This window comes from Mauremys reevesii, linkage group 7 (genome assembly GCF_016161935.1).
Source record: "Mauremys reevesii isolate NIE-2019 linkage group 7, ASM1616193v1, whole genome shotgun sequence".
Lineage (NCBI taxonomy): Eukaryota > Metazoa > Chordata > Testudines > Geoemydidae > Mauremys > Mauremys reevesii.
Genome location: NC_052629.1, coordinates 57443141 through 57564355, shown reverse-complemented (window position 1 = coordinate 57564355; position 121215 = coordinate 57443141). Strand labels below are relative to the sequence as shown.

Sequence of the window (121215 nt, the reverse complement as noted above, 5' to 3'; positions counted from 1 at the left end):
CTCAGCTGGCTAGGTGAGTATAATGATATAAAACTGAAATAAAGAAGATGGTGCCATTCATCAATGGAAGAAGGAATTGAGTTTAGAGGGATGCAATCTGCCCTGTAGCTCAGATGCTTAATCTTGAAGGACATTTTTTTTAATACGATGTGATTGCCAGTATTAGTTCACAGCAGCAGTGGTTGGCGTGAAAACTCCTACAACAAATGCACAAACCATAAAAATCAGATCCAGATTCTAACCCCCCAAAGTTTCAGGGTGTTTAGAATATCACCTTCAAAACTTAATCTGAGTTTGGGCTTTCAACAACCCGAGAGTTGTGGTCAGACTCATCTCTAACTGTAGCTAAGCAACTTAATATTTACATTTTTTGGAGGAGGTGGGGATTTCCATATTCAAAGCTTTCTTAAAAATGGGACTATTGCATTGAAAACCTGAGCTAGAAACTAAGGCCATGCTTCCACTGGCCCTATTCAGACCCAACTCCCATTTAAATTGTGATGCATGTGATGCTTATGAATGGATTAATGTGTAGAAGGCTACTGCTTCCATAGGCAGAAGAATAATACTCCAGTGGGTTTGGGAGAAGTTCAAGAGGAGGGATGATCTGCCAATGAGAGTTTGTTTAGAAGTCGCAATGCTTTTAACATCGTAATATGTCAGAATTTTGGCAGAAAATGTTCTTGTGGCATTACATACCATTGGAATTTTCCCTCTTCTGTTGTCACTTGCAGTTTCTTTTAAGAATAGATGAATTAATCTCTCTTTTACTATAGTAAAGTTGTTTTTCTAATTCACCACCAAACTCTCCAATACCAGTACCTCAAACACAACAGACAAAAACAGAAGCTGCCCCATGGATTAATGAAAAATCCAAAACTGGGTCAATGAATCCTAATTTATGGGTAGAAAAGACTTGTTTTTGACCATCTATCCTCTCCTCTTGTACAAATGAAAAGTTGCTTCTAGCATATGGGCTAAAGGAGATGATTGTAATTTATTTGTTAGTAGAGCTGGTCAGGAATTTTTTGATTAAACTTTCTTTGGTCAGAAAATGCCAATTCATTAAAATCAAAATGTTTTCCTTGGGAAGCTTTCTCAAGGCCAGGATGCAATTGAGAAAAAGAGAGAGAAATTCTCTCCAGAAAAGCCAATATCTAGGTGGGTAGGGCACTTGCCTAGGAAGTGGGAGACTCTCGTTCAAGGCCCTGCTCTGAATCAGATATGGAATGAAAATAGATTTCAAAAGCTCAATTTTTCACAAAACAGAATTCTTGTTTTCTGGCTAACCCTACTTGTTAGCTTATTCACTGATGCAGTACCATGGCCAGCAGTTTTCACAGGACTGCCTTTATTTAAAAAAATTATATATGTATTCACACAATCGCAAAGCCCCTTGCCAACACTGGTGTGCAGACTCATCTAAGGTGAAACACAGCTGTTTCACCTTACATTAGGCAAATGCACGGCAGGCCAGGGCAAATGCACAACAGCTTCCAGTTATTGCTTACAAATACCAAAGCATAGCAGAGGCAGCAATTTACTTGAGGACTCATTTCCATTATCAATGAATCATCTCTTTTTTTATTAGATGAGAAATAGGCAGGCATGCCAAGTCCCAGTGCTGTAGCACATTAGAGAAAACTTCTAATAAAGATCTGTACTTTTCCACTGAAATACTCAGTGAATCTCTTTCCAAAGCAGGTTACTAAGTTATAGAAAATATCACAGGCAATGAATTCCCACTCATCCATGATATGTTAACTGATCAAAATGCCAAAATTATGTTTAAATCAGTTCTTGATTAATTTTTTTAATGAAATTAGAGTTCTGTTATATTACTATAAAATGTTTCACTCAGTCTTCCTTTGGATACTTTGGAGCAGCAATAATGGAAAATGTGATGAGAAGCAAGATTTTGTGCATTTATTCACACGGTTCACTGTTAAATATCAGGGTATTGTCCTGGAACCGCTGAGGGTAATATCTGAGTACCTCGCTGGCATAGAAAAGTCCTTAGTTGTTGTTGCCCTGAAATATGGAATCACGGTCTTAAACAGAGGAGGCATTTATTAAAGAAAAAACCTACTAATTACAGCCAAGCAAATAGGCTTCCCCATACAACTTGAGTTCCATATAGGTATCCGTTGTTTACCAGGGATCTCCCTGTCTGGAACTAGCTACAGAAACTAAATAAGCTAAATGATGAAGTTCATGTAAACATATGAGCTCTTTTATATAGTTCAGTACCAAATAGAGGTGCCTGCAAAATGAAGAGATAAATTTACAGCTGGTTATGTCCAGTGGCAACTAGGGATGAAGACATCACATTTAATAGCATAGTTTTGCTCACTTTCACAATAAAGATATCCATGCCACCTCAGAATGGGATCTCATCTGATCTCACAAGCTATACACAGGATTGAATATAGTTAATACTTGGATGGGAGACCTCCAGAGAACATGGTGATTTACTGGTGACAGTCATTCCTTTGAGTAAGCATTGCACCAATGCCCTTGCATAAGGAGAAAGTGAGCTTTGCTGCTGCAGATACTATCTTTGAGATGACACCTAAAACTTGAAGTCCTTACCACTCAGGGGGGAGTAGTGACTCTTGAATGAGCACATAGCCCCTTAAAAATGAGAGAGACTTCCACTCTTAGCAAAGAGCAACAAAGAATCCTGTGGCACCTTGTAGACTAACAGATGTATTGGAGCATGAGCTTTTGTGGGTGAATACCCACTTCATCAGATGCATGCTTATGCTCCAATACATCTGTTAATCTATAAGGTGCCACAGGACTTTTTGTTGCTTTTTACAGATCCAGACTAACATGGCTACCCCTCTGATACTCTTAGCAAACTAAGTAGAGTGATCCTAATGTTAGATGACAGCTGGGGATAATAGAAGGTCTGAGTTCAGTCCAGGAATGGTACAAGAAACAGGGAGAACACAACATCCACCAACTGGAGTACCGTGATTCAGTGATGTCTTGGAGCACTGTTCCTTCCATGGATAAAAGACCTGTTATGGTCATGACTGTTGGTATTTTTGTAAGTGTACTAGACTAAATGCAGAAGTTGGCATGACCTCATTTTATATGAGTAGGAAGATGGCCTGCATCAGGGGAAGTGACCTTGTACTCTGGTAAAGAGTTCTGCTTGTCTAAGTCTTTTCAATTTGTTCTCAGATTTAGACATTGGATAATTTCTCAGCTTCTTGGGTTGTAAAGTGTGAGGAAGGGTGTTTCAACTGGAGATATTTATGGAATTCTGACCTCAGCAATGAAATAGCAATGAAGTGCCCTGTGGCCTTTCCTGTCAGGACTTAGGATGTGAAGCCATGAATGGCATCTTGCAAGGTCAGGCTATGTTTGTGCTATGTGCCTTCCCACCTTTTCCACTGCTCTCTGGGACCATACAAAAGATAGAAAGGAGGGAGTGGTAAGCCATTCAAATGACTTGGATGTATATATTCATGCATCACTAATACATGCCTAAGTGTTCTATGAGGGGTGGAATCTACCTGGGAAAATCTACAGCACAGTAATGAAATATGATAATCTGATCATGAGTCCACCATTTGATGGAACAGGTGGGATTTTTAAGATTATCTAGTGTTGGCCAAACTTTGGTTCCATTAAAATAAATATTGAAAATTCCATTCAACAAGTTCTCCACAGTTTCTCAAGAGTTCTTTTCATGAAAGCTGAAATACTTTATTTTCCTCTTTACAACCATGACACTGGGCATCATGCTGATGAGACAACGTGTGGCCTATCCCCATATTATTTTTATTAATTTCTTTGCTGTACTCTTTGGGCATTACAGGTGTCCGGGTGTTCTTGGAAGCCAAGCACTGCCATGTGTTACTGCTATTTGATTTAATAACACACCGCTTCCCATCATTGCTGATGTACTATTATAAAATGTACCAGCTTTTACCTTGCCTGTGCTGACTGTTTTCCAAAGTTGCTTGGCTCAGATTATTTCTGGGAATGCTGAGTAAGTTGCTGACTAAAGCTCATATGAACCTCACACAGAGAAGTTGTAGCTTCCCTGTTACCAGATAAGTATACATTGCCTCACTAATACATTGTGCCATAATATGTAGGGTATCTACAGTCATCACAGTTTTTACACCAGTGAGTTCATTGCAACAAGTGTATCCAGTTCCAAATCTTGAAACTCTTGAAGTGGGAGCAAATTCTGCCCCTTTAATGGACATAGAGGGGCCGAAGAGTGATAGAATCAGTGAGATTCTGCTCCATAGGAGCAAGGAAATGAGAGCAGTGCTTGAGGGAGCACATGAGGCCCCTGCCCTGAATGTTGAAAAACATGGCATGCTCCTAGTGCCCCAAAGCAGAGAGGCATTTTGAGGGCAGGGCAGTGTATCTGTGTCTACATGGGTTCACCAGCTCTGCCCCTGCTGGCAGGGTAGAGGGTGTTAATGGTTTTGGAGGTACCTAGAAGAGGAGGAGTTATTCTTTCCTTGGACCCCACAGTAATTAGTGGCAGTGACTTCATTGAGACAGATTGTGTGAGTAACAGAGACTTCGTGCTCATAATGACAGTGCAAGAGCTCACAATCTGCTCATAACTGAAATCAGCAAGAATTTTAGATGAGGTAGAGTTTTAGATCTCTTCTATAAGGTGGGGGGAAGGAAAGAACAGGGTACTTATCTTAAATGTTATGTAGATATAGTTAAAAGAATTCTTTTAAGAACCCTTACGGTGCTAATAAAAATGACATCACAGAACAGTGATTTATAAAATATTTTGCTAGACAGAATTTTTCCTGTATTTTTTTTTTAAATCAATCCTAGGACTTTGTTTTAAAGTGAAAGCAATGGCACAATTAATGCAAAGACTTCCTTTAACCCTGATCTATCTCATCTCTGTACAAATTAGCATAGATGCCACCCTCCCTACAAGACTCTGTGTGATATATGGGTACTCTGTTCCTTGACCTTCCAACTGTGCTGTGCTATGTTGCATAATAAATAGAACAACCTCAACTGAAAATACAGGACTTCTTTATAACACTCTAAGAGCTCTGTTGTCAAGGCCTATATTTAAAGTAAATATAAATGTGCTGTATTTGCTATTACTGTTCCTTCTTTTGGAGGCCCTGGGAATCTTTTTCCCTTCCTTTCTTTCAGGCAGTATGATTTCAGTAGGTATGCCAACTAAGAAAGTAAAGGTGATCACTATAGTGCTTCATTGTATCAATTGATTATCTGGGCAGGTCACAAAGGACTCTGAACAACACCCTGCAATTGACCAGATCTCTTATGGAGGTTGGTGTGTTGAGGATGTTGCTGCCCTCAGCTTTCCCCTATTTGAGTGAACTGTGAAGTGTTCCCTTGAAAAGAAGTGTCCAAAAAAAGTAGCAACCTTCTGCTATACAAATTGTCCGCCAAAACAAATTTCTAACAACCCACATACTGACACTTCATTTCATCTAAAGAAGATTCTACTCTGTGGCTGTAACAATTCTGTAGCCTTACCAAAAAGCATTGAAAATTCCTCATCAGCCATTTCTTCTGTACAGGCAAGCAGCTCTCATCATTTCTTGAACTCACGCTGTGGTTTCTCTCATTAAAAAAAAAAATTACATAACATACTTTAAAATAAACTTTAGGCCACCTTGTCAATGGTATAGAACAATTTAGGATTTTAACCCAGGGTGTAGAGTTCAGCTCACCAGTGGCAACTCAAGTTTTATGCATTATCTTGACAACTGCAGATCTTATGGCCCTTGACCTTCATGGGGAAGTCTCATTGACCCTGCAATGGTTTCTATTATTGAATATAGGAGATGAAATTAGTGAAAAGTCACATTTCAGAAGAGCTGGATTCACCAGAAATAGATAGAACCTGAATAAATTGACTCACCTAGATCAATTCCTCCAGATTGCAAAGCTAAAATCATTTGAAATGACCAAACAGTTTAGAAAGGTCAGATTTCCATAAATATCTCCAGCTGAAACACCCTTCCTCACAGTTCACAACCCAAGAAGCTGAGAAATTAACCAATGTATAAATCTGCGAACAAATTGAAAAGACTTCAACAAGCAGAACTATTTACCAGAGCACAAGGTCACTTCTCCTGATGCAGGTCATCTTCCTACTCATATAAAATGAGGTCATGCCAACTTCTGCATTTAGTCTAGTACACTGGTTTGGCTGCTTGCTGTGTGTTAACCAAATGATTAATTGCACCAAACCCAGCTCCTCAAGTGAGTAACTCTGGGCAGTTAAGCCTGATTCTGATGTAACGTACATGAGTGTAACGCCATTGGTTTCCACAGAGCAACTCCAGATGCACCCTGGTGTGTGAGATAAGAATTTCCCTGTTCACATTATTTATCTGTATCATTTTATGCATACTCTGGGACCTTCCAATATGCAGCCCCTTGAAACACAAATTAAATGGTTGTAAAATGGAAGTATGTATTTTGAAACTGCAAAACTAGTCTATGAAACTGCATCCAGTCTATGACTGTTCAGGCCTATCCCAGGTGGCACTAACCCAATCTCCATGGAATTAAAACATTTCAGCTGAGAACCTCAGCGTGGTGAAAAAGTACCTATGTTACACTTTGGTAACAGCTTTGACATTGTGTAGGATCAAATCAGTGGCCTTAAAGACAGGATGAGCTCTCATACTTTATTGCCCTTTATTTAAAACAGCCATGTTAGTTAATATTATAATGGTAAGGACTTGGACAAGCTACCCTATGGTGTAGCAATGGATTTAAACATAATCAATTCCTCCCTTTTTCCACCTCACCTCCTCCCTCCCAGGAATAAAATCCCACCCCGAGTAATAAACTGGAATAATTACATGCTTCAGCTGTATACTTCTCCCCTCCCTCAGTGATCCCAGGTCATGGTGATTTATTTTAAATCAAAATAATTTTGAACTTCCTCTTATCCCCAGCTGTAGAGTCCTACCCTGATTGCCAGTTAACAATCTGATTGATCTGAAATAAATAAAATGACCTTCCTTCAACAGCTGCAGAGGCTTTGGTTCAAAATTCTATATATGTGTGATCTTGAGCTGTGATAGTCTGTTTTTCTGTGAGATTGGCAGAGTTCTTCTTCCTATCTTAGGTATTTATGTAGGCTCTACGTCTTCTGTTATGTTTATTACTGTCCCAGCAGCTCATAAAGAAATTTACAGAATAATTAGAAGTTTCTTAGAATCTAGTAATTGGGTTTGCTTTTAGGTTGGTTTGGGCTAGTGGTTAAAACATGGAACTCCTAGGCTGTATTCTTGACTCTGGCATTGACTCATTATGTGACATAGAGCAAGACGTTTAAGGTAGGGCACCAAACAAAGATTCTTCTGCCACTGGTTTGCTGGGTGAACTTGGGCAAATCACTTCCCTTTGCTGTGCCTTAGTTTCCCTGCTTATAAAATAGAGCTAATGATACTGACCTCCTGAAAAGTGCTAGAAAAGAGTTAGGTAATTTTATTATATGCCTCTGTTTCCCAATTTTTCAAATGGGAATAGTACCTACCTCACAGGGTCATTATAAGCTGAATATTTCTCAACATCTTTGAAGCCCTTGAGTGAAAGGTGTTGTAGATTTGTAAACTATTAGTATTGTCATTCTGACTGTAGCAGGGTGGATCCCTGCTCTGGGTTTTCAGGGGTTTAAAAGCGGCTTGGCAGGGCTTGAGAGCTGCTGCTCTCAAAGCTGGGCTGATTGGGGAAGTAGCCGCAGCTGGGCCACACCCCAATCAGGCCACAGCTGGCCCCTATAAAAGGCTATGAGCCAGGAGCCCACTCAGTCTCTCTCTGCCTTCAGAGAGAGAAGGGCCTGGCTGCAGGGAATTGAGACAAGGTACCTAGGGTGAAGCAGGGCTAAGGAAAGGCTGAGGACCTGGGGAAACTCCAGTCTAGAAAGCCCCAGGCTGTGGCCTAGTATAGGGCAAAAGGTACTGGGGGCTGCAGGGGGCAACCTAGGGGTAGGCCAAGGCAGCAGGTCCAAACCCCCTTTGCTGATGATGAGTGCTGGCTACTACAGTCTGCCCCAGTGAACGGGGGCTAGATAGAGACTGGGCAGTAGCCACTACTGAGGCGAAGTGGGGATAGTAGGGTGAGGGTTCCCTGAGGAGAGGAGACCCAGAGAAAAAGGGGTTACTGCCAAGGGGCAGCACCCCATGTAAAAGGGCACCGGGGTCCTGGGAGGGACACGGGGGCCAGTACTAAACAGGTGGATCACCGGCCTGCAGAGGGTGCTCCGAACGCTGGAAAGAGCTAATTCCCCAGAGTCACCAGCAGGAGGCGCCACAGGGGTGAGTCAACCCGTTTACAATGACATATATCATTCTTTATGGCTGGAACCTAGGGGGGTTAGGCACCCAGTCCCCATTAAAATTCAATAGCAATTGGATGCCTAGCTCCCATAGGCTCTTTTTGAAGGTCACTGCCTAGGAATTTTCTTATATCAAATTTTATCTAATGCAAGGCATCAAGACAGCAGAAATGGGAGAGAGAGGTCTTTCCTATATATATGCAAAGGTGCATTGGTTTAACTAAAGGTATGATGCCAAACTGATTTAGTTAAATTGGTGAAGTTTTAGATGTCAGTATTCATACATTGGTTTAAACCTACTTAATATGAGTTTAGCTTTCACCTGCTAAATCACATGCAGAGAGAGAGATGGAAATACTAAATAAGGATAAGAGAAAATCAGCCATGAATTTGTTCTCTCAATGGGCTCCAACTGTTCTCAGCTCTGTCTTTGGGGTTTTTGCGTCATAGAATATCAGGGTTGGAAGGGACCTCAGGAGGTCATCTAGTCCAACCTCCTGCTCAAAGCAGGACCAATCCCCAACTAAATCATCCCATCCCATCATCATCCTGACCTTAAAAATCTCTAAGGAAGGAGATTCCACCACTTCCCTAGGTAACCCATTCCAGTGCTTCACCACCCTCCTAGTGAAATAGTGTTTCCTAATATCCAACCTAGACCTCCCACACTGCAACTTGAGACTGTTACTCCTTGTTCTGTCATCTGCTACCACTGAGAACAATTTAGATCCATCCTCTTTGGATCCCACTTTCAGGTAGTTGAAAGCAGCTATCAAATCCCCCTCTCATTCTTCTCTTCTGCAGATTAAACAATCCCAGTTTCCTCAGCCTCTCCTCATAAGTCACATGCTCCAGCCCCCTAATCATTTTTGTTGCCCTCCGCTAGACTCTTTCCAATTTTTCCACATCCTTCTTGTAGTGTGGTGTCCAAAACTGGACACAGTACTCCAGATGAGGCCTCACCAATGCTGAATAGAGGGGAATGATCAGGTCCCTTGATCTGCTGGTAGTGCCCCTATTTATACAGCCCAAAATGCTGTTGGCCTCTTGCAACAAGGGCACATTGTTGACTCATATCCAGCTTCTCATCCACTGTAACCCCTAGGTCCTTTTCTGGAGAACTGCTGCCTAGCCACTCAGTGCATGGGATTCTTCTGTCCTAAGTGCAAGACTCTGCATCAGTGGTTTTGTTCCCCCTCCCCTCCTCCACACACACTTCATTCAGCAATTTGAGAATTCTAAAGCAAATTAGGAGAAGAGCTTACAATAATCATAATTAAACACGAGACAAGATGAGGAGCTCCTTAATTCCCTTGGAATTAGGGGGAAAAAAATGAAGAAAACAGACTAATTTCCTGAAGATTTTTTCCATCAATCCACCTAACCTCTGCTAATCTGCCTCCTATTCCCATATGCTGTCCTCCTGCAGCTAGCACATCTGCAGATGTACGCTATTACTGGCAAGTGTTAGAGCTCAGTGCACCTTCAGCTGCTGCATCTACTCTAGCTTTCCCAACTTAATGATCTCCACCTGCAGAAGGCTAATAAGCAGGTTGCCATAACTTTTCAAGGAAACTGCAGCAAATATCTTAATGCAACTGTCAGTCTACACACGTACTGTAGGAGCGTACTCACTCCCACTCTCTCATAGCCCGAAGCTTAAAAGCACTGTTCTTTGCCAAGGAAGAGGCAGCTATCTTCAATCTGGCATCTGAAAATGACAAAGAGATCTATCAAACAGAATTAGGAGTACAGATCCTTCCTGTTCTGTTTAGCTTTGTAATTCAATATGAGTCAAACCAGAGGCCTGGCCTGGGGAAAAGCACTTCTTCAAATCTAATGAAGTGCCCCAGCTCCATTTTACCATCATACAAACATTAACATATAAACTTCCTATATATAAAACAAGCTATAAGGGAATATTGTACACAAAAGGAGAAATTTATCAATGTATTTTGAACTTTTGAGGGTCTGCTTCTAATAGACTGTACTTACTAGGTACGATGATACAGTTTCACAACCAGCTTTCTTCTGTTGTTTTCTATCCACTCCGGAAATCTTAATAGAATTTCTGCACTGTGCTTAGGAATAGTCTTGAAATGTGATTTCTTAAGTTTCACAGAGTCTCTCAGGCTGTTCTGGGATGTCTATAATAAAAGGGGTTTCAAAAGTTTATTTAAAGTTTTATTCATTTTTTGGCCTCTTTATATTACTTCACTTATGTCACCCACCCAATCCATCCTATAGCAGCTGAATGTAGCATGTGAAAAGACTGCTCTGAGATTCTGCTTCTCTCTCTTCTTTGATGTGTGGTCTTCTTGTGTTAGAACAATGGCAACAGAACTATTCCGATTTTACATCAGCGGAGGGTCTAACCCAGTCTGTCCAGAGGAAGAATTAAAAGCCCCCACCTCACCACAGCACATTTTCCTACCACTTCTTGTTCATCACCTGTCTGGAAAATTTGCTGTAATCATTTGTGTTACAGCAGATTTCAATCCTGGCATGGTCAATATGATTCAGAACAAGCTTATACTAGACATTTGAAACAGTTTCAAGAATCTTTTGAGACTAAAGGACATGTTTTACTAGCAATCTTGCTGGCAAAGAGCATCCCAACAGGTGCTTATCAGATGCTTCCTTAACCAGGCCCCTGAGATAATCATGATAAAGACACTTTTTCATCTGACCTAGGTTATTTTACTTGTTACTGTTGTTGTCCTCCCATCCACCCTTGTTTGTCTGTTGTGTCCTGTCTGACACCTACCTTGTAAGTTCTCTGGCAGGAACTGTCCTTGTCACTGATCTATATAGCCCTGAGCACAATGGACCCTGATCTTCTATTTGGGTTCCTAGGTGCTGCTGCTAGTAGTAATAATTAATAAATAAATTCTTCCCAAGAATGCGTCTCAGCTTTTGCAAACTCTGGAATGAGATGGAGTTTATTGTCCAGGGAAGTCTGTTAACCGAGGACAGTTAAAAGAGCAGTCTCTGAAAGCAAGAACTTTTATTTGTTTACATTTCAGGATCCCAAACCCGCAGAAAGCACAAGGACAGAAATAGAGATGCCCAAGCATAGACTATTTCTTTCCCGGGACACATGCAGAGGGTAAAACTTTCTACCACGGCATGGGTGGCTTGTCTCTTTGTTTGCTACTGAAAGAGATGCAGCAATGGATTCCTTGAAAGAAATCTCCGTAAATGTTCTCTCAGATAATTTTGCAAATGATCATATAAACAAGCAATCATTTGGCCTAGTGATAGAACAGCTTTTTTGTGTGCTGTTGCACATTCCTCGTATACCCATCATTTTGTTGTATGCTGCTTCTCCAGAATCAAATAGACTCATCCCACAAGGAGATTTGAAAAAAAAAAATTTTTTTTTGGAAGGTTCAGATTCAGGTCCAAACTTTGCAACTAAGGCCCATCTCTACCCAAATGAAGCGCAAGATGCATTAAATGGGGCACATATTCCATTAGTTATTTTAACTTCTGATTGCCAATTTCTAAAATCCCTGGGCAATATTTAAATGGGAATTTCCATTTTGAAAGGAGCCAGACAGTGGACAACAGCAGAAGTAGTAAATAGCAGCATATTAACACGTCCATGCAGCGCAGACCTTTCATGTTGATGTTGCTCACCTGGTGGCTGCCTGCAGTAACTGGATTTTCTCTTGTAATGTAAGAACTAGTGAAAAGTCTTGATGCACAACTAAGGTTGTGAATTAGCCAATTTCTTTAACTGCTGTTAGAAAGCACAAATAGCAATGAAATAATCTGCATTGTCTGTGTCAGATGTGGAGCGAATTCTGAGACTCTGCCTGCGTGCCTATAAGCTTTTTATCTTAGTAATTTCCCAGTAATTCAAGAGCTGGCAGCAGTGTGGAGCTGCAGCAACATGGTACTCTTATCAGTTGAATGACTCCAGCATAGGCAGCAGGCCAGCGAAGGCCAACTGCATTGCGAAAGTGACCTGATTACTCTCCTGAAGGGGAAACACCAGCCTGCTTTTCCTATACAGATTACTAGCATGTGCTGCTGTGATATACAAAACACTCCACATTCTTTCGTATCACTGTCTTACATGCTACATATTCTTCTTGAGACACGTGCCAGGTAGGCACCCAGAAGCTTGGGTGCACTCTGTAATGCACTGAATTTCTGTTGGATTCATTTGCACAGTCCTCCTGACTAGGCCTCTCTCTTGTATCTGCCAACCTGTTTCCAGTTTGCAAACCATAATGGAAAGAGATCTGAACACTGTTTAAGCCTTTTTTTCCTTGTGTAAGCCTGTTTTACTACTGCGAAGGAAATGTTAGTGACAAAGTCATGTCGGAGAACTTGCTACTTATGGGTCAGAGTTGATGCTTACTGGCTATATAAATCCCAGAGTAGTTTTAACTGACCAGCACAGAGGGCAGAGCAGGCTACCTGTTGTTCTGCAACCTACCTATCAGGATACCTCACTGTACTGAGAGTCAGGAGATGTGGATTCTGTTCCCAGCGTTTTAAGTCCTTTTTTCTGTCTCTGTTTCCCCTTATGCTTTCTGTCTTATCTATAAAAGCAGCAAAGAATCCTGTTGCACCTTATAGATTAACAAACGTTTTGCAGCATGAGCTTTCGTGGGTGAATGCCCACTTTGTCGGATGCAAGAGTCTTATCTATCTATTTCAATATAAAGCTCTTTGGGGCTGGGGCTGTTTGTGCATGTATATACAGCACCTATCACCCTGAGCCTCAGCCCCAGTCGGGGCCAAGGAGCTTTGTGATACAAATAATAAATAGTCCTTATAATCTGGGTGGTACTTGGCAGGCCCATCATCCTACTACCTGCTTTTGATGTGCATCTGGGCTAGCTAGGGTGACCAGATATCCCGATTATACAGGGACAGTCCCGATTTGTGGGTCTTTTTCCTATATAGACTCCTATTACCTCCCACCCCCTGTCCCGATTTTTCATACTTGCTGTCTGGTCACCCCAGGGCTAGCTGGACAGCCCCACTCTTCTTCTCATTTCCTCTGTGGCATTTTCTGTGGCGTGAGATCAGAATGTTTCTCACCAGATCTTTGGTTACTTTCACTTCAGGTTACAGTGATACTGGGAAGGGCACAGGTGCAAAACTGGAAAAAAAATATTTGTAAAAGCTCATTGAACTTTTCTGACCTTCAGAAAGGTTCATTTGGATTTAGACAAAGATGTAGGTTAGTTCTTTTTATCCAAGCCAACTCACTTGTACCTCTGAGATATCCAGACCCCAGTTTGAAAGAAATATGTTGTTACTTCAGCAGATACCAGCTCTGCTGCTCTCCATCAGTTAACCTAATAAATGCCCTTACCAACGTCATGAGAGAGAATCATTTAAACATCTCCTTGCCTGTAGCAGGTGCCTGAAAGCAGGGCTGTACATGGTTTTAATGGAAATTCCAGCTGAAAAGTCATCTGATTTCTACTGGTTTCAATTGGCAATTAGATTTGGAATCCAGTGAAGGAGGTCTATTTGCCAGTTGTTTTCGGAGGCTGCAGATACTCCAGCAAAAATCAACAAAGCCTAATAGAAATCAGTAAAGACCATTAGGAGTAGTCTGATGGATTTTCTAGCGGTGAGAAATATGCAAACATGGCTGTATAGGTCCCCACTCTTTCTGAGTCCTGAATCACACACAAAATACCCTGATCTTCTAGAGTCCTATTCCTGATTTCTCTCTGTGGTTCTGAGTAGATAATAAATTTCCTTAACTGCCCTCTTCACCTAGAAAGTAGCCTGTTGGCTCCACTCCTGGTTTCCAGTGCCATGTTGATGTTCCATCAGAGGCCTCACATCCAGGGGAAGAGTGGTGCTGCCACACACCGAGTGAGAATTGCAATCATGGATACACAGAGAGAGGTATGAAATGGGGACAGAAGGGGTGGATGCAGTTGGTTATAGACTGAGAAGCTGGATGGGTCCCATGTGTGTTACTTTGCACAGGATCATGCAAAAGTTAGGGCTAGCCTTGGATACAGTACGTTGAAAATACTATTGAAAAAATGATCCATTAAAAAAATTATAAAACCCATTTCCTAATTGTAGCTCATTTAACTGCAGGTAATGACATATTCTAGACAAGCAGCATGGCCTAATGGGTAGGGCACAGGAGTGGGTACCAAGAGACCTGGATTGTATTTGTGGCTCTGCCAGTGACCTGCTGAGTAACCCGGGGCATGTCACTTCACCTCTCTGTTCTGTTTCCCCTCCCGTTCTTTGTCTGTCTTGTCTATTTAGACTGTAAACTCTTTGGAGCAGGGATTATCTCTTAAGTGTTTTTACAGTGTCTAGCACAATGGGGCCTCTAGGTGTTGTTGTAATATAAATGCTAAACGACACAAACATAAGGTCATTATGTTAAACAAGCATTACTAAGTTTGCAAAATCAAGCACCCAAAAGTTAAGAAATGTCAGATGTAAAGTTGCTTATGCAATCTTAATTTGGCCCTCTTACATATATGCATTATGATTAGAACTGGGCAAATAATAAATGAAAAGTAAATTCACCAAAAACTGCATCTTTTCAAGGCACCAAAGCTATTCACAAATTCAGGTCAAATTCAGCAAAAGTTTTGGTGGCAAAAACGGGGCGGGTGGGATTTGAAATGTCAAAGCATTTTGACATTTTTTAAACGCAATGTTTCAAAATGGCATTTCATTTCAGAAATGTCTATTTGAATAAACATTCAAAAAGTTTTGCGAAATGAAAAACAAAAAACAAAAGTCAGTTTTGGTTTGGAAAGAACCAGATTTTTTGTTTGACCACTAAATCAAAAACTCAGTTATTGGCTCAGTTCTAATTACGATACAGTCTTTAACTGTATAATCACATAGTATTTTTTCCATAGTAGCCTCGCCTCATTCAGTGCATTGTGGGGGCGGGGGTGGGGGGGGGGAGACAGTGCTTACTTAATGAGCAGCTATTCAATATTTTGTTTTCTCATAATTTTTCAGAATGTGACCCCAGGCCTTATTTACTGTGCGCTATTCAAACCTTGCTCTGAAGACAGAATTATTAATTTCCTCACAGGCTTTTTCCTATCGTGGTCATCACTATAATGGCTGAATGCTTCACAGATATTAATGAATTAATTTTCACAACACCCCTGTGAGGTCAGGGGTGGTGATATCCCCATTATACAGATGGGGCGTTGAGGTATAGAGATTAGGATAAGAAGTTTCCACTAATTTTGGGTGTCCAAACTGAGACAATTGATTTTTCATGGTACTTAGCATTATATAGCCCTTTTTTTATGTTAGAGCAAATCTCCCATTGACTTCAGTTTCAGCTGTCTGGGTGCCAGCATTGATAAGTCAGGAGTCACTGATAGCGCAGGAGAGAGAGTCTCCCGGTTCTCTGTTCCAGTGCCTGGGCCCACACTGGCCTGGAGGCAGCCAGGAGAAGACGTTACAGGGTAAGTCTAGCTTTGTCTGTGTAGTCTATGCTCAGTCACTCTGCAGGGATAGCATACGTGCAATTTGGTCATATGTAGGATCTGTAAGGGGATGGAACATGCTCAGTCACTCTGTGGGGATGGTGCATGTGCAGTCTGTTTAGCGTGAGGAGGTATGAAGGGCTCAAGCATGCTGATGGAGGACAGAATCTCGAAGGTTTTAGTTGACACAATTGAAGTCTCTACTGTGTGCACATTGTGATTTTTTTCAGAGTCTGATGACAGCTTGACCAAATTTGGGTGGATTTTCATGGGGATGGCAATAGGTACATCCCTGACAAATGTCAAGTCCCTGCTCCAAAGCATGGTTCTCAAATACAAGGTTGCCAGAATTTTTTTTAACATGGGGGGGGGGGGGGGAAATTGTATGTTCTCAGAAACAGCTGAACCATTTTGGCTGAAATTTTCCAAAACCATTAAGACTGAGGCAGTCAAACAGCATGGCAAATACCAGCCCAAATGGTTAAGTTATGGCAAAATTATAAACAACTTTGAAAGGGTCTATAGTGGGAAGTGTCAGGCAACCCCAGTAATAGGCAAGGCTACCAGCCCTGCCTGTAATAGTAACAGGTACCTGCATTCAACATCACCTAAACCAATAAAGAATAAGTAGTTCACCAGCTTTTCATTACTGATGTGTCTGTAGTTTTATTTTAAGACTAGCATTGGAGAAAAGGCTGGTTAGGCTATTAGATTTTTTTTTTGTAATCAATGGTGCTTTACAAATTGACCATTTTCTGCTGATCAAACAACTGAAAATCTTGTCTTAATACATTTGTAGTACAGTAATTGAAACATCTGGAAAAAGATCCCCAGAATAATCAAAATATTCTAGTGACTGTTCTGCACCCTTTTTGTAGGTATTAAGAGAGAGATAAGTAAGATTTGCTTCAAAATCATATGGGCCGGGGGGAGGGGAAGGCTTTAGGTTTTGCTAAGCAGAATGAGCTTCTTTCACTAGCTGGCAGAATGGGTTCTGTGTACATTAAGTAGCCCCACATCCTTCAGACCAGAAACCAAGCTCTGAAGCAAGAGCAGTTCACAGCAGTGAAATGGGTGCACTGGGCAAAGAATGCACAAAACACAAATGCATTAAGAGTCTGATCCAGAGAGGTGCTGAGCTCTGCTATGCTATCTTTGGTAGAACATAAGAACGGCCTTACTGGGTCAGACCCAAGGTCCATCTAGCCCAGTATCCTGTCTACCGACAGTGGCCAATGCCAGGTGCCCCAGAGGGAGTGAACCTAACAGGTAATGATCAAGTGATCTCTCTCCTGCCATCCATCTCCACCCTCTGACAGAGTCTAGGGACACCATTCCTTACCCCAGGAGTAGGAGTTGTGGGTGCTTGGCTTTTTCTGGATCAGGCTTTTGAGGAAGACTGTAGCATCCTAAAAGAATAAGAGCAAGAAAACTCAACCACTGAAGACCTTGAAGACATGCAATGTTAATTTATTCCAAGGAAATGTTTCCATTAAAATGCAGATACTGGGACATCACTGCAGAATGTCAAACTAACAGTGCAACTATGTAAAATTGCAGTCATTGCAAGAGAATAAACAGGAAGAGACATGCACATATATCTGCTCTACAATGATAATCTGTGCCTAAAGCAATTACTTTTGAACTTTATTAGTAGACTGATTTGTTTTTTCAGTCCTATTGTTGTAGAAGACTCTTACACAGGAAAGCTGATAAGGGCAATTTGAAAGCAAAAACCAGATTCTTAAGTCATTGATTTAAGATTCCCAGGGAAATGAAAGGAACAACTGTAAAATTATAATAGAATTTAAATGAAAGTCCCTCCACTGAATAATCAGTTTATCAGAACTTTTACTGCTTAAATGGAGAACATTGTGGAGAGTTAAAATATTTATTTGAAACTTCTTGTGAAATACAGAGAAACAATGAATAGAGATTTAACAAAGGAAGACACAGAAAAGAAATGTATACGTATAATGAAAGAATAGAGAGGAAATTTACCATATAAGTCTTCGATCCTGCAAACGCTAATGCATGTGCTTAATTTTAAACACACGAGTAGCCTCACTGGTGTCACTCTGGATAAACCTGGATTCTTTCTCTCTATATATGTCCATACACTATTTACCTTTTAACCAGTTAAATTTGAATTAGTTTATTTAATGTTTAAAAAAAATAAACCAGTACAAATAGCACCCCTTAGAACCCTTTTTAACTTTAGCAGAAAAAGAAATGAGCAAATAAACAATCAATTAATAGTTATAACCATTAGTGGCAGGTTAAACTTCAACTGCTCTTCAAGATATGGGCTGGGATTTCCCTACTGAAAAGAACCACTAGACTCCTCCTGAAGTCCTGTCAAGTCTGTTGTTGCATAAAGTGAAATTCAAAATTAACCATCTTTCAGTTTGTGCAGGGCTGTTGTTGTTTTTGAAGATACAGGATTTGTACTGTTAAATTTACAGTCTATCATTCTTTCCTTTAGGTGGTAGCCCAGCCCCCCACCCTCCCTGTCCCTGTTAAATAGCAACTAAAAGGAAACCTACATAATGAAAAGGCATAGAGGTCATGAGCTGGTTATGAGGCAATTTAGGCCTCTCCTGCAGGCCTGCTGGGTCAATGGAGATATGAGCCTGCTTTGGATAGGAACAATGAGCTTCTATTGTAAAATAGGAAGCAAAAGAAAACTGATTTAGGACAGTCTACTGCATGAGTGAGACTTAATTGGATTTTATTGGCTGTATACTGCATGCTGTTCCAGGGCAGGATGTGTAGGGTTGGCCCTGTCACCACTGAAGTACTATAATTAAGAGATATAATAGCATCCTATTTGAAAATAATATCTGAATAAACATTTACTCAAGCAGGAAATGAGGCTCAAGGAAATATTTTGTTCTAAGCATAGGAGCAACTCACAACTTGATTGTATGATTAGAGAAAGACTTAGGAGGGTTACCTCTTGACCAGCAAGTCAGTTAGGTTTTGTATTCTTACACATGACAGACAGTTATGGACAATACTGGTTACTGCTCTTAAAAATGTATTCTCCTCTTCCTCCTACCCATCCTGCTTTCTCCCTTGTTTTGAGTTTCACTAAGTTTGTATGAACAAACTAGAAAGCACAGAGCAAAGCTCTCTTGAATACCCTGGGAGCTGAGTGAAACTCCTAGGGCCTGATTCTCATTTACACAAAGGCCACTTTACTCTGGCAGTGGAAGGAGGCCTTAAAGCAGGAATAAGTTTTTTAATTTCACTCACTTTAAGGGGCCTTTACACTGCCAGAGAGGTATAAACAGGGCTTAGTGTAAATGAGAATCTGCACATAGAATTCTTAGTCTTCCATTTCCTGGGGAACAACGGCATGTGCTGTAGGGTAGGGGGAACTTAATGAACTGGGAAGCTTCTGGGCAGGGCTGGCTCCAGGCACCAGCCCAGCAAGCAGGTGCTTGGGGCGGCCAAAGGGAAGGGGCGGCACGTTGGGCAATTCGGTGGCAGGTGTCTTGGTCCCTCTTGGAGGGAAGGACCTGCTGCCGAATTGCGGCTGAAGAAGAAAGTGGCGTGGTGTAGCTGCTGCCGACCGTGGCTTTTTATTTCTCCCCCCCATTCTTTAGCTCTGTGCTGAAGCTCCTGGTGTCTGTGTATTCTAGAGCTGGTTGGGAATTTTTCAACAAAACTTTTTTTTTTTTAACACTGAAAAATGCTGATTCATTGGAACTGTTTAGTCTCACTCGATCTCCCGGACCTGAAAAAATTTTGGAAACAAAATTGTCAAAATGTGACATTTAAGTGTTTTTGAACTAGAATGTTTCAATTTTTTGAGTCAAAATAACTTTTCATTTTGACATTTTAGTAAACTAAAACTTAAAAGTTAAAGAAAAAAGGTCAGAATGAAAACAAAACATTTTAAAATTGTTGAAATGGTCAAATGACCTAAATTAAGAGGTTTTCTTTGGTTTGTCTGCAAAATTTTTTGAGATTTTGACTTTTCATCCTAATTTGGGATGGGAAAATTTTTCAAAATCGGAACAAACCGATTCTTTTCTAAACCATAATCTGACCCAGGTTGAGTTCTTAACAGGATCAGGTGGTGTGTTTCCTTGTGCCCTCTGATCTCCAAGTGTGACTAGACACACAGCTGATATGTCTCCATATACAAACTAACTACTAACCAAAGGTAGTGTGGTGAGAGAGAACCACACTGACTATTGCAGTTGTATGTAAAAGTACTCCTCATGCAAAGAAGGGAATATGTATATTTTCAGTACTCCACACGCAAAGAAGGGAAGATGGGTGGTTGATATTTCTAAGGCAGTGGATGGGGGGGGGGCAGAGTTAAGAGCAAATGCTTGGATTTTATTTAAGGTTAACTTTCATTTGCTGTCTTTTCAATGGCTTTTTTAAAATGATTACAGTGTTAAGCTTTTGACTCTTAAGTTACTGTTGTTTACCCCTGTTTTGAGAGAGATTTTGTCTGTTTTATGATAAAAACATCCAATATGACACGCCTTGAGTTACTGTTTTAAAACCAAAGGATCAACATATTTGCTTTTTGATTAAAATTATCTTAACACAATTATCTGGTAATCCAGGGCCATGGCAGAGCCAGTTAAATCAATGTGCGTCTTTCTGTTGCCTTCAATGCCTATTGGATCAGGCCCATAGCACCCAGTTTTTTTTTTAAAGCTTAAAAATGAATCATGTTAGACTGTGTATATCTATTCTGAAGCATGTTATAACACCACACCGTACAGTGCATTCATTGCTAACACTTTTGTAAATACATTCCTTTAAAATCTAACTTGTAATGGTCTTCTCAGGGAAGTGGCACACCCATGCAAAACTCGGACACTTTCATTCTTTTCCACTTTTGAGTTATAGTAATAAGAGAGATGACTAGTTCGCCTGCCAGATATTGTCTCACTTATGTAATGAAAATCTATTATTCCCAGTGTCATTGTCAAGCACTACATATTTGTGTCATTCACTACAGCTGTTGTTCTATACACTAGTGCTGTATGGTACTATTATGAATGCAAGTGCTAGGAATGATATTTTATAGTTGTCTGGTGCCAACATGACTGGTGGTTCCATCTACCCTTCTTATCCCAGGGTTGAATCCTCTGTTTTTCCTTTCCCCTGTCCTGGCCTCAGTTGCCTTTTCCTTGAATCTGTTTCCATTTCCCTACAAACTGCCCTTTTCTTTTCTTTTTTCTGTCGATCTCATATATTTACATTTTGGTCCAAGGTTTGTGCAACTGCCCAAGTTTCTCTCTTGTAACAATACCTTAAAACCCATGTGTTTTACCCAGCTAAAATAATAGATAGCAGATGTAACAGACAACATGCCTTTACTGCTGACTTCCTCTTACATATACCATCGCTTTATAAGGCTCCTCTCTCCTATGCCAGTGACCTTAAAGACTAATATACTAGATCTTCCTAGGCACATCCTGGTCTAGATACTTCATATAGTTCAGTGCTCAACATTATTAACATTTCTGAACTAAACTCTAGTAATAAGATTTTACATCAATATTTTGGATATCCAAAATGATATGATACCCTTAAAGTCAAGCTTAGTGAAGTATCATGTAAATTTTTGGCTTACAACATACATAGGACCTAGTCCTGCTTCCAGTGGAGTTTGTGGCACTTGTGTATGCATGTAAGCAATATGGCCAAAAGATGATTAGTAGTGTAAGCCACAATTCAGAATTTTCTGGCCATGGTACATTGACCTGGCTTGTGCCATTGTTAGAATTCTGAGCACCAAAACATCTGAAAACGATCAGTGAAAATACTGTTTTTCCATTCTCTAAGATGAATGGCCAAAACGAATTTTAGCCCATTATTCCCCTGCCAAAAAAATAAAATAAAAATAAAATTAAAATATATGTATGAGGGCTGACTGGAATAAAAATTGTATCTCAAGGGTAATTTTTGAACTCTTCTAGGGGCCAGATCCAAATCAGTTCTGAGCTTCAGAATTCAGCATCTTCTAGTATTGGGCTCTATGAACTTGCAAATAGATGCTTACAATGGAAGTGCTTACTCAGCCGTCAACTAACAGCATTGCTAGAATGAGGCGATAATAAAGTCAATCGACTCTGACTTCCACCTCTCTAACCTGTTGAACCACCCTGAGGACTGGACTGATATTATTTAAGCTTCCTAGCATATGAATCTTAGGCTCTTGACATGTCATGTGATATGTGTGCCAAGACTCATTAATGTTTTAACTTTTCTGCATAGGATGCACTTACCAACATATAGTTTATCTACACATATTAATCTTTTCTTGTGGGTCAAATGTCATTGGTCTATGGCAGATAATGAATCATGATCTATTACTTGATTTAATGCAGCTTCATAAAGTAAAAAGGAACAGTGATTGTGTAAGCAGCTAATATGACTTAGGATAGCATTATCTAGAGTTGTGATGTCCCAACTGTCCTGAATTTTAATATATTCCTCTTACATCTTCTGGATGGAGACTCCTTTGATCTGTTTCTCGTTTAATTAACGTCTAAATTCTCTTACAGGTGCGGGGTTTGTTTTGATGTGTTCTCTTGATCTTGACCCATATCTAAATAATTGAGGATTGGGTAGAATGTATTATAAATGAGCTAATCATTGTACATTCAAACCTATTAGAGTCAATCTGTTTGATTCCTACTGGGGCTGGAAAAACCGTTATCTGTGTCAAAATCATCAAGAAGACAATCATTACTTGTAACTAGAAGCTATGCAATCTTTTGTTTCTTTCCTGGAAACCCATTTCAGAAATTATATTGAGGAAGGAGCAGCATGCAATTAATGCTGAGCTCAGCGATCAGAGTTGCCAACGATCAGTCAATTTTTGATGATTCTCTGTGGAAGGGCAGTAGAAGCTGGCACAAACAGATATGGCAAAACAATTTAGAAGAGAATATTTTTCCTTGATATGGTTTAAATTTCCATTCTCTAATGATGCAATTGTCACATGCACAGAACTCCCATTGATTCCAATGGGAATTATGCATAGGTCGGAGGGAGTTCCTTATGTATGACTGCGGGCAGAATTTCATTCCTGGAGTGGCTACAGAATCAGTTCCTATATTAATATGTAAATATGAAACCTGGGTTTGTGGCTTATTCATTGTTAACATGGATGGTTCTGCATCTATCTATCTATCTAATTTAAAAAATAGCACAAGTAATCACAAGCAGAAGTTGTACATATTCTTGCTTTGAAAAAATTATTTTGTTGAAAAGCATGCTTGATCCAGCAGCACATACATGCACATTACTAATTGACTTAATGGGAAATTGGCATAATTAAGAACTTCATGTTCCATCCCTTTAGGTCTGATTCCTTCCAAAGCAGGTAATAGGAATTGGCTTTGATGGACGTTAGATTGGGCCATATAGTAATACTGTTTAATATAGGAGTTGGAAATGATAAATGGTTTGGACTAGCAGGCAAGAGGGCAATTTAATCTTCCATCATTTTTGTGTCACTGAAAAATATGTGGAAGTGTTAGTAGAGCTATAGTCCTGCCAATAAGGCACTGACAAACAGGAAATAAAGAGTTAAGGTAAAAGAGAATTTTTTCTGGCTCATCAGCTTGGCTTGAGCCCCATTGGTAGATTCACCCAAATAAATTTTAAAATATTGCTGTCCCCAAAAATTTGACGTCACATGATTTTATTTTTCTGGTGCAGGGGATTGTTATATCTCAGAACCCCGCTGTAACAGTGACCTCAAATCTGCAACAGTGACCCCACTATGAGTCTCCAAGAGGCTCAGCAATTGTCAAGACACTTCAAGTAAAATGGGCTGTTAAACAATAAGCTTGTCTCAACCTTAACTATAGTTCCCCACAATAGCATTTTGGAGCCCACAGCTAGAATCAGACTTCTTCATGTCATAATGTTCTTTCCAGCAGATCCTGAGGTCTAGTTGGAATTCCCCCCTTCCCCCGCTGTTCAGCTTACTCCCATTTATGGGTGTTTACCTATAATCCCTCTTCTGGATGAGTGAAAAGCTCCCTCTTTTTATGCTTTTTTAATAAAAATTCTCACACATGCAAAGTAACCAGGTAACTCACCATCTCATTTAATTACACACTTGCTATGTAGTTTATCCATGGAAGCTGGAAAAGCAGAAAACATGATTTATGACATGTTGTAAAATGGGTCTTTCACAGCTTGACTCAAAGCTGAGGGGTGGGAGGTTTAGTAAAACAGGCATTTGTATAATAGGGTCTTTTGGTTTTGTTTTTAAATAGTATGCTGATCACTAATGAGTTAATTAGTTAAAGTTGTTGTGTGTTTGGTTGTCATGGTTTTTGTTCCTATGGCAACTGAGTTAGATTATTAGGGGATAGCCCAGCCAGCTTCGGCTGGTTGCGTGAGCTCTGTGTCTGTAAATAAAATGGTAGTTTTGTTAGCTGTCTGCTGTCTGGCCTCAAGTGATTTCTTCCTAAACTGGCTGCCCCCAAGGATATAACAAAAGTGGTTTGTCATATGTCTGTTGTTGATGCAAATAGAGAGGATTTAAACATTAGTATTTGATTGACTTTTTATGGGAGAAGGGAATACAAGTATCTGTGTAATATACACACCAAGCTCTCTCTCTGTGTGTGTGTGTGTGTGTGTGTGTGTGTGTGTATAATAAATATATATTTGTGTATGTATCTATATAAAATTAATATGCACAATAGATTGTATGCAGCTTCCACATTCAGACACAGACTTCTGCCAGTAACCTTAAACCACATGTGGCGGGATCAAATTTATTAATTGATATTGGGTCATTTAGCCTCCATTCTAATGTATTCCTTGTCCATTGCCATGCAGAGACTGCCAAGTACTGCATCTCAGATTTGAATGGTGAGAACATATGTATTACCAAGGACTGCCTGCCAAATCTATTTTATGTAAGGCTTTGGGTTGAATTCAAACTCATGATCTGAAAATGGGGTAAAGTCCATTAGCCTCATCCTTTCCATCGATGGTCTTTACCTTTGCATTTTGTTTCCCTAATTTACTGAATAAAATCTGAGGTTCCCAATAATATCACGAGGACAACATTCTTCATATTCTAACCATTGATAAGGCATCACCAAAAGTAAAATGGGCCTCTTACAGCCTCATACTTCTGGAGGGAAATGAATGAATCTCACTGGAACTACATAAAACAGACTGTCATCCTTACTGCATATCTTATAAATGTGTGGGATTATTTATTTTGCATTAACTGCTTCTGGTTATTAATGTTCTTCTAAGTGATCTTTGGTTTGTGCGGCAAAAAGCAAATAGAAAAATCTGAAATCTAAATGCTGACAACCAAAACACTGAAAAAGAACAAATAAGAGAGGAGTCACTTATATTTGTATTAACTTTAAAGGCATATACAAGTGATGGCAGTGAAAATCCCTCCAGCAAATTATATTTATCTTCTTTGGAGGAATAAAATTATTGCATTCTCCCACTTCCTACTCCCCACCCTGGTCTCTATCTCCCCCTCCTCCCAATAAAACTAAACTTTCAACAATGCTGCAACTACATGGCATTGGACTGGGACATTAGAGAATCTGTCCCCAATTCTCCTCCCAGTTATAGCCCCTTTGTACCCCCATTGCTGATGAGTTCACTAAAAATCCTCTAGGTAGATTTGTTCTTTATTTCCAGAAGGCCTGAACAGACAGGCTGGCTTTTAAATATCACATTGGCGCTCCAGATAATTTGGTGAGAATTAAAGTCCCTGTATTTATTCAGTTCAGGGGAAAAGGAACAGAACAACAATAACCAACCAACCAAAACACACATTAACACCCTGAATAGTTAGCACTTACTAACTAGCTCCCTTGCTCCTCACTGACTTCTCTTTTCCTCTTTACTTGAAGTATACAATTTCTCCTTTCCCTCATAGGATAACCTGGTGCAGCTTGAGATGCTTGTTAATGGTTCTTAGCAGCAGCAGCTGCTGCTTCTCTGGTTCATGTCTTTTGGCCCAAACCTGTAAACTGAATCCTGCAGGGAAGATGGAAAAGGAAGCATCCCAGGCAGCCTCCCAAGGTACTTGACTGCTGTGCCACAATTACATTACTGATTTTAAACTTCAACAAAAATACAAGTCAAGGGTACCTTGCAAAGGAGTCAGAGGTAGTCATGTTAGTCTGTATCAGCAAAAACAATGAGGAGCCCTTGCGGCACCTTAGAGACTAACAAATTTATTTGGGCATAAGCTTTGTGGGCTAAAACCCACTTCATCAGATGCATGGAGTGAAAAACACCGAAAGCAGTATAAATATTACAGCACATGAAAAGATGGGGGTTGCCTTACCAAGTGGGGGGGGGGGGGAGTCAGTGCTAACGAGGCTAATTCAATTAAGGTGGAAGTGGCCTATTCTCAACAGTTGACAAGAATGGGTGAATATCAAAGGAGGAAAATTACTTTTGTAGTGCTAATGAGGCCAATGCAATCGGTGGATTTTGCCCATTTCCAAGTTGACAAGACGGTGTGAGAATCAGCAGAGGGGAAAATTACTTTTTGTAGTGACCCATCAACTCCCAGTCTTTATTCAGGCCTAATTTGATGGTGTCCAGTTTGCAAATTAATTCCAGCCTTGCAGTTTCTCGTTGGAGTCAGTTTTTGAAGTATTTTGGTGAAGAATGGCCACTTTATTGCCTGTTATTGAGTGTCCAGGGAGTGTTCTCCTACTGTTTTTTGGATGTTACAATTCTTGATGTCAGATTTGTGTCCATTTATTCTTTTGTGTAGAGACTGTCTGGTTTGTCCAATGCAGAAGGGCATTTCTGGCACATGATGTGCAGGTGAACGAGCCCCTGATGGTGAGGCTGTTGTGGTTAGGTCCTATGATGGTATCCCTTGAATAGATATGTGGATGGAGTTGGCAATGGGGTTTGTTGCAGGGATTGGTTCCTGGCTTAGTGTGTTTGTTGTGTGGTGTGTAGTTGCTGGTGAGTATTTGCTTCAGGTTGGGGGGCTGTCTGTTGCTTACAGACATACCTTGAGATTTCTCAAAGATGCTGGCGTAGGAAGGGGCACTGAGAAGTTGATCCTGTCCACTCAGATGATCTTGCTACTCTTATTCTAACAGAGCAGTGGTGCTGCGTTCATCACATCAGGCTAGTGAGAGAGATAAAACAATGCACGTGGCTTGTGGGAGAGATATTGTGTGATGGTCAGAGGAGTCGGCTACTGGGATTAATTCCTGGCTCCGGTACTGATCTTAATGTGTGTCTTTGGGCAAGTCATTTAAGCTTTGATCTCTATGTAGGCTTTGACTTCAGTGGGGCTCTATGTGGGCTGAGAGGTCTATCCATGGAGAGCTCTTTGCATTTGCAGGATCAGGGCCTTCAGCTCTTTGTGTGTCTGTTTACCCCTCTGTCTAATTGGAATAATGAATAACCTGCCTGATAGGAGTGATATTGCATTAATTAATGAATGTAAAGCACTTAAAGATCTTTTGAAGACAGGCAAGATGATGCAAAGTGGGTTTTTCCCCTTATCCCACAGGGCTGCTCTGTGCTGGATGGTAAGTGGAAAGTACATAGATATAAACAAAGGCTTCAAATAGCCTTAACGTTAAAATGAAATCTAAACCTCTGAAGAATAATAAATCATTTTGTTTTCTAATGTAACAAATGCATTTGGGGGACCAAGTATATGAATCGGATCACCCGTTCTGACATCTTGATTAGAATTCCCATCTAGAACCAATTTTATGTGGACAAAGAATCTGCAAGAGTTGTGACTGCCCTGGTCTATGTTACATCATATATCAAGATAGAAATGCTGACGTATTTGGAAATCTTTCCCAGCCACCCATGGCATTTCAGTCATCTGTGAACTTATTACTGTTTCCCTCTTACTGAAAGCTGGTGATGAGTGTACTCAATAGATCTCTTACCAATATCCAGTCTGGTTCCTGTGATCTTCTTAAAAGAGTAGAGGAGAATTTCTGACTGGGAAATTAATCTTAGGGTTAATGCAGTCTATCTTATCTCAGATCCCACTGGGAGAATAAGCTTTCTGTAATTCAACTGCAGGTTATTCCTTCTACATGCAGACAAGATGGATGGGGAGGTGGAACTACTCATTTAAAAAAAATGACTGGGGTGGGACGCCTGAAGACAGGAAAGAAATTGATTTCTGTTGGGCACATCAGAACCAAAAGCTCTGATGCAATAAATGGGACATTTTCAGAAATGATTGCTTTTTATTTAAAGTAATAGATGCAGGGAAATATGGAGTCCACATTAATGAAAGTGATATAACCACATTGTCAGGGAGTGAATGTAAAACAAGGTTCCACCTCATCCTCCAGTCATTACATCTGTTAGCTATCTCCTGATTAAATAAAAGCTCTTTTAGATTTAGTAACTTTGCTCTGGATATTGTGGCATCACTGTGCATGTAATGGTTTTAATAAATTTCATTTATAGAATCTAAACAGAAAAGCAATCACTGGTGGAGCTGGCTAGGGCTGCAGTATGTTAATTCTTTGGAAATGCATCTGCAGAAAGGCATAAATATTGAGCCTCAGCAAATAGCCTGAAACGATCCAGGGATCTGGAAATGATTCATGTGATTTTTAATGTGAATGTGTAGAGCTATCACACCTATTTGTGAACCATTCTGCTTTTGTTTCCCTTGCGGCATGGTGGGGAGAGGTGATAATTTTTAATTAGGGTAGACTGCTTTTAGGGGAGGAAAGTTTATAGGAAACTTTTAATCCAAATGCAAGATAGATCTGATTTCCCTGCAACATTCTTAGGAAAAGGAGTCTCAGCATAAAAAGTTTGGGAAGGCTTGCTACCATGTTTTGATTTAACCCTTTAATGAGATGGGGGACCTGCAAACTTGGGGTCCAAATCCAAGCTTCATTGAAATTCAGAGATATTTAACTCAGGGTTCTGGTTTGGGACCTATCATTCTTTTATGCAATATTTGCTGTAAATACATATGTATAGATGAAGAGTGCTGTGTGTGAGCATGTGGAACAAATATATATATGTGGAGAACACATGGGGCCAAATTCTCGGTTGCTGTGAATGGCTGCAGGTCCGTTGACTTCAGGGGAGCTGCACCAATTTACACCAATGTAGAATGGCAAAATCTAACTTTAAGACCTAAGAAACAAATCTTCGTAGGCCCCCATTCCAGAGGCACTCCCTGCAATCAGCAACAGAATCAGAAACAGAAATGGGCCTATATTGTGCACTTCAATAAAGCAACTGTAGCATACACATATCTCATTATTTCTTTTGGAGGCTTTGAGACCAGGTAAATTATTTATAGAGAGGATCAGAAGAGAAGCAGTGTTAAATTATACAGATTTTTTTTTTTTAAAAAGGGTGCAAAAATCTCCTCTCAGAACTGCACAGCAGATCTTGACTCTCATATTCCCCTCTCTCAACATGAACAAAGCTCCCTTTTCCCATGTCAGCATGAGTGCTGTGTGTGCACGGAGAACAGAATATTTAAACTGTGATATATTGGGTGAAACTGAGAGGAGAACTCTTCCCTAAAATTGTGTATGCCTATATACAATGACAAAGTTAATTGCTTTGGAGCCAGTTCTGAAGTCCTTACTCAGTCAAAACTGTGTGTAATGTTGAGTTAGCGTGGAATCATAATGCAGTAATAGTGATAAATAATGCATAGTAATGCCATTGGCAGTGATGGTAATGACACAGTAACTTTCATTAACTACTGTATTGTGGCCTCATTACAGTCATGGAAACAGATAATTGCACTGTTTATAACCAATAAGTTACCAGCATGTTCTGGTGAGTTGATAGGATCACAATGACAGGGCTGTACTGTATGCAGTGTTGTTGTAGCCATGTCAGTCCCAGGCTATTAGATAGACAAGGTGGATGAGGTAATTTCTTTTATTGGACCAACTTCTGTTGATGAGAGAGACAAGCTTCTGAGCTTACACAGAGTTCTTCAGGTCTGGGAAACTTACTTGTTCACAGTTAAATATAAGGTGGAAGAGATTGTTTAGCAAAAATAGCTAACACATATTTCAAGGGACCATTCAAGATGAACTGTCATAGTTTCAGGGTAACTGCACCTGTATTCCCTCTGAATGGTCCTTCGAAGGGACCCTCTTAAGGTATTTGGCTCCCAGTCATCACCTCTCTTGGGTGAAAAATCTGTATCTCGCTCCCTCCTGACCTGCGATTTAAGACTGCACAGGTCCCTCCCTTACACTGTGATATACCCAGCACTCCAGAGTGCCTAAACAGGCCAGCACCTGTGCTTTGCCTTCTTTCCAGGGGCTATGAACAGTGTATTGACAGAAGTTACAAGTTACCATGCAGCTTTTTCTAAGCAAGCACACTTATTCTTAAGGTAAAACCATTTAAGAGAAGAATCATAAAAACAATAAACAGATTTAAACACACGCTAAACATACATCGTGTGTTTAAATCTGTTTATTGTTTTTATGATTCTGTATGTTTTATGATTACTGTATGGAAAACTGGAAGGACAGCAACAAAACAACAACCAAAGATCAGAGATCCCATTAATAGCTGCCTCAGAAGGATTCTCCAGATCCGCTGGCCAGACACCATCAGTAACATCCACACTCTTGGAGGACCCATCACTCCCCAGCAGAGGGAAAAGAAATTAGAAGGAGAAGGTGGGGCTGGACATACATACACTACGCAAGCAGCCAACCAACATCACCAGACAGGCACTGCAGTGAACCCCCAAGCAAAAGCGGAAGCCAAGAAATAAAATACCTGACGCGCGACCTTCAGGTTGAATAGCAAAAAAAAAAATATACCTGCTGGAACCACTAGCGGATGGCCCAGGATAGAAGAGACTGGAGATCTGTTGTTAAACATACATCCATCAGTCTTATGGAGCCCCGGTCAGCCAAAGTCTTTCCCACCCTTCTTAAAGGGATGAGCTTCCCCTTGGACAGACGGTCCCTGGATGTTTGCTGGATCAGAGAGAAGGCCCTGAGTCAGTTCAAGCTCATCCTTTTATACCAAAAGCCCTTTCTTTGTCTCCTTGTCTCTGGAAAACCCATCTTGAACCATTCTGTGCAAACCATTCCAGGCTGTAGTACCTCTCTACAGTTGTTTAGACTCAGTGACTCACCTTTTTAGTTTTTAGTTCCTGGAAGAGCAGTGGTAACCCTCCCCCCATGGAGTAGAACACAGTTATGCATAACGATTCAAAAATTTGATACAAGGCCCCCAGATATGCTGCATGGGGTTCCAATATTGGTCACATCTACCATGAGTGATTATTTCTTGTTGAACTGCGCTGGTGGACTTCTCTCAACGGGAACTGTATTCCTTAAATGGGTTCTATTCCTCAGGAATTGTGCTTGAGTAATTGCCTACAATTTTGCTTACTTTATGCATCATGGTTGCTGAAGGAAATGCAATAAGACCTGATACAAAGCCCATTGAAATGAATGGGAGTCTTTCTATTGACTTCTATGAGCTCTGGATCAGCCTGTACAGTAGATAGTGACTGAATAAGTTACCACAAGACAGACATTTTCATGTTGATCTATATATCAAGAGAATTAGCCCTGCACTTAGGAAGGAAGAATCCCATTCACCGCTACAGGCTGGGGACCGACTGGCTAAGCAGCAGTTCTACAGAAAAGGACCTGGGGATTACAGTGGATGAGAAGCTGGATATGAGTCAGCAGTATGCCCTTGTTGCCAAGAAGGCCAATGGCATATTGGGCTGTATTAGTAGGATCACTGCCAGCAGATTGAGGGAAGTGATTATTCCCCTCTACTCGGCATTGGTGAGGCCATCCCTGGAGTATTGCGTCCAGTTTTGGTCCCCCCACTACAGAAGGGATGTGAACAAAGTGGAAAGATTCCAGCAGAGGGCAACAAAAATGATTAGGGAGCTGGGGCACGTGACTTATGAGGAGAGGCTGAGGGAACTGGGGTTATTTAGTCTGCAGAAGAGAAGAGTTAGGGGGCATTTGATATCAGTCTTCCTGAAGGGGGGTTCCAAAGAGGATGGAGCTCGGCTGTTCTCAGTGGTGGCAGATGACAGAACAAGAAGCAATGGTGTCAAGTTGCAGTGTGGGAGGTTTAGGTTGGATATTAGAAAACACTATTTCACTAGGAGAGTGATGAAGCACTGGAATGGGTTACCTAGGGAGATGGTGCAATCTCCTTCCTTAGAGGTTTTTAAGGCTTGGCTTGACAGAGCCTTGGCTGGGCTGATTTAGTTGGTGTTGGTCCTGCTTTGAGCAGGGAATTAGACTAGATGACCTCCTGAGGTCTCTTCCAACCCTGATATTCTATGATTCTTTCTCTGGAAGGAGATAGAGGAAAACAGTAATAATAGTGGTCTAGATGATCCTCTGTGTGATATTATCCAACATAGGGGAATGGAAACTATGAAAATTCTCTTTGAGTTACCATGGTATTATTCTGGCATTATTCCTTGGAGGACATCATGATTTCTTCTCCTACCACCATGAAGAATTGAATTGGTCTTCCCAAACTATCAGGCCTCTGACTGTATATTAGACTATCTGCCCCCTTTGGCCTCATGAAAGAATGGTTACAATGGCAGGAATTCAGCCTGACAGCTGATGCCCTTGTAATCTCCCCCTTGCCCTTTAAATGGGGAGTTGGGTTTATGAAACATGGAGGGGAAATGCCAACTTTAATGCTGCTTTAAAGGCTATTCTTGTTCCTTGTGTTAATCCCATCAAATGGTGTCCACTATGAGCCCTCTCCCTCCGAAGTGCTCTGATCAATACCATATCCTCTATCACATCGCATACTAACATTTCTTCCTTTATGACATCCCACCACCACTACCTGGGTTGGCTTCTCTGTCTTTTGCCTTCAGTCTTGATTTGTTGGACTGTTTTACCCACGTAGCTGTCAGATTTGCATCTGAGCATGCACTCCCTCCTTTTTTCACTTATTGGTTTTACTTCGACCATGTCACTAACATACACATTCCTCATGTGGTCTTTCTTGCTTATACCACACATCCATCTAATCTTTCGCATTTCAATGGAACAGATAATTTTTTCATGTTTCTTCTTTCTTGCCCAGCACTGAGCACCACACACGAATACTGGATGAAACACCATTTTATAGACTTTCCCTTTTAATCTTACTTGTATCTTCCTGACACATACTACCCCACTTATCTCTCTCCATTTGAGCCAGTCATTTATTATCCTAGCTTTTATTGTACCCTCCATTTTCATGTATTCTGGAACCCAGATATTGAAACATTTTGTTTTTGGTATTGTCTGCCCATCTCATTTCAAGGATAATTCCTCACTGGTCACATTATTGAAATTACCCACCATATACTCTGTTTTTCCTCTGCTTCTTTTGAGCCCTTGTCTCTCCAACACATCTCTCCATTTATCAAGATCCTCTTCTAGACTGTTTTTGTCCTCACTGAATAGAATATCAAAGGGCTTGGCTACACTTACAGGTGTGCAGCGCTGGGAGTTACAGCTGTCTTCGTACAGCTGTGTAGGGAAAGCGCTGGAGTGTGGCCTCACTAACAGCTACCGGCGCTGCAGTGTGGCCACATTTGCAGCGGTGTTGGGAGTGGTGCATTATGGGCAGCTATCCCAGCATTCAAGTGGCTGCAACGTGCTTTTCAAAAGGGAGGGGTGGGGTGGAGTGTGACAGGGAGCGTGGGGGGGGAGAGAGAGAGAGAGAGTGGATTTTTGGAGCTGATACTGTCAGCTCCCTGCCTTGCAAATTCTGACCACTTCCCCGACCCCTCATTCACTCTTAAATGCAAATAGCCTGCAGACCAGATAAGCAGCTGCTCCGACGGATTCCCTCCCCCACCCCTACCATGCTGTTTCTCTCCTCAAGCAAACACTAGCTGTGGACATTCATCCCCCTGCCTGCCTCATTCACAGCAAACAGGAGCTGTGTTTGTTTTTTAGATAAGCAGCTCTGGGACCCCCGAGTTCACAACAAAGAGAGGCATCATAACAAAACAAAGAGTTCTTTAGTTAAAAGCATTGTGTGAAAATTCTGGAGGTCAGTTACAGCGTAGTAAGGTTAATCACTGTTTACACTGGCACTCCAGCGCTGCAGCACCAGTGCAGACGTGGAATACAGGCGCTGTAGCCAGGGAGATACAGTGCTGTATGTGCCTTGCAAGTGTGGACGGTGAGTGAGTTGCAGCGCTGTAAAGCCACCACCAGCGCTGCAACTCTCCAGTGTAGCCAAGCCCAAAGACTGCCTCAAATGCTCCTATAGGATGTAATTGACTCAGGTCTGTAAATCCCCTTTAGGTCCCTGGGTGCAAGGAGACTTGGAAAGTTCCCTTGGATATGTTCCAGCTTCAGATCATGGAGCAAGGTGTGAACAAATATGAAGTTGAGAAAGCAGTTCCCAAGGACAACTACTTTATGGAATCACCTCTGTTATATAAGAACATAAGAACGGTCTTGCTTGGTTGGACCAATGGTCCTTTCAGCCCAGTATCCTGTCTTCCGACAGTGGCCAGTGCCAGGTGCTTTAGAGGGAATGAACAGAACAGGGTAATTATTGAGTGAGCCACCCCCTGTTGTCCAGACCCAGCATCTGGCAGTCAAATGTTTAGAGGCATCCAGATTATGGAACTGCATCCCTGACCATCTTTGCTACTAGCCATTGATGAACCTATAAATATATCTAATTCTTTTTGGGGTTCCAATATTGGTCACATCTACCATGAGAGACTATTTCTTGTTGAACTGCTCTGGGAGTTTTCTTTATACTTTCGGCCTTCAGCATGGCCCCTGGCAATGAGTTCCCACAGGGTGACACTATGTTGCGTGAAGAAGTACTTCCTTATGTTTGTTTAAACCTGCTGCCTATTAATTTCATTGGGTGACCCCTGGTTCATGTGTTATGTTAAGGGGGTAAATAACACCTCCTTATTCACTTTCTCCACACCATTCATGATTTTATATGCTCTATCATATTCCACCCCGCCTTGGTCATCTCTTTTCAAAGATAAGTAGCCCTACTCTTTTTAATGCCTCCTTATATAGAAGCTGTTCCATACCCCTAATAATTTTTGTTGGCCTCTCTGTTCCTTTTCCAATTCTAATATATCTTTTTTGAGTTGGGATGACCAGAACTGTACACAGTATTCAAGATGTGGGCGTACCAGGGATTTATATAGTGGCATTATATTTTCTGTCTTATCTATCCCTTTCCTAATGTTTCCTAACATTTTGTTAGCTTTTTTGACTGACACTGTACATCTAGCGGGAACTAGCCACAATGACTTCAAAATCTCTTTCTTGAGTGGTAACAGCTAATTTAGACCCTATTATTTTGTATATATAGTTGGGATTGTCTTCCATTGTGCATTACTTTGTCACATTATCAGCATTGTATTTCATCTACCATTTTGTTGCCCAGTCACCCAGTTTGGTGAGATCCCTTTGTAACTCTTTGCAGTCAGCTTTTGGACTTGAGTAATCATCTGCAAATTTTGCCACCTCACTGTATACCTTTTTCTAGATCATTTATGAATATGTTAAACAGCACTGGTCCAAGTACAGAACCTTGGGGGACCCTGATTTTTTGCATCTTTCCATTCTGAAGACTATTTATTCCTTATCTTTGTTCCCTATCTTTTAACCAGTTAGTGATTCATGAGAGTGGACCTTCCCTCTTATGCCATGACTGCTTACTTTACTTAAGAGCCTTAGGTATGGGACCTTGTCAAAGGCCTTCTAAAAGTCCAACAACAATGTATCAACTGGCTCACGTGCTTGTTGTCACCCTCAAATAATTTTAATAGATTGGTGAGGCACCATTTCCCTCTACAAAAGCCACGTGGACTCTTCCCCAACATATCGTATTTATGTATGTGTCTGATAATTCTGTACTTTACTATAGTTTCAACCAGTTTGCCTGGGACTGAAGTTAGGCTTACCAGCCTGTAATTGCCAGGATGACCTCTGGAGCCTTTTAAAAAAAAGTTGATGTTACATTAGCTATCCTGCAGTCATGGTACAGAGGCTGATTTAAGCAATAGGTTACATACCACAAGTGGTAATCCACAATTTCATATTTGAGTTCCTTCAGAACTCTTGGATGAATACCATTGGGTCCTGTTGAATCATTACTGTTTAATTTATCAATTTGTTCCAAAACCACCTGTTTTGAACCTCCGTTTGGAACAGTTTCTCAGATTAGTCACTGGAAAAGAATGGCTCAGGTGTGGGAATCTCTTTCCCATCCTCTGCAGTGAAGACTGATACAAAGAATTAATTTAGTTTCTCAGCAATAGCCTTGTCTTCCTTGAGTTCTCCTTTAGAACCTCAATTGTCCAGTGGCCCCACTGATTGTTTTACAGGTTTCCTGCTTCTGATGTACTTAAAAAGTGTTTGCTGTTAGTTTTTGTGTATTTTGCTAGTTGCTCTTCAATTTCTTTTTTGGCCTGCCTAATTATACTATTACATTTGATTTGCCAGAGTTTATGCTCCTTTCTATTTTCCTCAGTAAGATTTGATTTCCAATTATTAACGGATGTCTTTTTGCCTCTAACTTGTCCATAGCACAGGGCCACATAAATGGTTTTGCGACCAGATGGTCACGTGCCAATATGGTGTTGCAGGGAACAGATGAGAGGCTTCATGAGTAGGGTTGCCAGGTGTCTGATTTTTGACGGGAACACCCAGTCTGGCTGTGGCACAGTGGGGCTGTCAGATTCCCCTGCCTGGCTCTGTGTGGCTCCCGGAAGCGGCAACATGTCTGGTTTCTAGATGGAGGGGCAGCCATGGGGGCTCCGCGTACTGCCCCCGAGTGGCCAATGGGAGCTACGGGGGCGGCGCCGGTGGGTGGGGGCAGCCCAGGAGAAGGACATGATTCCACTTCTGGGAGCTGCCTGAGGTGGGAGCTGCCTGGAGCCTGTACCCCTCACCCTTTCCTGCACCCAAACTCCCTCCCTGAGCCCACACCCGCTTTTCCACCCCAACTCCTGCCCCAGCCCAGAGTCCCCTTCCACACTTTGAACTCCTCATTTCTGGCCCCACCCTGGAGCCCACACCCCCAGTCAGGAGACCGTACCCCCTCCTTCACCCCAAGCCCCTGCTCCAGCGTGGAGCCCTCTCCTGCACCCCAACCACCTGCCCTAGCCTGTTGAAAGTGAGCAAGGGTGGGGGAGAGCGAATGACGGAGGGAGGGGGAATGGAGTGAGCTGGGGGCGTGGCCTTGGAGAAGGGATGAGGTGGCGGGGGCAAAGATGTTCAGTTTTCTGCAATTAAAAAATTGGCAACCCTATGCATGAGCCTTGCTAGGAAGAAATGATGAGCTGGAAAGCAGCAATGCAAATCTAGGAGGAGACTGGTGTTGGTTAGGTGATAGCAAAAACCATAGCAGCTAGAAAATAGTGATCTATAGTTTCTGAGATCTGCTTATCTTCTGAGGATGGGTTGGCTGATAGGATGGATTGTTTGACCAGCCCTAGTAGGAATAAATGGCCTAGCACTTTTTAAGAGGTAGGAAGTCTTTCTGTTGACTCCAAACTGAATTTTACTGGTTTGCCTGCAAAAAGCAAGTATCTTAGAGTGTGACCCACTTGTAATTCTATAGTTTCAAAGTACCTTGTTCTCTTAAAACAATTCCAACATTTACAGCTAAATATCCAGCCATGAACAAAATAAACACTTAAAAAATTGAACCCCCCCTCAAAATTACAGCTTTCTACTAAAGAGGAAGTGACTTAGGAGAAAATCTCAATATTAGAAGTCCATCCTTCTACCCTCTGCTACTAGTAGCTTCATTTCAGGGCCCAAAGGACTCTTCAATTCACCCGGCTGCTCCATGAAGTTTTAATGTGAAAATTAAAGTGAATTTAGTTTGCAACATTTTATCATTATAAAACACCCCAGTTGTAATAAAAAATATTAACTTGAAATGTGATTTTTCCCTCCCTTTCTTATCCGCAAGAGGTCATAAAGTCCTTGGCCCTTCAATCCAATCCTTAACCAGCTGCTGCACATGCTGCCTTTGTCTGGAGTCCATGGAGAAGCACCAGAGAGCTGATATCAGCCATGGATGACAATCAATAGAATTTTTCCTACTATAGTCTACTACATGCTGTGCCCACCCTGCCACCTAAGTGGGCCTGAATCTGCTGTCCTTACTCTCCTGTCTGTGTATACTTCAGTGGAACTACTCTCAGGTGTAACGGCTGCAGTAGTATACTCTGAGGGCCCTATTCACTGTATCTCTTACTTTGCTTAGTAATTTGCATCAGTGCAAAGTGGGTGTAAAAGTGCTGTATTCATATGATAACATTCTACAGGCAGGGCCAGCTCCAGGTTTTTTGCCGCCCCAAGCGTGCAAAAAAAAAAAAAAAAAAAACCTGGAGTGCTGCCTCTTGAAAAGTGCCATCCCAAGCACATGCTTGGAACGCTGGTGCCTAGAACCGGCCCTGTCTACAGGTACTTGGCATTTGCACAGGTGTAAGTGTCTACACAAAGTGCAGGGCAACGCTGCATGAGGCCTTGCAATGGCAATTTCATACACATGTCTGTAGAAAAAGGTAATTAAAATCACCAGAGGGGAAAAGCCTACAAGATGTCTATAGCGAATTGCAGTGCTTTTCATGCCCAGATGTGAACTGACTTGAATTCAATGTGAAAGCTGAGGGGGATATTATCTGACCTTTTCAGCTGTTTGAAATGGACTTCCACTGTGACAGGGAAGTGCTGCAAAGATCAGCTGTGGCAAAGAGATGTGCTTTGCCCATGGGCTGGGTTAATAGGCCAGCGAAGTCGGCCCACTGCCTGTCAAGACAGATTACATGTCAAACGTGGCTATTGGGTGCTATTTATTGCACCTTTTAAACGGCATTTTATGATGTGTTTTCCCTATGTTAATAATACAAAGAGTGACAGTGCTGACCATGAAGTATTTTGTCACTTGGTATCTTTCACTGACAAAGCTAGTAAAAGCTTTGGCTTAAGGATGCTAATTATTTAGGGGGCAGAAGGGGGAAATCTACTAGCAAAGCAAAATACCCCATGTTTCTTGGTGTCTTGCTGGATCAGCACTAAGGAAAATGGTCAGTAGCACTTAGCTTTTTTTTCCTCCTATGATTATCTCACTTTCCTGTTTTCTCATCTTCTCCTTGTCAGTGTTGTGCAGACATCCTAGCATCATTTCACTGTACTCAGGAGAACTGATAATTGTTCACTCACTCTTAGGAATGGATGGACATCCATGGCTCTGAGCGATGCCAGTTCAGTTCAACACAATAAATTCCTTTGCCCAGATTCTGATCTGCACTAGTGTAAGTATAGCGAAGCTTCACCAAAGTCAATATATAGCATAGCATAATCATAAAGTCAAATTGAGATTAAAATTTGGTCCATGATTTTAGTCAGAACTCCATGATACAATCTCTCTGTTAAATTGAGTTTCACACAATGAAAAAGTACAGTACAGTAAACACTTGTTTGCAGCAACACCTTGTAAGACTAACCGCTGCTTACAAGCAATATTTCCCGGGAACACTGTGAATTGTCGACACTCCTCAGAACAGGAACAGTCGCTTAGTAGCAAGATGGCAAAGGGCACTGATATATTGCTACTCACAAGCATCTACTGTATAAGCTTCTTTTTTTTCCCCTTAAGGGGGCTCTGTGATGGGGTAGTCATTTTGTATGGAGGGACTTTGATACCACCAGAATGGAGGACTATAGGGACCCGGAGGGCTGAGTCACAAAGGAGCACCCCAAGTACCAGAGAAAGAGAGAGACCACTAGGAGAGGAACTGATAAAAGGGAACGTTGGACCTGCGGAGAGCTAATCCCCAGAGCAACCAGGAGGAGGCACCTTAGTAGTGAGTGGACCCCATGACAGGCTCAGCAAATCATTAACACATCCAGATAAACAATTATTTAAACAAATCATTTAAAAATGAGCTGCTTTAAAACTGAGAATTAAAAATGCATTTTAGTCAGAATAATTGGTTTCCTTCATAAAGTGTGTATACACGTCAATTTTATATATTCTTTGGATTTGCTTTAATATGGACAGGACTGCTCCAATCTGTGCTACCGCCACCTTCTAAACCCCATTGCAATCAGAATGTTCTCACTTTTAAAGAAAATTATAAAACCACCTGCTAGTTATTGATACTCTTTGTTTAGTGGGGTTTATTCCAGTTCCAATTCTAATAGGATTTTTCCCTAGCTACAATTCTTTCCGATGTTGTTTTTATTATTTGTGTTACAGTAGCACCTAGAGACTGCAACCAAAGCCTCCTCAAGTATAGACTAAAACCTACTTTTAATATTTTGTTTCTTTACAGTGCGCATCAGCTTTTCCTGATGTTAATTGGTGGGCTGGCATCATTTCTATATTTAAAATAAATATAGTTTTAACTTGAGCATGTATTTTCACAATCCTTAGAAAGCTGGCACTTTCCTTGTCATCTCACAAATGCTTAGGTGGATGAACCCTTTGTTGATGTGTGTTTTGTATGTATTGTCATGGGGCAAGGCCAGATGGCTACAATAAAGTAGAGAGGAACAGGTATGTTAGCCCCAGGCTAAACAAATCCCTGGTACCATGGTAACCAAATAGCAATTGCTCCAGGTTAATCAAGACACCTGGGGCCAATTAAGATCCTTCTAGAAGGCAGTGGAGATAGCTACATTGATTGGGCCACCTGAAGCCAATCAAGGGCTGGCTGGAACTAATTAAAAGCCTCCAAGTTAGTCAGTGAGATTCGCGTGTGAGGAGCTGGGAGCAAGAGGTGCAAGGAGCTGAGAGGGAGAGGGTGTGCTGCTGGAGGACTGAGGAGTACAAGCATTATCAGACACCAGGAGGAAGGTCCTGTGGTGAGGCTAAAGAAGGTGTTTGGAGGAGGCCATGGGGAAGTAGCCCAGGGAGTTGTAGCTGTCATGCAGCTGTTACAGGAGGCACTATAGACAGCTGCAATCCACAGGGCCCTGGGCTGGAACCCGGAATAGAGGGCAGGCCCAGGTTCCCCCCAAACCTCCCAACTCCTGATCGGACACAGGAGGAGTTGACCCAGACTGTGGGATTCCACCAGAGGGGAAGATCACTGAGGTGAGTAAATCCGCCAATAAGCGCAGGACCCACCAAGGTAGAGGAGGAACTTTGTCACAGTATGTAGTGATGGATGAATCTCAAAAGGTACAGAAGTTAACAGGCTTTCCCAGGAGATATCTGGTGCTTCCAAGTAGGCCGGAGAGCTAGCGAGAGAAGCTTTTCACACGTTACTTCAGTGCACAAATAACAAGAGCAGAGGAGCAAGGCAGAGAAAAAGAAAATTAAAGATGAGCAAATAATTCATAACAAATAGCTCATCTGGAGAATTCATCCTCTGCTCAGGTAAGGTGAAATTTACCACTTTATACATAGCCAGAAAAAGGCCACTTCAACACTTAATCCCTGTTTTGAGAGCTTCCATGGAATCTGAGTGATACATCAGCCTTGTGCTGCACAAGGACCATTAACTTAATTGTGCTCACACACTGGTCAGAATCGATAAATGATCAGGAAATGGTTTATTTTAATTTACTGGTATCTCTAGAACTTTCCTCATTTTTTAGTTTTTTGCAAAGAGGCATCTAGTTTAATAAAGTATCATACATTTATTTCTACAATGAACTGTGAGGCAAAGCTTTCTGCCTGTTTCTGCACTGTCTTTTGCGCTGTGTAATGATATAAAACATTATATTCATTTAATCTAGTGAGGGGAATAACCTGTAATCTGTGTGGGTCCCTGAAGTATGAAACCATTACCACCTTCTGTTGCTTCCATTGCACAGCTGTAATAACAAAACAGAGTGTTCATTTGATATGCCTAAGCAAGGGGTTGTAGCAAAAGTTTACCCAAATTGAAAAGTAGTATGCTCTTCTGTAGTACCTTTCATCCACGTGGCTCAAAGTAGCTTATGAACATTAATAAAGTTTGCCTCACAACAACTTTAAGAGATAATTGCTGCTTATTTTTATTTGTGAAACAGCCTAAAGGCCTTAACTGAGACAGGGACCTCATTGTGTTAGCTGCTGTATGTACATATACATACAGTAGAACCTCAGAGTTACAAACACCTCAGGAGTGGAGGTTGTTCGTAACTCTGAACAAAACATTATGGGTGTTCTTTCCAAAAGTTGACAACTAACCATTGACTTAATACAACTTTTAAACTTTACTGTGCAGAAGAAAATTGTTGCTTTTAACCATCTTAATTTAAATGAAACAAACACAGAAACAGTTTCCTTACCTTGTCAATTTTTTCAACTTTCCCTTTATTTCTTTAGTAGTTTACATTTAACACAGCACTGTACTGTACAGTATTTGCGTGGTTTTTTTGCGGGGGTCTCTGCTGCCTGATTGCGAACGTCTGGTTCCAAATGCGGTGTGTGGTTGACAGGTCAGTTCATAACTCTGGTGTTCGCAACTCTGAGGTTCTACTATAGCAGGAGACTGTAGGCTTTTGGAAGCAGGGACTATCTAAATAGACAAGACAGACAAAAAGTAGGCAAAAGGAAGCATTATTATCCTAATTTTACAGATGGTGAATGGAGGTGCAGAGAGCTCTGTAAATATGGGAAACTGAGGTACACAGGGCCTTAACTATGAGTGCAATCCAGCCCATTTTTAGTATGTAACATTCTTTACAATATAAATTTAGAAGGGATCTTCCCCTTTCTGTCTCTTTTCTGTGTAAAGTCAATTTCATTCACTCGTTGGCGATATCAGATGCCTGAAACAGGGATAAGCAATTTTTGGAACTGCCCAAACAATAAATGAAAAGACTTTCTGTCATCAGAAAGAGACAGGTGACAAGAACCATGATAAATCATTGAAACACAGACAAACATCTGTAATGAGGGAGGAAATTTAGGTGGGGAAAAAATTACACTTTACATTTCAATTTATCCTATGTGAGGATCTTAAAGCACTTACAAATGATAACGAATAATGGCACACAATACCACTATGGGGTTGATAGATAATTATTTTCAAGTCTTCTGTCCCCTGCAATTTTGGCTGTAATGGAATGTCCCAAGTTACCTCTCTTTTCTTTTGTGCCTCTTTGAAACTGAAGATTCTCCAGAATGAGGCAAGTTGCCTTTTGGAAGAAGAGGTGCTTTGAATACTAACCCTGGTGGAATGCTTAAAAGGGTCCAAGGACCCCTTATAAATATATTGTCAAAACACAACGTTTAAAAATGTGCCTTGATCAAATATTAATTTAAATTCCCCCAAAAGTAAACTCTTCTCTTTCTATTAGAACTGCTCTTCTAGTGAATCTAAATAATAGGAAGAATGGAGAGCATGTGTAATTATGTGAAGTCAGTTTTCAATATCTGAGCAAAGATACTGGGGTCAGTTTTTGCTTCTTAAAAGTGAAAGGCTCTTGAAACATGGTGGTGTAGACCATGATGCAGATTGTAAACAAAACGTGGACCAAGGTGAGTCAGTTAAAGGACAGTGTCAGATGCTCCTGGTGGGAGAATAGATTACTATTGAAGGGATCAAGCTATAGCTGAATTTTTGTCCCTCACTAAAAGATATTTCAGATAGAAATAACCAGTTGCTAGTACACAGACAAACTGACACAGTAAAAGTGTATGGCCCCTGTGTTAATTGCTCTGTCTGAATTAACAGAGCTGTGTTATTTATTGGAATACAGCAATCAAACCAGCTGCTGACTGTTGCAGAGGAGGGCCCATTTCAATTAACAGGCACTGATCCCAAAGGGGCAGTAGGGTGAAATGAGCAATAGATGTACAATGATAATCAGTGAACAGACTGAAGAGGGGAGAGTTGCTCCCTGGCTGCATGTGAAAAAAAGCCAGATAAATTTATGGAGGATAGGTTCATCAATGGCTATTAGCCAGGATGGGATGGGATGGTGTCCCTAGCCTCTGTTTGCCAGAGGCTGGGAATGGGCAACGGGATGGATCACTTGATTGCCTGTTCTGTTCATTTCCTCTGGGGCACCTGGCATTGACCACTATTGGAAGACAGGATACTGGGCTAGATGGACCTTTGGTCTGACCCAGTATGGCTGTTCTTATTTTCTTATATGGGGAGCTGCGGTGCTCATCAAACATGGTTTTGCCTCTCTTGTTGCATAGTTTACCATAATTTCATGTTGGGATGCAGAAAGTGCATTTACTTCTCATGGGCAGCAATTCAATGCAATGAAAAAAAATCACACTTCTTAGTGGCGTCTCAAAAGGATGGGTTAGAAAATGGAAAGAACTACCTGTGACTCCAAATGGTAGAGTATTTTCTATTCTTTTCAATCGTATTGAGAAAAAGCAGTAAATTAAAGGAACAGTGGAAAGATAAAAATGAGGGCAAAATATTAAAGCCCCTCCCCTGTTCTAAGAACCTAAGGCCCTGCACATGGGAATGAGGGATGCTCATGCAAATAGTTTTATTGCATCATTTTACCAGTTGAGGATCTGGCTCAATGACATCAATGGGATTAGTCATTTGCAGGGCTGGGCCTTTAACAATTAAACCTGGAAGTATTTTCTGACTTTAACTTGCTGTTTGCTTTTTGCCCTTCGCTCAGCCCAACAATAAAACTGCACTAGTCAGTTGTATTTTCTGGACCTTCATGCTTTAATAATAAGAGTTAATAAACTGCTATGTGTTGGGTTTGTAATTGTTACAATATTTTAAATTAAAGCTATCATCAGGGATTGAATTCAGGACACCAGTGCTAATGCATAAACCTCTGTAGCATGAGCTAACGGACTAAGTTCTTTAGCTGGGAGCAGTCAAATCTTCTGTGAACTGAGCACAGAAGGAGCCACATAACACACACACACACACACACACACGCTGAATGGTGGGCTACAGTAAAATTGGTTATTGAAATTTGATTAGATAAAATAGTCATTAAACCATTATTTGAAATCTTTATCCAAACCATTGTTCACTGTGGATTTCAGTGGAGCTGTGCTGTTTTATACCAGCTGAGGATCTGGGCCTCAATCTTCACAGTCTATGTAAGTATCAGAGGGGTAGCCATGTTAGTCTGTATCCACAAAAACAATGAGGAGTCCGGTGGCATCTGCTAACAAAGACCCCTGAGAATATAATCCATATTATACATTTAATCTGTAGATATGCTGTGATTATAGCAAACTCCTTTATAATCATGGAACTGACAATGAAGAGTTCTAAACTGTGTTTCTAGTGTTTATCCAGCTGTTTTCAAGAAGAGATTGTAAGTGTGTGTGTCTGATATGATTGCAGCTTGGGCAGACATACATGTTCTAGCTTTAATTTACCTAACACGGGTAACAATAGCCGTGAATCTGTCGTGGCTCAGGCTTCGTTGTGGGCAGGGGGGGCTCCAGGCCCCAGCACGCCAAGCATGTGCTTGGGGCGGCATGCCACGGGGGGCGCTCTGCCGGTCGCCGGGAGGACGGCAGGCGGCTCCGGTGGACCTCCCGCAGGCGTCCCTGCGGAGGGTCCACTGGTCCCGCGGCTCCAGTGGAGCATCCGTAGGCACGCCTGTGGGAGGTCCACCGGAGCCACGGGACCGGCGACCGGCAGAGCGCCCCCCGTGGCGTGCCGCCGTGCTTGAGGCGGCGAAATGGCTAGAGCCGCCCCTGGTTGTGGACTAACAACACGAGTACGTACCCAGGGCCCAGGTGGGCTTATACAGCCTGTGCTGAAGCCTGTGCCACCCTGTCTTCACTGCTATTTTTATCCATGCTAGCTAGATTAAAGCTAGCACAAGGATGCCTACCTAAACTTTTGTCACACCTCTGTGCAGAGTAGGCATCCCCTGAGTGCTATATAATTTCTAAAATTCAGGGTTGTTGGCAACTTTTCTTTTCCAAAACGCCAAGGTTCAAAAGGCTGGTGTTTTTTGTTTGTGGGTTTTTTTGTTCCATCTCAACTCAGTAGACTCTAGTACAGGGGACATTTTCAATCTGCTTTGTTAATAAGTAAAATAGCAACAGCTTGTCTGGAATGGGGACAGAGGAAAAGTGGACTGGGGCTCACATCCATTCTAAGCATCAAAATGGAGTTAGGGTTTAGATAATAGTATTCAAATCCCAGCATACATTTCATAATTTGCTTCCACCAAATGTAGCTAGAAAAATGGATGCCAAAAACGGTTTCTTCAAGTATTAGATTGTTCCTGGCAACCTTTACTTTTGGGTTATCAGAGTTATTTTATCTGCGCTTTCTGTTTCTAGATATGAGCCCTGACTAAACTCTGTACTTGGTAGAAAATTGAGCTCTGGGTCTGAGCTTTGTAATTTGCCCTTTCTCCTTTAATAAGACAAACCAAAGTCTTGAATCTGAATGCCCCAGACTTGGAGGAAGCTTGGATTTGAAGCTGAACTTTGCAGCTCAGTGCCATCTCTGCTTCCTCATCCTCTTCCCCAATATTACCTATCTCTTTATTCTATATCTCTTCATATACATTTCTTTTTCTACAGTTGAAACTTTCTTTCACTCTCCATCAATATAATTTAGTTGACACCCGATAATCAAGTTTGATACCATGGTGGCTAATTTTTGATTGCATGCACACATAACAAGGCCTACAGTTTCACTTAGCCCATCTGTGAATCACTAATTCCTCCCCAGCTACAATCAGCAAATGCTTGACCTAAAAGCTGTGTCTTACACTATGCTCTGGAAATCAGTAATCTTGGACTCCGGCAGACTTCCAGAAAGAGCAAGTTCCATAAACAGGAAGCCTCTTCTGAAAACTGCCGTCAGTCTTCTTCAAGTGACTGTCAGGAGAAGCATCTTAGCTAGCCTCAGCCATTGTGATGGTACAGAGAGAGAGAGGCAGATAAGTCTCGAACTAAATAACATATGCTGGATTAAAATTAACCCCTCAAATTTCACCCAGAAGCAGATGGAACGCTATTGCAGTTCATGGCACACAAGAGTAACACATGCATGCTGACCCACGCCATTAAGCAGTTGGATGAAGCTATCTGTAGTTTCCAAGTGGTGTTGTTCAATCAAATTGGCTAATCATACTATGTTCATTAGCATGGAATCTGGGTGCCTTACAAAAGTTAGTCTGCAAAGCCAGTTGATATTTTTGGTTCTCTCCCCTTTTCCCATCCATGTTTCTTTCTTATTGTCTTCCGTCTCTCTCAGCATTCATTCTTGGTTCAGTCATTTTGTTCAGAAGTGGCTGGTATTGTGGAAGCACTCTGATGAAAACATGTTACATTTGTCCTAAAGACAATAACTTTCTTTGTGGCACAGAGTTCAGAGGCCATGGAATAGCTGCTCTAAAGCTAAGTCCCTGCTCCAAAGAGTCGTGTCCTTACTGTTTACAGTTCCATTGTTCCTGATTGTAGGTCACAGAGATCTCAGATGGTGGTGGACTTTGAAATAGCTCAAGGCCAGTCTGTTGAGAGATTTGATGATCTCGGGCCTAATTCTGCTTCATTTACACTAGTGTAATTCAGGAGTAGTTTCATTTACCCTGCTGCAAAGCCACTGCAACTCCACTGACCTCAATTAGAGTGGAATTTGGCCCCTTGAATTTGATTTGGAGTTCTATGGGTAGTCAGTCTAGTATCAGGAACACTCCAAATGCATTTGCATTGACTTTTCTTGAGTTGCAGGCTATCTACTATATTTTGGACCAGTGGAGTTTTTTCAAAGCCCCCACATTTGTTCCCAGTTACAGTGCATTGTAAAAGTCAAGCCAGGGTAGCCCCAAATAAAGTGTGTTGTGGTAATCAAATCTGGAGGTGAGAGAGACGTGGATGGCAGTGGTGAGAGGAAAGGGTGCAACCTAATAGCTAATCACAGGGCCAAAAGAAAAGGCAGTATGTGAGCTGCTGCTGTTGTTTGGTATTCTAAGAGCATTTTTTTTGCAGGGGGGAGTCCAAATAGCTAGGGTTCAGCATATTCTCATCCCGTCAAATCACAGGTATGTGTAAAACATGTACTCTACATCCTGCTTGGACAAGTAAAGCCAAGAGAGCAATAGTCTCTTGTGTACGTCGTATCTCTGTATCTACAGTCTGCACCCTGACTGATTATTTTCTCTTCATTGGTTCATAAGGTGCTTGCAATATTAATTTAGATAAGGACCAATACTCCTATCCAACTTACTTTAAATTGTAAGCTCCTTGGAGCAGGGTCTGTCTTTTTGTTGTGTTTGTATAGCACCCAGTACAATAGGGTCCTGCTCCATGAATTAAGGCTACTGCAGAACAAATAATTTTATTTCGAATATTAAAAAAAGGAGTTCCATTTTTCTCTAGGTGCGTGTGTACACAAGCCTGCAATCAATATGTACAGTTTCTGTAAAGGAGGGAAACACCTGGCAGTGAGGCATGATGAGCAAGTTTGGTCTCAAGAATGCCACTTGCTTGTCTTAAAGGCCTACTTTTGTCCATTAAAAGCTTTGTTTTAGTTCAAAGGATTAAGTGTGCATCCATCTTGGCTCTTGTGAATCACTTGAGCCATCAATAAAATAAAACTCCCCAAGGAACTGTAATCCTACAGCTTCCAAAATGTTAGTAAATTTAGAAGTGCAGGGAATTGCCACTCAGCTTTTACAGGATGAAGAATAGTTTGTTGTGCTCAGTCCCCCTGTAATGTACCTTACTCTGTATTGTTTACCACTGTGTTTTTCCCAAGCACTTTAATGTGATAAATTTCATGGGCTTTGCATTTTCATCTATTTTTTTTTAAGAGTAGCTTAGCTGTAATTATGAGTCAGTTAAAAGCAAGCTCCTTTGGCAATACAGATGTGTCTGAGTGAGTTTAAATATCAGATGCAGCCTGGAACAGCATGTAGTTTGCTTAAGAGCATCTTTATCAAGGTGTAATTCAATTAGAACTATTCCTTATCAGACTCTACTTGATTGTATCCTTGCAATTATTGTATCCCTGTGATCAATCAAATCAATGGGTTCAAAAACTGACCACAGTATAATTGAGTTTTAATAATCAAAATATTAAAATTAAGATGGAACAGAATATTAATCTGTTGGAGACTTCTAACAGAATGGGTCAGATTCTCCACCTGTGTAATCGTCTGCATCTGTGCAGAGTGGGTGTGAAATGCTATCAAATCATTGAGTGTTTTATACCTCTTTGCACTCCCTCTGCACTGGCATAAATGACACCCGAGGTGTAAAGATCCAGCAAAGCACTTATGCTTTTGTCTAACTTAAAGCATGTGACTTGTCCCAGTGAAGTCAATACAAATGTAGACAAGCCAGTGGGAGTATTTTTGTGTTTGAAGTCACACAAGTGTTTAAGATCTTTGCTGCATTGGGACCTAGGGAAGTGGAGAATCAGGCCTTAGGATCTCGGCTGTCTTTTGACATCTTGGAAAATGTCTGTGTTCTAAGGGTTAATCCATCTGTACAAAATTATATTTGCTCAGAATGAATAATTGGGTTCATTTTGATGAGCAAATAAACTACCAATACTTGTGGGGGAAGACGACATTATCAGTAATCTTGGTAAAGGGTAGGAAATGAACTGTTGTTCTGGGGATAGGAATTTTTTATGACAATTTTGCAAATTTGGGTTAATGGTTTAGGGCCAGATTGTTGATCTCTTTACTTAATTTGGAAAGTGTTACTGACCTAAGTAGTCCCACTAACATCATGGGAGTACAGGAATGAATAATTGCCTATGCATGATAGTAAGGAGTTCACAATCTTACCCTTAAGTGCCATCAGGAGTGAAAGTAACTTAAAGGACTTACTGGTACACCAGAGTCCTGAGTGGGGGCGTGGCCTCAACCAGAAGAGGCGAGGCCTTTCAAGATTTAAGGCCCTGGGGCTCCAGCTGTGGCTTTAAGGCCCAGGGCCTTTAAATCACCCCAGAGCAACCAGCTGCAGAAGCGGCTGGGAGCTCAGGGGCGAATTGAATGGCCCGGGGCTCCAGCTGCCGCGGAGCTCTGGGCCCTTTAAATCACTGCAGGAGCCTGGCTGCTGGAGCTCCGGTGGGTAAGCCGCTGCGGTCCGGTACGGCGTACCAGCAAGAGCCAGTATGCCGTGCCGGACTGGACCGGCTTACTTTCACCTCTGAGTGTCATAGGAAGAAATGAGGTTTATGCATTGAAGCAGCTCTTGTATTGCCCTATAGACACAACTGAACGCCTCTGAAGTGTACTGCATCTCATATGCCCCTGTTCTGAGTGTACACTAAGTCCAGCCTCTTAAGGCGGCTGGGACCCTGGCACCGACCGGTCTCTTTAATTCAAGAAACACACAGCTGTTTGCCTGGGCCTGAAAAGCTATTGAAAGAGAATTGAACATAACACGAAGTGATAAAAGAAAGATGTCAGAGTTCCACAGCAGCATCCTAATTAGAGCTGAGAACACATGGAGAACCCCAGGAATATTTATATAGCTGTGACTGATCTAGGTATAAATTTCTCCGGAAACACTTAGTCACAGTAACTATAGCCTCAATTAACGCAGCACTGCAAGTAACAGTAGTTAGTGTTGCCAACCCCAAGCATGCAAAAAATCATGTCAAGCTTCCAAGAATCATGCATTTGCTTTAAAAAACAATACATCTGAGGTTCCTTTTTTAATTCAGGTTTCTGAGCTTTTAGGTTATACTCATGTCTTATTTGCAAGCTTTTCTCCATAACCACGAGGGCTAGAAACTTCCATTTTTTAAAAGCTATGATTCTTACAAAATAACGTGACTCCAGGAACTGGGGCTTTAAATAAACACCCAATCTCATGAGACTTGCAATAAAATCACAAGAGTTAGTAACACTGGTGTTTAGGGGAAAAAACCAAAGTTTCCAAGCTCCTGGTGACATGTTATTGTGAGAGATTCTTTCATTTAAAAAAAAATAAGTTTCTAGCCATTATGTTTGTGAGGAAATGCTTGAAAATGGGAACCATATATGGTCACAACACACAAGATAATGAAAAAAGCCCCCAAATTATTATTTTTAAATCTCATTATTTTTAAGCCTAACTCATTATTTTGGATGGCCTAATTTATGATTTTTGAACAGTTGGGATTGGTAATGTTGCAGTAACCAAACTAAGGCAAGCAAAAATGGTCTGTAAGTATTAGAACTGGTTGGGAATTTTTCAACAGATCATTTTTTCATAGAAAAATGCCAGTTTGGCAAAATTAACACGGTTAGTGAAAAAGGGTCGATCAATTTCCTTATTTGAAAAATGTCAAAATAGAAAATGTTAAAAATTTCAATGTTTCACTTCAATGTTTTCTAAACAAAATAATAATTTTCCAGTTCACAATAACTTTTAGTTTTTGAAATTTAATTAGATTGAAGAAAGGTTAAAAAATGGTATGTAAAATTATGGCAACAAAATGTTTTAATTGAGTCTAAATGAAATTTTCCAGTTTTTAAGTTCAGGAGTATTTTCAAGAGTTCAATTCCCTTCCCCCATCAGATAGGATGAAAAACTGAACTCTTGAAAACATTTGTGGGATGGGAAAACTGTTTCCTGGGTAGTTCAAGTAACTGTATCATCTTGTGTTGTGAACTTGTTAACGGTCACAAATTGTTACATGGGCTTGGGCCTTGTCAGTGTGGTAAAGAGACACCTTAAAGGAAAACCTGGTGGTGGTGGTGGTTCATTCATAGTCAGTATTTTGGCAGTGCCCAGTTGGAGTGGTATTAGGGGAGCAATAAACTTCTGTAAGTGCCCCATTTTGGATGAGAATTAATGAGATTCTGAGAACTTGTGGACCTTAAAGGTCCTATGACACTTTTTGCAAGAGCAGTAGAGTTTGCCCTGATGTACTTTCCATATTTCTGCTTTGGTAGTTCTAGTCTGCCTGCCTAAATTCCCCTGAGTCAGGATCTGCAACTAGCCTGCTTACCTGGCAATGAACCTCCAAGCACTCTAATGACCACAGCTGGGCCCCGGGTTTGTGGCTGATTGGCCAAACCGCCTGATTGGTGAGGGGATCAGCAGACCTGCTTTTAAGACCAACAGCAGGGCACTGCCTGCTCAAAGATTCACGTGAGGCTGCAATAAGTAACCTGGCTGTGAGCCTCAGCTCTGATTTCTGATTCTAGCTCTGGCCCTTGGCTATGGCAGCTGGCCTCTGCTTTTGGTTCTGGCCCTTAGCGCTGGCATCTGGAATCTGACCCTTGGCTCTGATTCCTGATGTCTGACTCCAGCTCTGACTCTGGGCTCTGATTTCTGGCTACCAACTCTGCTCTAACTACTAGGCATATCCTAATTCCTGTCACCCTGCACTTTCAATTGGAGAGGTTATGCTGCTTCATTTCCTGTCCTAAACAGCTGAATGGTGGTGGTGTATGCTACCGAACAGCAGAGGTCTGTTTACATATAGAACCGTGCACAGGCTCATTTGTAAAATGTTTCAAAATCCTTTGGGAAGACAAGCACCATTGGCCTGATCCTGTGATGTGCTGGGTTCTCTCAGCTCTTCTTTTCATGTTGTGGTTGGACACAATTCTAGTCTCTTGAAATCCATGACAAAGCTCTCAAAAGAAACTACTATCCATTTTTCCAAATACAACAGTAGTTTTCTTTCATGCATCTTTGGATTTTGAAGTGATCAGTGCATAAACGGAAGTTAGTGTTTATAGGTGTTTCACTGAAGCAAGTCCCCGAAGTCATAAGTAGTAAAATATTTAGTAGCTAAAAGTGACCAGGAGATCTAGCTTTTCTGAACAAGCCTGTGGTCTTTCTCCTAATATTCCCTTTCAAATTACTGGTATTGAGATAACAATTATAGTAGTCTCATGCTGATAGAATAGCTTAAATTATCTGTCTCAAAAAAGCTTTGTAATGCCTCCTGGATTTTTACTTGCAATTTGTATATTTGGAGGTTGATATATTTTTATGATTTCTCTTAGGTTAATTATCCTGATTAGCCTTTCCAATTAGTTGAGGAGTAATGGCTCATGCTTAAGGGATGATTTCTTGATATTCTAATGTAACCCTCTGTCTCTAAGTCTACTTTTTGAACAACAAAATGGGCTGTATTATAAAATACCAATGGGAAGATTACATCCCACTACATCTTAGAAATCTATCAGAGAATGAATGGGTGTATGGCTGATATTACATATGCAATAGCTTTACCTATACAGAAAAGGGTAAGCTGTGTTAGAATTTTACTTAGCAATAGCTTTGCAGCTGCTTTTTAATGTAGGTTACATATCCTATGCACAAAAGTAAGGATATAAGAATTTTAGATGGAAAGAACAAGTGGTCCATTTGGTTCATCTCTTGCCACTAGAGCACCAACAATAATCTCTTTTGTAATTCACATGCTGCCAAGAACAAGAACAAATATTCTCCTTTTCTTATTAATGGTGGCATTTGAATAGACCATTTAAGCCTATGAAGTTTGCACCTCAAGAAGGTGCATAAGGATAGTAGTTCCATTTCCACCTTTTCTGCTTGTGTTCTGAGTTAATAGGACATTCTCACTGGATTGCCTTGTGGTGGCTGTATCTTGGCAATGGAAAAAAACAACTTAATGTTTCAGTGAAGGGTTAAGCTTTGCAAAGCACTGAAAAGTAGCAGAAATGTTGAATAGTCTTTAAATTGTGGGACCCATCCACATTTTGATGTTAAATGTGAATTTTTCAGTGACACACTTTAATATCTCGCTTGTGGAATTGTCCTGGTAGCAGTCTCTGTTCCTGCTTAGCTCTTCACAGTGGTGGTGTCATAAAAGACCAGACTTCATTAGAATGTACTAAAATCTGAGCATTACCCACTGAGCATGCTCAGATGTGCATCCCCGCCCCCCCAATAACTTGCAATTCAATTATTTCCCAATTTTTTTCCTCCAGACCAATCAGAGATATTAGTCCTAAATGAGGCCTGTGTTCATAAAAGTATCGAGCTATTTTTCTATGGCCTTGGTTTAAAAAAAGTGTCTAGGATTTTTTTATGATGTAACTCAGAAATAACTGGAAGGATTTTGTGCATACTTTAAAAAAATCACCTTGGGTTGAACCAAATATGAGAATTTCAGGTAGAAAGTTTTATGTTTTGGCAAATATTGATGATATAAAATGTAATTATGATGGAAACTGTTTTGCACCCATAATTACAGTGCTTGCAGCCAGTGCCCAATGTAAGATTATAGCGCATAGTCAAGATACCCAAGAACAGGATGGATGTTGATTGTCCCTCCCATATAGATCCCACTATTTTCTGTAATATGTCCACAGTACCAAGATGCTGTGGTGACAGAATGATGGGAGAATCTGAAAGATGATGCAAACTGAGAATGTTGTCAAATGTGGTGACCATTACACACTCCGCTGTATTTTGCCCGTTCAGAAATGCATTTCCCTGTGAAAATGGTGGTGAATCGATAGCATATTAACAAAAATATCCTTGAATGAAGATCAAAGTGGCAGCTTGTGTCGTACAGAATAAAGAAAGATTACATGAGGTGGGAAGGAGACATTTTCTAAGGGTAGTTTTCTCCAATAAGTGTACATCTTGTTTAAAATCTCCAGAAGGTTTTAATGTAGAGGAAAGCAAACTAGAATCTTGTAGGATGAGTAGTGTTCGGGCCTTGTCTGAAATATACTTGATAGGTTTCCTTTAAGAGGATTTCCTTTTTTTATTTGTACAAATATATAACCTTTTGGCAGGAATTACTGTAATAATGCCCCAGCATCTGGCATTGTGAAATCATAATTCCTAGTGTTAAAAGGTCAGTAATGCGAGAACTGCTACATATTGTACCTAAGCTTCATTCTTCAAAACTTTTTAGTGATCTAATTACAGAATTTCATAGCTCACTTCACGGTCACTGCAGAACTTGCTGTTCTTCATAAGTTGAACCATACTTGTGAATGTTTAATAATTCTTCTTCCCTCTCCCCTCATTGGTAGTACCCAACCAGTAATTAAGCTACAGTGGACCTCTCTAAAGACAAGAGAGTTTAAATATCAGTAATTTGATCTGCCCTGTTTACTGATCTCTGGTGTTAGCTGAGGTGAAAGCAAAATGTTTTAATTAAAAAGATTGGCAATGAGTTGGTATAATGCCATAATTTGCACGGGGCCTCTTCTAGAAAATGACTTAACCTCTGCCTCGGTTGCTAAGGCAACTAATGGACATAATTGTAACTGTGCGTGTGTGTGAAAGAGAGCAGAGGGCCTAAAGCTTTTTTAAATAGCTGTGGTATGATGGTACTAAAAGATTAAAATGTTACGTTAGCAAGATGCATCCAAAAGCCTTTCTGTACTTTGATTTTAGGCTATTCAATTTATCTTTTGATATTGCGTCTCCACTTCCAAAACTTTCAGGATCAGGCTCTAAAACCCTATGACATCCTACTTACTCAAGTTCGTTAATGCACCAAAGTATGTATAATAACCTGTGAGATAATCTGGAAATTGCAACAACTGTTCTGCTGGGACTAAAAGTAATGTGCTCGGTGGAATCTCAGCATAAATTCATATTGAACCAGCAAAGAGTTAAGAATTAGATCATACCTGATAAGGTGTCCTCTATTGCATTTTTAGACAAAATCCTTGAAAACCACTCTTTTGCCCTCTATTCTTTAAACCTCAATGTATGTACTTCACCTCACCTCATTGACATGGTGCAGTATTTCTTGAAAATTGATAGGTGAAGCCCAAAGAGCACTTTACATACCCACTCCCAGGAATGACACCTATCAGGAATACAGACACAGTGTTTGATGGTGACTTTTAAATAGCATTTGAACTCATTGCTTTGCAGCCTGCATTTTCTTTTTTTCAAGTGGGGCGAGGTGGAGCATTTGATAGGTGGTGTTTGAAGACACTGAGGGCCGAAGTTCAGAGAACTGATGGTGTGAATTGCCATGAGTACGATTTACATGCTGAGGGAGAAGAAGGGCAGAGTGGTAGTAAAAGCAACCAAGTGCATGAGATTAAAGTAAAAGCAGCAAAGAGTCCTGTGGCACCTTATAGACTAATAGACTTATTGGAGCATGAGCTTTCATGGGTGAATACTCACTTTGTTGGATGCATGAAAGTAGAGTAGAGGCCCTTGGCCAGGTATATGTTAGAGAGAGATAATTCAGACCACCATGTACATCACCTCTCACTTTGGTCCCATTAGTAGGACCCATTTCTAGAGCGTTATGTTGTTGACCTTGACAATACAATTTAATCATCCAATGTGACGATACAAACTGCTGTCTCAGGAGTGTATTCTAGATTGTGGCCAGTGCAACCACATCCATGTTCCTGGAAGTCCATTCAGTTGAGGGCCCCGCCTGTGGTTTATATTCCCTACCCCATTGTCACAGACTTAAAATTAAAACTGTATGTATCTTTATTAAAAAAACCCCATAGCCCTGAGGAAAAGGCTACGGCTGGCAGAGGAGATGGGCAGAGGCAGACTGAAGCTGTGGGGGAGGAAGAGGGAGGCTCCACTGGGAGGAAACAGCAAGCTCTGTGAAGCGGCAGGGTAGTCCCAGGGGATGGGCAAAGGAAGCACCTAGGCATAGCTCACAGGAGCTGCCAGGAAATGGTGGGAAGAAAAGGGGAGGGGGGTTCATGAAGGGAGCAGCAGAAGGGGGGAGCACTGCTGGGTGGGACAATTTAAATTAAGTGATTTAATTAGTTGATTTAAATCACTTGATTTTAACCATGATTTGAATCAGCTGACTTTTTAAAAGAAATCATTGGTTTAAATCCAGTTGAGACTTCTAATTTTCATTTGAAAATTTGTGCTATAGCAGTTTGGGATTTAAATTTTACATTAAGCTAAATTATAAATGGTGGGGTTTTCTTTAACGCCACTACTGGTAAGGTTTCTTATTTGACTTTTACAGAGCTGCTACAGCTAAAATACAAAATATTGAAAAATAAGGATCTCATCTTGCAAACACTTAAGCAGGTACATAAGTGTATTAGCATGGATAGTTCCATTGTTTCCATAGTACTGCTCATGTGCTTAAACATGTGCATAAGCGTTTGGAGCATCAACATGGGATGAAAGTAAAGAGCAGGAGAAAGTATGTTACCTTATTTCTATATGTAGTTCTGTGCATAATGAGGGGTTTATCTTGACATTGGTCTGCTCATCAGTAAGATTTAAAAATTGTATTAAAGGTAATGTTAAAATTATCTAATACATAGGTTAAAAAAAAGTTTCTATACACACGGGTATAATGTTTAAATTTATCCAAAAGTACAAAGTTTGGTTTAAAAAGTCATAGAATACATATAGTACAATATCCCAAATTAAGGTTAACACATTTAAATGATAGTTCAAATCTTGGCATCCAGATATTAAGATACATCACTCATAAAAAGTTACACTACGGGTAGCTTGTGAAAGTAAATATAGTAATCAGTGTAGATTGTCCCTCGGTAATTGAGAATTTAGGATAGGTTGTCCCTCAGTAAATATAATCAGATTATATAATATAATCAGAGAAGGGTATAGATAAATTCATGGAGGTTAAGTCCATTAATGGCTATTAGCCAGGACTGGTAAGGAATGGTGTCCCTAGCCTCTGTTTGTCAGAGGGTGGAGATGGATGGCAGGAGAGAGAGAGATACCAGCTCTGTAGGGTAATGAGTGAGTGAGACATAAGCTCCAGCTGGGGACAGCCACAGGAGCACGAATATAAGGGAACCAGACAAAGGAGATGGGGTGTGTGTGTGTGGAAAGGACACTGACCTCCTTCCCCTCCCTTTTCCTTGTCTCATGGAATGTGCAGGGAATGTTATCAGAGGAGCTGGTTGAAATTTTTCCATCAAGGCTTTTTTCTGGCACAAAACTAGGCTTTCAATGAAATAATATTTTTGTAGACAGTGTGTGCTTTCTTAAAAACTTGTTAGTTTTTGATCGAAAACCTAGACACCGATTCTTTTTTCAGTTTTCAGCAGTTTTTGGATTTAAATGGTTAGATTTTCAGTTTCTTGATGAAAAGTTAAATTTTTGTCCCCAGGAAAAGCCCCACCATTGTCCATCCAGCTCTTAGCTATCGGGTAGTGGGCCTAAATGGCTTCAGATGCACTAGGAAGAAGAGATGCTCACAATCTCTCCTAATATGGAATAGAATGAGCAGCATACACAGGCCTCTCTTCTTCCCAATGGAGGGCTGACCCATTTTGGCCCCCAACCCTGGGGTCTGCAGAGTCAGCAACTGGCAGCAATGGACCTGATCCACACCATGCACTTTCTCATTTTCACCTGTAAGCACTTGGTAGTTTAGAAATGCCCCCAGCTCTTCTTTTCTAGATATTCCGACTTTCTGATATTGTTTGAGTTCTAGATCTCATGAACCCCATCTACTTAATATTCTGCTGTGTGAGAATAGTCTCAACATTAGCATTCACTCTGATGGTCTGAAATGCTTCATAATGCCATATCAAATCCAGTATATCTCATCTTACCTTGCTTAGAGAAACCATTTTGGTGGAGGCTTCTGTTTCTGTCTTTTCTTTCTTCCTGTCTCCTTGACTATGTTCTTTCCCCATGGGGCTCAGTTGTGATTCTGGCTACTCAGGGGGAGTAAGGGACATGAGATATGGGAGTCACCAGATCTTATAGGAGTGAGGAGCAGCTGCCACCCAGCTGCTAGTTCTCCCTCCTGTGCTGTTGGATGTGGAGGGGCTGGACACGGGTGGAGGAGTAGGCAGAGCCTTGGCTCAGCTGCCTTGAAACATGCTGGCCAGTACAGCTGAGCCATTGCCGAGGGAAATGCATCAGGAAAAGGGCTGACATACTTTACGGCACCCATGGAGCAACAGGGAGGCAGGGACTGAATTACGATTCTCAGAGCCACAGTTCGGGCCCTGTAATGCTTTTGCTTCTATGCACTGTCCCTTACTTAGGCTGGATTGTAAGGTGCCAATCCATCCCATAGTGATTGACATTACCTCAGCTGTGTCACTTCCACCCTCTTTCTCTCCTGTATAAATGTATTTCAGTTTAATATATGAGGTGTTCATCACTGTAGTGTTGAACTCCCTGACCTTTTTCTCCTGTAAGATGGATATTTCAGTGTATGGTTTTCCACAGGTCAAGAAGCACTCTTCATTTAAGGTTTCAGAGTAGTAGTCGTGTTGGTCTGTGTCTGCAAAGAGAGCAGGAGTACTTGCGGCACCTTATAGACTAACAAATTTATTTGAGCATAAGTTTTCGTGGGCTACAGCCCACTTCATCGGATGCATGCAGTGGAAAATACAGTAGGAAGATCACACACACACACACACACACACACACACACACACACACACACACGAAACAATGGGTGTTACCATACACACTCTAACTTCATTTAAGGGTTCCATTTGGCACTCACCAAATGTCATGCTTCCTTTTAAGATGATTCTTATAGATAAAAGACCAAATCAATCCAAGAGGTAATCAGCGGTGGAATAGTTAATAAATCACCCATAAATCATCCAAGAGCATTACAGTGGAAAGATAACCAATGGTACAAATATTTATTCTTATGTTTGTCATGCAAGTAATGACATGCCCCCCTACAAATAAGATAGATAGTACAGGGGAATATGAGATAGGAAATTGGCAAAAGAGACTTCTAAATGAAAATGTTTAATGGATTTGAAAAAGAGACAAAGTAGTAATTTGCTGGAGATCAAGCTGAAATGAAATCCCAAAATGAAGGGGAAAATCTGAGAAATTAGAATAGGAAAAAACCCAATATAATACTCTAATTAAACTAGCTGACCTACCATCTGAAAAATTTATATTCAGTGTAAATCAGTGCAATTGTGCAAATGAATGAGTTTTAGTGCATGGCTTAATCCTTGTATATTAAAAATTGTAGCAAACCTACTTAAAATGGTATGCTTGCTTGCCTGTATATTACTTTACTATTCAAATCAGTTACCCATACATAGAGCCATAATACATACAGCACTTAACAAACATATATATAATATCATTTCCTTTTATTGTTGTTTTTTTAAACCACCTATTAAATTACATAGAATGATTCCCAAAACCCTTATTCATGTTGCATAGCACCTTATACTTACACTGAGAGTAGTCTTAAGAAATCAGTGGGGCTACTTGTAGAGTAAAGTACAGTGGGCATATTTACAAAGATCATTCTCTTTGCAGATGTACTACAGATTCCAGTGGTATTTCCTCTTTTTTTAAAATGGGGAGTACTGCTGGAAGTGGTATATCTTTAAAACCAGAATGACCTGTATAAGTTTGCTGACTATACTATATGAGTAAGGGTTTCATGATCTGGCCTGTAAAAAGGTTGTCATTTCCTGTTACATTTTCCATAGAAGCAGATAGGACAAGGACACACAATACAACCAGTTAGGTGAAGAGGTGGGCAAGGGGGAGGGGAATTTCTTGAAAGCAACCAACAGAGCGGGGCAAGAATGGCTGAAGCCAATTCATTAAAAATGCAAGCACATATTAATAGGTAATGTTTTGCATAGTCCTGTTTGTTTATAAATCCTGCATCCGGTGTGCCTGTTTTTCTCAACAGAGCAATATTCAAGTGAGTCCATATTCAAGATGATCTAAGTCAAAACTATACAGTTTATTATTATGCTTGTGATTCTCTGTTTATATCCAGAATATGTTGTTGTTTGTATTACAGTGATGCCTATGGACTAGGATGCTGTGCTACTAAGGTTTAATCTGTGTAAGTTTCAAAACTTCATGACTTGATTGTGGTGAAGGCATGAATAAGTTATGCAAGTTGCGGCTGATGTTTGGACCAGACCCACACCATTGTGTGTCCATTGTATAGCCTACAGAAAAGGTATTTTTGAAATGTTTTAAGAGTTTTTTAAAAAAAAAGAAAAAAAAAGAAAACCCCAAAGACATTACTGAGAATTTTTTTTGTATCCTTTCACCTGTACATCTTTAGTTAACATGAGTCCAATTAATGTAATTGCTCAGAGAGTCATAATGACACAAGGTATAGCTTTTGCATATCTAAAATGTTGTCATTTTTTAGTCCATTGTCTTGAGATTTTCCAGGGTTAGAAATAAATATATAGGTCCTGTTTGGTAAATGGGCAATCTCCCCTCCCTAAGTGGATAAAGTTCCTATTTTTGAGACCATGACATATAGCACCTAACAGTGTTTGATAGAAAACCTGCTCCATGACTGTACCTTGTCCATCTGAGGCAGGCAGGTGTAAACTTTAGGAGAAATTACTGATTTGGGAGTAGATGGTAAAAACATGCATCGGACAGATTGTTCTTTTTTGTCTGTCTGTTTTTAAAGATTGCAGCTTTCTTTAATGCTCAGGATTACAACGTGTGTGTGTGTTATTTGTGTTTATATATAACAGCCAAGTGAAATAGGCTAGTGGTCAAAGAGTAAGCAAGGGATCAAAGTGAATGATACTTGTATTTATCACTTGGCTTTTAAACTGGTCACATGGTTATTACCATCATGTGTGGTATCACATGCCCATACATGTTGGTGTATATACTACATACTTCCATTAATATAAAGTACTTATGAATAGAGAGAATTTTTCATCCAAACCTTTTTCACCTTACAATCCACATTCAGGTTGACTGAAACATTTTGTGAAATCATGTAGAACTTTTCAAATTGTTTTGGTCAAAACCCCCCGAACAGTGCAGAAGAAACAATGATTTTAGTTGAATAAAATGTTTGGTTTGACCCAAGCTGATTCTTTTTTTGTTTTAATTTTTTGGTTCATTGAAAAATTGAAAAAAAATTCATTTTGGGTCACCCCGAAACAAAATATATTTTAATTTTTCAGTGAAGTAAAAAATCAGTTATTTGCACAGCTCTACTTCTGAATACATTTATAGGACACCCCAATCAGGTCATAGTTCTCTGAACAATATTTTGCTTACTTTAATTACAGATAACACCTAAGATGACTAACTGGAAGAGATGAGGATTTTTTTTCTCCTCGTTTGAGTCCTTCGTGCATTTGAGAACACGTTGTGTTTAGTCAGTCAGTTTCCCCTGTTATTTAGGTGGGTCTTTCGCACAACAGTGAGTAAGAAACAAACATAATAATGGGATTATGAAACTATGAACATTGGCAGAACTATTCTGGGGCAGGAGTAGTACCTAAAACTACTTTTAGTTCAATTTATGAATTAAAAAACCCCGAAGCAGTTCAACCTTTTTTTAATTAAAAAAAAAAAAGCACAATAACAGTAAATTGGTAAGCTTTTAAAAAAACCCATTTCCTTCAATTGCAAGTAGAGTTTTTACCCTGAAAAGTGCCAGACTCCATGAAGTGTCCATGGGACTTCACTGGTGCTATTGATTTTATGTAGAAGATGCTCAGATGCTACCGTGATGGGCTGCGGTATAAAACCCTGAGATGGACTTATGACATTGACCAGATTGCAAACAGTCCCTTTTTTCTAGATGTTGTCTTAGCCTCAGACACTGTTGTTCATCTAGGGCCTGATCCTGTCCCCACTAATGTAAATTGTCAAAACTTCTCTTCTCCTCAGGGAGAGTAGGAGTGCACCAGTAGGGTAAACTCCTGCTCACAGTTATGCTAGTGTAAATGGATAGTAACCCTTTTAGCTTTAAAAGGAATGTAGCTCAGGTTTGCACCTGTGCATGAACAGAATTTGGTGCTCCATGCCAAAATTAAACTCCTTTGGTCAAATACTGCCATCAGATACATCCAAACAACACCGTTGAATGGAGTTCAGGTTGGCTTCATTGAGGCTTTACATATAGAATATTGAGAAAAGAAACATAGTTATATTTTTTGGAATTCCAGTCAGAAATTATTTAGGATGCTTTTGTCTTGGTCTAGAGGTGCTGCCCTTCTCCTCTACACACACTTCAAGAGACTTGAGAGTTTTAAAGAAATCATAATTAAGCAGACTATGCTTCTCCCTAATTAGTCTGTTCATTATTTTTGCCTTATATGTTGCTATTCCTAAATAAAACAACGCCTATGTTTAAGAAAAAGTTCTTGTCAATTGGATACTATTTTTCAAACAAACTGATTAGGGTAACTATATACCGAGAGAGCTGTATTTGCTCAGTGATAGTATATTCTCACTTCCCAAAAAGAGATTATGGTGTCAAAATAGCTTATTTTCAAATACATTTTTTGCAGTGTTAAAAGGTATGCTTCACAGCAGATAGCTGTTGCATAGTATGGCTGGAAGAGCATAGTTGCCAGATATTAAGAACTCAAAATAGCTCAAACAGTAGCCCTATAATAGGGGACACTGAACCCCTAAATGTAGGGGGCTTTGTTGACATTAATTACAACAATCAATGAAAGTGTATGGAGATAATAGAAACCTACAGCCACTGCTCTAGGAATTTTCTTGCTGGGATAACTGTCAATCATCTTGAACTAGAGGCAGCAACAATAGCATAAAAAAGCCTTGTCTAACTAACAAAGTGGCTGGAGAAGACTGCTACCACCTGGCTGCTGATAAAATCAAAGGCAGGTCTGGAAAAACTGCCCAAAATGACAGGAAATGTATGGTTGTGGAAAGACAGCTCTGTGGCTTAGTTCCAGGTGGCAGAGTTGCAGTGTCTGCTGCCGAAGAGATACAGCAGATTAATGTGCCAGACTGTCAGGAATACTGTCCATGAATTTTAATTGGCTGGTCATTCCGCTCTACAGCTGGTGTATCCCCCCAAGAGGAAGTGGTGGAACGACCCACTAGTAAAATGCTTAATACCGAAAAAAGCAATACAGCACTTCTGGAGTCTATAGTAATCACTAGCCAGCCATCATTTATTTTATTTTTTTAATTTTACATAGGCCTGTTCAAACTTGGAGCTACAGAACTTCTCTGTGGTATTCTCTGCTCCACTGTGAGACTATATTGAACATTTCCCCCCACTAAGCTGGGCTGTACCCAGTTTCACCCCCAACCAATTTTCAGAGTATGGGCTCTATCAGTCTATCAGAGAGCAGCCACCCTGCTGTGATTCTGAGAGCTACATTTCCTCCAGCAGGAGGGTGGCTGAAGGTAGGAGAAGACAAAAGCGGTTTTCCCTGCAAAAGCAGCTGCTATCTGTATGAAAAGGGAGAGCAGGGCCAGCTGAAGGGGAGCCTGCTCCTCTGTAACCATTCATTCCCAATGCATAGTTTTTAATTAAAACTATGTTCTGCACATAAAATGAGCCCACATTCTCTATGCTCTGTCACAGGTAGGCAGACCAGTGGGAGGAGTGGCTGTGCAGGGGCAGGAAGGCTTGTGGAAAGAGGAGAGAGGGTGCAAGGATAAAGAAGGGTTTCAGGGCCAGTCACACTTGTTGGCAGGCTGAGAGGAGAAGTTGTGAAGGGCAGGTGAGCAGCAGATGAGATACAGAGGAGAGGGGTCTGGAGACAGTCATGCAACAGGCCAAGTTTCAGGACAAAGGACAGCTGGTAGCACTAAGTTGCAGAAGTAGTAGTGGATATGGGGGGTGCAAAGCTAGGAAACCCCCAGATGGTCAGAAGCAGTTGCCTGGGAAGGGAAGGCATTGGAGGAAGGCTTCCTCAGGCCAGTAACAGGTGGCAGAGTGTAGGTCCAGAGAAGAACCCACTGGGGCAGAAGCAAGAGTCAAGACCAAAATCGAAAAGAGAAGGACACGGCACCTCCTTTTGCTTATCCCTTCCCTTCACGTCTCCCTGTGTTTGGGGTGGGGAGCACTGGGGAGCTTCCAAATCTTGGCTGAGGCTGGATGGTTTGTCTCCACAAGGAAGAGTGAAGGACATCTCAGTTGCTGACACTGGAGGAGTTAGGTGCAAAGCAAGCCCATGTGCACTCTTAACCTTCTGTGTCTCCTCTCTAAACCCTGGCAGCCATAAATTTTGTGGCCTGCCAGCACCAATCCTGAATGATGACGCTTACCCTAGACCACCTGCCCCCTCATGACAATGATAGTTACTTGCTGCTTGTTACTTGATAGAGAAGAAGCAGTGGACGAGCCAGGCAGTGGAGTGAGAGATGTTTGCCTGTTAAGCAGACTGTAACCAGAACATCTGAGCTCAAGAGGAAGGCCGTGTGTGTGTGTGTGTGTGTGTGTTTGTAGTTTGTTAATCATGAAGGTAAACCCCAGGGAGTAGGTAAATTTGGACCATATCCTAAATGTGCATGCTATGTTAGAAGCAGAGTGGAAACACCATGTGCTTACAGATGAACAAAAAGGAATATTTTAATAAGATCCATGGCTAACTCTCCGCTAGACATAGTCCAATAATTTCTTAAATAAAAACAACACTGACCATTCCCAAATCAAAATTTATTGTTAAATCAATTTAGAGATGAACACACAATGTAAACCCAAAGTCCTAGTACTTCCAAATTGTAGAGTAAGTTTGACTCTAGATACAGACTTTCACTTTCAGGTCAAATAAGTTCATGTAAGTCATCTCTTCCGGCTAGTTGACTTGCACATTTCATCCTCTGGTTCTCCTTTAATTCCTGGTTGTATGCTGAAGTAGTTCAAGAAGTTTGTTGGTATATATAGTGGCACTGAAGTTCAAAATGACCAAGAACTTTCGAAAGCATAGGACTGTGCTGGTATTCTAATCCTCTTCCTGGGTCAACTGAATGACGGAACTTGAAACTAAAGGTGAGAAGCTAGCTGCCCTCTAGAAAGTAATTAACATGCTTTGTTATTTTTGTTCCCTTTTGTAACAGTAGCCCCTGGAGTCAGTGCATACTGACATAGGGGCATAGCCTTTTGTAATCCTGACCCCCCCCCAACCATATGAATATGTCCAAAGAATCAAGCAGTCTCTTACTGATGCTTCTGTGTGCCACACCTTTATTACATGTATCTTTTCAGTTGATAAATTAGAGCACTTCAGTAACCATTGGCAGATGTAGTTTCTAGCATGCCTGTCTGAGGCCAGATTTTCAAAGCTAGCTGCATGAAAATAAATGAGCACAATTCCAAATGTTGAACTTTGAGAATCTGCTGCACTGGTGCTTTTGTTAATCCTAAAAGATTAAATGGATTTAATACCTTGGATTACATTTGTACTACATTTTTGTGATGGTTCAATACATTTTTAAACTTTTTAAAATAAACACAAGAAATAAGCAAGAAAGTGGTTTTTGAAGTGCCCTGGTTTATGAAATTCAAATGTCTTGTAGAAGAGGGACTTTTATAACTGAAAAGTCTGTTGATAGCTGTCCTCCCATATTAATCAATAGCAGAAAAGAGCATTTCCTAGTCTGTCACAGCTGTAAAGAATGATTTTTTTCAACAAGCCAGTGAATTAATTAATGCTATCTATTCTCCCAGTTCTGACCAAAGGTTGTCAGATTCCCTTAGCCCATATATTGATCTGTAATATAACCTTCCATTTCCTGCTTGTGCTATTAAGTGAAGTAAAATTCATAATAATTGCACTCCTGAACAGCTGTGCACCTATGTAGTATTGTGGGGTCACCAGAGAAAGTTGCTACACATAGTACTTGAGGAGAACTTCCCTTTGTGTTTGATGAGCTGTGTTGTTTAATTAACATTTTCAATGTGGATGAATAGGAAGAATATTTAATATATTAATCAGCCTTAAAACAACTTTCCTTTTTTTATGTGCCAAAGCCAAATATAGTATTTGCGTTCATTAGAGTTAAAGTACTTATTAGCTGCCTTAGCGCATTTTTCCAACAATAATAATAATGAAGGGCTTTCAGTAAACTAAAACTCATTAATCTCCTGTCCCTTTTTTTTATTTATCTGATGCCAAAAGCAATACATCTTTGTACTCTACAGCAGATTAGAACTAAGCTGTGGATCATGCCTCCTTCCTAAACAAAACCTGCAAAATTATCAATTTCCGCAGCTAACATTATCTCTCGTCTCAGAAAGCTGCTGCTTATTGTTAACTGAGTGTTTTGTTTATGCAGATATCTGTGGGCAAAGGTTATACATTCTTTCCTTTCTCACTGTTCTGTTGTATGGCGGCTGCACGGACCCAAAATCTGTGTTACAGTTTGTGCAATTCAGAACCTGTGGTCCTAAAATATAAAACATACACATTTGCCTAAAGTGAGAGAGAGAGAGGGGCAGATTCTCTCCTGTGTCAGAGCTCTGCCCTGGCTCCATCACCACTTAGAAGTAGGTTCCTTAATGGATCCACATCAGTGGAGGAAAAATGTAACAGAGCTCCACCACACCCTCTCCTGCCCCTGTCTGTCCCCTTGCACCAGAAAAGGTGGGGTGGAGCGGGGCAGAGGCACAGGGCCAGCAGCGGCACAAATATGCCAGAAAGGAGTTTCCCTATGCCTAGGGAATTCTCTGCTGGCGTTGTATTATAGTATAATATTACACAGCACAAAGGGGCCATAAATTCTCTTGAAAATTTAGTCCATGGACACAAGACAGAAGACTTTAATCAGCATCATTTCTTCCCCTATGCGGTTTCTGTAATGCCAGGGCCTCTCAAAAGGAATATGTATCTTTGCCCATATGGTGAGGCAGTATGTCAAATGGAGGTACTTCAAGAACACTATAAACCAACGTATGGACTTTTTACTGCTTAGTTAATTCTCATTCATCACAAAGTTGAAGTTCTTTGACAGTACTGAACAATATCACTTGACTTAAATAGTCAAGGTATGAACATATGATACTTTTAGATTTTGCTGAAGCTATTCATTTTGTGTTTGTCAACATTACATTCAGACACTGCACCGTTAACTCTAAAACACATTTTTAATGTAAATTATGATGAAAATGAAATGTAATACCATGAAAACAGTATAGTGCTACTGCTCCTTGTCCCTTCTCATACTCATTAACTCTACTACCAACAAATATTTTGTCATTCAAATTTAGAAACCTCAATTTTTTTTTAGAATGAATTTGGGGTGTTTAATATAATGTGTGTGTTCATAGGAAAAAGTAATTACTGATTTGTTTTTATCAGGGCAATGTCTCTATTTCAAAACTTTATTTTAGTTTTTTTAGCTGTGATTTGTTGGTAGGAGTTCTGCATCAAAGTTGTCCATTGACAACCTAAACTTTGATGCAGAATACATGTTCAAAATAGAATGGTTCCTTTTGGTACATGATCTTTTCTTCCATCACCATGGTGCCAAGCCCATCACAATAAGACGCCAATTAGCAAGAGTCTGTGTTCTGTATTCATCATGTCACACAATTCTCTAAGCTGAAAAACAAGTTAGCCAAGTCAAAATCTGTGCTCAAGCATCGTAAGTTCCTTCAGAGTGGTTCTCTGCATAGTGAGCACAATGAGAAACATCAGAGGCCTCGGAAAGATACTTAACTTGTTCAAGAACAACTCAGCAATTAAGCAAACCATATTTTTGCATAGTCTGTCTTATTGCTTCACCAGAGAAAGTAATTCTGGTCCCATTTCAGATGCTTTGATTCTCTCCTGTAAGTGAGCCAACCACTAAAGTGCATTGGATATGCCTTCTTAGAAGGTGTTGAGGAAGACTGAAAACCTCCACTAAATTTTTTAGGATGCAATAAAAAAAAAAGCAAAATATAAAAGCCTGATGTCATTTTATGGAATATTATACTAGAAAATACCACAAATACTGTGGCAGTTGTTGTACTACATCATGATAATTACTGATTTTATTTTATGACAAGCAAGCAGGATATTCATAGTCCATTTTTGCTTGGTTACATCAATGACTGAGTTTAAAGGAGAAATGAATCACAATTTATCCATGATCATTGCTGAGTATTAACATCAGGCCTTCTAAAGATGTTTTTGGTTGTCTCTACCAATATTCCTGTGATGGCAGCAACAGCCACAGATTTAGCAAAATAAATATCTAGGACTTCTATATCTTCAGTCCAAGAATCTCAGACCTCAGTTTCTTCCACATGTGTAGCTGGAAAAGCCCCAGGTGTCTCCACAAGCCTAAATCTCAGTATTTTTCTCTATAGGCCCCAGTCTCCCTAGAAACTACTCAGTGATCCCTCACTACCCTCCCCTCCCCTCCTCCCACCCCAAAGCCATCAGATATCTCTCCCCATGGGTCCTAGTCCTTCCCCAAGAACCCTAATCCATCCCTATAACCTTCTATCCCCTCCAGAAAGCCCCAGGCCCACTCCACAAGCCCTACTCCTCTCTGCCCCCAAGAGATAGTGTAATTTCTTCGGAGCCCTATGGCACATGGTGTGGGTTGGTGAGCCAACATATTGTTTCTATTTTGTTTCTTCCCCCATGCCATTATGGTAGCAGGAGCCCCTAACAATACACTCCTTAGCTCCTCCCCTGTGCCGATGTGGTCAGTAGGGGAGTAGCTCAGGGCACAGCTCCTTTGATGCTCCCCTTCCACTCTCTCTTTTGAGAGCCATTGTTCAGCTGAGACAGGGAGGAGGGGAAGAATGAGAGAGATACTGCAGATGGTTTTCTTAGTGAAGCAGAGGGACAAGACAAATTTGGAAGGGACAAAGTTTGTGGTGTCTAAACTGGTGAATTTGTCCCACCAACTTTCACCACACACGTGCACTGTAATTACATCTGTAACCACCAACACTATTATAGAGCCTTGTGCTGGAATCTTCTTCCTGTGTCTTTGCCACCATTTCTAGACGTGAGTGGCTTTTTTACTTACTTTCGTATTTTTAATAGATTTTATTTGGTGGGTCTCTGTGTCAAGTTACATTTACCTCAGAGGTTAAAGTCTATGTCTGGGTTTGTTTTGTTTATTCTTATGAACCATGTCTTTTTCCTGTGGGGGTGAGGGGACACCCCTTGTTTGTTTGTTTTTTCCACATTGTCTTATTCTGTCATGATCTTTAAGTATGTGGGGAGAAGGGGCTACTGGTTCTTTGAGCATGCACCATGGTATGGCACAGTATAACTTCCATTTTCTTTCTTCATCTTAGAGCACTTTAAGCAAATCAGCAATCTAATTATTGATCGATAAAAGAAAAGGAATTAATACTGTATCCTCTGTAGGTAGGAGTATTTAACAATGAACTCTGCTTAAACTTCATAAAAGCCTCTTCAGCAAATCAGCAGAAAAATATTGATCTTAAAATAAGCATGTGAATTTTAATTGTATTTTGTGTCTCCACTGGAGGACCATTACTTTATTTAGCTAGAGTTCATTCTTTAATTTTATCGTCTTAGTCTGTTGTCCGTAAAGGCTTTTTTCTTTATGTTTAAGCAAGATCTGTAACTGCCCAGTTTTGCTGACTTTCCTTTTCGCTAGAGCATATTGACTCCTGAGAGCTAGAGAGAAGCTTTTAAGATCATATTGCCATCACCAAAATCTCAGTAACAGAACGATGGATTTCTGGTATGTCTGTTAAATGGATAAGTAGGATGCCAAGTGCAATAATTACCTCTCTCTCTACTTTAGCTCAGAAATCAATTGATCTTTATTGTGAACCACTATATTCATAACATATTTTAATTACATGCACATTTTTATCTTTAAAACCACATATCTCTCTAGGTTAATCCTACTTCTGTCACAATTGACTGTGTTTGGTAATATGAAACTGCAACTTGGCCACTCTGCAATTTTTCATAATTTCTTCCTTGTTTTTTTTCTCATGTTGAAGAAATTTTGATAAGTTAGAGCTGAAAAAGTGGAGGCGGAGGAAGGAAAAAGAAAAAGGTGCAAAAGGTGAAAGAAAAAAGCTCTTGCGCATCACTCATTCCATTGTATTCAGTGGCCCAAAGAAAAGGGGGAGGGGAGGGGATCAAAAATCCAAAACTGTCTACATTTGTTTGGTTTTCAAAAATCAAATTAAAGCATAACTTCAGTTTTGAAACAAATTAACTTTTTGGTTTCATTTCAAAATTTCATTTTAAAAAAACACATTTCCTGGTGGGGAATCATTTTTGAAGAAAATCCCATTTTTCTTCAGGAAAATATTTTGTCCAAAAAATTTCAAACAGCTCTAACAAATGTAATAGACGAAACTTAAAATGTCAAGGAAATATGTTGTTGACTCTGGATAACATAGTCTTTAACTTCAATTACCTATTTATTGTATAAATGATTAGTTGAAATGAAAGTAACAATGTTCTTTTAGCTGACATGGTGTATGTAGCTATACAACTATTATGATTTTGCATCATTCTGAAAAGAGCCTTTAAGTATTCAGAAATCTTTCTGCTGAGGGCAGGAGCCGTGGTGTTTGCAGCTCAGTTGCAGTCTGTTACAAAGGGAAGACACTGCTTTTGTGGTGATGCCACTCTTAGACATGGTAACTAGGGGTGTGCACAGACTCATATTTTAAGGCCAGAACGGGCTATCATTCTTTCTGGTCATTTAGTCTGACCTGCTGTGTAGCATAAGCCATAGAACTTCAGTTGGCAATTTCTACATGAAATTCATAACCTATGATGGAGCTAGAGAATATTTTGTAAAAAGATCTCCAATGTTGTTTTGAAAACTCCCGGTCATAAGTCCATCACATCATTGGTGAGTTGTTCCAGTGGTTGACTGCCATTGTTGTTAAAGATGTCCTACCTTAATTCTAGTCTAAATTGCTCAATTCAACTTGCAGTCATTGGATCTTGTTATGTTTTTGTCTGCAACACTAAAATTCCCTCTGTCAGAAATCTTCTCCCCATGTGGGTACTTATACACTGATCAAGACACTTCTTAACCTTTCTTGGTTAAGGAAAAGCTACCCTGCTGAATATACTTTATTGTAGGAAAGCTCAGAATGAGGTGGTAGAACAGCAACAGTGGAGCTACTAGGAGATCTTTTCTTGGAATGGTAAAAAGTAGGTATAACAACCCAGAATGAAGTAGCGCTGGGGAGAGGACTATCCAATTTCTCCTTGAAGATACTGGAGCTGGGGAAAAGATGGTTGCAGCTCACTGAACTACCCACTTGCGATTCCCCAGAACTCTGGTTAACATTGCATGTTCCTGTGGCAGTGTACTTGTGTAGACAGAGGAAGAGTTTGTGAGGTAAAAAACTCAATCATGGTTTAAACTTTAGACAAAACACAGTAAGTTTGGTTTCCTAATAAAATTTTTGCAGAACCTTAGAAATAACACCTCCTTCAATTTAGGTATTTATTTCAGAGAGCTTGTGAACAGAACCCAAAGTAGTAGCACTGGTCAACTTTTGTGGTTTCACTTTTTTCATTTTATTTGAAATTACCTTGCCATATAGTAATAGCCACTATGTGGAACTTGGTTTGAACTGGCATTGCTGTTTTATACAGTGCATACATGAGCCCAGAATATTAGTCCAAGCACATTTTTAATAGTGAAAAGAAATCAAATATTATCCAATAAGTCAAGAGTGAGACCTCGGAGATATTTATGTGAATTGCAGTAATGCCGAGTGGCCCTGACCAGGGATCAGGGCCTCATTTGGCTAGGTACTAAACGCACACACATAATAAGACAAGCCCTGCTCTAAAGATGACTAGACTACAAGAGTGGCTGACACAAATAAATAGGGGGTGGAATTAAGAACAAACTGTGAAACAACGATCATTTGCTTAATAAGATGTGGTGTCAGCTCAGAAACCTAGCCATTATGGGTGATCTGGTAGGCGTTTTCAGCCACAAAAAAAAAAAAAGATGCCCCTGGGAAAAATGCACAGACTGGACAATAGACTTGGTACCTTGTTTCTGATAAACTTGCTCTTTTTTGGAGAAATGTAAATCTAGGCATGCATACAGCTTTCCCAAGAGAGAAACAAAAATTGTATATATTTAGTTTACAGCTGTTTAGAGCTGTGCTATCTGTGCAGAGCTTGAGTAGTAGTGTAATTAAATCCATGTCCATATGCCTTTTTTTTCTTAAAAGAAAACAGTTTTTTTATTAATACTCCTATTTCAAACCCTTAGAGGTAGTCAGTGATGATTAGTTGTTCGCTGACTTGTACATTTTTTTTCCTCATTGCATGTGGCTTCACTATCAGTGCCTCATCCTTGAGTTTGATTTTTAAGTTTACTTTGTTTCTACTGATAACCCATTTTAAGAAACATCCACATTTTGAAGGTATATCTTTGGTTTTAATTACAGGGCTGACAATTGCAGATCTTGTGATGCCGTGGTAAGTCCACTTCATTCAAGATTGCTTATTTTAAATGGAGATAATACATGCCAAAAGTAATACTTATAAAGCCCCGGATCCATTACCATGTCCCAAATGGACCAAAGAGGGAAAATCCCACTGATAACATGTAAGGGTGAAAGAAGTCCCATTCCTCTCTTTAGTTCTTGCCTTTTCTTTGTATTTTGTTCCATATTTGTATTTCATAAAGCTGCACTCCAATCTTATTAAGACAAAAATAGAAGTAGCAGTTGGTTTGGGGTTTAATCCTCATGTTCCCAGTTTATTCAGTTCTCAGTCAAGCAAACTGCCATTTACAGCTGGGCAAATTTTTTTGGATGAACAGTAAATTCATCAAAAATGCAGTTTTGGAGTAACCAAAACTATTTGTGAATTCAGGTAGAATTTGGTGCATAGTCTCAGCCAAATAAAAAATTAGGGGGAAAATGTTGAAAAAGCTGAAATGATTCAGTTCAGCATTTTCAATATGAAATGTTTTGACTTTATTTTCAAACAACATTTGCTTTCTAGAATTAGACATATTTCTTTAAAAAAAAAAAAAACTTAAAAGGGTAACCACCTTCTCCCCCTTCTTTCCTCCCCCGCCCCTGAAAACAAAATTAAACACAAATATATATTTAAAAAAAGTCATTTCAGGTTGAATGGAATGTTTCATTTGACCCCACTTTTCCATTTTGGTGAGAAAAACCAAACCTCCTCAGTTTTGGTTCGAAATGAAACTTTTTTTGTTGTTGAGATTTTTCAGTTCAGCCACTGCACTAAAAAATCAGTTATTTGCTCAGCTCTACTCCTGTTGTCCTAACCCTAAATAAGTGTTAAACCTAAATAAAGTCTGATGTAGGTCACCCGTAAGGGACTTTTGCACAAACTCACAGATTAGCTCTAAAGTAAAATTTTTCAAAAGTCCTGGAGTGACTTAGGATCTTAAGGGTATGTCTACACTACAAGCGCTACAACAGCAATATCTCAAGTGTAGACACTTACTGCATGGACAATGGGATTCTCTACACTGAGACTGAGGTTGGTGGCTTAATTATGTCTCTCAGGGGGGTTAATTTTTCATCCCCTGAGTTATAAATCTTGGGGTAGACCAGCCTGTATTCTCTCTGAAAGTCGAAGGAGGCTGTGGCACATAGGAGTCTGTCACTTTTGGTTATGAGTTTTGGGTTCCTAACTCATTTAGGCACCTTTGAAAATATCACTCCTAGCATAGAGATCTTTCACTTGCAGGAGTGGGAAAGGCTTTAAAGGTAAAAGTATAAGACTTTACTTGTACCAAAATAGTCTCAGTATGTAGGTGACTACCAGCAGAAGTTTTCCTTCACCTCTTTGAGCAAAACCAGGGAGGTATTTTTGAGGAAGCGGAAGAATGGCTGGACATTCACTGGGCTATCGGAGAGCTTCTTTGTGGACTATTAGCCTGGTTGCTTACTGTAAATAATAGCTAGAAATGAAAAATGTCTGGCTGATACAATACTGAGTTCTAGCATTTACCTTTTGCATTTCCCACCCCTTACTGCAGTTGAATTGCAGTCCTGAAACACAATTTGTAGGTCTAGCAAGATGTACTTAAAGGAAATGGAAAACACGGTATGATATTCTCCTGAATGCAAGTAATAGGCATAAACAAATATTGGCCCTGGTTTAGTCAGGATCCCCATGTGTAGTGGCATTAAAATCCTTGTGGGAATACTGGGATGATTGTTTACTATTTGTATTATAGTAGCTCATACAGGATGAGAACTCTGTCATGTGAGGCATTATATGAACACAGGCCCTCCACTGAAGAGCTTAAAATCTAAATAGAGAAGACAAAGGGTGGGAAAAAGTAGTATTTTATCCCCATTTTACAGAAGTGGAACTGAAGCACGGAGAGATGATGTGATTTACCCAAGGTCACACAGGAGACTTGTTGGTAGAGCCTAGAAATTGAGCCCAGAGCTCCCAAGTCCCAGTCTCATGCCTCATCACCAGATCATCTTTCCTCTTTTCTCAACACACACTTATGCACCGGCGACTGAGGCGTACAAGATCTTTCAAGGAACTTTTGCTCCAGATAATCCTTCAGCTCACCGAGGGAAATGGATGATAATTGATTATGAAATAGCTTCCAAAGCTAATATGTAGTTTAAATGGAAAACTATGCCCAAGCTGAATTAAGATGGACTCAGCAAAGGAGTTTCTCAAAATTCCTGGCATCTGGACTGGAACTCAATCTGGGTGTTGCTTTAAGTAGGGTCAGCTTGCAAAATTTGGACTTGATCCTTTCTTTTGTAGTCCAGATATCTCTTAAAAAAAGAACAAAACAAAACAAATCCCTCCCCATAAGAACCCAGAAGGATGAAAAGGGATATATTTAAAATGCAGATGGGAAAACAGCCAACAAGGGAAAAAGAAATATTAAAAAGTGCCAAACATGCAGACCTGTCATCCTTTGCCTTAATGGGCACTTACAAATGTGCAAGTTGCAAGAGATGTTCTTCCACAATATGATTGTGGTTATAAAACAAACAGCATGGTCAATAATATGATCTAATCTGATTGAAGAGGTCAGTAAGAAAATTATTACCCACTTTACAACCCATTAACATCAAACCCACATTACAGGAATGTATACGATAGATTAAAAACTTGCTTACTTAAAGCAAGACCCACTAAATAAACTCCATTATAAAAGGTTTTTTTTTTTACCTTTGAAGCAAAAAAGAATACCCCCCTGGTGACTGGAATGAGGTGGGGAGGGGATGAAAGAGTCTGAACAGGTTGCTGAGGTTAGGTTTTTGATCTCTGTATCTGAGCTGATCATAGTTCATAGATGGCGGGTGTGTGTGTGTGTGTGTGTCATTGTTCTGATTATTAGCTTTTGTCTTTTGAGTGACAAATTGAAGGGGTTAGAAGAAAGGGAGCAAAAGAAGCTGAAGCTGTTGAATTACATTACAAGAGGGTCCTATTTTGCATGAGAGGGCCTTTTGGGATCTTTGATGGCATATAGTATTTTCTGTATCAGGAGAGACCCAATAATCCAGTCTGGTGTTCTGCCTAGGACGTTGATTAACAACAGATGCTTCAAATGAAGATATAAATCCCCATAATGCACTTACCCTCCATTGCATAATAGTTACAGGTATGTGCCTTTCTGACACCAGTGATCAATTTATGCCCTGTAGCATAAGGACTGAGAGTTCTCATAACTTTATATGAGCCAGTGTAACTGCAGATGCTAATCTTAATTGTATAAATGAAAGGGAAGTTATGGAGGAAGGGAACTCTTACTCATTAGCCTGAATAATATCCTATGGCAGTGAATTCCATAAGTCACTTACTGTATAAAAGTAAGAGAAAATCCTATTTTGTTCTTTGGCTGCCCATAATAAGAATGGATTGTTACAGGAATTTACAATCTCTTTGCCACTTTAGCTAAGCTTGACGGAAAAGGGTGTGAGGGAGTATGGGTGTGGGGAGAAGAGAGATTAGTGGAAAATGAAACAAAGCAGAAAAAGATGCCCAGAATCCTTAGAGCAATACTGATGTATAGTTTATTGGCCTATCTATTGGATCATGGTATAACACAGAGTATAGTGAAAGGCAGAATAGAAAAGGAGAATCATATGAAGAGGAAAAGGTTAAACTATTTTACATGTGACTTTACTTGTCATTAGAATCCCTAACAATTTATATTATATTTAAGGGGCATTTGAAATGAAAATTTCTCTGATCAAATTACTTAGTCATTGATCCTCTCTTCTCACATCTGTGGCTATTCTATTAAAGGACTGAAGGTTTATTAAAGCGATTGGAACACTTGGCTTCTTGCTGAGCACAGTCTGTACAGCAGAATCAAACTGCCTTTATTATATATGATCCATTCTGGGTTTGAACCAGAGGCCTTTAAAATAGAAGAGAAGATAAATTAGTGTGTTGTTCCAGCCAATTCTGACAAATTTCTTTCATTTCAGGATTGCTTTAATCATTGGATTAAATCAGTGGCTCTGGCTTTTTATGGAATGTTAAAAAAAGGAGTGAGTTGCATCCAATTCTTGAGTAAATTGACATGGAGGACCATCATTTTATTGGTGACGGGGGTCGTCTTCTACAACTATGGACCCACAGATGGGCCATGTAAGTACTATATTTTGCCACCAATGTCTTAGCACCATCATTGAAACATATAGCTCAGGCATCCTGTAATGGTTTCTTCGGCGTGTCTTCATTGACTCAGCCCTCTGGCCGAGTCTCACATGCTGTTTGTAGGTGGAACAGAACAAACTCCTTCCAGGGTATACAGTTTTTAACTTGTCCTGGCCCTGGTATGGTGCTGTACCCCCAGGGTTTCCTCCCTGGAGACATTGTCTTCCTGCAGCACTCCCTGGTTCAGTCCTTGCTTAGTCCCAGCAGCCAGCCAGGAGTGCTTTCTTAGCTCCCCCGGTCTCTACCCTCACTGAGTTGTCTGTAGTGTTGCTGCTCTGTCAGCAAGTCGGGAACCTTCCAGCTCCAGGCAACAATTGACTGACTCTGTCTCTGCTGCTCCTTTTATTAGGGATCTCCTGCTCCTCCAGTCCCCCTGATTGGCTGCTTCCCCGGCAGCCACTCTAGGCTACTTGGAGGACATCTCTTCTGCTCCTCTCTGGGAATGGGTGTGGCAGGATGCTGAGGCCTCCAGCAGTGGGGCCTTGCCCCCCCCTCACATTCTTTGCCCCCCCCAAAAGAAAAAAAAACAGATTAGGCAAGATGTTGAAAAGTCAAGGTCTTCTGTTATGCCTCTCCTCACCAAAAGTCTGGTTGAACTTTGCTGGTTTGAATGATTTGTGGTGGTGTTTGTGAATATATGAGATTTGTCTTTTTCCAGGTCTAGGGCAGTTTTTCTTTCTTTTTTAAAGGAAATGATTAAGGAATGGGTTGGAAAGGAAGTCAACAATTTGTGGAACTTAAAGAGAGTTAGAACAGCCAAAAATATATGATCTAAAGACAGGATGAACCATTGGATAGAAACTTAGCATCTTCACATGAGTATTATGTAAGAGGTTACTGGACGAATTGGAGTTTAGTGATGGAGTAAGAAATATCTATAGCTCTCACTACCCCATTTGACAATGTTCTTAATTAGAATGGTAGTACATTCAATAAAAAAGATTAACAAGATGTGGCCCAGAAAGAGAGAGCCAAGAAAGACTGACTTATAGTGGTACACAACCTCAGAATGTTTGGCAGTTGTTGGATCTTAGGCAAAACAAAATCCCATGGGAATCTCACAAGAACAGCTCTCTCCTGAGAATAGCCCTTCTCTCAATCCTCCAGCAGTTGCACCATGTAAACCCTATACTGAGGGTGTAGGTGGTGCATAGGGGTTAAGCATGGTGGTGAATTTCACCCATATTTAACCAGAGCAGTGCAGGACAATCATTTTATCTCTGTATTTGCTAGTGAAAATGTTTTCACCCTGTAAAAACAAAAACAAAAAACTACCCCTATTTTCTTTTCTTTTTCTTTTTTCTTTTCTTTCACAAATAAAATGTCTGGAGAGACTGGAGAATGTTTTGCTCTTGTGAACCAGGGCAAGTGGGTATTTTCTGCTAATGCTGTGAAATTTTCCATATGTTTCTGTAGTATTATATCCTGGAGAAGCCCACTGGGATGCGTCATGACATATCTTAAAAGGACCTCGTGGTGCTACACATGCTTGCCAAATAGATGCATAGTTGCCTCAAAGTCTGTACTATCATTCTGCATCTTTGCAGAATGCTCTCTAAAGCATTGTTGTCCCGTGTATTTCAATAAACTCTGCTTTGTGTGTGTGTGTATATATATATATATACACACTTTAAAATTGCTTTTCATAACCTTGCAGTTGTTTTTCATTGTGTTGGGCCTTGTGGCTACCAGTATTAACATTTTATATTTAATGAAAATTTTGTCACATTTAATTTTTAAAAAATTTTTATTAAAAATCTGGCTTCCTTCTAAGAAATAGTTTCTGCGAGGCAAATTGTAATAGATATAATATGGATCTTGCAAAGTAAAGCACAGTATGCCGCATTGTGTAGTGTCTTTGCATTTAGTCACAGCTAGTTATAGTCCATCTGAGCCCGGGCATCTAGTGAAGTGAGTATCATAACAACAAGCTATTAGCACTTAGCGGCTTCCAGCAAGAATGGCTCACTAATTCAGTTTAGTAAAATATGGTGATACTTTTAGTGACAATAATCAGATCCTGGAGACTTTTAGAAATAACAATTACCAGACCAGTGGTATCTCATTTCTCCTGCCCAATGGCAAATCTTCTAAGTATGCATAATGTTTTGGGAAACCAGTGTATGTGGTGGTGGTGGAGTGTTTGGGGATCATTTATTTATTGAAACATTTTCTTTTAGTTGGCTGTTATACTCAGCATCCATTTTCCAGCAGAAACAAAATGCAGCACCATTTATGGAGCCCCCGGGAAGAAGGAGGAAAGAGAAGGAACTAAATTCTTGGTGATTTGATTGGATAGGGTTCTGAGTCACAAAACCTTTGCTTCAAAATGGAGAGAAACTCATTTGATTTTTAAAAGGATTAATCTTCTCCCGAGCATATGAATTCACATGAAAAAATAATTAAAAATAAAGCACTCCTTTAAGTGATCACTTAAATTGATTGCCTGGGATACCCACAGCACCATTGTTAGAAACACAGACAGTATTAATATTAAAGCTTCAGCAATCTCAGAATCTGAAACACAACTTGCTGATATGACTTCACTCTTTTGGAAAAAGCTCTTGCTCTGTTGCAAAATCAGTAAAGAAATCTAATGGATGGGGGCAGCAGGTATGAAGATAATGGAATGATGTAAATGCACTGTAGTTTATGCTGTCGTCTTCTGCTTTTGGATGATGATAGTATGTGGGATTTTGTAAGCAAGTGAAAGACAAGACCTGTATGGAGAGGTGTGGGCAAGGAACGAATGGGGGGAAGGGAAAGGAGAGAAGTGAGAAATGAGCATCCTGAATTTGTTCAGGATTTCAGAATTCTTATAGTAGGTCCTGGGGGGGAGGGATAGCTCAGTAGTTTGAGCATTGGCCTGCTTAAATCCAGGGTTGTGAGTTCAATCCTTGAGGGGGCCACTTAGGGATCAGGGCAAAAAATTGGTCCTGCTAGTGAAAGCAGGGGGACTGGACTCAATGACCTTTCAAGGTCCCTTCCAGTTCTAGGAGATTGGTATATCTCCAATTTTTTTTTCACTCCTCTCAAACTTCTCAAAACACAAGATTGTTACTTGGACTTTGAATTTTAACAGGAACTTGGGATGTAAGACCAGTTCTTCAAAAAGTATCAAATAATTTTGTATTCACTCTTGTTTCTGTCTGTTTTCACACTGTCAAATGTAGTTTCATGTACACTGCCATGTGGTTCTGCAAATGTTTGTGTATGTGCAAAATCAGAGGCTGAGTATAGGTCTTTCTGAAAGCAAGCTTTCTAAGTTTTTTGTTTGAAGTACTCATGCTGATCACTGCACTTTCAAAGTTTAACGGTACTGTCAAGTCAAATACCTACTTTATAGATGGCATTATAATCTATACTTCCACTAGGACAGCTCAAATATATACAATATTAATGTATATCACATTTCAAATTCTTGAGCACTGCTGATCCAAATAATCTAGCATGGTGGGAAATAAAAGCAATCCAAGGGAGTATGAATATAAAATTTAGGAGCACAAATCCCATTGAAAACCACCAGGACTAGTGCTCCTAAATCATCCTAGGCACTTGTAAAAATCCCACCCTCACAAATTTTAGCAGTCACCGGGATAAGCGCAGTTGTATTACTTTAGGTGGAATACATGGGCCAAAGGTGTTAACATAACCCAGTCACTGTCCAACATTAAACAAGGTTTGGGGTTTGGTATACAGAGACCTCGGCCTGCTTAGTGCCATAGCAAACACACCATTAAAAATCCTTTTAACCTTTTATTAAAGATAAATAGAAGGAAAACAGTCAAAGTATTTGCAATCTAAAGTATTAAATAAGGCTTTCATTTTAACAGTATAGCTGGTTCCCTTTCCCTTTAGCTGGAAAGAGTTTTTAAAAGGAAAACCCCCTTAGTTTGTCAGTCTCTTAGATGGTTTCAAAGATGATAATAGTTTCCTGAATATCTGAAAAGAAAAGATGTTAGCTGAGAAGGGCTTGAAGATGATGATGCTATTGTTGTTAAAGTCGGATCCCATTTCATCCCAGGTGCTGTTTGGGATTCAGCTGTAGCTAGTAGAGGTGGTGATGTCATCTGTCTGGCCTGGTCTGGGATATTGCTCAGGATCAGGATGACAAAGGCCTGGTGTCGCAGAATATGGTGGGAGTGAAGCTTGCTCCAACAGCCAATTTTTCTCACCAAAGTCTGTTTCTTTAAAGACTTCAAAAGAGTGTATAGAGTGGAATAGCCCATTCTCTCATTATTTTGTTCACTAATTAGGCCTAATATCTGACACTCCAATTTTGGTTAATTTCCAATCCCACATTTTGCAGTTTACCAAATATCTTAACACTGTCCTTGAATTCTATCAGTAGGCCTTTGTCTCTATTTCATACCTTTTCACATCAGCATGTGGTGTTATAGGTTATTGTTTTTGCTGATACAGACTAACCTGTGACATCTTATGAACTTGCCCTGTAAACATACCCTTAGTGTGATTAAAAACCCCACAGCACTGAGTCTTAGAGCCCAGGCCAGCTGGGCAGTGTATACATTTGGACTCAGGCTGGAGTTCGGGATCCCAAAGCTTGGGCTCCTGCATGAGCCAGAATGTCTACATTGCAGTTTTATAGCCCTGCAGCCCAAGTCCTGTGAGCCCAAGTAAGATGACCCAGGCTGTCTGCGGCTATGCCATGGATCTTTTATTGCAGCGTAGATGTACCCTAACCTTTCACAGATGAGCTCATAATCAGGGTAAATTTGTAGGCCCAATTATCACAACAGGACCCAATAGCACTGGCTCTGGACACACTCTGTCCAAGTTTCTGTATTCAGCACCTGTAATGCCACTCAATCCTGTCTTAGAGCACTACTGCTGTTCCTGTTCTGGGCCTCCGCTGAAGAAAACCACCTGTGTAGTGATTTTATAATATGGGCAGGCAGCCACAAATGCCTTGACTGGGTTCACCAAAGTAAGGCATTTTTAAACAGACCTTCACATGTGAAAAGCTATTCTCTTAACTCTCAGCAGCTCTTAGTCTTAGGCCCAATTAATTTTTAAAAATGGATCAAAGTGGAGTGGTGCAATGTCTGTTGTTGGCATTTCTACCATTCTGTTCACTGTTAGGGAGATGATGTATTCAATAGCTAAAACAAGCAACAGGCAGTTAGGAAGGACTCTTGTAGTCTGTCCCCACTGACTTGCAGTATGGCCTTGAGAAAGTCATTTAACTTTCCTGTTCTTCATTCACTGCACCTGATATTTGAAACCTTCGCAAAGCACTGTGAGAACCTCAAATGAAAAATGCCATCAAATTGTGGTGGTGGTGGTGGTGATTATAATATCTGATTAAAAATTAAGAAGAATTTTTTTATCAAAAACTTTTGTTAGAATTCTACATTTTCAAATATTTTAGATCAGCTCTAATTTTTACACACTGTGATATGAAGGGCTGTTGTGAGGGTTAATTTGTTTCTAAAGCCCTTGGAGATCCTGTTGCGAACTGAATCAATACTAAAGAGAAATCTGTTTGCAGGGAAACTTTTTAGGTCAGGCAAAAGTACAGTTCATGTAAATCAATCCTTAACTGAATGGATGTAACTTGCTTTCTTTAGATGTTCTGTTTGGTTCTCTGAGTTTTGTAATGAGACTTTTAATATAGTTCAGTGATTTCAGTGGAGCTATGCTGATTTATGCCAGTGGAGGATTTGGGCTGCAATATGTATCTCTTCCTTTCCTCGTACCAGAGTTGTAACATGGAGGATATAGTAGTGGATTCTGAATGAAACCTATTTCTTTTATTGAGCATATATTTCTGTGTAAACATTTAATGAGTGCAACTTGTATCATGTCTGCGTGCAAATTGTTTAAACAGTGGAAATAAAGTTGCTTTAGGTTCAGGGGAAGGGAGAGGCATCCTTATGAGTATAAATGTTTATAACAGCAGCAAAGAATCCTGTGGCACCTTATAGACTAACAGACGTTTTGCAGCATGAGCTTTCATGGGTGAATACCCACTTCTTCGGATGCAAGTAGTGGAAATTTCCCGGGGCAGGTATATATGTGCAAGCAAGAAGCAAGCTAGAGATAACGAGGTTAGTTCAATCAGGGAGGATGAGGCCCTGTTCTAGCAATAGAGGTGTGAAAACAAGGGAGGAGAAACTGGTTTTGTAGTTGGCAAGCCATTCACAGTCTTTGTTTAATCCTGAGCTGATGGTGTCAAATTTGCAGATGAACTGAAGCTCAGCAGTTTCTCTTTGAAGTCTGGTCCTGAAGTTTTTTTGCTGCAGGATGGCCACCTTAAGATCTGCTATTGTGTGGCCAGGGAGGTTGAAGTGTTCTCCTACAGGTTTTTGTATATTGCCATTCCTAATATCTGATTTGTGTCAGATATATTATATTAGCCTCCACTTTTCATCTGGGAAAATCACAGTAAATCCCAGACTTCTCTTTTGCTGCTTGGTGACTACAGTAGGTTAGGAGACTAGACAGATTTTAATAGAACCTGACAGGCATGAGGGCCCCACCTGTTGTACAAAGTATTGGAATTTTCCTTTTGGTGAGAGTTCAGGGTGATCTCTATAGAGGTGCAGAAAAGTTTAAGGACAACATCTGACAAGCAAACCCAATGGCACAATAAACTGAAAGCCCAACGGAAGGATATTTTGCATCTTTTGAGTCTCAAGAGAGCCATCCTCTGTATGTCAGAGACAAAAGAGCAGCATTACTGCTGAGCCTGGCAGCAATGGGACATTAAGACCTGGGCATATGGCCAGTGAAGAAAGGGATGCTCTCTTGAGTTAGTGAAAAAGTAGCTGATATACAGGCAAGTTCAGAAAACCCTAATTAGTTCAGAATAAGGTTACAAAGGGCTTAATTAGCAGTTAGATTGATTGCAGCCAGGGAACATAAATAAACTGTTGTGGCAAGAGGACTCTGCAAGGAAGTGAGAAAGAGAGGTGCTAAACAAAGCAAAGCTTTCCTCTCCCCTCACCTCTTGTCCTGCTTGGCTCGTCCCAGGTTCCTTGAATCCCATGTTTGAAAGGCTACAGTATATGTAGGTGGAATTTCAAAGTAATGGGCAGATACAAATCCACTGGAAATGAAGTAACTACTAAGGTAAGTCCTTGTGACATGTATGCCAGTAAGGTATAACGGGTTAGCTAGTGCTTGCTTGTGTCTGTATAGCAGGCCACTGGTATTTTGTGGTAACTTATGTTTAGATTAATCTTACCCTAGGCCTTCTGATGTGTGATAAAGTTGATTTCATTGTGTGGAAAACAATATCTATGGGGCAGAATCAGCCCCCATTTTATGTAGCTTCTGTAACAAGGCATCTGTTTTAACCACAGCTGCTTATGGCCTTTGGCAGATGCCCAATTTATATTTTGCTGAATGGGGCCAATTGCAAAGACTAAAATACCATGTGTGTACCATTCTTTTTGCATGTTGAAAATTATATATAGCAGCTACCAGAAAATAGAGCATGTGATTCTATAAATACTCAGTACAGTACATTTTACTACTTGTGTTTCAGTGCAATTTCCTGATACTTAAAACAAAATATTACTGATAAACATTAGTAAGTAGAATATGTCTATTTTCTTGCCTGTTAATTGAAAAGTTTTTAACTACTGGAATGGAGAGACAAGAATACCTTTCAGAAAATGAGGAAGGAAATACAGAAGCCAGCCTCATCAATCAAGCAGACTGACTGTTCTAAGACTCAAAATCATGAGAGATTTTTTCCCGCTCCATGATCTAATAGTAAATTTAGCTATATATATTAGCTGGGCCTTATACTAATTCATAGGCCTTGACTGCACTGGAAAAAGTTGGTATGCTACCCACCATTTGTAAATTTATCAACCAAACATGTCTGTAATACGTGTCATCTCTACACCTAAAAATGTTTCCCATGGTACAATGACACTCCAACTTGTACCTGGATTGGACTGCCGTTTGGGAAGACTAGGCACTATGCCGGGGTGGCCAAACTTACTGATTCTCTAAGGTGCATATGATCTTCAGAAGTTCAAAAGCTGCAAGACATACACAACCTGCCCCCCAAGGTGGTGCCTGCCAGGGCACAGGGCTTCTGCCTCAGTGCCTCCCTGTGGGGCTAAAGCCCCGAGACCCCCTTCCTTGCAGGGCAGAAGCTCCTAGCTGCATCACTACACCATGAGGCAGAAGCCCCAAGCTCTCACCCCCCCTCCCCAGTCTGGCAGCTGGAGAATGGGGGGCGAGGGGCAGTGAGGGGCTCCACGAGCTGCACTTAAACTGCATGAGTCTCTTTTACAGTTGAAGTGCTGCACTTTGGCCATGCCTTCACTGTGCTGTTCTCTACTGGTACAATGCTAGTGTAGATGGTATCACTGATTCAGTAGCTCAACAGTGCAAATACTCCTCCTACAGTGTTGAGGTTGCCTATCTAGTCTACTTTGTGCACCTTACCACACACGGGCCACATTTCCTGGAAGCCACTTATTTGTACAAGTAGTGCCACATGCACTGCAGAGCTCATATGCACTCTGTTTTCCCAGCAATCCACTCCTTTGGCAGAAATCTGCTATCTGAGGGTACGTCTACACTACGGGACTATTCCGAATTTGCATAAACCGGTTTTGTAAAACAGATTTTATAAAATCGAGTGCGCGCGGCCACACTAAACACATTAAATCGGTGGTGTGCGTCCATGGTCCGAGGCTAGCGTCGATTTCTGGAGCGTTGCACTGTGGGTAGCTATCCCGTAGCTATCCCATAGTTCCCGCAGCCTCCCCCGCCCCTTGGCATTTCCGGGTTGAGATCCCAGTGCCTGATGGGGCAAAAATCATTGTCGCGGGTGGTTCTGGGTACAGCCTCACCCCTCCCTCCCTCCCTGACAGCGGCAGACAACCGTTTCGCGCCTTTTTTGCTTTGCTTGGTGAACCGTGCAGACGCCATAGCACAGCAAGCATGGACCCTGCTCAGCTCCATACCGCAATCGTGGATGTTTTAAACACCTCGCGCACTCTTGTGCAGTATATGCTGAACCAGGACCTTCGAACCGAGGCGAGTAAGAGGCGGATACGGCAGCGCGGCGATGACAGTGATGAGGACGTGGACACAGAATTCTCTCAAACCGCGGGCCCCTGCGCTTTGGAGATCCTGATGGTAATGGGGCAGATTCTATCCATTGAACGCCGATTTTGGGCCCGGAAACAAGCACTGACTGGTGGGACCGCATTGTGTTGCAGGTGTGGGACGATTCCCAGTGGCTGCGAAACTTTCGCATGCGTGGGCACTTTCATGGAACTTTGTGACTTGCTTGCCCCTGCCCTGAAACGCCATAATACCAAGATGAGAGCAGCCCTCACAGTAGAGAAGCGAGTGGCGATAGCCCTGTGGAAGCTTGCAACGCCAGACAGCTACCGGTCAGTCGGGAATCAATTTGGAGTTGGAAAATCTACTTTGGGGCTGCTGTGATGCAAGTAGCCAAAGCAATCACTAAGCTGCTGCTACAAAGGTTGTGACTCTGGGAAACGTGCAGGCCATAGTGGATGGCTTTGCTGCACTGGGATTCCCTAACTGTGGGGGGGCGATAGATGGAACCCATATCCCTATCTTGGCACCGCAGCACCAGGGCACCCAGTATGTAAACCGGAAGGGGTACTTTTCAATGGTGCTGCAAGCACTGGTGGATCACAAGGACGTTTCACAAACATCCACGTGGGATGGCCAGGAGGGTTCATGACGCCGCGTATTCAGAAGCACTACTCTGTTTAAACGGCTGCAGCAAGGGACTTACTTCCCAGACCAGAAAAGAACAGTTGGGGATGTTGAAATGCCTGTCGTTATCCTGGGGGACCCAGCCTACCCCTTGATGCCATGGCTCATGAAGCCATACACAGGCAGCCTGGACAGTGGTCAGGATCTGTTCAATTACAGGCTGAGCAAGTGCAGAATGGTGGTGGAATGTGCATTTGGCCGTTTAAAGGCTCGCTGGCGCACATTACTGACTCGCTCAGACCTCAGCCAAACCAATGTCCCCTATGTTATTGCTGCTTGCTGTATTCTCCATAATCTCTGTGAGAGTAAGGGGGAGACCTTTATGGCGGGGTGGGAGGCTGAGGCAAATCACCTGGCCGCTGATTACGTGCAGCCAGACACCAGGGAGATTAGAAGAGCACACCAGGAAATGGTGCGCATCAGAGAAGCTTTGAAAATGAGCTTCATCAATGGCCAGGGTACAGTGTGACTGCTGTGTTTGTTGATGAACACCCAACCCCCTTGATTGACTCAGTCCCTGTAAGCAACTCCCCCTCCCCCTTCGAGTACAGCTTACTTATGCAAATAAAGTCACTTATATTTAAAAAGCATGAATTCTTTATTGATTCATTATAAAAAGAGGGAGAGAAGTAAGGGTGTGCTTTGGGAGGAGGAAAGGAGGGATGGAGAAGGCCATTAAAAAAAAATTCAGAGTAACGGCATCCTTCTGGTTGGGCTGTCCACAGGGGTGGAGTGGGCGGGTGCAGGAGCCTCCCCACGCGTTCTTACACGTCTGGGTGAGGAGGCTAAGGAACATGGTGAGAGGGGAGGTGGTTATACAGGGCTGCAGCGGCACTCTGTGATCCTGCTGCCGTTCCTGAAGCTCCACAAGACGCCGGAGCATGTCAGTTTGATCACGCAGCAGCCCCAGAGTTGCATCCCGCCACCGCTGATCTTCCTGCCGCCACCGCTGATTTTCCTGCCGGTCTTCCTGTCGCCACCTCTCATCTCGGTTGTCCCTCCTGTCCTCACGTTCACTGGCCTCTTTCCTGTAATTTGAAACCACGTCCTTCCACTCATTCAGATGAGCTCTTTCATTGCGTGTAACTTCCATAATATCCGAGAACATCTCATCTCGCGTCTTCTTTTTCCTCCGCCTTATCTGTGCTAGCCTTTGGGATGGAGGAGGGATGGTTGAAAAATTTGCAGCTGCATGAGGGAGATAAATATTTAGAAAGATACATTTTACAGAACAATGGTTATACTGTTTCACAGTGAACATCACTATTCACCTAGCACATGTGATTTCCCTACAAGGTCGCATTTTTCATCTTAATAGTGACCGCTTGCAGCTCTGGGTTTACAGATCTCACAGACACATCAGGTCCAGGCATCAGAATTCAGCTTGCATGCGGCCATGGTAAGCCACTGTCTCAGTGATTTACCCTCCCCAACGCATGGCTAATACCACGCTAGCTCCTGCTAATCAACAACCTTCCCTCCCCCACCCACCGGTGACCAAACAGAAAAGATCATCGGCATTTCACTCCTCCTCCCCGCTCGCTACGTGCAGGAAAGTGTCTTTTAAGCTGCTGCATTCCACGAAACCAGTAGAAAAATGGCCACCCCTTACTTAAATTCCTGATTTTTAACCAGGTTATCCTGAACGATATCACTTTGCTGAGGATAACAGAACAAGATAAAGAGCGGATGCTTCTTGAATGCCAGCAGTCCCGGGACCATACGCTGCGATGCTTTGCCACGCAATGATACCTGATTACTTGCTACATGCATGGCATGGTAAAGTGTCCTACCATGGTGGGCGGAACAAGGATGCCTTGCCCAGAAACCTTCTGCAAAGGCTTCTGGAGTACCTACAGGAGCGCTTCATCGAGATGTCCCTGGAGGATTTCCTCTCAATCCCGGACATGTTAACAAACTTTTCTAAGTAACTATACTGTCTGCGAATGCATCCCAAGTCCTCTGGGCAAATCAATCATTAAAAAAGGCTTGCTTAAAAAACACTGTTTGCTATTTGCAAAGGTACACTCACCAGAGCTCCCTTCCAGGGCGTCATTCTCTGGAATAGTTGCTTGTGAGGGCTGGGAGCAGGGTAATTCCGTCAGGGTGATAAAAAGCTCCTGGCTGCTGGGGTTCACGGAGTGCTGTGTGCTCTCTGCGAGGTCTTCCTCTTCTTCTTCCTCTTCATCTTCCCCGTCTGCATAATCCTCAGACATGGCAGAGATTACAACCCCCACCTCGGAATCCACGATCAGGGGTGGGGTACTTGTGGCGCAGCCCCCTAAAATTGCGTGCAGCTCAGCATAGAAGCGGCATGTTTTTCGACCTGCCCCGGACCTTCCGTTTGCTTCTTTGGTTTTCTGGTAGGCTTGTCTGAGCTCCTTAACTTTCACTCTGCACTGCACGGAGTCCCTGCTGTGGCCTTTATCCGTCATCGCCTTAGAAATTCTTTCAAATACTTTTTCATTTCGTCTTTTGGAACGCAGTTCTGTTAGCACTGAATCATCTCCCCATATAGCGATCAGATCCATTACCTCCTGAGCGGTCCATGCTGGGGCTCTTTTTCGATTCTCAGGAGACAGCATTGTTAACTGTGCTGATGAGCTGTGCGTGGTCACCTGTGATGATGAGCTCTCCACGCTGTCGAAGCAGGAAATGAATTTCAAAAGTTCGCGGGGCTTTTCCTGTCTACCTGGCCAGTGCATCCGAGTTGAGAATGCTGTCCAGAGCGGTCAGTGGTGCACTGTGGGATAGCTCCCGGAGGCCAATACCGTCGATTGCGGCCACACTAACCCTATTCCGATATGTTAATACCGATATTAGCGCTACTCCTCTCGTCGGGCAGGAGTACAGAAACCGATTTAAAGAGCCATTAAAATCGATATAAGGTGCCTCCTAGTGTGGACGGTTGTGGCGTTAAATCGGTTTTACGCTCCTAAAACCGATTTAAACGCCTAGTGTAGACCAGGCCTCAGTTGTTAGCAGGTCTAAGGGAATGCTTTCCTATGAGCTTTCTGGAAGTGGGCCAGAAGGTGGTGGTGTGTGGGCATTTGGGAAGAAGAGGAAACTTCGGTTCAGGTGAACTTGGTCACTCCAAATGCTTTATTCTACAACTAGGTGTCCAAGCCCCTGGCTTAGATGTTCTGTTATTTCTAGTGCTATCCCACTGGTGTAATTACCTAAAGTTCAAGTATTTTAGTGCAGATGTATCCAGAATGAAAACCAAATCTATAAAAATGAAGAAACTGAAAATATCTGATGGTCCGCAGACATGTCAAATGGAAAATAAAATGTACAAGAAAAGTGATTGACTTTCGATCTCGTAAGGTTGGTATGATGTGAGGCTTACTGTATGCAATCCTCTTGGGCTCCTGAATTCAGTTAAAAATGAGCTTGATGTGCTAGAAATGGCATGCCTGGCTTTCAGTATCTTCCTACTGCACACGTTCCCTAGAGTAGTGAGAGAGGGGCTCTGCTATGTATCATATTATCAAAAACCAAATACTAATGTAATAAAATCCCAACTCAATCTAACAAATTTTGTAATGTGATGGAAAGTTGGTAATGTTATACTCTGATTTGCAAGATGCATTGTCATGCCTATTTCAAAGAATATAGGTATCAGACAGTGGGCTTTCTTAGCTGAACTTACTGATTGTATTGCTTTTAGTGCTCATTCCAAAGAATCCATTTATTTTTAGTCTATTTTAAAAAATGTGAGTGAATATTTGTGCTTACCAAGACTGAGTTACTGACAGAACTGAAAGATGAAATTTTGTACATCTTAGCAACAAGCTACAAAGACTTAGGCTGTGTAAGCATCCCTATATTGTCCCTGACCAGTTGCTATAATATCCTATAAGCACACTGTCCATATTCTTGGCCAGGAATTTGGAATACCTGCTATAGAAACAGATTCTCCAAAGAATCCATCCTGTGTTTTACATGAGAAATCAGGCGTGCTGGGACAGGGCATATCAGCTAGCGTCAGGAGGGTAACTGATGAATGCATTGAGTAAATCTGCTTGATCACTAATTTAATATTGAGTCTTAGGTCTTGTCGCCACAGGATCATAAAGGAAAATTGATCCAAATTAACTAAAGATGTGAATTTGAAGTGGATTAGTTAATGACATTGAGGGCTTGGCTACACTTGCAAGTTGCAGCGCTGGTAGAGGCTTTCCAGTGCTGCAATTAGTAACCGTCCACACCTGCAAGGCACATCCAGCGCTGCAACTCCCTGGCTGCAGCGCTGGCTGTACACCTGGCCAGGTTGGGGTGTAGCGATTGCAGCGCTGGTGATCCAGCGCTGCTCATCAAGTGTGGACACACACCAGCACTTTTATTGGCCTCCAGGGAATAAGGAGATATCCCAGAAAGCTTTTAACTAAATTACTCTTTGTTTTGTTATGCAGCCTCTCTTTGTTTTGTTGTGAACTCGGATTGGAGCTCCGTTGAACTGCGTATCTAAAAAACAAACACTGATCACAGCAAACAGGAGCTATCTGTACCTGGCTGTGAACGATCAAATGAGAGGCAGGGAGTGAATGTTTGCTTGACAGAGAAACAGCGTTGGAGGCAGGCTGTTTGCAATTAAGACCAAGGGTTCGCGAACATTTTGTGATTTTTCAATCCAGGAAACTAACACACAGTGTTGGCTCCAAAAATCCACTCTCTCTCTCCCCCCGCTCCCTGTCACAGTACACCACCCTCCACCCCCCTCTTTTGAAAAGCACGTTGTTGCCACTTGAATGCTGGGATAGCTGCCCATAATGCAGCACTCCCAACAGCGCTGCAAATGTTGCAAATGTGGCCACACACCAGCACTGGTAGCTGTGAGTGTGGCCACACACCAGCGCTGCTCCTACACAGCTGGATGACCAGCGCTGCAAACTACCAGCGCTGCAAACTGTAAGTGTAGCCAAGTCCTGAGTCCTGGTGTGAACACTGTCATTCAGAATTAAAGTGGCCTGTCAGAATGAGTGTTTTCACACACAGATTTAATGCAGTTTAACAACTCCACTTCTAATTCACACCTTTAATTTGAATTGATTTTTCTGGATGTCCATTTGGTGGATTAAGGCTTGTCTACTCTTAAAATGCTGTAGCGGCACCACTGTAGCACTTTAGTGAAGACACTATCTATACTCATGGGAGAGAGTCTCCCTTGGGCATAGGTATTCCACCTCCCTGAGAGGCAGTAGCTAGGTCAACAGGAGCATTCTCCTGTTGATCCTAGTGCTGTCTACATGAGGTATTAGGTCAGTTCAACTGAGTGGCTCAGGGGTAGGGATTTTTCTTACCCATGAGCAATGTATGTGACGTTGCACTCCATATGTTTTATGGAAGTATGCTAATGAGTGTGAATATAATGTAACTGGAATATGTTTTATGCAAAAGGTCTCTTGTAAGGTATTGTGATGGGGTCTACTTACCCCACACTCACCCAGACAGGGTTAAGCCCATATTATTGACAGCAGAAGTCCCGCCTCCCAGGCAGGACTGGGCACGCTCCGGATGCTCTAGCACAGGAGTAGGCAAGCTATGGCACGCATGCCAAAGGCAGCACGTGAGCTGATTTTCAGTGGCACTCACACTGCTCTGGTCCTGGCCACCGGTCCGGGGGGCTCTGCATTTTAATTTAATTTTAAATGAAGCTTCTTAAAGATTTTGAAAACCTTGTTTACTTTACATACAATAGTTTAGTTATATATTATAGACTTATAGAAAGAGACCTTCTAAAAATGTTAAAATGTATTACTGGCAGGCAAAACCTTAAATTGGAGTAGATAAATGAAGACTTAGAACATCACTTCTGAAAGGTTGCCGACCCCTGCTCTAGCACAAAAGTACTATACTGGTACCATCTAGACAGGCATGCAGAGATATGGATTCATTTCACTTCTGTTCCAGTCTGAAGCCAAAGTCTTGCTGCTTTACCACAAAGTGTAAAAGAGCATTTTTAAATTTAATTATTTTTGTTAATAGAACTGGAGTAAATCTCCGTACATATAGACTCATTCTATGTAGCCATCAACAGCGCCACAAAATTGCTCTCCTAGTATATTAGGCATTTCTAATGTGCATAGATACTAGGCACTTAACAATTACCTAGTACACTAGAACCAAATTTAAATAATTGTAGTAATAATAATTATTCCTATCTTAAAATTAGATTAGAAACAATTGCCATACCATTAGTTCCTATGTCATATAGTCATCGCTTCTATTAGGTAAAGAGATAACTCTAGAGCAAGGGTAAGCAACCTATGGCATGCGTGCCAAAGACAGCACGCGAGATGATTTTTAATGGCATGCTGCTGCCTGCCGGGACAAGTGTGCCATTAAAAATCCTGCCCGTCTCGGCCCACTCTTCTCCGCCCTCTTCCCCCTCCTGCAGGGGCAGGGAGCAAGGGGCAGGAGGCAGAAGCTTGGTCCTGCCGGCTCCCCGGCCTCTTCCCACAGTGTGCTGGGTTCCTGCCCCTCCTCCTCTCTGTCTCTCCCTCCCTGCCAGCCAATCAGCCAATGGCCCTTGTGAGGGAGGGTGTCCGGGAAGAGTGGAGTCAGCGTGCTTGCTGCTCCCGCCAGAGGCAGAGAAGAAGTGGGGACAGGGCCTTGGGAAGGGGGGTGGTGGAATAGGGGCATATCCCCTCCAGCCCCCTGCCGTGAGCACCCCATGACCCCAGCCCACACATCCAGCCCTCTGCCCTGACCCCCCGCCCACACACCCAGCCCTGAGCCCTGCGCCCCGCACACACCCCTGGCCCCTGCCCTGAGCCCTGTACCCCCCTCTCACACACCCAGCCCTGAACCCTGCAAACCCAGATCCCACCCCAGGCCCGTGCCCTGAGCCCTGTACCCCCCTCACACACATCCATCCCTGAGCCCTGCAGCCCCGCACAGCCCCCAGGCCCCTTCCCTGAGCCCTGTACCCCCTCACACACACACAGCCCTCTGCTTGACTCCTACACACACCCCCACGACCCCAGCCCTGACTCTGCCACCCCCACACATACCCAGGCCCCCCCCACTCCATTCCCTGACACCTGCATCCTCCTCATATGCCCCTAGCCCTCTGCCCTGACTCTTGCACTACCACCCCACATACCCAGACCCCCCACATCCCTATCCCCACCCTGAGAACCAAATGGGAGCTCCTGCACCCCTCTCCCACATTCCCACCTGCACCCCTTGCACCAAATGGGAGCTGCCCAGGTAAGCGCTCCACACCCAAACCTCCTGCTCCAACCCTGAGCCCCTTCCCTCATTCTAGCTCCTGGCCCAGACCCTACCTGACCAACACCCAGCCTGCTCCTTCACCCCCAGCCCTGTGCTCAGTGCACTCCCACCCTCAGCTCAGTGCAGAGAGAGAGGAAGAGAATGGGCCAGAACCAGGGAGAAGGTAGGTACCCACTGTATATGGGCAGGGCCAGGACCCCAAACCGGCAGTGGGCTGAGCAGGTCCGGCAGCTGGGATTCCGGCTGGCAGGAGCCGGCGGATGGAACCCCTGAGCGGCAGTGGGCTGAGCCGCTCAGCCCACTGCTGGTCTGGGGTCCTGGCCGCTGGCCCCGCTCAGCCTGCTGCCAGCCTAGGTGAACAGAACCCCGGACCAGCAGCGGGCCAGTGGCATAAGACCAACATTTTAATTTAATTTTAAATGAAGCTTCTTAAACATTTTGAAAACCTTGTTTATTTTACAATACAACAATAGCTTAGTTATATAATACATAGACTTATAGAGAGAGAGCTTCTAAAAACATTAAAATGTATTACCGGCATGTGAAACCTTAAATTAAAGTGAATAAAGACTCGGCACACCGCTTCTGAAAGGTTGCCGATGTCTGCTCTAGCAGTATAAAGAGAGGAAGTATAAAGAGAGCTCATTCTGGGCTGGAGGCTACAGGGGACGGACCTGTCTGGGAAGCTCCTGTGGAGGACTAGCCACAGCCCCTCTCTGTACTGGGAACCAGAGCCTACCCGGGCCCGCTTGAAGTCTGGCAACAGGAGGAGCCACAACTAGCCCATCAGACCACAGAGAATCCGAAGCCTTATGGGAGCCCTCAATGCAGATACTGGTAGGAAGTGACCCAGGGAGGGTGACGGAGTGGTACCTCCTGCCCAGGAAACATCAGCGTGTTTCAGTAGGACCCCCCCCACAACTGAGTCAGTGGCAAATTGCTCCACCAATGTTAGGGCCCTGGGTCAGGGCCCGATGGAGTTGGGTGGTCCCAGGCCCCCCTATCGGGACTGCCAAACCCATTGGTGGGCACCCCCCACATTGGCCTCTGGCCTCTAGGCCACGCTGCCCTGCACCCCAAGGGTGGCTCTACTGAACACCATCCGCTAGGCTGCGCTGCCATGATCCTAGGCACCATGGCTTGTGTTTTGGAGTTTAGATCCTTACCCGGTCATCTGGAAAGTCAGGGACAGTACTCGTAGATGGTGCGCTTGCGCCCTTTACCCCCTGTTTGTGCAATGGGGGGGGTGTAGACTGCCACAGGTATCATTACAAAGCTTATAATCTACTGAGTGTGTTCATCCTATTTGTATGTATGTATCATTCTTGTATCTGAAGCTAGAAATATAAAATATAACTCTGAGGGCCTATTATAAATATGCAGAGTGTGGGCCATTGATGATGGTTTAGAATCTCGATGGCTCCCGTTGACTAGGACAATTGGTTGTAAATATTTCTGTTTACTTGCAAACCTCCTAGGGTACGTGTGGGCCAGCCCTGGAAGAATGAAGAATGAGGTCTTACAGGACATGTGACCATGTCATGGGATATTGGAAACCATCTTAAACCTCGTGTTTTTCTATTTAGAAGGAGGGGTGAGGACCCAGAGAGAGAGACAAAAGATTCCCGCCTTGTGCCTAAGCTATAAAAGGGAGTGGAAGAGGACAAAGGAGGCTGCCAGTCATGAGAAATCCCCTAGTTACCACCTGAGCTGGAACTAACAAGGACTATACCGGGGAAAGGATTGGGCTCAGACTAATCAGGAGTCTAGTCTGTGAAAGAAGCCTATTGGAACATCTCTGAGGGTGAGCTATTACCTGTATCAGTTTCTTAGGGCTTGGCTACACTTACAAATTTGCAGCGCTGCAGCAGGGTGTGAAAACACACCCTCTCCAGCGCTGCAAATTGCGGCGCTGCAAAGCGCCAGTGTGGTCAAAGCCCCAGCGCTGGGAGCGCGGCCGGTTATTCCCCACAGGGAGGTGGAGTACAGACAGCGCTGGGAGACCTCTCTCCCAGCGCTGGCGCTTTGACTACACTTAGCGCTTCAAAGCGCTGCCGCGGCAGCGCTTTGAAGTGCTAAGTGTAGCCACAGCCTCTATGTAGACTTGCATGTTTTGTTTTATTTTGCATGGTGACTTACTTTGTTCTGTCTGTTATTACCTGAAACCACTTAAATCCTACTTTTTTATACTTAATAAAATCACTTTTGTTTATTAATTAACCCAGAGTGTAAGTATCAGTGTTATAGAGGGTGGACAATTTGAGTTTACCCTGTATACGCTTCATATAGAGTAAAACAGATTTATTTGGGGTTTGGATCCCATTGGGAACTGGGTATCTGGGTGCTGGAGATAGGTGACATGCTGAGCAGTTTTTGGTTAAAGTCTGAAGCTCTGGGGGAATGGACCAGACCTGGGTCTGTGTTGCAGCAGGCTAGTGTGTCTGGCTCAACAAGGCAGGTTCTGGAGTCCCAAACTGGCAGGGAAAACCGTCTCAAAGGTAATTTCAGCACGTCGGGTGACAGTCCCAAGGGGGTCTCTGTGACCGAACCCATCACAATGTAATGATACCAACCTAATTTCCTAGTGTAGACCAGCCTTAGACTCCCAGTAACCTGTGACATGAAAAGACCAACCTTCATTTGGAATCATCAGCCTTGCTAGTACTGACAGAATTTTGATCTCCTAATGAGGTTCTGTAACAAATGTATACACCTCTGAAACACCCCATTCTGACAGCAGCGTTCATTCTGCTCAGGAATGTTAACTTGGTTCTGATGATTCATTAAGACGTGGCTGTTTTATTCTGCTAGGATGCTTTGAGCTAGGGTATGGACTGACCAGTCTGGAGAGAGGAACCCTAAGGGCAGCCAAACCTTGGGGAGATGGTTTGAGCTGAACTTTCTTCTCTCATTATTTTTGTGTTAATTAACCCAAACTACAGGATGGATGGAAGTGTGTAGACTCTACTTGAAAGCAGATTTGCAAAAGGCACCTACTTCTCACAGGCACCTATGTTTAAAAATAGACCTGCTTAGCAAGATGTGGGTTTTTATGAAAAGGGAAAGTCAGATGTTCCAAGGTAAATGATGGTCTCGAAAATGTGAAATGGAGCTTCCAGTATGCTTTTTTTTTTTTAAAGGGGAAATCTGAATTTTTCATGATGATTTGGCTTTGCAAACAATGGTAGGCTTGACACAGCCTTTTCTAGATCTTTGTACGGGAATAACATTAGTAGAAAGAAAATAACTTTATGAAATGTTGTTCCAAATCAAGTCTGGAGGGGAATGAGTGATCATTTTCTAACTGCAAAAGACGGGCTCATGGCATTAAAAGCTGAAACTATATATTTTAGAAAAACAAGCAAAAACTTAATGAGAGATTTTCTAATTGATTCCAAGATAAGATTTCTTGATAGCAACCAGACGATTACATGATTCATTGCCTAAGGCCCTGAGAGCCCACCACAGTTTCAGTCTCTATCCTCTTGTCATTGTTACTCTGAACTGCCAGGTTCCTCTCTGTAGTGAACACTAGAAAGCAGAATGCTCTTAAAAAGCATCCTCTTCAAGACTTTGCCCCCTTTATGCTTGCACAACAAAAGCTGAAGAGTACATTAAGAATAAATGGCAGTAATGTACTGAAGGGAATACTTCCACTGTAAATGGACAATATAGGTTGGATGGAGCCCAATGCTTAAGAGTATGAACCCTGCTGATTAATCCTCACATTCTTTGTCATCATAACCTGTGCACTTTAAAGCCCTGGGTCTCATCAGGGGAGAGAGTAGGCATGTGTTGGCTGTTAAGAAACTGACAAGTATCCAGATGGCTATTATCAGGGAATGGACTAATTTCCAGGTATTGGAGGCGGTTTCTAGGAAACACTGCCAGGGAGGAAGGGAAGTATGTGGGTGCTGGGCAACAAGGCAAGGTCAGGACACTTAACTAGCCCTGTCTTCCCCTCTCTAGTGATAGGAAACCTATTCAAAATCCGTGAGGTCTAACATGGCTTTTTTAAGTATTGTTGGGTTTTGGTTTTGGTTTCATGTTGAATCAGGTGAGTTGCCCCCCACCTCCCCGGACTAACACAGATTTTTTGTTGATATCTAAATTTAAAATCTAAATAGAGATTTACACTCTGCTCTCTGAGGCAGGGAATCTGTCTCTATGTGTGTATATAGAGTGCCTAGCACAATGGGCTCTAGGAACTAACACAATACAAATAATAGTTATTATTGCAGTATTACCTTTATATTTTTTCTAGGAAAGGTGTCTTTCTATATTTTCTAACATGGGATTAGTTTGACCGGAGGGTGTATTTTCATACCCTTATGCTGGAGTAGAATCTCAGAAACATTCAGTGTGTTCTGTAGCAAGTGAAGGGCTGGTACAAAACGTAGAGATCATCCCTCTGAAGCCCTAGAATAGAGTTGTCAGTCTATCTCCAGATAAAGATTCATAGTTTCTCAGGGTTTATTTTATGTATTTCAAATAAATACTTATAATAAATTAACTGTTTCGTTAATGTTTTGGGGAAAATGTGGAGGAAATTTTAATGCTTCGGAAAAATGTTAGACTGACAGAAAAGGTGCTTTTCCACCATAAGCTTCCCCCAACACTGTTCCACCAAAGTGCCTCAACCCTACCATGAGAGAATATCTTTAAGCTGGAGAAGAGAGATCATTCTCCAGGCCCATTCCATCCTTCACCTGCTGAGATTGCAAATAAACAAGCCTATTAGAACCATTTGTGATGCAGTTACCTGTCCTCTAGGAAATAGAGAACATAAACTTGTTTCTCACAAGTTGCTGGTCAACATAGATGTTGACATTTCGTCATATTATCAATTTGGGCTTGATATGAACTGAGAATCCAGGTAAAAGGCTGTGTGTCACATTACCAATCTTCTTAGCTGTCTAATCCACATCAAAATATTTTAACAACTTTGGATCTTCTGTATCATTTTGGTAATTCCTCCTTAATGCTATTGATTAATTATTGCACCATGAGTCATCGTATTGACCATGCAGACTTCAAGGCAGATCAGTACTGCAAGTTAAATGTATGTTTGGCTTTAGGTTACATCTACACTAGAGAGCTTACGGCTGCTTAGTTGTACTGATGCAGCTGCACCACTGTAAGATCTCTTGTGTAGCCGCTCTATGCCAATGGGAGAGAGTTCTCCCATTGACATAATTAAACTACCCCCAGCAAGTGGCGGTAGCTATGTCAACGGGAGAAGTTCTCCCACCAATATAGCCCTGTGCACACTATTACTTAGGCCGGTGTAACTTATGTTGCTCAGGGCTTGGCTACACTTACAAATTTGCAGCGCTGCAGCAGGGTGTGAAAACACACCCTCTGCAGCGCTACAAAGCCCCAGTGTAATCAAAGCCCCAGCGCGCTCCCAGCGCTGTCCGTTATTCCCACAGGGAGCTGGAGTGCGGACAGCGCTGGGAGAGTTTTCTCCCAGCGCTGGCGCTTTGACTACACTTAGCGCTTTGAAGTTTAAGTGTAGCCATAGCCTTAGGATGTGTTTATTTTTACACCCCTGAGAGACATAAGTTTTGCCGTCATAAATGGTAGTGTAGGCATGGCCAAAGCTTTTGGACTTCATACTATAGAAAAAATTCTAAGCATATTTTTCAATGGGTGCATCTTGATGGATTAAACTGGGTCCTGTGTAGCTCCCAAATCTTTAGTGTTTCAGGCTTTCCCCCTTGTTAAATGTTTCCTGTAGGTTGAATCTTGTGTCATCCTCAAAGTGAGATTGTCTCATCACCCACACAACTCTCATTTAGCAGACTTTTCTTTCCCTTGATGGATGATGATCCAGTTGTTAAAGCTGTAATTGGTGATGGTAGTAATATATGATGACATTCTCTGTCTGCCACTCTGCAGCTATTTTAGTTGGGTGTACCTTACTCGCCTTTTTGGCTTTGCACAAATGGCACATAATTGCAATCTACTACATTTTGGTGGTAATGTCACTTTGCATGATCGTAGCTCTCTCCACAATATCATGAAGCTGAGCAAGGATCCCAGGGGTTTTGCAGGGACTTGGGTCCACTATCTTCATTGTGGCTTTGATGCAGACCAGCTTCAGTATAAAGAATATCCAGAAATATCAGGTGGACTGTAAAATGTGCCGACCCTTAGATACCCTTTCTCATTTTAACTGTAATAAATGCTCCCTATCTATTTTTAGTCTAGCATACGAGGAAACATCCTCTCTCCCTCTGATGATTTTAGTCCAGTTACAAAGGTGAGAATAAGTAAACTGCTCCATCTCCTGTTTTCCCTCCCTCCAGACTTTCATCCGGCACTAATGCTACTATCATAGAGGCAGTATGGCAGTGGTGGCTACAAATACAGTTCTCCTCTTGGTTCAGTAGGGACTTGATCCTGCTCTCATTGACTCATGTGGTGCAGGATCAGAGCCTAGAAGGGTGTCCATTGATGTAGCTGCTGTTATGCTTGCAGTGGATTATTGTTCTCATTAACAAACACTGTTTTTTCAAGTATCAGAGGAGTAGCCGTGTTAGTCTGGTTCTGTAGAAGCAGCAAAGAATCCTGTGGCACCTTATAGACTAACAGACGTTTTGCAGCATGAGCTTTCGTCCTTCGGATGCACTGCTTGCATCCGAAGAAGTGGGTATTCACCCACGAAAGCTCATGCTGCAAAACGTCTGTTAGTCTATAAGGTGCCACAGGATTCTTTGCTGCTTCTACTGTTTTTTCAGGATTTTTAGATATGAGCCCTATCTTTTCCCCACTCCTCCCCCTGGTGATAAGAGGATCTTCTCTCCTCCCATGTTTTATTTTTATCCCCTTCAATGTCTGTATGAGTTGAGATTAAATGAATGAGCATTGATGTGGCAATGAACATGTACTGTTTTTCTGCGTTTCCTTATTGGAAATTAGAAATTGTTGACAACCACCAGCATGGATACAATGACCTTACAGCGCACTTACAGAGTGACCTAGAGAAATTAGATATCTGGACAGAGGAAAAACCTGGGACATTGCAACTGAATACATCTTGGGAGAAATAATTTGTAACTGACACACACATTCTGCGGGCGGGGAATGTGTGTGTCAGTTACAAATGAGGGGGGAAAGGGGAAAAAGGAGAGGGTAGTGAGGAGCATAGGGATTAGCAATACTAAAAGAGACCTAATGGTGGTAGTGGACAAATTAGACATGAGTTTACAATGTAATATGACAGAAAAAGGGTGAGTACCATTTTGGTCTGCATCCACAGAGGTGTCATGGGGCAATATAGAGCTAAGTGGCTCTGACAAAGGAGAGCCTGTATTAGTGAGTTCAATTTTGGATCCCTCATTTCCAAGAGAGATGATTAAAGTGGGGGGTGAGGAAGGGAGGGGAGAGAATGGCTGGAGGGATTGAATTATGAGGAAGGATTGAGAGGTAATTGTGTATACTTGGCCTAAGTGATGGCTATAACTAAGGAAGGTTTCTGTACAAATAGGGAGTGTTAATAACAGAAGGAATAGGAATTATTGTGCATGGTACAAGAGGCTGTAAATAAGAGTAATGAGATAGAATTGAGAAAGGGGAAATTGAGGCTTAATGCTAGGAGAAACTTCCTGATTGTGGGATGTGTTAGGCTGTGGAATAGCCTGCCAAGGAAAGGGATACAGTTTCCATTTTCCACAGTGTTTAAAGCTAAACTGGAAAAAAAAAATAAAAAATAGTTTTGCATTGGCAGGCATATGAACTGGTGACCTCAAAAGCCTTTTCCATCTCTGGTTTCTGTGACTCTATTTTAAATGTAGTGTAAATGCATATTTATAGGCTAGACCATAACAGCCTTTTCCTTGCTGCAATGGTCTATTAATGATACACTTTTAAAAAAAATCTCAGTATATAATTATGCAGCGGACCCTAGTGACTCTATAGAACCTCTTACAGAATGCTGAGTCAATGCTTTTAATAATTATCTAAATATATATTTGCATGAGAGCTCAAAACCACCAGTGAATATAATGTACATGTTTACTTAGATGTTCCTGTCTTACCCTATCAGCTGCTTCTCTGGTCTATTGTGGCTACTTGCTCAACCACACTGCTAAAATGTGTTGATGCCATGGCCCCTTACCTGCTCTTCTCTCCTTTACAGGCTGCTCTTCACCATACTTCTGGTGCTATCACTATTTGTCACCACTGTAGGTCCCAGTTGAGATGGGGCTCCATTAGGCAAGGCACTCTGCAGATTCACAGTGAGAGACAATCCCTCTGCCAGAGACTTCATGCTCTAAGTAGAAAGGCCAGACAAAGGGTGGGAAGGGAAACAGAGGCATGGAGAGGTGAAATGATTTGCCCAATATCACACAGGAGGCTGGTGGCAGAGCTGGGAAGAAATCCCAGATCTCATGGATGCTACTCCAGTGTTCTAACCACTGGACCATGCTGCTCATTTATACTTGCTACTGGACTAATGAGCTCTTTGTGGAGGGCTGTAAGTTGAAGTAATACTCCACTGAAACACTCTGTTCCTTGACTCTTGTTTCTAACCTCCCAGCCATGGGATATAGCTGTCCTTGCTGTATACGTCCCTGTGGTTTGCATTACTGTTTGTTTACTGCATTGTAATACAATGTACCTTGGCCTGGGGCTTTGAGAGTTTTGTTAAAGATCTTCTGCCCCTCTTACTAAGAATATCAGGCTTTTGTACAATTTGATGGTGTCACTCAAAACTCCCTGGCAGTCCCCCGGAGGTAACTTGGTAATGAACTGAGCTCAAACTTCAAAGATTCAGATTCATTTGAGGAACTTTGAACTGACAATGAATAAATGTGGTGTGTGTCTGTCTGAAATTTCCCCAAAACACATAGTCAACCCCTTACCCCATCACCCCTAACTGGAACAGTGATATGGGAGTTAGACAAGGTACTGACAACCTGCTTTTGCTTTCCACAAGATTAAATCATAAAGCAAACAGTTTTGTGTTGCTTTTAGTTCTGAAAAAAAAAGTCCCTTAAGTGAAAGAGAGAGGATGTGGATAACAGATTGTAATTGCCTCTTTCACAGACTGTACTCTGGTTAAAACACAGTGTTTCCTGCTGAATTGCATGAAAGAAAAAAGAGCTTTAAATATTGATGTCTACGTGAAGCTTCCTAAAGTGCCCAGCTATACTTGTCTCACAGTATTTCTTTAACAGCCTTTATTTTCTGCTCTTTTTAGATTGGTTACTGGTGGGTTCCAGCCAGAGATATTGTCCTGTACTGGCCAGAATGGATAATCATTGCTGTTCTGGAGACAATGTGGCTCTGCCTGACATTTCTGCTTCTGGTACCTGGGTACCCCAAGTAAGTTAGAGTGAATAAGATGATAACATGATGGCAGCATGTGCACCATGCTGAAGGCTTTTTGATTATAAAAACATGCCCTCACTCTCCCTGCTGCCGTATGCCAGGGGGGTCTGTGTACCCCACCCACCCACCCATGCCAGGGGCTCCATGTGCGCCACCATAGACCCTCTTTTCCTCTTCCCCACATTCTTATTTCTTTTCTCTCTGAGAGAGAAGTCATTCAGGGTGTCAATATTTTAAAACTATATTTGGAGGAAGAGTAGAGCTGAGATGTGGGGTATTGTTGTATTGGGAGGTGTAACGACTGCCATCAGCCAAGTCTTTGGACCAGGAGTAGGCAACCTATGGCACGAGTGCCGAAGGCGGCACACGAGCTGATTTTCAGTGGCACTCACACTGCCTGGGTCCTGGCCACTGGTCTGGGGGGCTCTGCATTTTAATTTAATTTTAAATGAAGCTTCTTAAATATTTTAAAAACCTTATTTACTTTACATACAACAATAGTTTAGTTATATATTATAAACTTATAGAAAGAGACCTTCTAAAAACATTAAAATGTATTACTGGCAGGCAAAACCTTAAATCAGAATGCATAAATGAAGACTCGGCACATCACTTCTGAAAGGTTGCCGACCCCTGCTTTGGACTATAGACAACTACAGCGGTGGTTGAAGCTGCTGGGTCTGCTAAGCAGATGCCAAAGCCACTCTCCATTTCCCTCTTCTGATTTTCACTAAAATCAGTAGGATTCTGCACATTGGTGCCTAGGATAGTCCCTGAAATTTTGGAATTGACCAAATGCAGTGATCACAAGTTATTATGTTACAGACTGATAGAGAAATGTTCAGTTGAGTATAATATCTCACTTCACTTGGCCAACCAATAAGCAGCCTATAATGCAGAGAGTGAATTGGATGGTAGGGAGAATGGATAATTGTAATGATGATTTCCTCAATTTCAGAGTAGCACAACCTAGTGATAATGTACATGGCAAGGAGAAACATCTGGTGAATGAAAATGTAGAATGACCATTAAAATGGAAAAAAATAAAACAGGTGTAAATCTGAATCTAAAGGAAGCAAGAGTATATTCAAATTTTAGGAAGACATTTGTGTTAGGAAGGATTCTGCTTTCAGTTAAAAAGGTGCAAGTCTGGAGTAGTTTCACTTAAGAAGAGCTCTGTGTGGCTCGACAGCTTGTTTCTCACCAACAGAAGTTGGTCCAATAAAAGATATTATTTCACCCACCTTGTCTCTCTTATGTCGATAGAGTCACTTTAATATACTGTGTACTGTATAGAAATTGGCTCTTCGAAAGAACAATCCTTAGCATGAGACTTTTTGTACTTCCTGGTTCTAGTTAGGTAGAGAGAGAGCTATTATTTGCAATATTACTTACTTTACACACCATTTTTCGTGAAAGACAACATTCCTTCCTTGGATGGAGTCACATTTGCTCTTTACAGATTGTCTCAAGAAACTCTGAAAAGTCTTCTAAGTTTTCATGAAATCTTGGAGTGGAGAGAGTTGTGTATCATTTGATTTTCTGAAACATTTTTATTGCATATTCTGATCAGATCCTATTGTTAATTTATTCAAAATGGAAAAAATGTTGCCTTCCATTATGGAAGTTTTGGACCATAATAATGCAATTATTACTCAAGTAAACTCATATTGACTTCAATGGTAGCTTTGCCTGAGTGTGAGGACTGCAGGATTTAGCTTCACAGTAATACAATAATGTGGGTGAATGAGTGGATGGCTGGGTTTGGTTTTTTTTAACTCTGAAAAGTAACTGAAAACATTATTGTGGGGTTCTGTGTCTGTTGTGCCTCACTGCACATATATGCTTGATTTGCAACTAAAAAGATGGTTTATCAATTATTAACAGTCCTGTAAATGCAGCTGGTGAAAGTCAAGTTGAATACTTGCCTTCCACTGGCTCATCTAAAGTAAAAGAGAGACTGTATAGGCCAATGTCTGTTCTCATTTACACCTGCGCTGTGGTCATGAGGGCCATATAAAATAACAATCCGTCAAAAACTCTTGGTTAGATTCTGCTTGAAGGGAGGGGTAGCTCAGTGGTTTGAGCATTAGCCTGCTAAACCCAGGGCTGTGAGTTCAATCCATGTAGGGATCTGGGGCAAAAATCTGTCAGCGACAACAGTACTTGGCCCTGCTGTGAAGGCAGGGGACTGGACTCAATGACCTTTCAAGGTCCCTTCCAGTTCTATGAGATGGGTATATCGCCATATAATAATAATAAAATGCTGGTGCAATTAAATTCACAGTAATTCCAGACTTACACGTGTGTAACTGAATCTGGCCTATTCTCTTGAGTGAAGTTGTGCACGTTTGACAAATTATAGACTTTGGCCTTGCAGCTCTAAGTTAGTAGAGAACTGTTGGTGATTCACGAGCCAGAATAAAGTCTAGCTTGCTCACTCTTACCTTTGTCATCTTTGCAAGGCTAATGGGAATAAAAGTAGTAAAATGTTATTTTTGACACTAAGGTAAAGAGATGTGTTGTTAGTGTCAGCAACTATGACTCTGAATACCCTGGAGGAACAGAGCTGTCGAGTAAGAAAGTGCTGTTATCAAAGGGTAGGGTGACCAGATAGCCAGTGTGAAAAATTGGGATGGGGGGGGAGGTAATAAGAGCCTATATAAGACAAAGCCCTGAATATCGGGACTGTCCCTATAAAATCAGGACATCTGGTCACCCAGGGTACTTCTCAGAGTTCACCAGCAATTTAAAAGCTAATGACCACTGCAGAGAGCATTGCGTGGGAATTAATGACCAACTAGTGGAGTTGACTCAGTTGGTCATTAATGGCCTGGAAAAGTCTCACCTGGAGGTGATTATTGCAATTATAAATCCAGGAAATACAAAAATTCAAAGAAAAACGCTAAGGTGTCAGATAGAGCTGAACCTTGTCATTGACAGTGTTCTGTTTCCAATAAACGAATTGCCCACTTCTCTTCCCAGTGAAATCAATACATTTTTCACCATTGACTCAATGAGAGAAGGATCAGCTTGTATAGATCCAAGAAATGTCTGACCCTTATTCACTGGGTGATTGAGAGGTCATGTTAGGAGGCATTCATCTTAATACACCCTGCACTTCTTGACTCTGAACAAAGTGCTCCTGCAAGATTTCCTGCTTGGCCAGAAACAGGAAGTGCCACATTCCTCAAAAGTGAGCTTGTATTCAGGTTTCCAGTCCAGTTTTGCAGACATTAATTAAAAAAAAAAAAGAAAAGTAAATGAGCTTTGGATAGGCTTCTGAATTTTTGGATGCAGTGTAAGCTGACCTGTCAAATCATTGTAGGTTAATCCATTACTTGTTTTTGTAACCTTGGGTTGTCTTCAAAGATCAGTTCCCCTTCAGCCAGGAGTTGCAGTAGTCCCTGCTGCTGCTATGTCCAAACTGCTCTGAGTACAAGGGCCTGTGAATACCCATAGTGCCAAATTCATCAGCCTTGCTCCCACAGGGCAGGGATGTAGAGTGATCCTCACTGAACTAGGCACAAGGATTGGGAGGACAGAAATTCTGTCTACATGCACTACCCTCGTTCTTCTGGTCATGGTAATTCCTACTGCAGTTCAACTCTTAAGTACCTCAGGATATATATCCTTCAAAAGGGCACTTATAAGGATCTACTATATACTACGTGTTTTGCGGCTTCATCATTTAAAATATTCTCCTTGCCTGCAGCAGATTGTGTCTAAGGTATACGTGAGGGTTTGTGATAGAGCTGTGTGAAATGGCTGTATCAGTTCTCATTTTGTGAATACTTGTGACTCTGGTGTAAGGCAAAATGTTACTCCTTCAACAGGCACAGCTTATTTTTTCCTAGCAAGAGCTTGCTTCACTTGTGGATTGGCCTCAAGTGAAAAAGTATAACTTTTCACAAAGGAATTATGTTATTTCTCATAGGGAGAGCACTTTTTCCTAGAAAAATGAGTGTTCCTCCTGTGGGGTTTGAGATAAGAATAAGACCACCTTGCTCTCAACAAGGGATTTTTTTTTTTTTTTGCCACTGGGGTGGGTAACCCTTTCTAACACACACTACTTATACATGGCAACACTTAAAATTTTATGTCTAGATTACAATTAAACTGTCATAAGCACAGTATAAGTCTCTCTCTATCTGTGTGTGTGTGTGTGTGTATATATATATATACACACACAAATATGCAAAGACACAACTGAAGGTGTGCATCTGTAGCTCTTTCTGTCCCTCCTCACCATCAGCAATTCTCACTAACTATTTCAGTGGGATTACAATTGTAATGCCTTATGAACATATTCAGCTTGTTTGGCTATCTGTGGTGGTCCCCTAATTGCCTACTCATAGATATGTTGGTAAATAGCAGTGGCAGGCATTTTTTTATGTCACTCCTCAATGTAAAAGCTTTACACAGATGGACATACAGGAGTCACATTATTCTCTTGTTGCATACCCCATGTACTGTCCATCACCTGCTACCGTAGGATAGTCTCAAACAAGCACAAGCCTTTATTTATTTGCAATTGTCTCGCCCTCTAGTGGCTGACTTAAAAATGAGGTTCTGAGCTCTAATATCTGCCAGAGCTCCTCCAGCTCTGCAGTCTTGTGAGTCCTAAGTAGAGTTCTAATATCTGCTCATTGTCCTCGGAACAGACTCGTCTACCTGCTGGCCTGAGCACCTCCATTTCACAACTGCTTTCCTTTTTCTGCTAAACTCCTGAAAGGTTTTTATCCTTATAGTCCATAGCCACAAAATTCACATCTGAAGCTGAACTTCCCCGAAATTTTGGGATATCATGACCCAGTGTTCTGGTTCAGGCCCATTTCTAATTAATTTACAACCCTCCGGTACCCCGCAATGAAAGCAGTGATCTCTGATTGCCTGTTTGTAGGGCAAATTCCACAAACTTTCTTAAGAGGTTGGGCTTTAACTTTCTTGCAACAAACACAAAGTAGGGAAAGGGAATTTGTAACACACTAAGTCATTACAGCCTCTGGTTTAAATTGATTACAAGGAAATGATATGCCGCAGGAAAAAAACAATAGATAAAAAGAAGTGTCCTAGGTAGCGAGAGAAGATGAATGCGGTATGTTTCTCCACCTAAGATTTTTCACGACAGAGTATGATTGTGTAATATCTCACCATGAGGAGGCTAATATAAGGCCATAAATCAAAGAGAACAGCTTTTCAAATAATAAAACACTGTCTTCTCGCTAATAGATACCAAGTTAGGACACTGAGCTATTGAAAACAAGCTTTAGCACTCGTCTCAGTGTTGATGACAATGACTTATGCATTTTTAGGTCTAATAGGTTTTTTTGGGACAGATGGTAGCCAAACATAAATTCTGCAGATTGGTAGTTTGCACCCTAGGCACCTAAACATACAGGTTAACTAAAATTAATATAAAAGTGTACAATATTTTCTATAATTTAATTAATATCTATCACTTAAATAGACCTATAGCTCAGTTTCTGTTTATATTAACCAGTGTATTGTTAGGTTTCCATACCTAAAAAAACAAAAAAAAAAGGTAATAATTGGAGATATACCAATCTCCTAGAACTAGAAGGGACCTTGAAAGGTCATCAAGTCCAGCCCCCTGCCTTCACTAGCAGGACCAATTTTTGCCCCAGATCCTTAAGTGGCCTCCTCAAGGATTGAACTCACAACCCTGGGTTTAGCAGGCCAATGTTCAAACCACTGAGCTATCCCTCCCCCCTGCAAGCAGAAATTTTAAACTTGGAACTGAGATGTCCATTTTGTTGAGGATACAGGAGGTACATCATTTGATGTCCCTGGCTATGTTGGTTTTGCTTGGGAAAAATCTGGGTTTTTGTTTTGTTTTTTCATAGTAAACTGCAAAGATGGGATGTGGAAGACATACATAGAACATGTAGATACACTAATAAGGTTCTACTTTAACAGTCACTTCCTGACCATAATTAGGCTTTAAAGTAGTGGTCGCCCACCTTTTTGTGGCCAGTAGCACATTCATGTTTTCAGAAGAGTGTGGTGGGTACCAACAATTTTTCAAGTCTTATTTTGTATTTGTACATGAAATAATATGAAAAACATAATATTTAATATTACATAATATATGAATCCATAAGATAAAAAGGGTAATTTTACATGTAAAAGGTATTGAATTATTTGGCAATTACTCTTTCACCTTACCATGTGAATTTGCAATTTTTATCTACCTGTAAGAAAAATTAAGGAGTTTTTACAAAATAAGTATCATAAACAGTTTTCATCTTCTTTATTTTTAAAAAGTAAAACATTGTTGAACTGCTGGGCCAAATATATTTATTATTCTTACTTTAACATAGAATGAAGCCTGCAGGCCCGGAGTTCTCTGTCCCCGGCAGGTGCGGGGCCACAGCTTCTCTCTGGCTTAAGCCGCGGCCCTGCGCCTGCCAGGGACCAAGAACACCGGCGCCTGCAGCCCCAGAGAAGCCGGAGAGAAGCCAGAGCCCCGCGCCTGCCAGGGTCAGAGAACGCCAGTGCCTGTAGCCTGCAGGCCCGAAGTTCTCTGTCCCCAGCAGGCGCTGGGCCTCGGCCTCTCTCCCCTTCTGGGCACTAGGCAGGCATGGCGCCTGCCAGGGATAGAGAACACTGGCTCCCGCAGCCTGCAGCCCTGGAGTTCTCTGTCCCTAGAAGGCGCGCGGCCGCGCCTTCTCTCCCTGGCTGAGCACTAGGCGGGCACACATAAATGCCCCGGCGGGTGCCATGGCACCCATGGGCACTGCGTTGGGGACCGCTGCTTTAAAGGAATCCAGCAGAGAGACAGCGAAGCTGACTGGTAGAAGGAAAAGAGAGAGAGAATATTTTTGCTGGGGGGAGGGTTTAGTTATAAAATATCATAATGGTTTAAAGTTCCCACACCTTCAGGGAGAATAATATGAGTACAGGGGAAAAATGAATAGTGAGGTTTTAAGCAGAATAGATGATATTAGCAGGGTGATAGTACATGCAGCTTTCACAACAACTTCAGTGGAAATTTCCCAGGTGGAGGAAATGCGAATCAGTCCATGAGTCAGATACACAGGTCATGAAGTCCCACCAATACAAAATGGTTAACACGCAGAAGTCTATGGAAGTAAGTATTAAATTAATTGCAGAGAGAGAGCGCTCCAACAAGAAGCATTAAATTTGTTTTAGGTAAGTCTTAATGAGAAGCAGGGATTGTCAAAGAAATTAGGTGCTCAAATTCAATGAATATTAAATGGGAGTTAGATTCTTTTGAAAATCCCTGCCCTTCATTGAAACCAGGACAATCAACTATTTAGTCATACTTCCATCATTTAAAAAATAATTTTAGGGAAATTGAGACCAAGACAGTTTAGTTCCTTATTTTCAGATGTTAATTAAAGGCAATGAAGAGATGCATCATTTTAGCTAGTTACCTGTTTGTGACCCACTGGCAGCAAGGGGGAGAGAGACATACAGACCCTTAGTCAGATGAACCAAATTTAAACAGCACCTCCTGGTGTTAAGTGAGAAGCTGTTTGGGAAATGATTTTTTTTTTCCAGTTCCTGGAAAACCTTTTTGGATTATTGTTTGAAAACCGAACATTTTTTGGTTGTCAGCAACAGGAAAACATTTTGACCAAACAGCCATACCACTTGCTTCTTCTAACTCCAGTAGGGTTTTGATACCTGCTAAGCTTCTAAATGTGTCTGCATATGTATCTCTGGAATTCAGAATTTGAAATACAGAGGGACAGATTTTGCTCTCAAGTACATCAGTGTCAGTCCTAAGTAGCACCTTTGAAATCATTGGAATCACTTTATATTTATGCTCTTTTAGGTGGCGATTAGAATTTGACCCTGATTCCAAAGTGCTGAATATTATTATTCTCAAAACCTCCCATATAAATTCAAAAATACATGTAGCATGGTGGTCTTATTAATGAAACAGGAAGCAAAATGCTTGGTCGGGTCTGAATGTTTGCTATAGTATTATTGCTAAAATAAAAATGTTAAATATCTTAAATTAGGAACAATCGCATGTGTGCTGCTAATCAAAAATAGGTGATTATTAGGATAATTGCTCAATTTTGTAAGCAATAATGCCACCTAAAACACAAGATTCTGAAATGTTTTGGGTGATTAACAGAAAGTTCGACCTTAGTTTAGACCTAACTGTATCGTGCACACAAACTGGAATGTCTTTGTCCAGAGAAAGCAGCAGTGGTCTGGTGGACAAGACGAGAGGAGAACTGAGGTTCTGTTCTGAACTCTGCTGCTAATGACCTATAGTATGACAGCATGTCTTTGTGCCTTGGTTTCCTCATTTGTAATTAACTTACTTTCCTTTGTGAAGTGCTTTGAGATCTATGGTGAAAAGGGCTATATAAGAGTGTTGGGATTCTCTCTAAAACCTTTCCACTTGTTTTATCTGGAATACCTTGTCCAGTTCTGGGCAAACACATCATGTAGTTCTCTGGGATCCAAAAAACTCAGTTCAACTCCAGTTTTAGTCACTTTGTTTACTTTATTAGGCAGGTAACAACTCTACGCCCACACCAGCCAGGGCCAGACACAAGGGATTTAGGTACAGGGTGATACCACAATTCCAAATCATATCTCACACTGCACAGTTTATATCCATTTTTCCTAGCTACTAACATCTATACTTGCACGTAAAGACCAATAGCTTTGCTGGTTGGGTAAAGCAAGCCAATCTTTCTGCCTACTTAATTTACTGTAAACATAGTGGTAATAGTTAGTTTAGTTAGTTTTCTGCCTCCCTTATTTACTATCAGCATACAATAGTTAGTTGTTTGTGCAATTACTTGTTTGGGCTTGTTCAGCAGTTACTTGTTCAGGCATGTCTTGTCTTAACTTGGGCCTGCTCATGTCAGCTAAGCCAGCCGTACAAACAGCTAAGTATTCATTATTACCAGAAATATAAAGAAGTTAAAAGGCCAAAAATGAAGCCTCCTCTCCCAGCTTTATTCATGTTTTCAACATGTATCTTTAAATAAGGGCAATATTAAATGTCACCTTGGATTTTTTAAAAACAAATTAAAGTCCAGTTTTGGCAGAGATGACGAGGGGTGAAAATCAGAGCCCTGAAGTCCTATTTCCTCTTTGCTAAGTCTAGAAGATGAAAGATGGGGAACCCTTACAATGCTTTTTATTTGCCTCTCAACTAGGGTTGCCAACCCTCCAGGATGGGCCTGGAATCACATTGGTAGATGTATGTGATATATGCCATCATGTGCCAGCAATGCCCCTCTGCCATGTACATTGGCCAAACCGGACAGTCTCTATGCAAAAGAATAAATGGACACAAATCAGACGTCAAGAATTATAACATTCAAAAACCAGTCAGAGAACACTTCAACCTCTCTGGTCACTCAAATACAGACCTCAAAGTCGCAATACTCCAACAAAAAACTTCAAAACCAGACTCCAATGAGAAACTGGAGTTGGAATTAATTTGCAGACTGGACACCATTAAATTATGCTTGAATAAAGACTGGGAATGGATGGGTCATTACACAAAGTAAAAACTATTTCCTCATGCTAATTTTTTTCCCCACTGTTACTCACACCTTCTTGTCAACTGTTGGAAATAGGCCATCCTGATTATCACTACAAAAGTTTTTTTTCCGCTTGCTGATAATAGCCCACCATAATTGATTACTTTCATTATAATTGGTATGGCAACACCCATATTTTCATCTTCCTACTGTATTTTCCACTGCATGCATCCAATGAAGTGGGTTTTAGCTCACGAAAGCTTATGCTCAAATAAATTTGTTAGTCTCTAGGCTGCCATAAGTACTCCTCATCCCTGTCCGTTTCAGAGCAAGGGCAGAACTTGTTCCACAGCCAACTCATACAGGCAGTAGGAGTCTGTCAGGTTGGTGAGAAAAGGGGAACTCCATTTGCCTGAGCTTGGAGTGACACTAAATCTGTCACAGATGTCACTCTTCAACCCTTACAGATTCCTCACTGTTCAGATATTCAGCTCTCATGCATTCCCTAAGCTGAAAGTCCATCTCCAGCGAGAGTTAGGAGAGCCCACTAAGTCCAAACAGACTTATGTTAATTTCAGTTTGTTAGGATTGCCTTATGAAAACATTAAAATGAATAAAGAGTGCAATATCTTTTCAACATATATTTTATTTGAAAAAATATGAACTGGTTTAACCAAAAGTAGCTTTATTGAATGCATTTTTAGAAAATATATTGCTAAGATATAAATGACTTTGTATTCTAATCATAATCATACTTTCTGTTGTTTGTCAGAAAAAAAGTACATCAAATATCCAAATGACTTGAGATGTGTTTTGCTGATATTGCAGCAGCAGATGGTACATCTCAATTAGAGAAACATATTTTCTGTTTGGCTTATTATAATAATATTATAATACAGTTTTAAATTGAATTCAGTTCCAGTGGAAGATCATAGACAGACAAAACAAACAAAACTGTGGATTCCGGAATCTACAGGATTTTTCTGGTTCTTTAACCATCAGACTAAATATTGCACAATACACTAATATGCGTATAATAAACCCTAACCATGAATTGAAAACAAGCCCACATATTTAATTTAAAAAAATGTCCCACTATAATAGCAGTCAAGTCTTGCAAAAACAAAAAATCAGTTCTGACAGCTGGAAACAGGATTGTTGGAATTAATTTAATATTTGGTATCCACAGAGGTTATTTGGATCCTGGAGGGACATGAGATGATGGAAAATACCCCATCTGCACAGGTGGTGCAACAGGATATATTGATAAGTGCCTGCTTGGAGAAGACCATATCTCCCACTACTCTGCGTATAAGATGATCAATATTGAAGGATCTGTCTAGTTGAAACCCTTGCAATATGTGAATCATTTTGCCTATAGCTTTGGAGATAATTGTATTGCTGGTCTCATCGTCTAATGAATGTTTCTCTCTTCTCACCAGGAATTAGCTAGGTACAGTAAATCAAAGAAAATATTTTAAATCATTATTGTAACAATAGCTTACTATGTCTGTTTACTTAATGAGTACAAAAATAGTACCAATAACACTGTTAAGGCTGAGAAATGAGGAAATGCAGAGATATTTTCATAACCTTAACTCTGACTCTGTTTTCTTATGACTTAACATACCCATCTCTCTTGACTTAATTAAAAACTGTTAAATATAATGGGTAAAATCTTGGGCTCCATCGAAGTTATTAGCAAATTTCCCATTGAATTCAGTGGAGCCAGGTTTGCACCTCATATATAGTATAAAACAACTAATCAACAAATTATCTTGGTGCATATACAAGCCCCATTACTGAGTGCCCCCTAAATATTTAAAAATAGAAATGACAGTAACAATTTATTTGTTCCTTCTCAGCCTGAAGAAGAAACAACATAATTAGTTCTTAGAGGCTTTGTCTGTCTGTTTTAGATTGCTTGTTTGTGCAGGTCAGCGTGTGTTGCAATATGAAGAAATTCTTAAGGGAAAACAATGTCAAATAAATTAGATTTGCTTTTAATTTGTATACTGTCTCAGTGCTCTTCACAGTTAGTTTGATATGTTTCTGAGATTTACAAAACAAGTCAAGTTTGAAGAAAATTCATTTAGAATCATAGAATATCAGGGTTGGAAGGGGCCTCAGGAGGTCATCTAGTCCCACCTTCTGCTCAACTAAATAATCCCAGCCAGGGCTTTGTCAAGCCTGACCTTAAAAACCTCTAAGGAAGGAAATTCCACCACCTCCCTAGGTAACCCATTCCAGTGCTTCACCACCCTCCTAGTGAAAAACTTTTTCCTAATATCCAAACTAAACCTCCCCAACTGCAACTTGAGACCATTACTCCTTGTTCTGTCATCTGCTACCACTGAGAACAGTCTAGATCCATCTTCTTTGGAACACTCTTTTAGGTAGTTGAAAGCAGCTATCAAATCCTCCCTCATTCTTCTCTTCTGCAGACTAAATAATCCCAGTCCCCTCAGCCTCTTCTCATAAGTCATGTGCTCCAGCCCCCTAATCATTTTTGTTGCCCTACGCTGGATTCTTTCCAATTTTTCCATATCCTCCTTGTAGTATGGGGCCCAAAACTGGACACAGTACTCAGATGAGGCTCACCAATGCCGAATAGAGGGGAATGATCACATCCCTCGATCTGCTGGCAATGCTCCTACTTATACAGCCCAAAATGCCATTAGCTTTCTTGTCAACGGGCACACCGTCAACTCATATCCAGCTTCTCATCCACTGTAACCCCTAGGTCCTTTTCTGCAGAACTGCTGCCTAGCCACTCGGTCCCTCATCTGTAGCAGTGCATGGGATTCTTCTGTCCTAAGTGCAGGACTCTGCACTTGTCCTTGTTGAACCTCATCAGATTTCTTTTGGCCCAATCCTCTAATTTGTCTAGGTCCCTCTGTATCCTATCCCTACCCTCCAGCATATCTACTACTCCTCCCAGTTTAGTGTCATCTGCAAACTTGCTGAGGGTGCAATCCACACCATCCTCCAGATCGTTAATGAAGTTATTGAATAAAACTGGCCCCAGGACCGACCCTTGGGGCACTCTGCTTGATACCAGCTGCTAACTAGACATGGAGCCCATACTCTATTCAAAACTGAAGCAGATTAGAATGCTAGGTTTCCTCAAAACTTTCGGTTTCTTAAATCTGGGATCATCTCAAAATGTAATCTGTGTCCTGAATGGACAGGTTCAATCTCTAGGCCTTTAAAGTGTAAATGTTTATAATTTTGAAAGTCCCATTTATGGTTTTTCTTTAAACTGAACTTGTTTGGTAAACATCGTTGAGACGTAAAAATCAAACCACTCTTCTATGGTACCTAAAGTCCACCAGACAGTGGTTTTTTTCACATGCAGTCTCCATTGCATACACTCCTATGCCTTTTTATTGGAATATCCACACTGTTGTCCTTGCTGTGCATTGCAAGATACCTGCACGATCGACATGCCCTATAATAGTATTTCCTTGAAAGTGGGGAGAGAAACCAGGATAGCAGCTGATGTGTGCAGTTGGAAAAGTCTAAGGGCCAAATAAATTATGGATTTAATTTCATTCTGAGAATGAATTATGGTTGGATAGAGTTGTGTAGGCCCAGTACCATCAGAATTACGATAAAAACTTCTTGGGTTGCTCTGGCAGCTCTTCCCGAAGATCCAGGGCTGAATCACAATAATCTACTTGTGCTCTTTGAGGCTTTGATTTTGCAAGGACAGGTGTATGGACAACTCTCTGTGTCCATGTGATTCTCCTTTCCAGATTGAGGCCCGAGTCAGGGGAATAATGGGATCTGCTTGGGCATCTTGCTCACCCTGCCAATTGGCTCACCCTGATATCTTGTCTTCACCCTCCTAGCAGCGTATTTTGGAGAAATGGGGGATCTTGAGGGACTCTAAAAGAAATTGGATTAAATTCATCCATGGTGAAACTTCATTGTCAATGGAGCTGAAGTCTGTGGAATTTCATCAAGGATGAATTTGGCCCAGTTTCACATAATCATAAAAAAATGAAAGGCTCTCTTAGTTACTTTCCAATCCAGTGCTATGCATGAGGAATGGCATGTTTGTTGACCGTTGTAAATATTTAATTTATAAGATTGCACTCAACGTATCTGACTTCTTACTGCTAAGGAGAATGCATTTCTACTAGGTTGATTTAGAACATGCTATCCTGTGTTTTGTAAGATGATCTGGTTTTGTGACCATCTTTTCCTCAGTTTTTTCTTCTGCTTCTTTCTTATGGTTTTAGCTGTGAGGAATATTGCATGGAATCATGAAAAACAGCTTCTGATTTCAGACAAATATCAGGAATGTAGTTGGGTGAAAGTAAGCCGGTACCAGCCATACTCAGCTGATGTTAAAGCTGCTGCGCTTGAACGTCATTGTCCCTTTTGCGACCCTCCACCTCCTGGCGGCCCTGCTGGGTCATTGCCCCTTTTGCCCCCTCACCCACCAGGCTGCCGATGGGGGGCGGGGGGGCAAAAGGAGCAGCTGCTGCGGGGCTGAGAGTTAAAAGGGCCCGGGGCTTAGGGTGACCAGACAGCAAATGTGAAAAATTGGGACAGGCGGTGGGGGGGCCTATATAAGAAAAAGACCCAAACATTGGAACTGTCCCTATAAAATCATGACATCTGGTCACCCTACCGGGGCTCCAGACGCTGCTACCGCGGCAGAGGCCAGAGCCCTGGGCCCTTTAAATCGCCATTGGAGCCCTGGGCGGTACAGGCCAGGCAGTGTGGATGGGCTAGCTGGGGGATGCTGACCCCCCAGCCCCACCCCTTCTGCCCAAGGCCCCACCCCTTCCGGGGGCCAGAGCCAGCCCCCGTACCAGAAGTGCTTAATGTTAATTTCACCCCTGAATGTAGTATGGCTTCCCCAAGCAGCCCCACAGCAGCCAGGAAAATGACAATTAGCCTCCCATTTACTATGCATGGCTGAGACACATGAGGAAGTTGCAGTCCAAAGGTTAAATGTTTAGAACAGGGGTGGGCAAACTTTTTGGCCCAAGGGCCACATTGCGGTTGTGCAACTGTATGGAGGGCTGGGTAGGGAAGGCTGTGCCTCCCCAAACAGCCTGGCCCTGCCCCCTATCTGCCCCCTCCCACTTCCCAGCCCCTGACAGCCCCCCTCAGAACCCCCCACCCATCCAACCCTCCCTGCTCCTTGTCCTCTGACTGCCCCCTCCCAGGACCCCTACCCCTATCCAATCCCCTCCCACTCCCTGTCCCCTCACTGCCCCGACCCCTATCCACACCCCCACCCCCTGATAGTCCCCCCGGGACTCTCACCCCCTATCCAACTGCCCTCTGCTCGTCATCCCCTGACCACCCCTTCCTGAGACCCCCCTGCCCCTAACTGCCACCCGGGATCCCACCCCCTTATTCAACCCCCTCGCTCCCTGTTGCCTGACTGCCCTCCCAACCCCAATCCACATCCCCGCCCCTGACAGGCCCCCAGAACCCCACTCCCCTGCCCAACCCCCCTGCTCCCCACCCTCTTACTAGCAGCAGGAGATCGCAGCCATGACACCCGGACAGAGTCAGCTGTGTTCCCCAAGCTGCCCAGCGGGAGTGGCAGGCCAGAGTGCGGCCCGCGCGGCGGTGTGGCTGCGGGGGAGAGGGGACAGCGGGAGAGGGGACAGGAGCTCAGGGGCTGGGCAGGACAGTCCCACGGGCCATAGTTTGCCCATATCAGATTTAGAACATGGACTACAGTTGTAATCCAATTATTTAAAGTAATTAAACTGGAAGATGGTTTAAAGTGAGACTTTTGTGTTTATTATCTTAGCTCATCCATCTTAAACTCCTATCAAAACACATTTCTCAGAAGCAAATCCACCCACTGTACTTAACATAGGGATAATTCCAGGAATAAACTAACAGGTGTTTGCCAATTATGAGAAACTGACATCAGGGAAACAGTCTTTATTTTTTGTAAAAAGATTTGAATGACTGGCTAGTTGAGTGAGTGGACTTACTGTGGGATGTGAATTCAGCTCATTAGAGAATACAAGTTATCTAATGGCTCTCTGATAGCCTGTGTAAAATCGACTGGCAGCCTCCATCCAGTTGATAATGCCTGGGATCAACACCATAAAATCTGCTCTCCTAATTGTTGATAATGGAAACTGTTGACGGGCCAAGGTTTGCCTGGACCATACAGACTAAACTGTTCTCTCAACATTAGCACTGATCTCTGTCTTAAGGCACATTAGAAGGTCACATGAGTGACATGTTTTGTGGGAAAACAGAAGACTTTGCCTTCAAGGCTGTCCAGTCCTACTTAATTTCTTAACCCCTTAGTAGGTTTTTAGAGGGGGAAGTAGGCCATTACTTGGGCAACAAGACCCTCATCCTGGACCTTTACAATCAGTGAGAGTGTGGACACTGACTTCAGTGAGTGTAGGATGAATAGTGGTATCTCAGGATAGAAAAGAAATGAACTTAAATGTAAAGGTATTTTCTCATATAGATGCACTTGAATGGTTGGGCACACTTGAGTTCAGGAAGGAATATTTATCCAAGGGTATATTGGGGTTTTTCACTTTCCTTTGGATCATTGAGCAGGATGGTTACAAACAGTCAATCATAGAATCATAGAATCTCAGGGTTGGAAGGGACCTCAGGAGGTCATCTAGTCCAACCCCCTGCTCAAAGCAGGACCAAACCCAACTAAATCATCCCAGCCAGGGCTTTGTCAAGCCTGACCTTAAAAACCTCTAAGGAAGGAGATTCCACTACCTCCCTAGGTAACCCATTCCAGTTCTTCACCACCCTACTAGTGAAAAAGTTTTTCCTAATGTCCAACCTAAACCTCCCCCTCTGCAACTTGAGACCATTACTCCTTGTTCTGTCATCTTCTACCACTGAGAACAGTCTAGATCCATCCTCTTTGGAACCCCCTTTCAGGTAGTTGAAAGCAGCTATCAAATCCCCCCTCATTCTTCTCTTCTGCAGACTAAACAATCCCAGTTCCCTCAGCCTCTCCTCATAAATCATGTGCTCCAGCCCCCTAATAATTTTTGTTGCCCTCCGCTGGACTCTCTCCAATTTGTCCACATCCTTCTTGTAGTGTGGGGCCCAAAACTGGACACAGTACTCCAAATGAGGCCTCACCAGTGCTGAGTAGAGGGGAATGATCACATCCCTCGATCTGCTGGAAATGCCCCTACTTATACAACCCAAAATGCCATTAGCTTTCTTGGCAACCGGGCACACTGTTGACTCATATTCAGCTTTTCGCCCACCATTACCCCTAGGTCCTTTTCTGCAGAACTGCTGCCCAGCCATTCGGTCCCTAGTCTGTAGCAGTGCATGGGATTCTTCCGTCCTAAGTGCAGGACTCTGCACTTGTCCTTGTTGAACCTCATCATATTTCTTTTGGCCCAATCCTCTAATTTGTCTAGGTCCCTCTGTATCCTATCCCTACCCTCCAGTGTATCAACCACTCCTCCCAGTTTAGTGTCATCTGCAAACTTGCTAAGGGTGCAGTCCACACCATCCTCCAGATCGTTAATGAAGATATTGAATAAAACCGGCCCCAGCACCGACCCTTGGGGCACTCCACTTGATACCGGCTGCCAACTAGACATGGAACCATTGATCACTACCTGTTGAGCCCGACCATCTAGCCAGTTTTCTATCCACCTTACCGTCCATTCATCCAGCCCATACTTCTTTAACTTGCTGGCAAGAATACTGTGGGAGACTGTATCAAAAGCTTTGCTAAAGTCCAGAAATAGCACATCCACTGCTTTCCCCTCATCCACAGAGCCGGTTATCTCATCATAGAAGGCAATTAGGTTAGTCAGGCATGACTTGCCCTTGGTGAATCCATGCTGACTGTTCCTGATCACTTTCCCCTCCTTTAAGTGGTTCAGGATTGATTCCTTGAGGACCTGTTCCATGATTTTTGTGGACTTAGTTTCCCATCTACCACTTGCTTGTCTCTGTATTTCTTCTCTGAACCCTGCACTGGTTAAATTGCAGAATTAAAAATAATTAAACATCAGAGAATACAGAGGTTTCATCAGCAGTGTTAATATGATCACATTAGGTGCAGATTTTATATACATAGTAATATATTATCTAATTTATCAACAAAAAGGATTAGAAAATACTATATACCAATATATGCAACCTTGAAACTTCAATTTTATTTTTATTTTAATTAAACAAATGTAACATTGCATTAATGTGCTTTTTAACATTTAATTTTCCTTTTATTTTAGATTGAATGTTAGCATTGAAGTGATTCCAATTAGGATAAATACATGAAATTAAGAGTATGGGCACTCAGATTTGGGCCTCTGCTTGTGGTGTCTCTCACTCTCGTAAATTGTTCTTGGGATACTATTGTTGTACTGCTCTCTGTTCTTTTCAGGCTTTCATACTGCCTTGCATGGTGAATAATAGTAGTAAGTAAGTAATGTATATTCCACTCAGGGATTTCA

General features: G+C 41.5%; 1 protein-coding gene and 1 long non-coding RNA gene across 2 annotated transcripts; both read left to right on the top strand.

Moving 5' to 3' along the window:
* The first annotated feature begins 8278 nt into the window (after window positions 1-8278).
* On the top strand, window positions 8279-114730 carry LOC120368902 (heparan-alpha-glucosaminide N-acetyltransferase-like). The gene is made up of 4 exons (XM_039481638.1): window positions 8279-8312; window positions 14088-14218; window positions 103129-103253; window positions 113955-114730. The coding sequence occupies exons 2-4, from the start codon at window positions 14126-14128 to the stop codon at window positions 113980-113982; spliced, it is 246 nt and encodes an 81-aa protein (XP_039337572.1). The 5' UTR covers window positions 8279-8312; window positions 14088-14125; the 3' UTR covers window positions 113983-114730.
* LOC120368904 lies at window positions 72692-78513 on the top strand. Its single transcript, XR_005582837.1, has 3 exons — window positions 72692-72728; window positions 76706-76868; window positions 78354-78513. It is a non-coding gene; the product is annotated as an uncharacterized LOC120368904 (long non-coding RNA).
* Window positions 114731-121215: the final 6485 nt, after the last annotated feature.

Bases quoted from the DNA above. Each gene is read 5' to 3' on its own strand.
- LOC120368902 (XM_039481638.1), top strand. From the start codon at position 14,126: ATGTTGATGTTCCATCAGAGGCCTCACATCCAGGGGAAGAGTGGTGCT. The intron at 14,219-103,128 runs GTATGAAATGGG...TGCTCTTTTTAG, and splicing joins TCATGGATACACAGAGAGAG to ATTGGTTACTGGTGGGTTCC. The intron at 103,254-113,954 runs GTAAGTTAGAGT...TGGTATCCACAG, and splicing joins CTGGTACCTGGGTACCCCAA to AGGTTATTTGGATCCTGGAG.